The sequence below is a fragment of the Nothobranchius furzeri genome, chromosome 6 (assembly GCF_043380555.1).
Source record: "Nothobranchius furzeri strain GRZ-AD chromosome 6, NfurGRZ-RIMD1, whole genome shotgun sequence".
Lineage (NCBI taxonomy): Eukaryota > Metazoa > Chordata > Actinopteri > Cyprinodontiformes > Nothobranchiidae > Nothobranchius > Nothobranchius furzeri.
In genome coordinates, this window is record NC_091746.1 from 44,800,346 (window position 1) to 44,944,524 (window position 144,179).

General features: G+C 41.9%; 5 protein-coding genes across 8 annotated transcripts; 3 read left to right on the forward strand and 2 right to left on the reverse strand.

Moving 5' to 3' along the window:
* Window positions 1-8,392: 8,392 nt before the first annotated feature.
* On the reverse strand, window positions 8,393-63,215 carry lpar1 (lysophosphatidic acid receptor 1). Of its 3 annotated transcripts, none has more exons than XM_054744208.2 (3): window positions 63,197-63,215; window positions 21,531-22,277; window positions 8,393-8,889 (listed from the first exon to the last, which is right to left on the reverse strand). In XM_054744208.2, the coding sequence occupies exons 2-3, from the start codon at window positions 22,267-22,269 to the stop codon at window positions 8,564-8,566; spliced, it is 1,065 nt and encodes a 354-aa protein (XP_054600183.1). In that variant the 5' UTR covers window positions 22,270-22,277; window positions 63,197-63,215; the 3' UTR covers window positions 8,393-8,563. The 3 variants fall into 3 exon arrangements, with proteins under 3 accessions (XP_054600183.1, XP_070408341.1, XP_015831969.1); XM_070552240.1 differs by lacking the exon at window positions 63,197-63,215 and adding an exon at window positions 42,014-42,032; XM_015976483.3 differs by lacking the exon at window positions 63,197-63,215 and adding an exon at window positions 40,839-41,156.
* Window positions 63,216-94,973: 31,758 nt separating this feature from the next.
* On the forward strand, window positions 94,974-100,415 carry LOC107396817 (uncharacterized). Of its 2 annotated transcripts, none has more exons than XM_054744211.2 (4): window positions 94,974-95,302; window positions 96,989-97,079; window positions 99,720-99,924; window positions 100,044-100,415. In XM_054744211.2, the coding sequence occupies exons 1-4, from the start codon at window positions 95,030-95,032 to the stop codon at window positions 100,324-100,326; spliced, it is 852 nt and encodes a 283-aa protein (XP_054600186.1). In that variant the 5' UTR covers window positions 94,974-95,029; the 3' UTR covers window positions 100,327-100,415. The 2 variants fall into 2 exon arrangements, with proteins under 2 accessions (XP_054600186.1, XP_070408343.1); XM_070552242.1 differs by having other exon boundaries at window positions 94,976-95,302; window positions 96,989-97,109.
* Window positions 100,416-102,344: 1,929 nt separating this feature from the next.
* LOC107396718 (phospholipid-transporting ATPase ID) lies at window positions 102,345-117,665 on the forward strand. Its single transcript, XM_015976548.3, has 28 exons — window positions 102,345-102,557; window positions 103,305-103,388; window positions 103,476-103,534; window positions 103,647-103,760; window positions 103,995-104,093; window positions 104,182-104,243; window positions 106,710-106,782; window positions 106,855-106,925; window positions 107,002-107,084; window positions 108,320-108,478; window positions 109,251-109,339; window positions 109,445-109,638; window positions 109,714-109,922; window positions 109,994-110,037; window positions 110,115-110,280; window positions 110,369-110,557; window positions 110,707-110,822; window positions 110,915-111,079; window positions 111,217-111,328; window positions 111,505-111,610; window positions 113,060-113,210; window positions 113,303-113,486; window positions 113,560-113,783; window positions 114,061-114,144; window positions 114,830-115,075; window positions 115,425-115,563; window positions 117,038-117,168; window positions 117,246-117,665. The coding sequence occupies exons 2-28, from the start codon at window positions 103,334-103,336 to the stop codon at window positions 117,519-117,521; spliced, it is 3,600 nt and encodes a 1,199-aa protein (XP_015832034.3). The 5' UTR covers window positions 102,345-102,557; window positions 103,305-103,333; the 3' UTR covers window positions 117,522-117,665.
* A 14,602-nt stretch (window positions 117,666-132,267) lies between these two features.
* Window positions 132,268-136,989, reverse strand: stbd1 (starch binding domain 1). Its single transcript, XM_015976577.3, has 3 exons — window positions 136,582-136,989; window positions 134,833-135,089; window positions 132,268-134,747 (listed from the first exon to the last, which is right to left on the reverse strand). The coding sequence occupies exons 1-3, from the start codon at window positions 136,826-136,828 to the stop codon at window positions 133,056-133,058; spliced, it is 2,196 nt and encodes a 731-aa protein (XP_015832063.3). The 5' UTR covers window positions 136,829-136,989; the 3' UTR covers window positions 132,268-133,055.
* A 1,721-nt stretch (window positions 136,990-138,710) lies between these two features.
* LOC107396827 (heat shock protein 30) lies at window positions 138,711-139,604 on the forward strand. Its single transcript, XM_070552243.1, has one exon. It carries the CDS (start codon window positions 138,859-138,861, stop codon window positions 139,468-139,470), a length of 612 nt encoding a protein of 203 aa, XP_070408344.1. The 5' UTR covers window positions 138,711-138,858; the 3' UTR covers window positions 139,471-139,604.
* Window positions 139,605-144,179: the final 4,575 nt, after the last annotated feature.

The following is a 144,179-nucleotide window of genomic DNA, read 5'->3' on the forward strand; positions in this document are numbered from 1 at the left end:
TTGGCTTTGGACCGGTCATCCCTCTTCTTTTTGATGTAAACTGTGGCTCTGACTTCCCCCCTCTCCCACTTCCTTCTGCTGCCGCCTCACTTTTCACCTCCAGTCCTTTTTTAACATCTGGACCTCATTTAAGTTTTCTTTTCTTTCCCAAGTGCTGGTGTTCAGGAATGGGCAACGCTGTTGGTGCCTTTCTGCTAAAGAATAGAAAACCCCACAATGAGCGCGGAAATAAATTGAAGCTGGCAAATGTAATGTATTGCATAAACATATCTAAAATGTGCTAATTAATTGTTTTTCAATTGTTATTCAATAGAACAATAAAACATGACAAAAATTATGAGATCCCTAGCCTACCAAGCCATCCTAAAATATAACTACTCCCACAGTTTGTCTAGCTTACATGGTACCCCTGTAAAACGCAGCAAAGGTGTCTCCAGTCTTGTATTTGGCTGTACAGTTGTTAAAAAATCATTTATTCAACTTGTAAACAGTCCATCTGTTTTTTTACAGGATAGAAGGTTGCTGTTTGGTACCAGGGTGAGTCTCACACCGAACATTAACCACAGAAAATCTGATCAGCATCTTCAAAGTATCTGCTGGAAGACCTTATGACTACAGTTTGATAGATTAGAAGTTTAGGTCCAGTGGGTTGCCTGTAGCTCCCCAGCTGCAAAAGGATAATTGGTGGCAAACTGAAGAGATGGATCATATGACTGGTAACCAAAGGGCTCGGAGAAAGACTGGAGGTGAACTCCAAGGTCAAGATTAATCAGTATCAGATTGCACAATCCATTGCTTTTTTGAGCCAAAGTGGACCAAATGAAGGAAGACTGAGGATATATCTGTTAAAAATAAAACACAAGAAAAACATCACTGCAGTTGTCCAAAATGCATATTGGAGGAAAACTGGGAGTGTCCTTTCACCAGAAAAAACCAAACCGGAGCATTTTGGGAAATCACATTAGCTCTATACTATCAGATGTAAAAGTTAGGCAGACAGGCCTGTCTCATGTAGCTTTTGCTTTGGCGTGTCTGGCGCAGGATTTCTTGGATTTTAAGAATATTGTGGCACTTTGTAGTGCAATATGCTACCCAGCGTCAAAAAGCTTGGTCTCACTTGCAGGTCATTGGTCATCCAACAAGATGCTGACTAGTGATAAATAGATGAGGCCTAGTGAAGTGTTACGGCACGTTACCAGATCTGTTTCAATACTGTGTCACTATGTCGGTTTACAGACATCATTGTGGGCAAACCTAAAAGCAAGATTCTACTGACATATTGATTCAATCAACTAGTATATGTACAATACATTTTTTAATTGTATTCTATATTGTACACTGCATTATTTAATATATTAATCCAAGTTGAACAAATCTTTGATGCACAGTAAGATAGATAAAGTGAATGTGTGTCACAATTTGTGAAAAAGTGAAACTGTTGTGAAGTTGAAGTTGCTTATGAACCGATCTTTGAGGCAGGCTGTTTTTTTTTTTATATTGTTTTTACTTATTTATAATGTGTTCTCTGTGAGAAGTGAGCCAGATCAGAAATCAACTGAGCACGATTTGGCACAGATGTAGATGCCTCGTGGACTGGCGCTCCCTGTTGTAGCTGCCATAGTGGTCGGCAACCATCTTGGATGGGTCTCCATTTGCCTCCAGTGCATTTATTTCTACTGAGGAAGATGCTTATCCAACCAAAAAAAAAAAAACACATTTTATTATGCTTTTTTCACAAAATCAGACATGTAGTATTGCATGATAGTTAAATAACTTGTCTAGCACTTTTCTATACAGCCACACTATGCAACTTTTTCATATTTTAAAACAATTTTCTTGAGTCACTATGTGCTGAAATGGCCCTTTAAAAGGTAAATTAAATGTCACTCAAACCTCACCACCCCCTTATGGCCAGAATACTGCATTTGCAACTTCAGCGTGGTGGGCGCTACTTGTCGGTCTTTAAAAAAATGGTGCTGGCATACCTGGTGCTGCAGTCTGGTACCAGCAGGTTTCCTGCATGTTTTAGATCATGAACACAGCTGATTTGTTTAATTTAGTGATGAATCACTCCTGTAGAAACCAAGGCTGGGGAGACATTTCAGCTTTTAGATTGAGACGTTAAAAGGTAAAACGCACAGGGAGGTGATAGGTTTCATTTTCAGTTTGACCACAGATAATTAATAACTGCCAAGTGAGCCTTAATAAATAAAAAAAATTAAATAAAAAATCTCAGCAGTTGGCCTAGAAAAGTCCCAGAAAAGTCAGACGTGATCCATTTTCAATAAACGGGGATAGTTGCTCACAGTTCGTTGACTCCCGTTGGGTTTGGAGAGTGACTGTTACAATCTTCTGTGCACAATGGAGCTTCTACAAATTCATATTTGTGGGATTTGGAGTCTTATTTCCTGATATTTGGACATCTCACTTCTGATTCGCTAACAAGCAACACAACTCTACCACTGACTCCATTTGCTTTGCAACGTTTATGTTTTATTTCCACAAATAACACAAGCCTGAAGGAGTTCTGTCATGTAGTGGAGTCGCTAATGCTAACATTAGCTTCTTCTAGCCGAGATGTTCTTGCTAAATCAACAACCTTCCCGCCGTGAGCCAAGATAAGTGAGTCCATGATTGTTAAGTGACAGTGTGATGCAGCAACCCGGTGTCACAGCATTCCGTGTCACATTCACGAACTGTAATCTAACATTTCGTGCTCGTGGACACGGATACATCATTTTCTCGTGCTAGTCCACACGACTTTCATCATCACTGAAATGCATGGGCCTAAAAATCCTGACGTCATCATGTCATTTTTAATCATTTAGAACTGCAGCACTGCTTTCTATTTAGACTTTACACGCTAACTCAACCTTTCTTTTACACAATTTTATCGTTATTTTATTCATTTTGCTTTATTTTTGATGGGCTACTTGGCTGTTGTAATGGATTTAAATACAAATATTTGCATTTTTCCCAGGTTGCAAATCGGCTAGGTCTATATGATATTGAGTTAATTCTTTGTGACATTTTTGTGTTCAATCTTTGTATTCATTTAATAGGCTGAAGTCTTATTTTCCTTGCCTAAATTAAAAAGCACAATGAAAAAAGTAACTCCAATACCCAAGATGCCTTCTGTCAAGAATTACGTCTTTTTGAGCTACTAAACGATCATTTTACACGTGTTTGGACGTAGATCTGCCAGACACTTCTGAACCAGACGTGTTTCCTTCTATTTCTGGCAGAAGCTAACACAGGAAATAGAGCTAAACACTATTTTCATCTTCAGCCTGCATGACAAACAGAGTGAACGATTATAATCAGAAATAATTTGTTGCATCAAAGGAGATGCTCATTTCATTTTTATTTACTGAAGAGTGAATTCAGCTATTCAGAGCAATTCAGCTCTCAACCTAAATCTATTGAGCTTTAATCAGTAGGTTTGAAACCAGCCTGCTTCAGCTGCTCTTAAAAAAACTGCATCTGCACCGTATATTATGTCGATGATCTGCACATTATTAGAGTTAGAAATCACTTCTTGTTTTTCACAAAAATCTTCTTTGGCCCAAAGTAACTTGCTGTTTTTTTCCTTAATGCAGAGGGTGAAAAATGTTTGATTTCAGTTACTAAAATGTATTCTTTGACTGAAGAAAGCCTTTTTTGTCACTCCCTGAGCAACAATGGAAACCATGGAAAGTGCCTATTGACATGACAATGATGTGACATCCCCTTCACTCAGCGACCAGGGGAATTTCCTGTTTGGAAACAGACTCTCATTGGTCCATTCGGTAGCAACAGGAAGTGAAGAGACATACATCAGTCAGCTGGAGGCAAACACTTCATAACGGTGGAATATTTAACAACACACACAGAAATATTGTTTCCAAAGAAAATATTTGTCTGCTGTGGCAACAACTTTTAGAGCATCACACATAAGTAGTCTTCCATAAAATGGCAATGTCCTAAAGCACAGTAATCCCTACATGGACAATTAATGGTATGTCCACACGTATAAAAAATCATCAACTGAAATGGAAAGAAATGTGTTCCAAAATAAAGAAACTGTCATATGAAGGTTTCTGCGGAAAGCCAAGGCTGTGAAAACGATGCCGGCTCAAGGTCCATACATTATCAGGCGTGTCTCTGTGACCCTGTGCCCTGGGTTGCTTGATGTCATGGAAACAGATAACAGAGAGGAACCACCATGACAAGACTAAACACAGTGCTATCATTTCTTCCATTCCGTTAACACCATCTAAGATGCTCATCAGAAACAAAACATGGCCACACACAAATTAAGATGTCTTGTTTTAATTGATTTTGGGAATATCAACAACTCTGGATGTGTATTTATTGGTACTGTTTGAATCAAAGGTATGGGCATTCCACTTTACTGACACATTTACTCCAAATTTTAATGATTTCATTAACAAATGTTAATTAAAGCAATCTGGCTATGACTTTGGTTTGTGCAGTTTTTGGTGTCGAGATAGTGTTAGGGTCATATATTAGCCTTCACCTTTAACTTTGAGGAAAAAAAAAAGACTCCCAGTGAAGATTGTTGGGATAAAATACCACCCAGTGAAGGCCAAAAAAATGTTTGGAGAGGTCATTTCGTCAAACCTATCCATGTAGAAACACTTCCATTCCTGACACGAATCATTGTTCTACACTGAATGTAAACATAATACAACCTCACAGGTAACGCTATGCCTCCTGTGAATTTGCTCATCTCCAGTGGTTTTATTTCACATCTTCTCTCGCTGCTTTGTTGGATGTAGTTACGTGCTAACACAGCTGGATGTGTTTGGAATTTCAGCCAGAGTACAAATGCTTTTCAGACTATTATTTGGGACACAAACACACCAAGACGTGTTTTAACGGCTCTATGAACCCATCACAGATGACATGTAACCACAATCCTACAGCACATTTAGACCAAGTAGAACAGGTAAAGTCAAAAGCAACAAAGCCTTTTCCCTTTCTGGTGATTAACTTAGGAAGGTATAGTTTATACAGATATTTATACATACTGTACACATATACTTACTTTAGTACACAAAAAGTGGCACACTGGTAAACAAAGAAAGTTTAGTTGGTTTGTTATAATAACCTGATCTAATCCATGAAATTACTAATGAGAGTGAATAGCAAACATGACGGCAGAGCCAAAGGGCAAAAAATGAGATAAATTGTTTAAGATCAAGGATCTGAGAGGTGGACAAACTTATTAATTTACTGTTTGATGAAAGAGTTTGTAAAGAATAAACAAAAGAATCATGGAACTTTTATTTTTTACAGTGTAAATGGAGTGAGTTTAGAAACAGTCAGACACTGTCACTCAATTCTTTATAATCTGCTTCCATGCAGCCAGGCTTGTTGATGAACATTTCTTTTAATATTTGCACCTTTCTCCATTCCTGTTTAAGCTACCTGATCATTTTGAATGGATTGATTTGTTGTTATTGTTCTGTTTACTGCTTCATGAATGAACTATTGCCATCTCTGCATTTGATAGATAATAAATGATAAATGACCCGCACTTGTATAGCGCCTCTCAGAGTAAGGACTCCAAAGCGCTTTACACTACAGAGTATCATTCATCCATTCACGCACACATTCACACACTGATGGTGATGAGCTACAATGTAGCCACAGCTGCCCTGGGGCGCACTGACAGAGGTAAGGCTGCCGAGCACTGGCGCCACCGGACCCTCCGACCATAAACTGTAACAGAGCCCAGTTTTTGCTGATGTTTACTTTTTAAAACACCTAAAAATATTAAAAAGTATGGCTTTTTGAAACCAAAACAGAAAAAAATTACGACTGGTTCAAAGCATGTACACATTAGTGTACCTGGACCAGACAGAAAAGAAAAGAAAAGGAAAATTTACCATTTCTGTGTTGTTTAAAAAAGAAAGCTAATAATGCTGAATATGAAACAAGGTAGTTAAAGATCTTGGGCATGTTTAGCTGATCATGTTAGCAAAAGAGAGAAAATAGAAAAACTGGAAGAAAAATTGATAAAAAAACGCACACTGCTCATTGTACTGAAATGATCCGGTGTAGCTCTTTGGAGTTTGGTTTAAAAGGTTTGAAGACCTACAGACCAGCAGCTTCCTGTGAACATATACAGGCTCACCAAGATGTCTGATCACTTCATTTATATCCCGGAGAGAAAAATCGTTTACCATAATCAGTAGTTATCACGAGATAACTAGCAGGGCAGAAACAAAGGGATTAAATCACAACATTTTTCATCTTGTCGGGTACCCTGGTGAGTTTTTTTTGGGGGGGGCACATTGTGTGGAAGATCAGCTCAGACAATGCGGCAGCAACAGTTTGTTTGTTTCACTCCAGAGTCGAGTAAACATCATCTTTTTTGTCGCATTTTTGCTTAGGTCTTCTTTGACTAAGCTGCAATCTAAGCAATTTGAGGACTTGGCACCCAAGTCTTGGGATGTATGAGAATATAAGAGGATCCTTTAAGAGCAGCTAAGGTCCAGCTTTGTGAGGAGTGTGATGATAGAGCAAATGAAGTCATAAATGAGGTTTGTGAGAAAAGCCATTTTTCCACAAAGCTTCTAAGTGTCTTTCCTTTGCAGCCAAGTAGTTTGGTTTTTTTATGTTAAATGTTTAGGTAGAGGCACAAAAGCTCTAATAGAACAAGGATTTAAAGAAGCTGCTTTAAGGTTGACCTTCAGTACATCAAGTTTCCAATAAGAGCTGCAGTCAGAATTTATCCTCGCTAATCTCATTTCAATGAGAACATATTTTAGATTATGGTATAATGACCTTATTTTATCATGGACAAACTCAGAGTTGTTTTTTTTAGGGCAGGAGGGTACGTTTTGAGGTTTTGTTGTTATGCTTATTGGAATAATCATGTCTCTTTTCTTTCTGTGTTTGACTTTACTCTTAATCTTATTTTACTCTTATAAACCTAAATTATACCTTTTTTATCCGAACAAATTTAATTTAATCTGAAAATAGCCAATGTAGAAATCTTTGGAACGACTTGCTTTTTAACAAAATGTCCTGATTTATGGCATTTACTGAACTGTTTGCATTGGTTTGTTGGATAAAGCAGTGTGCTCCTACTGAGGTCCCTGGACTCCTAAGGGTCCAAAAGCCATAAATTGTGGGCCCATGAAGCACATGTAGTGGGACCTATATGTATGCATCTCCTGGGGTGGAGCTAATTAGGATAATGGACAAATATTCAAGTTTGTCTATTTTATCAAGTCAATGCAAAAGCCGAACCAGCTGAAATTAGATCACAACAGTTACCTGGATTCTGGCTTCATAGAGAATGAGTGTGGTGGACCAAAATGTGTCTTGTGTCTTCAAGTAGTAAATGAAGCAATGGTTACAGTGGAATATCATCCCAAAGCCAACGTAGTTCAAGAATAAAACAAAAGATTTGGTTTTCCAGTGAAGGAGTGAGAACCACGCACCCCAGTAAAAAACAAAAACAAACAGTGAACCTGCCCACAACAAATAAGGGGGGCCTTGGAGAACAATGCCCCTTCTGTAAGGGGTCAGTGGCCTTCAAAGGTTTGGGAACAGCTGGGATACTGAAAACAAACTGTTGGGAAAAGGACAAATTTATAAGAAAATATATATTTTTTAAGATCACTTCATAGAAAAAAGTATCTGGCATTGATTTCTCTTGGTGCTGCAATTTTTGTTGTGTGTGTGAGTGTGTGTGCATGCGCGTGTGCGTGCGTGCATTTTCAGTATAACTGTTAAAATAATGACAACTCCAAAGAAAAATCTGTCCTGAGTTAACAAACAAAGGCAAAGTGTGGAATTTCCCTCTGGGATTAATAAAGTATTTTTGAATTTGAATTTGAAGTGTTTAGTTGCATATTTAGTTTTCACTGAACATTTAAATGACCTTGAAAGAGAGTATAGAGTTCATCTGACCTAATATATGTCAATCCAAAGGCCTCAACTGAAGAAGTTTGTGTCGGATTGTGTTTCTGAAAAATACACACGCTCAATGCTAAATACTGTCTTTTTCACATACTATGTTGTGCCTTTGCCGTCATGGGAAATCACAGAAAAGCTGAGAGATGAAGTCAGGTTCATGAGGTGTAAAATCACTTGTGTTCAGCCTGTAGGAGTTTCAGAAGTCAGTCCTTTTTGTGCCAATGAGGCACAAGCGACGCTTGAGAAGTTATCGTTTTTATCACAGAGGAGATTCAAAGTGGGGTCGGAACTGGAGAATAAGGATCGTTATATTGGATTCACCTTCACTTCACAGATAGCTTAAATAAATCATATCTTTGCTTGTAAAAAAAAACATTTAACACTAAACAAAAATACTACAAGCCTGTCAGAATCCTCAATAGTTTAACTTCTGTTTTCAAACAGATGAAGTCTTTCATGTCCTATTGTCTCCTTCCTTGTATTCACCTTCCTTCTCATCCGTCTGCTCTTATGCACAAATGTACACGTCAGTCTGCAGTTTTTCCACATTCCCAATCCCTTTTAACCATGTTTTTTCCCAAGAATTCCTAAAATGTCCAGCCTTCACCCTTTTTCTTCGTACAGGTTTTCATACCACTGAGTGTTCGTTGATGTGGTGATGGCGCTCATGCACCGCACCTGCCCCCAGCACCGTGTGGTTGATGGAGGATGCAGACCTGTCGGATCCTTCAACTGCCATGCCATTGATGTTCTCTTGCCGCTGGCAGCATAAGATCTGCTTGAAGGTGGCGCTCATCTCCTTGTCGCGGTAGGAGTAGATGATGGGATTCATGGCTGAGTTGAACTCGGCGAGAAGCAAGAAGAACTTCTCGTAGGTGAGGACGCTGCAGTTGACACAGAAAACGTCGAGGAGGAGGATGACCAAACCTGGAGTCCAGCAGATGATGAAAGCACCTGCAGGGGAAAAAAACAACATACAACATCTTAGATATTAAAAAATTATGCAGGTGTGAAATCTTTATAATTAGGAAATGAAAAAAATCCTTCGATGTGTATTTTTATGTTTTACGTAAATAAGCTCTAATGGTTGTCTTTCATGTCCATCTGTGGTTTTAAATGAAAAAGGTAAAAAAGAGCTCATGACTTGTTCAGAGAAATTATCCCAAAAATGTCTTTGTCGATATGAATTAAACAGATTTTTCTGTTTTTGTCTAACCACACCCCGAAATTCAAAGACTGCTAAATAAAAATGTTGTTTCATAAAATAATCTAACATCAAAACAACAAATGATGTCCCACTTCCCTTTTTAGCAGTCTTGTCTCTCTTTGGACACAAAGAACCCACTTTACAACCACATCACCACTAATGCACAGAACAAAGCATTAATCTCTGAGCTCATCTAAAACATTTCCAACACCTCATGATGGAAGCAGAGTGCTTTTGGCTGGAAGGGGCTTTCCAAATGTACTCTACTATACATCAGTGGTTATGTTCAGGAACAATAACACAAAAGGTTTTCCTGTAACTGAAAAAAAAAACCTCAGAAATACAAGTAAACAGCTCTTTAGATCGATGAGACACAACATTAGGACTAAAAACGTGTCTGTAGTATTGACTTGCTTTCTAGAGATGAGATGTCTTCAGATCAGGGATAAGTCCAGATGATCTAAAACTGTCATGGTGGTCATGAATAATCAACACCTCCACTGTTCAGTGATGCATCTGTGCATCTTAAAGTCATATATTAATTACACATAATATATACCTGTTGTATCCATGTTTAAAGTATTTTGATGCATAAATTAAAAGAAAATGAAGACGTGTGATAATGTTTTTTTTTACCATTTCCCACAGGATATCAAACATTTGTGAATGAACCCTCTAAAATTTTGTTGGAAGTTTAAATTATGGGTCTTCATGCACTGCGGAAAGAAATATGAAGATTTTAAATGCAGACCCTTAGAAATTTCCAAATTTCCTATATACACACACACACACACACACACACACACACACACACACACACATATATATATATATATATATATATATATATAGGCAAATTAAGCTAAAACATAAAGCTTTTTAATTTCAGTCTACTTGAGGTGATTCATCATCATTCCTATTAGACAGTTGTAGGACATTAGGCTCTTGAGACTTTAGCAGAAAGAAATTGTGCAAGTGTAGTGAGATAGAAATGACAGGCAGGCCTGTTATCTGTTAGTGTTCCTGCAGGCAGCAGCTGCAGCAAAGGCTTGACCTCACTTCCCAGCTATGCAACAAGACCCTCCAGATTCTCCAGAGCTGGATGCATGTTTTAATTGTTCACAACTCAACATATTTGAACTATTTACGTTTTATGCCTGAACAGGACAATGATCAGATAGTTTTTTTTTCATGGAGTTTATGAAGGTAATAGTTATTTTTGTTTTTTTGCATTATCATTGCTTGAAAAATTCCCGTGGAGAAAAAAAAAAGGGACTGGAGAAGTCGAAAGTCACAGCACGAAAGTAAACAAACATGTATTTATGTATGAACATGTATTTGACAGAAATACCAACATAAAATCACCTAAATATACAAAGATGTTTTCCTACAAATCTAAACAAACTGTAAAGATGTTCCTCTACAAATTGGTCTAAATACCCTCCACTATAGCCTGAACAGGTCTACTCTTGGCCTGAATTTGGTCTTGACCATCACAGTGCTCCAAATGTTTGCTGGACCAGAGCAGAAAGCCAATGGTGATGTTTCAGGAACACCGGAAATTTGCAACAGCTTAGGCATCAGCTTTGGCGGATTTAGACGAGGGGTTTTATGTGTGACATGAGCAGACAGAGGTACTTAAAGTAAAACTGAACAGTGTCCAGCTTCTCCATCCTACTAGTTGAAAACAGAATTACAACAGTTATAAACAAGCCTGCAGCAGCCTGCTGTAGCTAGCACCAACAATGAGCTAACATTAACCTGAACCAAGACTCACTAAATAAGTCACAAATGAAAAAGATCCACACCATTGGACAAAAAATATTATTATTTACACGTCATGTAGCAACAAAGCCAGGTCACCATCAGCCCATGATTTCATATCTTCCTTTAGCCCCCTCAAACAAGTGTGTGCCGATGTTCACTCTGCTTTTAGCTCTTTGCTCCACCTCCAAAGACAAAACTTTTTGACTTTTATGTCCAGCCTCTACCAGGATGCCAACAAGAAAGCAAACTTCTTTTTTTTCTTCTCACAATATTTATTTTGATGGTCAGCGAACTGAAAAAAGCTAACTGCTAGCCATTATATTTACTACTAGCACAGAAAATAGCTGACAGTTGTTGAGCAGGTAAAAAGCACCCCCTAGGGCTCCTGTCAGCCCCCCAAAATTGTTAAGTTCTGTTTCTGGTAAGCAGAGATCTGCAGTGCTGTCCCATGTGAAGTTGGTTATTGATTGCGTTTCAGCGCTAGGGTCACTTGAATTGCCCTAACATTATGGTTTTAACTGTTCTTCTTTTTAAACCGGATGCTTGATTTTATTTTGTCCGACATTTGTTTTTTTTATCGATTGGTCTTATTCCAATATCTCTTATCTGTAATGCTGTTTGCTTGCTATTTTACGATTTTATGTTTTTATCCTGCTTTTATGCCCATGTATTGGGAATGTTTTTCTTTTAATGATGTTGTTCAACACCTTGGGCTTCGGATAATGTTGTAGAAGGTGCTATACAAATAAAATTTGATTGATTGATTGATTGAAGTTGGTAAAGTTTCTACCCACACAATCACTAAACCTTCTTTTTAAAGCAGTTGGTTAAAGTGTTAAATACTGCTTAGTACTTTATTTTAAAAAAGGGTGTATTTGCTTCTTCTTTGGTGGTATTAGGCGGACTGCCCCGTTGACCAATTGCCGTAGCAGTGAAAACGACACGTTGTTCTTTGGTCTGATTGGTCCTAGTGGCGGTTTGAAAGACAACCGTAGGTCATAACCCATGACAGACCTCTGTCTATGGCTGATAATATACACACGTACCCATGAGACATTTGTTTCAGTAAAGACAAAAACTGTTTTTTCCCAACCTTCTTCATCTTTTCTCTTCCTGGTGGAAATGGATTTTTACAAAAAAAAAAGAGAAAAGAGGATTAAGGGAACAATAATAGGAAAATAATGGAGACCAGGCTGAAGCAGTAAACCCTGCAGTCCCACAAACCTTCACTCAGACAACACACACATGCAGAACTGAAGGCAGACACATGTCCAGATGCAAACTCACAGAACTAAAAGAAAATCAACACACACTCACATGGCTACACGTTTTACAAAGACAGATGGGACAACATGTGGAGGATGTTGAGAAATCGCATAACTCTTCATTCCAGCCCAGGATTCTTTGTGTCACAGTTAACACTGCAGTCACCCCTGGGAGATTTGTTAGAATAGCCGTTTAAAAAGGGCTTTTTTAAATGGCTGAGGATGGGGATGCTTTAAGGATAACCAGAGGTGGTTGGATTACAATTTATGACAATACAATGGCATTGCTAATAAATAAACATAGCAAAAATATAAATAAAAATCTAATGAATTAAACATGGTGTTCTCTGATAGGGCTGTAAATACTCTGACGCTTTAATGTGCACAACAAATAGCTGTTGGAGATGTTTCACCAGTTTTTTTGGTGCCAAGTGCTGTTTCTGCTGTTTTAGTTCGCTGTGGGAGACAAAAACCATAAATAAGGATAAAAGAGAGAGAGAGGAGATCGGTGAACAAACTGCATTCCTTCAATTCACTTGTAAGTTCTGAAATTTCTTTTAACACCCAACACCTTATCCGTCAAAGTGTCATAGATTTTAGCCACATTTTCACTATCGGAGTACCAGGAAGGGGGGTGGGGTGGGGGGGTTGGGGGGGGGGGGGGACCGGGAAAATACAATGCCTCGGTCCTATCAGCTGTTGAGTCTCCGTTCTAAAGCTGCACTTTGCTAAGACGTCAGCATTTTGGGTTTTGGCAGTTAAGTGTCATCACTGATCAACACTAAAATATGAATCAAAAGTGGTCCCAGCCAAAGAAACATCAGTTAAAGCATAAAAAGTGCTGCTTTTGAAGAAACCATTAAAAAAAAACTTTGTAAAACTACAGCGGGATCATTTCATTGATCTTGTCAGTCATGGGTTGTATGTGAATGTAACGGCTGTCTGAGTGAGAGTTCCTTCACCACAACTGGGTTATCTTAGTTTGAATGAAAACAGAACCAGGAGGATAAAAACACCGTCAGTAATTTTCCACCCATAGTCTACCTCTCTCTCCAGTCTCAGGCAATCCAACTAAATATTATTTGCAGCATATAAACTATCAAACACTATAATAGAAAATGTAGGTTTTCTCTTGTCTTTTCAAAGCAATCAGCAATGTATGTCTAAAACCAGCAGTGCCACACTTTATTTCCTTTGAGACAGAGTGAGATGCCCCAGATGCTGCCTGGTCTGTGTGACCACCCTCCAACCAGCTGTCATCCTAAACACCCAACATCTGATGGTCCAAACCAGCCACCAGTTACTAAATGAATCACTGGGCAGTCAGTGTGGTCATTGCTTCTTACACCATTCTCCACAGCTAATGGAACATGTCACTGGTTTATGAATGCCTTTAAGTGTTCAGCTCAGTTATCTTTGCAGCATCTCCAAAAACCTTTCTTTTCTTTTTTTTATTTGGCCACATTGTGCATGCAGTCAAACATCTGACTCTGTAAGCAGTATCTAAACAAGGCTTTGGTCCCACCAGTGTTATTCTATTGCTGTTTTCTAGATCCAGTAATGTGCTTTTCCCATTTGAGAGCTGCACTTTTAAATTGTGGATTTTAATGCTTCTCTGTTATTTCTCCTGCGTAATCATGTTGGTTTAGATTTCACCTAATGTGAATTCTCCCAGGCCCTTAAAATGAATAAAGACCCAGGATTACATTACTGCTCTCACTCCTCCCTATCTTCTCCTTCTTTCCATTAAGTTGCTTTTCTCTGTTTCTTTTTTCCCATCTGGTTTCCCGTTTCTCCTCCAACTCTACATTTTCCCGTGTCTTGTCTCTGTATTTCATATCTCCTGTTTCCCTTTCTTTGCACACTACCTTGCCTTCTTTCACCCCGTTTGTCTCTTAGTTGCATCGACTATCATGCATCTTTTGTTCTGTTTATGTCTTCTTGTGATTTTTTTCCTTTTCTCTGTGGTTGTGACCAGGGTGCATGTAAATGTTTCTGGAATGGCTGCGTGGCTCCCTGTTTGTCTGCAGAAAGCTCCTTTTCCTCCCTCCTTTTTCCCACATCAGGATGTCTACACAAACATGGGAGATTAGATAAAAGTTCACATTCAGTAGCTGACTGTTTACAGTTATTGATAAAGGAGCTTGTGGTGCGCACGAAGATGGATTCTGGAAGTGGTGTCACATAATGGCCTAAGAAACAGGTCTTTGACTAGAAGTACAGAGACCTCTTTGAAATGACTGTAATGCTTTTTTTTTTTTTTTTTTTTTTTTTGCTCCTCTGGCAGCATAAAAATCCCATAATACATCTGCAGAGTCACTCCCGAGTGCTGAGACTTCTGGTTTTCAGACCTGACTTCTGCTATTTTTTCTTCTCATGACTTCAAAACTAAATCCAAACAAAAATGCACACCGAGGCTGGAATTGGGGTTTGAAAGGACCCAGCCTCCATTTTCTGCCTCTAATTTTAAAAGCTAATTAAAAAAAAAAAGATGTGTTCTTCTATTTATGGAATAAACTGTAGAAAAAAAGACAATTCATCATTATCTTTCAGCTGCTGTGTTTCCTGTGTAGATATGTGAATGTTTCTTCTTCCGTTATCCAGGCTGTCACCAGCCTTGATGACTCGAGGCTATGAACTTCCTTGACTTTGGTTTTCAGCAAAACAGCGAAAATGAACTCCTAGCTAAAAAGTGTCATCCTCACACTGAAAAGCTGACAGAAACTAAACTTTCACAGCTTAAGCCTTGGCCTGAACATTTCCTTTTAAATCCCACTATTAGGTTTTTGCAATCACTGTGCTAGAAACAAGGATTTAATCATGAAGGAGCAAGACACATTTTAGTCGTTTTAAAGAACAACAAAATAATGAAAAAGTAAAAAGTGTTTCAGGACTCTGCAGACCAAACAACTTTTTCAAGTGGTGAGAAAAGTAAAAAAAAAAAACGGATGGAAGTGAGGACATCTGTGGGATGATTAAATTAAAAAAAAGCATATGTCAGGTGGTCTTTGGGATCTAGCACATGAGGATGAGGAAGAAGTGATCCGAGGCATTCTGGTGATTTTATTTTATTGAGCAAGAAAAAGCCGACGCCTTTCAGTCACGTACGACCTTCAGGATCTGTGAGGAAATTAGTTGATGCTGCTTTTCTCCATATTTATGAACACTGCTGTGTGAAATACTAAAAAGTCATTAAACGGCATGTATTATCAGAGCTGAAGTGTCTGCTGATGTCATTCCAGCATCTGCTTATGCTTCTTGCTCAGTTGGGAGAAATTTTGTGATGAAAATATAACAGGAAATGCCACAAAACCCATCAGCAACATATTTTGATTTGCATTGTATTTTGTCTAAAATAGATAGCAGAAAAAGTCAAATCTACCTTATGTCTTTCTTTGCAGGTGTGATCAACACTTTGCACCAACGCTTCTGAGACACTGAGACACTCCAGTCGACAGTCAAAACACGTCAAGGTAAAAAGAAACCAACAACTGATATGTAGGAAATTAAACAAAGTGGACAAGAAGGATGTTTTTACAATTATTTTATCCATCACTTCCAACAAAGGGGAATATTAAAGTCTTGTTTGTTTTGTCTTCACATTTCTGACATTTCTGTACCGTCTCATAACCTTATAATTCAAGACTTCTGAAAATAGGGTCAGTTCTACTTGACTTGAGTTATAGAGCGTCTCTAAATGTGCAGGATTTATCCGGGCCAGTATTTATCCGGGCCAGTATTTACAACATGTGCAAACTCTGGAAGAATCCAATAAGGTCTAATGTTGAAGTAGAGTAATGAGTTCCCCAGAATGAACAATTGATGCTGCTGAAGTCAGGATTCACAGAGACAGATGCTGCCATTGTAACGGACTGAAAACTCTGCAGTGTGCAATAAGATCTCTTGGCAGACACACAAACACTGAGCCACACAGAAAAACAGGTGACATCGTGATCAACATACCAGGCGTAGTTGAATCCTGACAGCTGATTGTAGTCTTTGGCGCACGGCGAACACCCATTGGTTTCTGACTCGGTTTATTAGAAACCACATGTGAAATTACAGCAACAAAATGACACAATTGTGTATTCCTGGAACGGCATTTGTGACTTTTTTTATCCTTCTTTTGAAATCTAGATGTGAAAATCTTAGAATTTTGGGGGTAAACACTTGCTGGCCAAACCCAGCGATATTTGTAACAAATGTGAGTTGGTGATACACCATCTGACTGCGTGTGTTTGGGGATTCCATGGCTTGGCACGTCTATCAATGTGGCTTCATACAGGACCATAATCTTTGAGATACCTTAAATCCTCTAATACAGGCCCGGGCCTGTATTTGACTCAAGCTCATCAAGCTACAGGCCTTTACTGGAAGGAGGGCCAGAATTAGAGGCAGGCCTCAATTTCTATTTGAGCAAAATGAACTAATGGTTCGCTGGAGTTTTTGACAATTAAAATTGCGCCCACATTTTCAAAGTTAAACACATTTCTTTTAACAACGGTAGTTTCTGCTTCAGCCCTCTCCCCCCTCCCCCTGCGCAGCGGCCGCAAACTCACTGATGCGCCTGCAGCCTCTCGGAGTTCGTGCTGCTCTAAACATTAAAATAATTATTTCATTTTCTGTTCCTCACTTCTGATTACCTTCAATGGTGTCTGTTTGTTGCAACCACCAGGTACAAAAACTAACTTGTTTTTATTTGACTATTTTTCTGTCCTGCCTGTTTATTATCTTCCTGCATCTCCTCTCAGTCCTAAAGAAAAAACTGCTACCTGGGTTCATACATATTCACCTTATGAGTTACCTTTGAACTGCAGTTCTAAAAGATCTACCGACCGCAAAAACAGCGGAGTGCTCGCTGCTCGGCGGCCGTATAAGTGATCAGTGCATCACCGGAGGACAAGGTGATGCACCCCGCTCCACAGCAGCAAAACGCATCAGGCGCAAATAAAAGAATAAAAGACAGAAAACATTAAAGGAAATGAGCCGACATGAACAATCTCGTGTTAAATTAGTTTTTGAGGTGGCAACACCTAATTTGATAATGTTACTGTGGCCGTGCTCAGGACGCAGATCTACTGACCGCAAAAACAGCGGAGTGCTTGCTGCTTGGCGGCCGCATCAGTGATCGGTGATCACCGGAGGACAAGGTGATGTGCCCCGCTCCACAGCTGCGAAAAGCATCAGGCGCAAATAAAAGACAGAAAACATTAAAGGAAATGAGCCGACATGAACGATCGCGTGTCAGTACCGACGCTCTGGCACAACGCGTTGCTCCCCCGATGCGCAGGAGCTTGTCACCTGCTGACAGCAGGCTGCTGTCTTTTCCGAGGGCTGCATCTTGTCGGTCATTATCACGTGACAGCGACTAGTCGATGACAGGCATAAAAAGTCACTATAGTGAAGTCGACTAGTTCATACAACCCCTATTGCTCCCCAGTGTTCTGCAGCGCACGTTCTCTTTGTACTTGATATCAAATTTTCGCCTCCTCTTCGTCTCCGCACGGTTAAAGTTACCCTCGCGGTCTATCACTGGCAAATCAAAAGTGAGACGGATGACACAACCACCCCCCGTACTTGGTTGTTACCACATTCCACCCGGCCACAATAAGAGACCGGCCATTATTCACCTCCGCCGACTCCGACACCGGCCAAAAATATGATACCCGGCTGTTAATTGAATACAGGCCAACATTAGAGGATTTATGGTAATCAAATTATTCACAGAAAGCCTGTACAGGGGCCAAACACACCCACGTAAAAAAGTAATTTGCTCACTGATGGTTAATAAAGAGAATCTCTGCTCAGGTTGTTCAAAAGATGTTGGCTTCTACTGCACCCCTGGGTCAGATCGTCAACAGGTGGCCAACAGACTCTGAATCAGTTTGCACTAAAATTTCAATACCTTCTGAATAAATGAGGCTCCCGCAACAGCCTTTGGACCTTGGCTTGAGCTCCTTGCATTCATCACAACAAGAGAAGTTGTGCATCTGTCACACTTTGAGACAAATCTGGTGGATTTCACATTGATATTCCATCTGAAGTGCCATTAGGTCATGCAACACACTTTGTTCCACCAGGTATTACAGATCAGGGGTCTCATTTGTGAAACTAGTGTAGAATCCTTACTATAACACTGCTTAAGCTAAAAAAAAAGACACTTACGCAAACTCATTTTCCAACCTATAACACTGCTTATGCAGAGCTGCACACAATCCCTGCTTTATAAATGACATCCATCTTAGAAATGTGCTCAGGTGTTTCTGGATCTTACCCCGCCTCCTGCACAACCTTTTGCCATACATATTCAAAACAAACCGCCAGCTAATCGGTGGTATTTCACAGGTAACTATGGCAACTGAGACTGACACTGAGGTGCTTGTGGGTGACTGTAGGAACAAATGTTAGCCTGCCTGTTGGCTAATTCCCTCTGGAACTCACCAGTCTCAGGAAACCTGGTGCACACCAACGATAGAAGATACATACCGTATTTTCCGGAGTATAAGCCGCTACTTTTTCCCACGCTTTGAACCATGCAGCTTATAATGAGGTGCGGCTTTAGTCAACCAGAAAGGATGGATGCTGGAAAGTCTAGTGAAGGAATGGTTAAAGGAGAACTACGGAAAGCGCCCAGGAGGATTTTTTTCGCAGTAAAACGGCGCTGTTTGTTGTCCCAGCTTCACCCCGGGATGATGACAGCAACACGGAGAGTGACACTGACATCGCCACAGAAAAGGTATGTGACGAAGCTCTTCTGAGGCTGTTCAACTCCGACACTGAAGAAGATTACTTCAGTGGTTTCAGTGCGGAGGGAAACGATGAATAAACTAATCAATAACTTTTCTGTTTTGTTTGATACTGATCAGTTCAGTTACATTCAGTTCAACTACGTTTTCAGTTCAGTAGATATCTGCGGCTTTTAGCCCAGAAATTACGGTAGTCTCATTGTTTCATTAACTATATATATATATATATATATATATATATATATATATATACATATGAAAAACCACACTGCTCCTCCTGAATCCGAGGTTCAACAATCCGACGGACCCTCCTTTCCAGAACCCCTGAATAGACCTTACCAGGAAGGTTCAGGAATGTGATCCCCCTGTAGTTGGAACACAGCCTGCGGCCCCCCTTTTTAAATAAGCGGACCATCACCCCGGTCTGCCAGACCAGTGGGACTGCTATGGAACTAGGAGACTGCCCCCGATGTCCACGCGATATTGCAGAGCCGTGTCAGCCAACACAGCCCCACAACATCCAGAGCCTTAAGGAACTCCGGGCACATCTCATCCACCCCTGGAGCCTTGCCACAGAGGAGCTTTTTAACCACCTCAGTGACCTCAGCACCAGAGATTTGAGAGGCCAACCCAAAGTCCCCAGACTCTGCTTCCTCACTGGAAGACGTGTCAATGGGATTGAGGAGGTCTTCGAAGTATTCTGCCCACCCATCCACAATGTCCTGAGTAGAGGTCAGCAGCACACCGTCCCCACTATAGATAGTGTTGGTAGCGCACTGCTACCAACACTATCTATAGTATATATATAAATCTGATCTATTCCACCCACTTCTGATCCTTTGAAAATTATGTGAGCAAGCCTGATTTCTGATCATGTGATTGAATCAGGGCATCCCTAGTTAGCATGTTAATCTGCCATCCAAAACATATAGTTAGCATCAGCCCATTCTTCTTACTAGATCTTTTAGGCTATCTTACTGCATACAAATTTCTACAAAAACACAATAAACATGTATTTTATTTCACTGGTGTGTGCCAATGACTTCAAATAATCATCAATAATCATCAAATAATCTTCAGAACTTCTGTAAATTCCATAATGAATGTTAATTATCTTCCATTTTATGGCAAAAAATAAAAATGGATAAATAAAGATAAATATGTAATTTTTTCTTTTCTTCTTATTAGTTTGTCTGGGATTTTTAGGATTGCAGCTGTGCAAATAAAGAAGAATAAACAGTACTGTCTCTTTAGAGAGTAGTTTGTTTCATCTTCCACAACAATCTCCACTAAGTGCAGTAAAAGTTACGCTACTCATGTGCTTTGTAATTCATCGCTCTAGCATAGTCTTCAGTCGGAACCCCATAATCACAAAGAAGCAAAGATAAGCCATCAGTCGGTACAGAAAACTCCCTACCTCTAAGCTTCAACAAGAAGAAATAAACAAAAGGTCTCCAAGCAACACAGAATTCACGTTCTTCACATCTACACATACTGTGGAACACAGGGAGAACATTCAGCTGTCTGCTGCTTTGAATTAAGACAGGAGTAAAGACAACAAATGCACCGGGGTGAGATAACACAGCACATAGGAGACAAATCACATGGAATCCTTTGGTATGTTTTGTCTAGGACCAACACATCCTGCTTCCAGGCACTCGTTTCCCACCAGCTTTTCTCTAATTTACCAAACTGGCCTATCTATTAGGTCTATGTCAAAGCATACATTAAAAAAAGCCCTGCTTAATCTGACGTCCTCACCTACCTACGATGACTGGGATTATGTTGTTAATCTATCTAATATTAAATCTTATTATATCAACTAAGTATTTTTATACTTACTTATTAACAAAAAGTTTGCTAAAATGTTTTATACCTTCAACATAAATGGTTTGTACTGAATTCCAGTATAATATGAAAGATAAATTACTATGAAGAACGGGACGACTGTATCATGAGACGTGTGTAGTCGTCGAGGCAGACACTGTGTTTGGTCTCAATGCAGAAGACCAGCAGATTAATCCCTCAGTGTATGTGTTGTCCTCGTGCAGTCAATGATTTCAGTAGTTTGATTGCTATATCACTCAATAGGAAACCTCCGCAAATCAACCTAAAACTGATACACGATGGTGTGGTTGTCTGGAAGTTTTCAGTTTAAGAAAATAAAAGCCCAAGCATAGACTAAATAGTCTCATGTGAAATTGTAGAGACTTAAAACCAGGTAAAATTGTTTTTGGACACATCTGTTTAACTTTTTAGCAGAAAAAGTTGTTTTGTAGGCCAGAAATTAAATACTTTAGTACTGCTGGTCTGGCTAGCCATGAGCATTCCTGAAGTCTGAGGAATTCTTCCTGTTTCTAGAGACTTGGCTTGCTTTGAGTGATGTCACAGTGGATAAACAGAATCTGTCCCCTCAAACGGACTAAAAACTTTAAATCCTATTGCCTCCTCATTCCCTATCGATGGACTGCCTGTATGAAGACAGACATTTCTCATAATTAAGATTCACCTTTAAGGGGAAAAAAAGAGTATATGTCAAGAGTGATTATTTCCTAGCAGTTAACACATTGACTAAAATTATGGCAGGAAGAGAAGACAAGTGTATCTTACCCAACACAATAGCCACCGTCTTCAGCAGTGACATCATTGTATCTCGGTTGCGCCGTTGTCCGGAGCTGTGCCGCGACATCCGCATGGTCCTCTGCCGCACATACATAAAGATGTGGGCATACAGTGTTACCATGACAACAAACGTCCCTAGGTTAAACAACGCCCAGAAGACCAAGTAGGAGTTGGTGTAAAGCGGTGCCATGTTGGAACAACTTTTAAGGCTACAGATACAGTTCCAGCCTATGCTAGGGATCGCCCCCATCACTATTGACATGGTCCAGATTATAACAATCACCACCACCACACGTCGGTTACTCATACGCGTGTGGAGCTGCATGCGAAAGACAGTGATGTGCCGCTCTATGGCAATGGCCAGTAGGTTGGCCACGGATGCCGTCAGGCTCGTATCGATCAAGCCTTGACGCAACAGCCACGTTGAAACAGTGAGATGCTTTGTGTTTGGTCCCGTGTTGAACATCAAGTAGAAGTAGGCCAATCCAGCAAAGAAGTCAGCAGCTGCCAGGTTTGCCATCAGGTAGTAGATTGGGAAATGAAATCTTCTGTTGACGTAGATAGCCACCATTACCAGGAGGTTGGCGAGCATGATGAAGATGCAAACGGTGATACCCAAACCCATCACCAGCCTGCTGACTGTGTCCCAGTCACTAGCGAGGGGTTTTCCACTGCGGTTGTAGAAGAAAGCAATGGTTTCATTGTAGTAGCACTGTTCCTCATCCATGGTGGTTACTGAAATGAGAAAAAATACAATACTTAGAAGATTAAAAGGTTATATATATTAATTAAACAATTTTTGAGTTATCGCATTTAACTCCACAACATTTTGGAATGCTATTACTAAACTTTTATGAAGCAGTTCTCAAATGTTCAATTTCTAAAATAAATTTAAGGATAGAATCAATGGCAACAATGTTGCTAAGTCACAAATCCAAGTACACCGCAATAACGTAGTGGTATTTTCACATCTGGCCCGGTTCTGTCACGTTTTGGTCAGGTCGGCCCGCTCCCGGAGGGCCAGGTTTTGTTCACACCATATGTCTGAGGTTCACTCATCCTTCTCGGGAAGCAAATGTTTCTGAGCATGTGGGCAGGGCCAAAGCCGCGTGGAGAAGTCTGTGTGTCCTCCTTAAGTTAGTAAACAAAAGTGGCCATGAGCAGTGTTGCTTTTGGAGACTGACACTGAGTACACAGTTTCTTTCTCACTAAGCAACGGAGCTGCTGTGGGCTCAGAGCAGTCTGTCCTTGTGCTCTCGTGGCTGGAGCGGCGGATCTGAGCTGCAGTCAGAAAAGGTACCTCAAGTGTGTCACATATGGAAACCAGCCATCATTAAGTCAGAAACAGCACTTTTATTGGAGAAAAGGGTTGGAAATTATTTTTTGAGACAAAACAGTGTTGTGCTGTCTACAAGTTTACAACAGCAAGACTTGTGTTTTTCTGCCTGCATGTGTGCCTGATGTAGGTGACAAGTCATAAACCTAGGTGTTTGTTTGTTTGTGTGTGTGTGTGTGTGTGTGTGTGTGTGTGTGCGTGCGTGCGTGCGTGCGTGCGTGTGTGCGTGCGTGCGTGCGTGCGTGCGTGCGTGCGTGTGTGTGTGTGTGTGTGTGTGTGTGTGTGTGTGTGCTTGCAATTATGGAGTGTCAACAAACCAGCATGAAATGGAACATGTTTTATATTTAAGAAACTGTCTCTGAGGCTGTAAAATGAATCTCATAAGTCCCTAAAAATGAATGTTTTGTGTAAGCTGTCATGCACAAACAAATACTGCTCTCAGGAAAGTGTGTGTGTGTGTGTGTGTGTGTGTGTGTGTGTGTGTGTGTGTGTGTGTGTGTGTGTGTGTGTGTGTGTGTGTGTGTGTGTGTGTGTGTGTGTGTGTGTGTGTGTGTGTGTGTAATAAGATCCAGTCCTACACAGATGCTGGCTAGTCTCTCATGCACCCCAAACCGGAAACAGGACCTCAGGGCTGCAGCAGAGTATGTTGGCGTGTGTTTGTTTGTGTGTAAGTGAGACAAAGTCAAAAGGAAGGAAACGGAGGAAATAGAGACGAGGTATGAAGGAAACTGTTTCAAAACTTTTAGGTCACATTTTTAATACTTGTTCTTTTGGATCTGCATTTTTACTATGATTTCCCAAATTCCTTGAAAGCTTGCATTCCTTTATGTGAAAATGTCAAAGTGATCTGAAGAAGTTGTATTTCATCTCCTTTGTAAACCAACTTGCAATGCAGTAGCAGGTTTTTACTTTAAAAGATTTAAGAAATGCACTTGACCAAGTACACCTAAAGGTGAAAGCAAGGCTGGATGTATATAGTAAACTTCACTAACATGCAAAATGCTTCTATTGCTGTCTCCTAATGGCTGTGGGGCAGATCCCCAATGGAAGTACAAAGAAAGCCCTATAATCAAATAAACGTTTTGGCAGAATCTGTTTATGTCTCCAATTTCCTGCGGCTGGGTGATAAGGAACATCTGCAGCCACATTAGCTTGGGGTGGCAATAAAAATCTTTATTTCAACTGATAAATTCAATTAGATGAATTTGATTACTGCTAAAAGCAGACAGGCTTAACACAACTGCTTTACATTCACAATTTAAGATTTGAAAACATGTCAAAAAGCAAACCCGTTCGAAATATTTTTACACGTGTCACCTCTGGTTTGATTTGATGTGAAATGTCTCCTTATATTTATGTAACAGTTTGCTTTGAAATATTATCTATCATCACTTCTCTTGATCATTTCCTTTGCATTATTTAAAGAGCAAGTCACCTTCAAATCAACATTTTTGCTGATAGACTGTATAAATGAGTGTCTAATAGTGCCGTAGATATGTGTAGTCATTATTTTTGGCATTTTAATGCATGCTATTTAAATTTAAATATTCTACCTAAAAATGTCAGTATAGCACGCCCTTCAGGCTAAAAGTCCACACTACACTGAATTTGAATCAGCCATTGCTATTGGATCAGAAGTGATTTGTGATGTTACCCAGTACTTCATGACTGCGCTGGATTGAGTCTGGGCCACACCTCCAGCTGGTCTGGCACTAGTTGCCACGGCAACTCACAAGCCAATACAAAACAATATAGCTAAGGGCCGCTTAGTTCCTGAAACAAAAAAAAAAAAAAAACTTCCTCCATTTCTTCTCTTTTCTCTGGTGAAGGAGGTAGAGAGAAATCCTCCAAACTTGGTATCATGCTGCCATTTCTCTACCTGAGCATGGTGTGTGTGTGTGTGTGTGTGTGTGTGTGTGTGTGTGTGTGTGTGTGTGTGTGTGTGTGTGTGTGTGTGTGTGTGTGTGTGTGTGTGTGTGTGCGTGCGTGCACGTGTCTTTGTTAGTGGTTCCGTTCTCTGACAGAGAGTTTTTGAAATTGGTGGCAGCTGCCCTCCCTGTTTGCAAGACAATGCCTTCTTTTAGCGCACTTTTAAAACTTAAAGTAGAAATGAAAGAAACAATTAAAACTGATCAACAATCAAAAATAAAGTTAATCTTCAGAACACAGTGAGTTTAGAAAAATATTTTTTCGATGCATATTTTATAAACAGAAATGGCCTGTGTTTTAATAGAGCGTGTTTCAATAGAGCCTTCTTAAGGTTCCACAACCCCCCAAGGTGCTTCACAACACAATCAGTCATTCACCCATTCACACACACATTCACGTACTTTATTCTCCAACAAAAAGCTAAGTAGCCAACCACATGGCAACAAATCAATTTATTTATAAATCCAAATATAAAGAAGACAAAATGCACTGAACCCACCCCTCTCTGTTCTGACATGCTTTCTATTATAATATTTTTCTTTCTCTTTCCCTCTGGTGTTTGTGGTAATTTATTTTTAACCTCATTAGGAATGATCCAAACCTGCAAGCAATTAGAGGTTTTTAAATCACCATTTAAATCCAGATAAAGCAGTAGCTCAGCCTTTAGAGGCAGAAGCTGATAGATAGCAGGAGCATTAATGATCTGTAAATCACAAGTGACGGAGCCACTGAGACAGCTACCAGAGCAGATGAAAGTCAATCCCTTCTACTCGTCTTGTGCAGTTTAGGGCCATTAACTTTCTAGAGGGAATAGCCATCAGGGCTTTAGCAGCCTGAGGCTGGTCGTCAGTACTAGAAATTAGAGGAAGTGTCAGTGGTCTTTCAGTGCACATTCTCGACACTGTCATCAGACACTTGGAGCCTGAGATCATGTCACTGTGTGTGTGCAAGTGTGTATGTGTGCATTTTTCCGTAGCAGCTGGTGACTATGTCTTGTAAAAGAGAAAGATTGTGCAGAAAAAGGACACAGTCAGAGGGGATTTTCGTTTTCCCGCACCTGGGTGTGTAAGTGAATGTATTTGACTCATTTAATAAAAAGTTTTAGAGTGAAATAAAGTACAGGAGGAACTCTTAACAAGTGTGTGAACCACAAGTGTTAAAAAAGAGAACAAAGTGACATATGTACTTGGACTCACCCATATGTGATGTGTGATACACTCTGGTCAACACAGACATAGACTAACAGTGATTTGTTTGTGTGGACGTGTGTCTCTGAGGCTATGAAAGGACCACCCTGGAATCCACACAAGTGAGGTCATTACTCAGTCACCGACAGCAGGACTGGATTCATGCATTCACCACATTCGCCTGACTCCAACACACACTTTCTCAGCACAATCGTTTAGTTTGTAATGAGACATTAACTCAAGTCATATACCGGTAGGTTGGATGATTTCATTTTTATCAAAACAAAATCAATAATCTCAAAAGCAATGTTAATTATAATCTTTCTTTTAAAGATTTTAACCAGCTGAGTTGAAAATGAAATATTTATGGAAATGATTTGATTTGATAAGAGGTGGCTAAAAAAAGCATGAGTGATTCACAAAAGGCAGCAGCTCGTTGGCTCACATTGAGCAGCGACTGATATCAGGACATTTTAGCTCTAAATAATGATGACTCAGCTTCTTAGATGTGGAAAGGTAAACATGTAGTGTTTTTTGGCAGTAGTAACATGAAATATGTTAATAATGTCCAAAGTGGGCTGTTGGGAAGAGCAGCTGACCCCCAATCAGGCTGCTGGTTCGACCCCAGCTTCCTCATTCCATTTACCTTCCAGTATGCCATTGAAAAAGACTCCTTCCTGGATAAACAACGATAAGATAGAATAGAATAGAATAGAATAGAGTAGAGTAGAGTAGAGTAGAGTAGAGTAGAGTAGAGTAGAGTAGAGTAGAGTAGAGTAAAATCATTTCAAAAGATCATCATCTAACCCTTAGAGTTGTCACCAGAACTCAACTGTTTCATGTTACTATCATCTCATCTGGATATATTGTTGAAGAAATGAAAAATTATTGTGAATAAGAACATCAACAGGAAAAGAGAGGAAAAGTTTTGAACTGTGCTTATTCGTACGTGGTCATCCGCAACTAATCCTCTGTGCTGTAGTATATAGACCCCCGAAATACAATGAGGATTTTTTGCTGGAGTTTTCAGAAGTCCTAGCAAACTGGGCTGCTAGATAAAAGCGGATATTGCTACTGGGAGACTTTAATATTCATATCTGCTGTCCTGGAAAACCTTTAGTCCCAGATTTCATCAACCTTGTGAACTCTTTGACTTTTACGCAGTTGGTTAATGGGGCCACACAGGAATATGGCCACACACTGGATCGTGTGATATCACCGGGGTGTTCAGTAGATGATCTGACAACTAAGGATGCAGTTTTTTCAGACCATAATCTGAAATTATTTGAGACTACTCTGCATAGCAATATGCTGGCACCTGTTGCCCCCAGTAGGTATAGTCGTCATGTGAACTCTGACACTGCAACTCATTTCACTTCGCTGTTTGAACAAGCCTTCTTTGATTTATCAGACAAGTCCTCACTGGATGGATTGCTTACTTGTTTTAATGAGACCTGTGAGGCTATCCTTAACACTGTTGCGCCGTTAAGGCCCAGGAGAGGAAAGCATATGGTCAACGGACGCTACTCGTGCCGCAAGAAGGACATGTAGAAAATACGAGAGACAGTGGAAGAAGGATAATCTGCATGTTTCCCTAATTGCTCAGTTGGAAATCATACCAAGAGGCAGTTAGATCTGCAAAATTTGAATATTGTTCCAATCTCATTTCTTTAAACTCAAACAACCCCATTTAACTCAGTTCTGAAATTAAATGATCATGTTTATGTTTATTCATTTAGCAGATGCTTTTATCCAAAGCGACTTACAGTTTATAACCTATAGGGCATGTTGTGATCTGTGAGGGAAACCGGAGTACCCGCAGGAAACCCACGCATGCATGGGGAGAACACGCAACTCCACGCAGAAAGGCCACAGCCGAGTTTCGAACCTGCAATCTTTGTGCTGCGAGGCAACAGTACTAACCACTGCGCCACCATGCAGCCCATCATGTGGTGTAGACTTCAGCTAAAATGTGTGATGAGTTCCATGACTTTTTTATTGGGAAAGTTGCTGCACTCCGGGCTACCATGTCTAGGGCACTGGTATGTGGCCGTTCTGTTACTACCATCAGAGGTTTGGTAGCATTTCAACAAATTAGTCTAAATGATTTGATCAAGATCGCTGGGAAGGCTAAGCCAAGTGGCTCGCCGGATGAAGTGATGCCAACGCGCCTCTTTAAAGAAGTCTTTCCAGTAGTCGCCCCTTTAATATTGTACATAATTAACATGAGTCTCAGTTCTGGTATAGTCCCTGACGATTTCAAAAAGGCAGTTTTTCAACCTTTGCTCAAAAAGCCTGGACTGGATGCTTTGCTGGCTGCAAACTACAGGCCCATTTCGAAACTTCCATTCTTAAGTAAGGTACTAGAGAAATGTGTTTACCTCCAGCGCTTGGTTTTTATGGATGAAAATCCCATTTTTGAGACTTTCCAGTCTGGCTTCAGAGCTCTACACAGCACGGAGACTGCACTGGTTAGAGTGCTCAGTGACATTTATCTAGCGACTGATGGCAGTAATTCTGTGTTGTTACTTCTGCTGGACCTCACGGCTGTCTTTGACACGATAGATCATGAAGTGCTGCTTCACCGTCTACATCATTATGTCGGGATTTCAGGGTTAGCCCTGGAGTGGTTTAGATCATACCTGACAAATAGAAAAATGTGTGTTAGGATGGGATTTTATTCCTCAGAGTACTCTGATCTACCCTGGGGGTACCACAGGGCTCGATATTGGGACCTCTGTTGTTTTCTGCTTACATTCTGCCCTTAGGTGACATCTGTCGTGAGCTTGGAGTTCAATTCCACCTATATGATGACGATTGTGAGCTGTACCTGCCTCTGAACACGTCAAGTGGTCTCTCTATTTCTATTCTTACTAAAACTGTTTGAGGGAGATCAAGAATTGTATGAGTGAAAATTTTCTGAGCCTAAATGATCACAAAACAGAGGCTATATTGTTTGCTCCAAGCATATGTTGTGACTCTTCCCTAACTGACTGTGGGTCATTTAATGGCCAGCTGACTACATCGGTGACTAATCTTGGTGTTAAACTGGATAGCACCCTTAGTTTTGATACCCACATCAATGGAGTGATCTCCTCCTCCTTTTTCCACCTTCGTCAGTTGGCAAAGATCAAACCATTTTTGTCACGCCATGATTTTGAGATGGTAGTACATGCTTTTATTATGGTGTGATTTGACTACGGCAACTCTGTTTTATTCGGTGTGAGCAAGGGCTCAATAGCCAGGTTGCAAATGGTGCAGAATGCTGCTGCCAGATTTTTAGAGGGCAGGCGCAAGTATGACAAACCATTAAAAACTGGATGATTGACCAGATCCAATAATTGTGATGCTTCTTATCTCTACCTCCCTTCAGCATTGATGCTCGTTTATTGATAGTTGTAGACCACACATTGAATTCAGTTCCTGCTGAATGCAAACTGAACGGATGCACAGCATCAGAATCATCAGACAACCTTCTCTTAATGGCAGGCAAAGTAGCCGGGGGCTTCCTCAAGGAGACCAGCATTCAATAGGAATGTTTGAAATTTCTGAGGTGGTTTCACTGTATTTTTCACTAACCAGTCACATAATCTAAACAGGTCAGCGAACTGCATGGAGCTTCATCCAAACTGTTTTACCTCTTCTTATTCATTTTCCCTTACCTTCCATTTTTAATCACATTTTTTCCCTAATTTTTAATGTTTTAAAAAAATATATGAAAAGCTTTTTTTATTTTTGAAAATGTTTGTTCTGAAGCGCCTCATGATTTTTATGTTTATGTATTTAGCAGACGCTTTTGTCCAAAGCAACTTACGAGTGATAATGAAGCCAGCAGGTTGCCCTTGAGGCTAACAACGAACCAGTCAATCCTAGGTGGCGGTGAGGCAGCATAAAGAATCATAAAGGGAAGTGAACATGGAGTGGACAGTAATTGGGGGATGGGTGCTGGGAGGGTCCTAGTTTAGAAGATGCTCTCTGAAGAGTTGGGTCTTCAGGAGTTTCTTGAAAATCAACAAGGACACCCTTGTTCTAGTAGTGCTTGGTAGGTCATTCATTCCACATCTGTGGAACGATACATGAAAAGAGTCTGGATTGTCCTGGATTTTTATCTTGAGATTCACTATATAAAATATCGTTTTCTTTCTTTCTTTTAACTAACTTGGTTCAGTATTGATATGAAATGGGGTCTTAGTTGGGACCTCTGAGTTGATAATTACCTTTTAAAATATATTTGTGCCTGTAAAGCCAACCACATGGTTGACTAATTTAATCAACACATCTGCAGCGGTCTCTAGTGGGAATGAACACATTGTAAGACATTCTCGGGGTAAAAAATATACCGGTTCAGCATTTCTCAGACTTTAAAGTTGCCCACATCAAAGCTGAGCTTCAGACGGCTGCTTCTGAGTCTTATTTCCTGATATTTGGAATGTTGCCAAAAACTGGATAACAGCAACGAGACACTACCACTGACTTGCGACGTGGATGTTTTCTCTCTACAAATAACACAAGCCTGGAGGAGCTTCTGCCGTGTGGTGAAGCTGTGGTGGTGAAGAGTCCATGACTGTTAAGTGACAATGTGACATAGATCTGTCAGACTTTTCATATCCTAGAGTTTCACCATCCCTTTTCTATCAGAAACAAATGCAGGAGATAGGTGTAAGAGACTATTTTCATGTTCAGCCTGCATTAAAAACTCAGAGTAACTGATTATAATAAAATAAAATGAAAACATAAAACAACGTTTTTTCAGTCACCCACACATTTAACATGTGCAAACATTTAAAAGTCACATGTAATTGACCTTTAAAGAAAAGCCACCTCGATTTGAGTTCATTAAATCAACTTTTATTACCAGCTTAGCTGCAAATAAAATGTTCAATACCCATTCTTAATATAGGCTATTTCAACATTTCAGAAAGCTTTGGATATAGTATGCAGTTGCTTTTGTTTTGAAAGGTCATTTGGATCCTTAAGGGCATGCTTGGTCTTGATTAGAGACATTATATGATCTCCACATGTTGGTGTCATGGTTTGGGGCAAGAGTCTAACCCAAGACATGCAGAATCAGTACAGGACAACGGTTGAAGGAAAAAATAATAATCTTTTATTAAAGGAGAACATTAACTAAGGGCACACTGGAAGTCCAGCGGGTGAAGGAACGGGAAGACAGCATCTAGGGGGGAGAACAACAGAGGTGATCCTGGGAGATGTAGTCCAGAAGGGGAATAATGAGTGGGGACTTACAAAGGTCGAGGAGACTAGGTGTGTAAGGGGAGGTAGTGAGCCGGGGTTTGTCCAAGAGGGAGGTTCGGAGCTGGAGAGGAAGCGGAGGGTTGATGGAGAGCGAGCTGGTCCGGACGAGTGGACGGCTGAATGAAGAAGAGGAGCCGGTGGGGAGTCCTATGGATTCAGCGTGGGGTTTCCTGATGCGAAGCAAGACCTGAGGTAGGTTGTTCAAAAACATCCAAGAGTTACGAGAGTTCCAAAAAGTCACGCAATACACGGAGACCTAGAGACGAGCCAACTCCGGGTCGGGGGAGAGGTCCTACCTCAAGTGGAGGAGTTTAAGTATCTCGGGGTCTCGTTCACGAGTGAGGGTAGGAGGGATCGGGAGATCGACAGGCGGATTGGTTCAGCGTCTGCAGTGATGCGGACGCTGAGCCGATCTGTCGTGGTGTAGAGGGAGCTGAGCCAGAAAGCCAGGCTGTTGATTTACCGGTCGATCTACGTCCCAATCCTCACCAATGGTCATGAGCTTTGGGTAATGACTGAAAGAACAAAATCACGGATACAAGCGGCCGAAATGAGTTTCCTCCGTAGGGTGGCCGGGCTCAGCCTTAGAGATAGGGTGAGAAGCTCGGACATTCGGGAGGGACTCGGAGTAGAACCGCTGCTCCTCCGGATCAAAAGGAGTCAGTTGAGGTGGTTTGGGCATCTGGTCAGGATGCCTCCTGGAAGCCTCCCCGGGGAGGTGTTTCGGACATGTCCTGCTGGCCGGAGGCCCCCGGGTCGACCCAGGACACGTTGGAGAGGTTACACCTCCAATCTGGTCCGGGAACGCCTTGGGGTCCTGCCAGAGGAACTGATGGAGGTGGCTGGAAAGAGGATGGTCTGGAGCTCCCTAGTTGGGATGTTGCCCTCGCGACCCGGACCAGGATAAGCGGAGGAAGACGACGACGACGACGACCTAGAGACGAGTACAAGTGGCTAGAAACAACCGGTCAGTAGCAATCATCCGGCGTCGAGTAGTGTTCACCATCCTCCTTTAGCATCCAACTCGCTGATTAGCTGACGAGATGCAGCTGCCGCTCCCTCTCCTGCAAACAGAACACTCAGAGATGGTGAAGATGGGAAGAGCACTCGCCCCGGCTCATGACAATAGGAGCTTTAATTTAGAATCTAAATCTGATTTGCAGATTTGAAACATTTTGGAAAAGTGATTATTGTAAATTAAAAATCTAACTCTCCACCTCATTTCTTGCTCATCTTTCCCCCCTAAAACTTTCCCACCCTTTCTCTGACCATCTTATGTCATCTCTCTTTCCCTCAGCCCTCTACCGTCTCCCCTCCTTTGTCTCCACTCTTCCTGTCTTTGCCAACACTCCACACAATGTGCCCATTGTTCCCCTATTCCCTCACTCGAAAGCAGAGAGGGGCGGGAGGGAAAAAATAACGTCTGCAACCCAGATCTCACACAAACACTTGCACACATAAGCTTTTATTCTTTAACTTTCTCTTTAACATCATGGGCGAGTGCACACCAGCCTCACGCTCGATCTCGCACTCGCACAGTCTGTCGGACACAGAAACGGCTCGGGACAAGGGATGGATTGAGAGCTGTTGTTGAGTCATGCATGACAGCTGATTCGCTGCTTATTGGTGATGATACCCATGCAAACACAAGTACTTTTGTTGCACATAATCAAAAAATAATCAAAACTGCAGGAATAGGTGCCAGAGTTCATGATGAGGAATCAAGAGACTAAAAGTTGACTTCCCAGACTTGAAACGATGTAAAACCACAGTGCAGGCCGCTAAAGCAGCAACCTTTCATCGCCCCCAACAACAGAAGCTCTTTGGAATCATTATCTGGAGTCTGACATGAAGCTTTATTCCCCGCAGAAGAGGAGTTAACTTGTTGCTGACAAATTGTACCAAGCTGATCTAAGTGTGTTTGTCTGAGGTCACATTTATCCTCATCTACTAAAAAGCATGTTACACCCCCCAAAAATAGCTAAAATCATCATTTTTACTGCTTGATTGTTGTTCTGGAAAGTGGAACACTGAGAAGAAAAGAGACGTTTAACACACACTTTCACTTCGCACATGTCCATTTAATAAGCAGCTTTGTTGTTCTACACTGATCTGTTCCACATGTTGAGGTCAAGCAGGTTTTAAGGCTAAATAACAGCAACAAGGAAAGAAACCAAGCTGCGAAATTAACTTAAACGGCAACTCGAACAAGCACTGGTATTTCTAACAACTTTCTTATGTTTACGGAACATGGATCCGATAATAAGACATAAAAATCTGGCTCATGGGGGAATGCTTCCTCACAGAAACAAAAACCATGCAGGTATTTAAAGGCAAACACAGCTGCTTCTGCAAACTGTTGTCTGACTATTTCACAATAGCCCCTAATAAATAGTCTTCTTTACCACATGTGTGCTGTTTTTCTTGAGTTTAGAGTTGGGTGTGTTCAACTGTACTCTAATGAAATCAGGCTATTACAGATAGATCCCAGTGGTTACATCACCAGAGTTCAGCTGCAATAAGGCATTGCGTCAGTCCATGGAGGTTTCAGGGTCCTGACCTAAAGCAATGTATTTCACTACTATAATGTGTCTCATTTTTAATCCATGACGACAAATGTCCACACACACTTACAAACTCGCTCATAGATACAGAAATGAAAGTTCACTTTAACTGTCAAATTTATGGAAATGTTAGTTATTATTTCTCTGTGACTTCTTTCATGAAGAATCCAAAATGCAGCTTTTCTTGGTCACATTTTACTTATTTTAAAAAAGATATGAGAAATCAACTACAACTACAGCTGAGCTACTCGTTGAAACTTTTTTTATGTTCAGTCAACCCGGGGAGTCAAAGCTCAGTCCTGATTTCACTAATAAATCCACTGTGTAGTTGGAAAATCAGTGGGATTTAGTATTTGTTGTTCTCAGCAAAAAAGTTAACAATGACTTTTTATGCCAACATATTTTTCCCTATTCAAGCACATCAGCTACATGTTAACTATTAGTTACTGAGCAGTAGTGTGTGTGTGTGTTCATGTGTGTGTGTGTGTGTGTGTGTTCATGTGTGTGTGTGTGTGTGTGTGTGTGTGGCTGATTTACATTGTCACTGTCAGGCTAACTCCAACTTTCCACTGGATGTGTAAGCGGCATGTGGCGTAATGTAATAGGCGCAAGCCTTTAACACAGCTGGTCACTCGACATCACAACACTACCAGAGAACTGCATCACCACACGTGATTTCTGCTGTTCACTCAATTACAAGCAAGGAGAAAAGATAACAGCATATATCCAAAAGATCTGTTATTTATTTTCTGTTAAACTCTGCTACAGAGGTTTCCCAGGAAATTATGCACCTTTTTGACTAGTTTAGCATCTGGAAATCTGCACGTGACTTTTTTTTTTAACTTTACAGATGTTTTAAGCCCAGACAAACTGAGCGCTTGTTGGCTATCGCACAGGACCGCTCACGCCATGCTGTGAGTACTCTAGAGAGATGACACACTGTACGGGCCAGACTGCCCAATGTCTCGCTCTTGGAGGAAACATTACGTCACGAGCGCAACCCTCGACAGCTAACCAAAACAACAAAGCTGAAAAGAGAAAAAAGTGCCACCTGTAACACTTCTTTAGTCTCCAAAAATAAGTGGTCCGCATATTCCAGCATGTCGCATTCACTGTTACTAATGTCGCTAATGTCCGCGTGACTCCCTGGGTGTATTTTCATTGGTCAATTACAGACAGGAGTTGGAGACTGTTGGAGGCTGACTTTGGATGTGTGGGTGCTCAGTAAGCTGTCACAGGGCCGGTCACACTAGGTGGCCACAGACTTGCAAATCACCCTCACGTTAACCGTTTATTGTCATGATTCTGTTCACGATGAGGGATTAGTCTAGGACGGTCAAAAAAACACAAAGTGTGGTTTGTACTTTACACTGCTTTGTGTTTTACTTCTGTCTGGCCTGATATGAACTGCTGCGCTTGATGTGTCTTGAGAATGCGGTGTGCAAATATGAAGCGTACGCAACGTGCACCTAGACTTCTGGGGAGCTTCCACAACGTGGCTCTTCCTGTGCAATGAAACGCACCCATCTACTGTAACAATGCTTTCAGTGATCCTACTGTGCTTCATGGACGTCACATGCTTACACGTCAGGTGGAGAGGTCCTGTAAATACTTACACTTCAAACATTGGTCAGAAAAATTAACTTTGGTTGGGGTTCCAGTTGAAGTTTAGAACTTGGAACTTCTGGGTGTGAATGGAATGCACCATTTTCTGTAAGGCACTGTCATTGTTTCCCTTCATTCAGAAGCGCTGGCATGAGGAGGCAAACGTTGTTACTACACTGATGTTTGATGTGTTCAAAAATGTTTTCGATGATGCAGTTTTTGATTTATTTTACAGTTTTTCTCAATTGGCCCCCTTTTATTGGTTTTCACCAACATTCCCTTCAGACAGCATTAGAACTGACAAATGAGTGAAATTAATAGAAGGACAGCAGCAAAATAATGTTTTCTCTCACTCCTAATTTTAAAGACTCAATATATTATTCTTGACCAGCAGCAGATTAGCTCCAGGATGTGGAGGGTTGGGGGGTGGGGGGTTCTGTGGTGCAGAACATGACCATCCTATTGATGACCAGCACTTGAGGATGTATTAGTGGTAAAACCACAGAGTATAATAGCATTTGATGGGAAATGACGACATTAAAAAAACAAAAGTATGTTTATCTTTCCAAGAATAAAGCCACATAAAAGCTGTGGTTACCCTGAGCAGAACCAACAAGCATCACCTCTGCATGGATTTTCACTCACTCGAACAGGAAGAGTTCTTGCCCAAATCATTTACTATCTTGGGGGATACTACATTTCTACAACACTTTTTTTTAAAATGTCTCTTATACCTGCATACACGTCAAAGTAATCTGGATCTTTGGTGTTAGAATGGGTGGAATGCAGGTCCTCAGTTGGGGGAGAGGAGAGATCAAGCTTCCAGAAATCACAACACAGATGTTTCAAGGACCCTTTTGCTTGACGGATGTCAGAGCTCATGTAGGGAAACATAAAACAGTTGTCTGCAGGGGAGATAGTGCATCTTTGCGATGGGAGTGTTGTTTGGCTTGACTAAGAAGGTCAAAAGTCAGAAGCATCAGCCTCACCTCTTAGATACTGTTTTACTTTTAAAGCATCTCACAGGTTGTGGAATAACTCCCAGATGAGAACACATTTGTCATCCTTTCCAATCCATCAATGGGAACTTTAACGACAAATGGTCTGTGTCGCTTTGTGGTAACTGAGGAAACAGCTGAGCTCCTGAGAAGCATCCTGACCCGCTATTCTACGTGCCGGTGCTACACAACTCTGGTCATATAACATGCTTGTCTGCAGAACAGTCAAATGTCCAAAAATAAATATAAATCAAAATTGGAAAATCTGGCGAATAGCAAAACTAAGGGACCATGGGAGGAAAAGAGCGTTAGGAAAAAGTGTAACCTATGTCAGCGTGACCACTATCTCTGGAGATGTAAGCAAAAGAGGTCATTAGGACTGATCCTGCTATCATTTTGCTTTTCTTCATTTCTTTTTATCTGTCTCTTCTTATCATCCCAAGCTCTCCCTCCATGCCCTCTTTTCATGATCCTCCACAGTGGCTGCTCTTATTTGCTCTAATTAAAACCCCCCAAAATGCTTATTTCTTTAGAAAATCTAATTTTTTATTCTGCAGATTGAGACAAAAAGAACATATTCAAAGTTAACCCTGCTTTTACTGATAAACAGGGTTGACACCGTCCTATACTTATTAAAAATAATCTGATAGGTCATAAATGTCCAGTTTTTAAAGGTAACGTTTCTATTTCAAGTCAGCTAAAATCTTACCACTGCACAAAAGATTAAACAAGAATGTGATAATTCAGACACCTTAGCTTGGAAAATAAATCCAAAGTATGGAGAATGTAACTGAAACAGCCTTAAGGTCGCGAGCCTAATCTATCCACGGGGGGCCAAATGGTCCTCCACCACATCAAAGACCCCCTGGAGTCCTAAACTCACGGGTGGTAGAAAACAGTGGTGTCGCTCTTTTTAACACACACCAACTGAATGCTTTAAAAGATAAAACTCAGTAGATTAGATCTAGGAGGAAAATCAGAAATCCAATAAATGTAACTTTGATGATGAGAAAAAATGCATCATGCTTCCATCTGGATGTGGTGGTTTGGGTAAACTTAGATGAACTGAAATGTTAGCACATTTGTAAAACCGAGTTTCAAAGAGTTTCAAGGTAAAAGAACAAAAACACTAATATGTTATAAAACTCGGTAGAAAAGGTCAGAGACAGAAGGTGCTTCTATGAGGCATTTACATGATCATTCCCTTTTGTACAAACATCACCAGAAAGAAAGAAAACCATTCCAGAACCCCCTAGTATGAGAAGACTCACTTGACTTCCAAATTGAAAACATAGCCAGTGGTATGTTGTGGGAATGCATGACTGAGCACAATGTATCGCTGAAAAAAGACAGCTAAGGTTTCTGAGGAAACAGATGAGATCCTGCCTTATCATCAGGATATGTGAGCCTATAGGATCCTTCATTGGACGAACAAACGCAATAAGTAAATCACTGTTTTCTTTTCAGATACTGCTGTAAAAACATAACATCAGTAGGTACATCTTCATCTTGAGGCTCCATCACCATGAATTAGTTCATCTACTAGGATCTTTAAGATTTTGAGGAGTCATAGCTTCATTCAAACTAGTTTATGTTAGAGTTAGATTTTGAACATCTGTACAATAAATGTACATTAGAGAAGAAAAAATGATGTTTCGGAACAGCAAACAGAGATCTTGAACGTGCAAAACAGTAACAAAGATAGAAGAATCAACCGATGTTGGCATCCCTTTTGTCACTTATGTGCAAAAAGAGGTTTCCCCTTTTCTGACTGCAGATCCCAATGCAGCGTTAAACTGATGTGATGGGATGTCCGCAGCCAGAGCAGCAAACAAGCTCATTATCCCTCACCCTAACCTTATCCTCTTGTTTAACCTTCCCCTCACCCCTATCCTAACCTTAACCATCTTGCTAGCGAACACGTTAGTGATGCGTCAGTCGCTCTAAAAGCCGGCTCTATGAAGTGAACGGCGGGAGCCGCCTCGTCATTGGTCGGGTTTGGACCGAGCCAACGTGGGGGGGGGAGGTTCAACTACCAAGGTGGAGGTTAAAAGTAGAGGGTATTTGTAACCTCCCCCTCGCCAGATGGTATGTTCTAACGTTCCCCTTGGGTGGCAAATACGAAAATTCACAGTCAGAATGCATGGGAAACAAACTCTTGATCACAGTGAGAGTAACGTTTCAGGTAGCAAGAGGGTTAAGGTTAGGATGAGGATGAGGGGAAGGTTATAAATAGCAAAACGTTAAGGTTTAGGTGCGGTTAAATTAGCTGGTTCGGTGCTGCATCAGCCGATTTCCCATCGAGTCAGTTTAACGCTGCATTGGGATCTGCAGTCAGAGAAGGGAAAAACCCCTTTTCGCACATAAGTGATGAAAAAGGGCACTTTTGGCGTCAGGGGTCTGACGCGGAGGGTGGCTGACCAAGCGTTTGTTTTTGACGCGCTGGGAGTGAGAATGTGTTGCTTTAAAGAGTGAACCAAAAGGTTGCACAGACTCTCACTGCTTTTGCAACTCTTGGGGCACAAATTGTGAGCAACCTTTATGAAGGAGTGCCTACAACCTCTCCAAACATTTGCAAGGATTCTAAATATTTTTGCAGCATTTACAGTTCCTTGCCATTATGTTTCTGGAATTTTGAGCATATTCAAAATAATAATATTTATTAGAATAGTAATAAATTGCAAGACATGTACTATCTCAAATTCTTATCTTTTGCTTTTCATATTAATCACAAATGAGAAACGGCTTTGGGAGGAATTGGTAATACAACTGAGAATAAATTGAAAGGTTTTTGGAGACAAAATATAACAGGAATACAACTTTGTGAGCACATTTTTTCCAATCATTTAAATTGACCCCAGCATCATATCTCAAAAGTGTACCAGTTCTGTGATTCTAGATCAAATATGCACTTTTTTATTTTTTAATTATTTATTTATTTATTTATTTATTTATTTTTACTATTTTGTGTTTCCAACTATTTGCCTAAAGTCACAGCTCAGTGAGATTCTTACATAGAAGACCTCACTATCGGCGCCGAGTGTTGTAGGGTGGAATCATCGAGATAAAGTAGTAAAAAGAGGGACACATTGTCTTGTCTTAACAAGTGCAGCCATTTTTGGAAATATTGTGCACAGTTGGGATGTGTAGTTGAAATTCACACCTATGTACCCAATGATAATTTAGTTTTCTTTATGCATGAAGTCACTAATTATAGATAAACATGTAAAAAAAATCTGCATTTGAACACACAGCTGCAAAGATAGGAAGTACAAGAATCAAAACAAATCAGCATCTAGAAAGAGTGTCCCATTTGGGTGGAAAATACAAGTTGATGTAACTTCAGTTGGTGAGTGCTGGTTCTGAGGTCTGTCAGAATGGGTTGGTTGATCCAGTTAGCTTATCATTGTCCACACTGGTAGCTGTTTGCATGGGCAAGTACAGCATGTATAAAACATACTTTAATGTATAAGACCACTGTATGACAAAATCAACTAATCCTCTTGGGTTGTAATTGAAATGCATGTTTCATCGCTTTATGTGTGACTGAAAAGGACCTAAATGGCAACATGGGGAGATTAAAGTTAAACCGTTATCTCAGCTCAGACTCTAGTAGAAACCATCGGGTAAACTTTGCAGTTGAAATTCATATGGATCAAATCCATCATCTTGAAATAACAGTAAATAGTTTTTTTGTGCATTAAACAAACAAAACTATTACTGAAACTGCTGAGTTTGAGGGCTCAGAGTGATTGTGCAGAAGCTACAGCATCAAAGAGGCTTGAACACCACAGGGAAGGTTTGAGGACTTCTGGTTATTGTGTTTTAGTTACGTTTTAGCCTTTCTCCGAGCATTACTGAGCAACTATGCTTTTTGGAGGGGAGGTCAGATTTACAAAAGAATAAAATGAAACTAGGTCTATAAATACAATGCCAAATCTCTAAGTGCAGAAAATGAAGATAGATATCCGCTTTCCTCCCACTCCCAGACACATAAAGCTCGCTTTCTTATTTCCCCTCTTCCCTCTCTTCCCTCCTTAAGTGTACTCCCTCACAGAAGTGTTGTTTCACTCCCATAGTTTGATAAAGAGCCCAGTTCTGGCGCAACAAGTCTCTCATTCCCATTCCGCAGCCTCCATCTGAGGTGCACACTAACCGCGCGCATCCAGCAGAAATAACGGTGCGCCCTGGAGCTCCGGGCATCTGCTGGTGCCAGAGGATTTATCGGAAACACACGCTGCCTTGCCACGTCTACGTGGCAGGTATACTTTGATCATCTACATCTGCTCACATTATGCAAGCATGCGTGCAACAAAGTGGGAAAATATCAAATGTTCCCCACAAACAACTCCCACGGTCTCTAAACCTCCCATATCAGAGAGAATAAGGATTATTGGGGAAAATAAGAAGTAAATACTCACAGTGTTCCTATGACAGAAACAGATCGGTGGTTTAGTCCCTGAATGGTCCCTGGATGTCCAACTCGAGGTGGGTTCTCAGTGCTTTAAACCGCGCGTAACTCCTGTGTCAAAGACGCAGGATAACCAGGTCCAACAGAGCGCCAGGTAACCGATTCATTTTATGTCAAAACTGAAAAAGTTCCGGATGCACGCAAACGTCGCACCTCTCAAACGTGTCGCGCTTTTTTCCACCTTATAAAACCGTTTGGTGGTTTTCTCCAGACGCAGGAGCGCTGATGCTTTCCCCTCCGTCTCCGTGCCTCTCTGCGCTGGCGCGTCTCTCTCCTTCCCACACTGCCTTCAGAACTGACACACACTCACGCGCGCGCGTGCACACACACACATGCAAGCGCTACGTACAGGACGGGACCATTGTCTGCATTTGACGGCACGCACGATTCCACAAATGCTTTTTAGTATTTTTAAATCTAAAACCAGGGGGGCGTGGTTGGATAATGTGCGACATTTTGGGTTGCGAATAAAATAATCACATAGGTGAAGACAGGTGAGGCTTTAGGCAACAAGTGCCTAAATCCTCCATCTGGCTCTTTAACTTATCATGGCACGAAAATGAGAAGAAGAAAGAGATAAGACGTAAACGTCCAACATTTCTGAGAGTTGTTCCTTCTCCTTCAGTGACTATTTGGAAACACATGTTTTCAGTAACTTGTTACACGAGAGAGATAGGAGAGAACGGGGTGGAGTAAAAAAGAAAAAGTAAGCTGAGTGTGGCATATTTAAATCACCTAAATGTTCCAAATGAAGTCCTATCCCATGCTATCTCCAGCTGTCTCCGGGCAATTTGGTGGGGTACACCCTGGACATGTTGCCAGTATACATGTCCTTGTTTTGGTAAATCCCTTCAATGAGTGGGTCAAAAGCCAATTAAATTATCAGATTGCTTTAAATAAATGACAACAATGGCCTTGAAAACATGTGATTTGTTGATAGAATGCTTAACTGTAGGACCACAAAATGTTTAACCAATAGCTATTACTAATGGTTAGTTAACATGAACTAACAGGTAGTTATGATGAACTGAATGTTAGATGAAGCTAACTGTCAAAGGCTAGATAATGATGGACTAATGATTAAGTTATGTATACGTTAATGTTGATGGATGGATTTCCTCCTACCTGTCTGAGAATTTCGTCTCTGTGGCCATCTTCAAATTTCAGTCCTCCTCCTTTGCCATGGTGTCCCACAAGGTTCTGTACTGGAGCCACTGTTCCTCCTTTATCTGATGCCTCTTCAGCACATCCTGAGCGATTTGAAATACATCTCCTACCTACTTTATGCAGATGATGTCCAACTGTACATCTCCTTTAAGCCCCATGAGATGTCTAAGCTGCAGCTGTTACACACCTGCTTAAACTGTATCAAAACCTGGATGGCTGGGAACTTTCTACATCTGAATGAAGATAAGACTAAGATTCACATTGCCCAAGTAGTCTACATGTGTTTTGTAGCTGTGGAGAAGGCGTTCAACCACGTCCCTCAAGGGGCCTTGTGTGGGGTACTCTGAGAGTATGGGCTGCCAGGCCCTTTGATATGGGCTGTTATGCCGCTTACACATTAGCTTTGGTACGGTCAGATACGGAACTTGAATTTGATTTCACACAAGGGTCAGAAATGCTTTTTCAGATCCGAGGCAACTCTTTTTTTTTTCCAGACCACCTCCCCAGTGGTCCAACTGAGACAGACGTGACACTAAAGACTGATTTGCCAGCTGAAATTATGCCTACCGCCTCTGATTGACGAGTAGAATCAGCCAGTGGGGAGTACCTGCATGCGCAATTTATTTTCATGCTGGATGCTAAACATCTCTGTCTCTAGCACGGAGCTCCCGCTCAGTGGGAACGGGAAAAGAGAGAGAGAGAGAGAGCTGTGCGTGTGAGTGTGGTCCTGTCTTTGGGGCATCGGAGCTCTTGCCCCAGCTAACCGGCAGACAGATGCTCAGTGGGAGGAGAAAGCAGTGTGTGTGTGTGTGTGTGTGTGTGTGTGTGTGTGTGTGTGTGTGTGTGTGTGTGTGTAGATGGTCCACAGCAGTGGAGAACAGAGTTTTATGAGGAGGACACACACAGCAAATTAATAAAATAATGTGGTTCAGAGTCTCCAAAAGCAACACAACTCACCTGTCTTTGTTTATCTTACTATAGAGGACACGATGGACTTTTCAATTTATTTTAAACGTCACCCATGGGCTTGGGGATTTCTGCATTCCTGATGCCTCTGGAAATATATGTGAACACTATATTGCCCGTTCAAGACCGAACTGATGCAATCCTCCTCTGACTATACCGACGCAAATGTGTAAGTGGCATTAGGTTGTTGTATGACTGGTGTCAGAGCTTGCTCCACATTGCTGGCAGTAAGTCACGCTCGTTTCCGGTGAGAGTTGGACACCAAGGCTGCCCTTTGTCACCGATTCTGTCCATAACTTTTATGGACAGGATTTCTAGGCACAGCCAAGGTGTGGAGGGGATCCATCTAGGTGGCCTGAGCAGGTCTCAGCTTTTTTGCAGATGATGTGGTCCTGTTGGCTTCATCAGACAGTAATCTGCAGCTTTGCTGGAGCAGTTTGCAGTCGAGTGTGAAGCGTCTGGGATGAAAATCATCTCTTCTAAATCCACTACCATGGTCTTGAATCGTAAAAGGGTAGAAAGTCTTCTCCAGGTAAGGGACAGAGATCCTGCCTTTCGATTTACTGGTCAATTTATGTTCCTACACTCACCTATGGTCACGAGCTTTGGGTAGTGACCGGAAGAGTGACGTTGCAGATACAAACGGCTGAAATTAGTTTTCTCCAAAGGGTGGCTGGACTTTTCATTATGGATAGAGTGAGAAGCTTGGTCATCCAGGAGGAACTTGGAGTAGGCCCGCTGCTCCTCCATGTCGAGAAGAGCCAGTTGAGGTGGCTTGAGCATCTGGTCAGATCGCCTCCTGGATGCCTCCCTGGTGAGGCTTTCTGTGCACATCCAGCTGGGAAGAGACGCAAGGGAAGACCCAGGACATGCTGGAGGGACTATGTCTCTCAGCTGGCCAGGGAACGTCTTGGGATTTAAAAGACAAAAAACATATACACAAAGAATAAGTTTCTGGGGAAACAACAATGTAAATGTTACTAAATAACTTAAACAGCTTTTACTCATGTGAATGAGTTATATTCACAATCTACAGCCTTTAAAGTTAAAGGTGAAACGTTCAGGCCAGAAGTTAAAATGATCACTTCAGCTTGATCTGCTCCTAAAAATCACAACATGTCAACAAATGACAGAAGAAATAAGACAAATTCACTTTTCATCATATTTGAAGATCCAAATGAGAGCATTTCATTATGCATAGTCACTTGTAGCAAGCTGAAATACAGCCAAGGTTAGGGGAGGAATGAAAGGAACCACAGAGGTCCCAGTGATGAGGGGAGATCTGTTTGCTTTGAGCGATTCGACAAATACTTTCATGACCACTAGGCTGCATTTGTGCTGAAGTTTTTACAGAAGCTCGTCTATTTCGCACAACTCTAATAAACCAAATTTAAACCATGGTGTCCCACAATGGAAAGCAAACGTCTGCTGGTGTGCCACAGAAGAAGCCCACCCACTGTACAAGGGTAGACTCAGGGTAAGACTCCTGCAGGCTGATGCAGCTCGCATAAAACATGTTTTTATTAATTTACTGGAATTAGACTGAAGAGTACTCTCGTTTGGGTATGTAAAACTAAAGAAACAAATTATCATTTGTGAACATTGTGTACATTTTGTTATTGCAGCTTAGTTACAGTTTGGTCTATTATAGTTGAGTAGATGTGTGAAAATAGGATGTTACTGTGTGTCCTCCACTGTTGGCTGTGATTGATGCAATACAAATAGTGTCACATTGAGGAGCAGGAGGTTAGGACCCAAGATGCAGACCCAGGATGACACGAGGCAGGAATGTTAAATAAAGAAGAATCCTTTATTTTGGATGACAAAATAAAAATCCAAAAGGGGCAGGAGGCAAAAACCCAGTAACAAAAATGAAGCAGGGATAAATCCAAAAGCTCACTTTATGAGCAAAGTAAGACCAAGAGGGAGAGACAAAAAAACAACACTGACATAAACAATGGACTGATAAGACACAGAGACAAGACAGGGCTTAAATACACTGGGGCATAATGGGAGGCAGATGAGCTGCAGGTGTGTGGAGTGTGGGGGGAGGACCAGGTGAAAGCAATGACTAATCAGGGAAGAAACTAGCATGACCTAAGAGTGAACCTAAAAACAGAAAAGCAACCATATAACTAAAATTATAAAGGGAAGGAGAACTACAAAAACCGGTGGGACAAAACATATTAAAGAGACTAATAAAAATGAAAAGCTGAAACTATAAACACTGCAGAGGGGTGACTGGAGAAGACTGAAGGAACGCAGGAGACACATAAATGAGATGCAGACAAAGGACACATGAGGGCGCTATGAAACACAAAAGGAGAACCTGGAGTGGGAACTGGAGGGGCTGGGGAACAAAGGGACACAGAACATGACAAATAGCTTTTATCTAAGATGGCTATAGCTACAACAGATACCAACTGTTACCAATATTTTGATAGTTTATCACTTAACTGTCATAATCCCAGTAAGACTTAAAAGTCTTTAATTTATCTGGGTTTTTCTTCAAATAGTGAACAACTCAGTTCAATTAGGCTGTAATAAAAACTGCAAACCTTTAAAATGACTGGGATATTCTTGTCTTCATAGATCTATGAATGCTAGAGCCTGAGTGTGGAACGTATAAAAAACTTACATATTGTTTAGAAGGAAGCCATTTTTTCTTTCAATTTTCATTTGACCAAATTATGATTATGAAGATGATATAACAAAAATTATGTTTGTACAAAAATGAATGCCATTCTATTTATTTCACAATTTTTATATATCAATCTTTTTATTCAGTTATTTATTCTAAAAAGAGAAATCGGCTATGTTTTTACATCTTCACAAATTTCAAAATGCAAGCACTTTTAAGGTGATTTTTCAGGATTTTTCAGCATCTCATACTGATGACATTTTAAACGTGCACTGACAGAACAAATTAGCTCAGAAAGAGTTGACATGCGTCATGAAATAAACATAGTTGTTATTGTCAGTTCCAGTTTTATTCACAAGAATTTTCAAATCCCTGAAAATAACAAATACAAATTCAATCATTTTGAAACATTTCAAGTACCAGTAACAGAAACTGAACAAGGTCACATTCAAGCACGTATAATGACTGGATTTTTCAGCACCTTATAGAAAAGATGATTTATGCAGAAATTGTGCATAAATGCTTAAGATCATAATTTTACCTCCTCCCCATAAAACCCCATTCTTGCTCCATCTAGAACCCTAAGTGTATAGTTGTTACGTTAAAATAAAACTTTGGTTCTTTTCTTGAATTATTTTCTAAATACACAAGATGCTAGTTTTTAAAAAAGTGCCTCAAGCTTGTTTAAGCCATGATGAGTCATGTTTAATTAAGTGGTTATGCTGCTGTTTAATGCCGTTTCAGGTCATTTTGACCCAAAGGCAACTGACGGATTGAATGTTCCCAAACAATGTTTTTTTTTTCCAAGAAATAACCAAACAGTTAGTGGAAATTTTAATGGGAAAAATCAAAACAAGTCAAAAAGAAAAATAACAGTATCTTCTTTGTATAGTCAGACTTGGGCTAACAGGATGAAAATCTATTGACTGATTTTCCCGTCAACCTCTTTCACCAATATGTGTTTGCAAAAAGAAAATGACAGAAAAAAATACAGAGCCGTTTGTGGAAAGTACTAACTCCAGGAACAGACAGACATGAGTCACAGGTCCTTCCAGAAGAAAATCATTAATATCGTGTCTGATTTAAAAACGACTGAAACCTCTTTGCTCCAAACCATTAACCCCAAGCAGCTGACCTCAGGGGTGCAATCTCTTTGGAGGTGTATGCAGACAGATAACAGCCCCTCCACTCCCACCAGACGTGCTTCTCTGTTATTAATTGTATAATTTGTAGATACACAAACATGCAAGTATACACCTGTTAATAAACTTAGGAAATGCAGACTTAAAATAATTTTTGCATCATCACTTTGGTGTTCACTCAAGCGGCGCCCCTATGTGTAACATACATTACATACCCATTCTTTTCGCCACTGGCTGACCCCTTGCCCAGGACACCCACATACACCCAGGTGGGCGTCACTGTAGCAGTCTTTCCTCTACAGGAGTTTCAGGAAACGTCTGGGAAATACGATGGCTTAGTCGTCTCAGCAGCTATGTCTTCATTTAAATTCAGCCCTTTCAGGACTTCTCGAAGACATCTGCATTGGCAGTGGGTGATGTCACTGACCAGCACCAAAACGTGTCCACGGAAATTAACAACATTACAAGTTTTATGATTTAGCTTTGTAAAATCTTTATTTAAACTTTTATTAACTTGATATTTTAGGATTTTTGCAGCTCACCTTGGTGTGATTCCCACCAGCCCAAAAAACGTATGTTTGGCTCCTTCCAGAGCTTGTTTTACACAAGTCTACCTCTGACACTAACTCCTTTTCAAACATGTCTGAGCTAAACTCTTTATCTGTTTTCGTGAAAACCATCACTTGTTAAACATCTGACAATGTTTAGACATGGCCTTTAAAAAACAGTCAGACATTTAGTAGATAGCCTTCTTCACACTGGAAGCATCAGCGGCGTGGAACGGAGACAGAATGTCTCCGCTGTAGAATCCATTATTCAATTCAATTCAATTCAAGTTTATTTATATAGCGCCAAATCACGACAAGAGTCGTTTCAATTATATTATATCATATTCTACAGGGTTGATTCAAACCGGCACGGAGCGCCGCTACACATAGGATCGGGTTCTGTTTTTGCCACTAGCCGCTTCCGAGACATGTCAATTAATGCAGTTAACATAGGGCTAGACAGGAAATCAAACACAGTTACAGTGTAAAACATCCAGTGCTTTTCAAAATAAAAGACTATTGCAGCGATGCCTTTTCACATCTATGTAGATTACATTTATATGTGTGACTTATCAGCTTATTTACTCCCAGCATCTTTTGAGAAGTACAACAGTGTGTTTTTCATGGCTTTAACCCATCAGTGGTGTTGAGGGTCTGACCTCATGAGGAAATTACGATGCAGTGATTTTCTCCAAAATGACTGTGCTTAAATTGCTCTGAAAAGCAAATAATCACATCAGCGCCAAGAAACTTCATTTCCCATGATGCTTTGCACACGGAAGCATTGGGATGATGTCACCGCCTAATACCAGAAACACGTTCTGCGCATGTGCGGGAGGCGGGAGCTTGGACAGCTTTCCCGCGACTTCAAAGACTATAAATCATGAACGGAACAAAGAAAACTCCGTTCTTTTGCCCAGGATACCTGGCGGTAAGGACACGCTTGTCGAACGCTCCGACTCCCTTGAGCACGCGGAAGCTCTAAGTGCCCAAGTTGAGCCCACGGAACTGCTGGAAACTAAACTGCAAGCCCATCAGATCTGCTCGTTTCTGCTCCCCTCCAGCTGATGTTTGAGGACACAGAACTGCGGAGGAAAGCAACAACTCCATCCAGCTCTCAGAGACGCTGTAAGTTGTCAAACTCAGCACAAAACAAACTTCGTTCTCTTTGTGTCCAGCCCGTGGAGAAACACTCACGGAGAACGCCAAACAACGGAGAAAGCATCAAACCGACGGACGACGCCGAAAGCTGCGGAGAAACACGGAGAACCATCAAATCAAACAGTGAGGGACGCTTCACTGTTCTGGTGATCAGAAACTCATCTCCTTCTCTCTCCTTCTTCTCCCGTTTCCTCTATAGTCCAGAATAAGCAATAAAACCGCGCTATTGCTCAAAAGTAGCTTCGTGTTTTCCTCTTTCGCTCCCAATACGTCCGTCGGGTCATTTTGAAAGAATAAACTGCTTATTTATCATTGTTTGAATATCTTTAAACGTTTCCTACTATGGCCAAGTGGTGAAACTAAAAGATATTAACTTGTGATTAATCTTTTGTGTTGTTTCATGATCCTTTGAAATGTTTTGAGTGATTTAAGGTTAAGTTACTTATGATTCTAAGTGCCTTGGAAGTTAAAGTGCAACTTGCCACCCACACTTTAGCCAGACAAAGGGGTCAGCCATCTTGTATACAGGCTCCATTTTAGAAACACACACACACATACATACACACAAAACACCTTGAACATTATTTTGAATATACATCCTTTTATTATATCACATGGTTATTATTCATTTATGCCACTGTTTATTCATTTGACAAATTGTTAATTAAACGTTATAAAATTCAGATTTTCGTCTCCAGTAGCTTTGTTGTGTCGAAGAGAAGTCTCTGCTCCGAGGATTCTACGAACTTCAAGAAAGACTGATAAGAGTTTTGGATTCAATTTTTCCCCGGTTAAAGGGGAATGGTGCCCCGTATATCTAAGAATATCTTAATTAATTAATAAATCAGTAAATATTCCCATATTTACAGAATTTATTGAAGAATCCAAAAGTAAGTTAAAGCTTACGAATTGTTCGCTCCTAATAACCCCAACAGTGGAGAGGAACAATATTAAATATGGCATCAAACAGTGATATCAAACATGATCTCATTCTTCTTTTTGGTTTAATGGTGAATGGCATAAACAAACCGTGACCTTTGCAGTCTTGAGGGATTTTGTGATCTCCCAAGTCTAGTGAGGAGGACAGCAGAGAAGCCACTCTGTGGCTGAGACTCTCCCAGTGTGGACTGCCACACAGCAAAGCACGTGAGTCAACCATTCTGCTGCTGTTCCACGCCACTGATGCCTCCAGTGTGAAGGAAGTCAGAATGTAAGATTTTCAAGCAACAAGATATGAAAAGTGACATTCAGAAGAACATAGATAAAGTAGGAGCACGATAGCAAAGAGAGCTGAGTTCATAAAGGAAAAGCACCGATGTTAGGTGTGGTGACGTACGGGAAACAGTGGTGGTGGTGGGGTGGGGGTGCATAAACAGCCTGGGGGAGTGAGTTTAATGACATCATAGCAAATACTATACTAAACAAACTGTTTAGTAAAAAGTGTGAAAATCTGGGTTATTGTTTTTCTACAGTTGTTTAGACATGAAACGCTCTTGAAAGAAAGTCCAGAGGAACAACCAGCCAATGTCATCATCAACTCTGATGTGGTTTATGACCTCATGCTCCATTTCAAATGAAGGTTTATTGAGCAACACATGCTCTGGAGCACTTTATTGTTCTTCATTGTTTTGGTACCAAGCAACAGAATAAATGATTTACAGCTGTGTTTTTTTGGGTGGAGACTTTATCCTTAGCCAATCAGTAGAAAAATAACTTATACAATAAATAGATCAGTTTTACAAGATCTGATTACTTGAATGCACCTTTTTTCACCTTTTATTTTGTTTCTTTGCCGTCACTCAGATTATCATCGTCCAGTAAATAAAGCATGGCAGTAACATTGTTTGTGCGTGTCCCTGTCAGCTTGCATCTCTCGCTCATCTCCATTAGTGTCAGGGGAGAGAAGATCTATGAAATGGAGATGACAGATTAGCCAGGCTAGCTTCCTATTCTCTCAGATTGGGATGTACCATTTTTTCTACTGATGAAATGTTCTTTTTCCCAAACCCACATGGTGCAGTCATAGACTCAAATGTTTATGTTTAGTGTCTCGTTAATTTCAATCGGATTTTAAAAAGTGTTTTAGGGAAGTGATGAATGCTAAAATTGTTGAGTTTGACTGAAAAACTGACTGCAGAAGCTTACCAAAACAACGCCACAGCTAAAGTGTGTTGTAATCAAAGCTAAAGGTAGACCAACAAAATTTAGATTGTGAGATCTTTTTTTGGTGACAACTTTTTGGGGGTGGTGTGTGTCAGAAAGATAAAGAATCTAGAATTTGTTTTCCATTGCTCCTTCATAGTGGATACCACATTTCTACTTTCTTTAACAAATTATACATCACTGTTTAGCTTATTTGAGACTTCTATGATTGTTGGTATAATATAATTTAAGATTGTTTGGACCTATAGGAAATGTTTGTAGATGCCTTAAAATGCTTGATGTTTTGTAATTTTGAAAAGGGCTACAACAAGACATTTCATTCAGTTAATCTTTCTTTCAAACAAGTCACAAGAAGGGTAGCAGTAGCTCAGGAGGTAGAGCGGGTTGTCCAGTAACCGGAAGGTTTGCTCCTGGCTCCTGTCAGAGAATTTTGCTGTTGTGTCCTTGGGCAAGATGCTTAACCTGACTTACCTGCTCATGATGGTCAGGGGGACTGATTACACCAGTGGTCAGCATCTGTGGCTGCATTGTAGCTCATCTTTACCAGCGTGTAAATGGGTGAATGACTGACTGTGTTGTAAAGCACCTTGGGAAGTTGCAGAACCCTAAGAAGGCAAATTCAGGCCTTTTACCATTTTACTGTGTTTTTCAGCTTTTAGTGGTTTCAAGTTTATGCTAAGACTTCAAAACTGTAAGCTCTTTATTTGGTTATTAAGATTAAAATTCACTTCTTTTACTGAAAGACTTACAGGTGAGACAAAAAAAATACAATATGATGCCAAAGTCTATTTATTTCAGTAATTTTACTTTGACTGAGATACCATCTAAAGGCTCAGGAACCCTTTGCTGATTAGAGTGTGACACTTTGAGTCACAAATATTGAACCGTTTCACAATATTCTAATTGTCTGATATTTTGAATGTGGGGTTTCATCATGTGTAAGCCACAATCATCACAGTTATGAATAAAGGCTTGAAATGTCTGGCTTTGGGTGCTTTGAGTCTGTCTCATATATTAGTTTCACCTTTAAGTTGAATTAATGATATAAATGAAATTTGCACAATTTTTTTTTATTTCACCTACAGGTGCAGTTGGGAGGGATATCCCATTCCCCAGTTTCTGTTCAGATTCGTGTTCATGTTAATTGCTCCCACCTGCCTCTCGTTACCCCAATCACTTAAGTGCCCAGCTCTTCATGTATTTAAACCCTGTCCCGTGTTTTTTGTTGGTTCATTGCTTTACATTTCAGTTTATTTCAGTCATTCTGTGTCTTCAGGTCAACTTTTTAAAAGACTTAAATCTTCCTCACCTGTGAGTGGATCCTTACCTCAGCAGATGTGGCAGAGGAACTGGAAAACTCAAATGATGAAACAGAGCAGGGTGACAGTATTTATAGTATCAGCTTGTTACTTTGGATTTGACTTTCTTTCTGTTCTGAAGAATGGACGAGTAGTTTTTCTTTCACCAAACAGAAAAAATAATAATAATTCTGCCCAAAATACATTTGCATAAATACAAATTTGCATGAATATTTACATGGATATTAAATTCTGTCATGTATTAAAAAATCTTGGAATGTACCATGTATGTAGAGTGATTTCACTAAATATTAGCATCATTTCTACCAATTCTGAGTCTGAAACTAGTCACAATCAGTCCCATCTCTGTGAGATTTAATGATTTTAGCTGCCGCTAGATACAATTCGGTCTTTAAAACCGCTAAGATGCTAATCATCCTTTTACAACTGGTACGTTTGTATTTGTGAACACCGTCACCTTTAAATCAGATTGTGGCCTGGACGCTACAATGCTAACATAGCCTCCATGGGAGCAGTGCAGCATGGAAAAGCCATTAGAGCTGACAGAACGTTCTTTTATTAGGAGAACTCGGCTCAGGCCCACATCAGGAATCAATTAGCTTCCACTGCCTTCCTCTGAAAGCAGATGCTGCTCTCCCCCCTCCTCCTCCCAACAGTCCCCTGCCACCTTCTTCTGCACCCCCACCTCTTCTATTTTTCCCTCATCGATGTCCCTCCTGTATGCCGGACTTTACCTCTCTGACATTTTTTCCATTCTCTTTTTTTGTGTGTTTTTTGCCCTCATACTGCTGGCACTTCACTTTTTTTTTAACAAACACTCCTTTTCCTTCCCGTCTCCCCCTCCACATGTTTTCACTCTATTCTCCCCCACCCTTTTCCTGCCAGCTCACCTTACTCAGTCAGTTTCCCCTAATTTTGACAAATTTTTGAAAATATAGAGCAAATGCCTTCCTCTTGTAGCTGATTTTTAGGTCTATTTAGATTGGATGGCTTCTACTTTTATTTGTATTATTTTTTTATATTTAAATCCATTCCAACTAATTTCTTCATTCCATAAATTAAAGTTTGCTTAAGCAAGTTAGTCCAGTTTCTATTATCTTTCTAAGATTTGTGAGAACAAAGCTACAAAAAGTCAAACCAACAATTCAAATGACAACAGTTTATCAAATACAAACAAACGTGTAAATCAAACCATTACTGGGAGTAGAATGCTTATTTTGAGTTGTAATAAAGGGAAATGTTCAACACATGTCTTACAGAATACAAGCTTAAATCCCAATCAAGTTTTGTTAGCTCAGTCCCTTCAGTCAGGTTTGGATCTTTCTTGATAATGCTGCATTTTCCAGAATCTACTGAATATTTGGAGGGTGATAAAGTGGTGGAAAAACTGTAAACAGATGCCTTAGGTCACTTAATGCAGATGTCACATGCATCCCTGATTTATTTATGACTGTGCAGTTGTGATTCAGTGCATCAGCATTTGAGCTCACTGTAGAATAGCTTGAGTGAGTTCAGAAAAAGAAAGATAAACTGCAGCCAGATGTAGAACAAAGCTGTAAATCATGGGGAAAGGTGAAATTGCCAGTAGTTTCACAGCGATTAGACACTGAAGCGTACATTATCATGTCCAGATCTTCTCTACTTGGCAGGAAACTGATTCAACTGCTTTCACATTAAAATATTCTTTCTGCTAGCTAAAGTGTCAAAAATGGGCCAGGACAATAATAATACTGCACTTTAGCCTCAAACAAAGCGGCAAATAACGAGTCACACCCATGCATTTGTGGTTTATTCTTTAAAAGCACCGGATCGATAAAATTGTTGTTTCTAACAGTACATATAAAACTATCTTTTGAGGATTGGTTACTCAACTAAATATTCTCCACGAGTGTGTTCCCTCTTAGAAATCATTCTCCTAACTCAGTGAAGTTATAATCCACCCTCAGCCAGAAGGATGTGTGACAAGAAGTGTTCTTGACCGGAAAAATGTGGAATGCCCCTTTCTGGTTGGGAATGAGTTTCCGAGAAAAGGAGTATGGTGGTGTCTTGTTCTTGACTAATGGTAGAATGGACCAACAGATGGGGGCTTCATCCTCAGTAGGGAGGGTGTAGTGCTGGTCTGCTGAGGTGAGGAGGGGGGAGATTGAGATACAAGCAGCCAATCTGACCTTCCTCCATAGACGGGCCAGTGAAAAGGTGACTCATACGGCTATCGCTATTCACCTGAGACTTCTGAACTTTAAACTTTATCTTCTTTTAGTTTGAGGCCATCTCAAGTCATTTGCTTTCACCAAAAATATTTCAGTATTCAAGCAGAATTTGTACTAAAAAAAACAATAATTTACCTTTTTTTCATAGAAACTACAGGTGAAACTCCAAAATTAGAATTTGGTGCAATGTTTTTTCAGTAATTCAGCTAAGACTGTGAGACCATCTAAAGGCTCAGGAACACTTCGCAGGTGTTCTGGATTCATTAGCTGATTAGAGTGTGACACTTTGGGTCTAGAATATTTAACCTTTTCACAATATTCTAATTGTCTGAGATTTTGAATGTCGGGTTGTCATTAACTGTAGGACCGAATTATCATTATTACAACAAAAAAAGGCTTGAAACATCTGGCTGTACATGTGATGAGTCTATCTCATGTATTACTTTCACCTTTTAAGTTGAATTACTGACATAAATTAACAATATTCAATTTTTTTTAACTGTTCACTACTTGGCAACGTTGGCTCAGGGGTTAGGGGGTGTTTGCTGCTTCGAACCCAGGCTTTCCTGCTGGTGGTGGATGGAGGGTTCGGTGGTGCCTATGTGCTGTAGCCTCGCCTCCGCCAGTGTGCAAAATGCTGTAGCTGTGACTGCAGTGTAGCTCATCACCATCAGGGTGTGAATGAGTGCATAAATGAAAGGATTAATGACTGATTAGTGTAAAGTGCGTTGGAGTCCTCTGATCCAGAAAAGTGATATCAAGGTCAGTTAAGATTTACTACAGACATTTAGATTTGATTTCGTCTTCATGAATATTGCTTAAAGCAACAAAACCTCTCAAAGTAAAGAAGCTTGAATCAAAGTTGAAACATTTGAGTATTACTGTATCATCCATCCTTCTTCCGTGTATCTTTGTTGTGGAGGCAGCAGCCATAAGCGGAGAGGCGAACTATAATAGTGTCAACGGAAATTCTATTACAGGAAAAATCTACTTTTAGTGAGAGCAGGCGTTCGTAAGCATTTGATCCACTGATCATTCACGTGAAGATTTGATGTTCAAGTTTCAGGTAAAACCAGATCAGACGTTTTATTTAATTCAAACCAAGTTTGCGCCATGAAATCACAGGTTTTAAATTGGAACATTTAAAATCCTCACCCACAGGCATGAATGTGGTCAGTTTTCAGAAGCACTGACTGCTACACACACGCACATTCTGAACATGCTGGTGGTTAAAGGCCATGTGGCGAGGCACCATGTTCTCCGTGGCTTGGTTGTGGTAACCCTCTCGTTCTGTAGGCTCTACTGTAACCCATTCTGTCATTTTTTTGTCAATTTTTTTTCTCCTGCCTCTTCATTTACCTTTTAAACTATCTTTCTTTCCATGGCACCATGTCATCTTTGCACAATTTCCTGTGTCATTAGTAGAAATCTAGTAAACTAATAGTTCTAGCCTTTATCTGTTACTCTGACAAAACTTTTTTTACTTGCATCGATTAAATACTCTTCCTTAAACTGAGTGCTCCAGCTCTCTTTTTTTTACACCTTTGTTTGTTATAATTGTGATGATTCTGGCTTACAGCTCATGAATGCTCCAAATTCTAAATCTCAGACAATTAGAACGTCGTGAAAAGGTTCAGTGCTCAAAGTGTCACACTCTAATCAGCAAATGAATCCAGAACGCCTGCAAAGGGTTCCTGGGCCTTTAGATGGTTTCTATGTCTAAGTTGAATTGCTGAAATAAATGGACTTTTCCATCATATTCTATTATTTTTAGTTTCAGCTGTATAAAACACATCTTTTCATGTATGTCAATAGGAAGTGTGTTTTTCCTGTATCAATCTCTGTCAAAGTTCCTTTTGAATGTTTTGGATGGTTTTAAACTTTTACATTTCGCCAAGATTCTGATGGAAGCTGCACATTTTTTGAAAACACAATTTCTCAGTTTTACAGGTAAAATAATAGAGAAAATGTACAATTTCTATCATACAAACCATGACGCTTCATCCACTCTAAAACTGCTTTGTTTAAGATTTGTCTGTTGTTATTGTGACCAAACATTTGGTCAAGCCTGGTTACGTTAGCAACAAAGTTTGAGTTCACCCGGCATAGAATAGAATAGAATAGAATAGAATAGAACTTTCTTCTCATGCCTGCACTGTTTTTTTTTTTTCCTTTGGGTACTCTGGTTTCCTCCAACAGGGCGAAAACCTGCATGTCACTTTTATTGGGGGTGCAGAAGATCTGTCAAGGGATCTGTGTGTTGATGATGATGTCACACTACGGCAACACCACTTGGACAAACTACATTCTACCCCATTTTTAACCAGTTAAGAGCAAAAATCAACCTAGAGAATGGCTCTCAAAATTGTTGATGTGAATTTTTAAAACACATTTATATGATCAACTTTCCAGCTGTTTGTGCAAGTTTTGCACTATATTATTTTGTATACTTCCTTTAGTTTCATGTTGTATACTTGCTATGTGTTCATGACATTTATTAAAATGGCATCACATTTAATAAGAATTGCCCAGAACTTATTTCTCCATGGGTAATTCAGACAACAGACAATCTTATGTACTGATGGTGAACAGTTTGGAATAATTACTTGCACCAAATATCAGTTCCAAAGGTAATGATGTTCTTCTTTGTAAAAGTATGTTGCCTATGAAGAAGAGTGGCAACTCGTGAAAACCACAACCGGAGCAGATCTGGCTATTTAGGCACGTCACGTGCTAAAGTAACTCTCTCAATTCATCTGGACAAACCAAAGTCTTCAAAGTCTATCAACATGACTTCTGCAATTTGTTCTGACCAACCAAAATCTTCATCATGTAGTGTGATGTCACCCGCAGACATCTTTAAGATTACAAAATTAACTTTGGAATGGATTTTTGGAAACTAAACTGCCACTGACTGTAAGCCTATTTGGCTCAATAAACACGGAGGGTTTATATCTCCTGCTCTGGCTGCAGTGTCATTACTGAGCTGCCTGTGAATGTTTTGGGATGCCCACAGCAGCTCTGAATACTAAAGTTTTAACACAGCAACCAACAACAAATTTGTTAAAATAACTATTTAAACTGTTGAACATTTCTTATTACTACTCCAGCTTCACTGGCTGCCAGTCAACTTCAGGGTTCATTTCAAGATCCTGGTTCTGGTCTATAAGGCCTTACATGGACAAGCACCATCTTACATTGGTGATCTTCTTAGTCCCTACACCCCCAGCAGGTCCCTGAGGTCCAGTGACCAAAGCCTACTGGTTGTGCAGCACCAGGCTAAAGACCAAAGGTGACAGATCATTTGCTGCTGTGGCCCCCAGACTCTGGAACTCTCTCCCCCTGAGCCTGAGATCAGTGGACTCAGTGGTCTCCTTTAAGGCCCTGTCCACACGTAGCCGGGTATCTGCCAAAACGTAGATATTCATCTACGTTTTGGCCTGTCATCCACACGAAAACGGAGTTTTTTCACACGAAAACGGATCTTTTTAAAAACTCCGGCCAAAGTGAAGATCTGCGTTTTCTCCGTTTTGGGTGTCTGCGTGTGGACAGACAAAACCGGAGTTTTAAGGTCCGCAACGTCACTTTTTGCGACCAAAACATGCTGACATCACATGTGCGACCTGTGTTTACACTAGCCGACAGCTTGGATGCCCTCAGAGCTGCGCTTGCATTATCAATTGTCCAAGCGCTTTTTGCTTGTTTGTTTTTGCAAGCGGAATTACTGCTCCTTGCGGAAGACCACAGACGAAGGACGAGGTGGGGGAAGTACTGCCGCCTACAGGTCAGGCATGTCCTTAACAACGTATTTATCCGGGTATGTGTGGACAGTTTTTTTTTTTAAATGAGGTGGTGTGGATGCAAGTTTTTGGAGGGGCGGATATTCGTTTTTTTTTTTAAACCCGGCTACGTGTGGACTAGGCCTAAAAAGCAGCTGAAAACTCACCTGTTCAAGCTGGCTTTTGTGTGACCTTCATCACCACCCTCTCCTTCTTGTGCTCTTTATCTCTTCCACCTTTGCCGGGATCCACTGAAAATATTGTTGCAAATTCCAGAAGTCAAGCTGTCTGAGAAGAAACACGTTCCCTGACTGTCAGTACATTTATTTGTAACATGCTTTACAATAATCAGCTTGTTTCAGGGTTGTAGTCAGTAACATCCAATCATACTGGTTCAGGTTTTCAGTCACACACCAGTCCACGCTGCCACTAATGTAGGCGTAGCAATAAAAACAACCTTCTGCCTGCTTATCCCACAGCAGACACAGAGATTTAGCTTTTTATAACTACACAAGATATGTATATATATTTATAAATCTGATTCAGCTGCATGGTTACAAAAATAAAATCACATAGGGCTTGACTGGAAACACCCTGTTTGTTTTATGGTAAATTCAATGAAAGACTTGCATTTTTCTCCTGGTACAGTACTCTTTCATCCCCTCTTTACTTAATTCCAGCCCATCCAAACTTCTCTTGGTCTGTAAATGTCTGTTCATCCTCCACCTGTACATTTCCTCCTACTGTGTGTGTTAGTAAGCCCCCCTCAAATTTTCTTTGCTGTGGCTGTGCAGACATATCAGTGTTCTACTTGCAGTATGGTTTGTGTGTGATGTAGAGGGAAGCTGCAGACTGCAGAGAGACTCTATAGTTACAGCTTTGATGTTTCAGAAACCACAGGGCTTCTAACCAGCACACACACGTACACACACACGTACACACACACGTACACACACACGTACACACACACACACACACACACACACACACACACACACACACACACACACACACACACACACACACAAACACACACACACAGGTCCTTTGTGTGTGTGTTTGTGTATGTGTGTGTGTGTGTGTAGGAACCCTAAAATGAGTCAGCATGACAGGGATGTGACAGACGGAGAAGAGGCAGATGCTGAAGAAAAGTGATGAAAGATAAAAAAGGAAGAAAAAAGGAGGGAGGAAATGGAGGAGGAGGGGAGAGGAAATGATCTCGGCGCAAAGAGGTAAAAGAACCCTTTTGTCTCTTTACACAAAGTCACATTTCAGCTCCTTCTTTAAGCTCAGTCTTGTAGTTTGCCACTTATTCCCAGACTATATTTGCATCAGCTTATGGGTGATTATCACCATATAAGCCAACATATGAGCTTAACACTTGAAGATAAGGAATTTGAGAAAAGATGGAATATTAATGGGATGCAAATGATATGTGAAACAAGATAAACCATAAGATTATCTTATGAATTGAATGTTTCTTATTAGGAGGTATGAAATGTATACTGAGAAAACATTAAAATTCCAGTCTATTCCTGCACTAAAGGTGTGAGGCAGGATATGGAGACCAAGAATGTTTCTAACATCCCCTAATAGGAGTACCTTCTTTAAACCAATCAATTTGCTTTTTAAAAGTGGTTAAAATCATTTAATGGATTCAGGAATGAGTTGGAGGCATTAAAACACTCAGATATCAGTTTTATCACACTGAGTTGAAAAATGAATGAAAAACGTGTTTGATTAATGATGACCAGACATTTCAATCTGCACAACTTAATGAGTCTGCTACTAGCTTGGTGTCAGATATTAAGTTGTCTGGCAAAAAGCTTCAAAGGGTTGGGGCAGCAGAAACAGGGGTCCCTATGTAACGGTGTTATGGCTGAACATCAGTTTGTATATTCAAGGGTCGTTCACTTTTGCATGTACAGAAAAGCCATGGGACACTTTCATATTTATACACAAGACAACAGTGTAGTTCACTTGCACGCACACACACACACACACACACACACACACACACACACACACACACACACACACACACACACACACACAGGAGGTCCAGTGCTGTTGCATCAAAGTGGGGGCATTTAGCTCTCTGCTTCAATAGGAGGTCAGCTGGGTCAGATCACCCACTGTCAAGGTGTCACTCAGTCATATGTGTATGCTCCTGATTTCAATTTCTTCCATTTCTGAGTCGAGTACAAAAAACAGTTTTTGACCACCAGTTTCTTTGCATTTTTGGTTCATGGTTCATGTTACCTTTTAAGTCTAAAATAAATTACTGGTTAGTGTGAAAGTTATATTTCAACCCCTAAATGGACTTAATCTGTTATTATATTCCCCAGAGTTGGACTAGTGGGGGAAAAAAAAAAACATTTTATACCCAGCCTGGTCATTCTCTGCTGTAATTCTTTAGCTTTAACTTAGCATAAACAATGTAAGTAAGTGGTAACGGCTATCATTTGGTGTGAAAAAGTCATATAAATTACACAATAATGACCCTGCTTTTCTTGGTCACCTCAATAATGATTTTGACTGCAAATGAAAATAATAAGTAATACAGAAGCCCATTTAGACTGCCGTAAGCCACCGCGGCAAGGCGCAAGGTTATGACACAATGATAGCTGTTACCATTTACTTACATTGCTTATGCTAAGCTAAAGCTAATGGAATAAAGCTAGATTTAAAAAAGTATTGGTCTGGTTACAAAATGTTTGTTTTCACTTGTGAAACTCTAAAATTTTGAATATGATGCAAATGTTCATTTATTTCAGTAAAAGCTAACAGGACCCAACTCAGGTACTGAGTACATATGCATGATTATACTTTTTCAGAGGTCCAACATTTTTCAAGTCAATTCTTTATTGTGTAATGTACCAAATGGGTAAATTTTCACCTATATCTTGACCAACATAATAACCTTTCATCTACAGAAATAAATCCACTTTCTATTTGGCCTTCCAAAACCAGAAGGTTCTGCTCAGTGTGTGTTTACATACAAAAGACAAAACATCCAGACAAACATTCTCTCCCAAGGTTCCTGCACTCTCTGCGTAAAAGCCAGACTGCTGAAATCCTCTCTAGGTACTGGAAGATCCTACAGGATTTTACAGGTATAAGTTAAATAATCATATGTGATGAATGAAAAAGATGTTTAAATCAAATGTTGAATAATCTGTGTTTGATTTAACAAGTTAATTATTGTTTGCGCTCATACCCATTACAATAAGATACGTGTTAAGGTTAATATGCACCTAACATAAGAGTTTTAAAGATTCGTATTCACAATGTTAAGAAATCTTTGTATCTGAAAGAGGGCGTGGCTTTCTGAGGGATGTTGGTAAATACTCAGAAACATGTCAAATTCTGATTTGCCAAACTTGGCCAAAAACTCATTACAAAGTAGTTTAATAAAACAAGAACTACTTCCCGATTAATTCAGTTTCCAGCTGACTCCCGATTCGGCCAAATCAGGAAAGAAGCATCTCTTTTGAAACAAACTCCTTTTGACCTTAAATCAAAAACCTTTCGGCGATGCTGCAAGTGACTACAGCCACAACAGCTCTTTTTAGAGCTGCTTCAACTCTCAAACATCCACCTTGGACACCTAATCTGCAGACCCCGGGTTGCATCTCCTGGCTGGCTCGTCATTAAATGTAGTGGAATACATTTGTTAATTATGACCAATAAGATGTGATGATTCCATTTAAATATCCGTTCAACCTGTCTTTTCTGAGAACGACGTTGTCATTCTTCAGTCCAAGGGTCCTGCTATCAGCAGGATGATCCTGTACTGTTCTGATCCGACAGCTCGTCTACCTTCTTCTGTCGAGCTTGACTCCATTCCTGAGCTCCGTGCTCTCTTTCGTGTTTGTGTCACGCTGAGAATGGTTGAAGGGTTGCAGATGCATGTCTCCAAGCCTCCATCGTTGCCTGTTCTTGTGGCGCCACAGTCCCTGGGGGGGGGGGGGGGGGGGGGGGGGGGTCACGCAAGCTCATGACTCTCCTTCCACTGGACACAAAGGTGTCAAGGCCACATTCGGTACCCTGAGCCAGGTTGCTTACTGGCCGGGGATACGTCGAGACATTTCAGACTACATCCAGAGCTGTTTGGTCTGCTGTCAGTTTCCACCATCAAACCCCATCCACAGAGCTCCTCTACAAAGCAGGGGGACGTCCGCACCGTGGTCAGACTTGCAATTTGATTGGGTGGGGCCCCTGGTCAAGTCCAGCAGAGGTAACAAGTACTTATTGACCGTGACCTGTGCATTCACCAAATGGGTTGAATGTTTACCAGCACCTAATGACACGGCACAAACTGCTGTCCTTTTGATGAATCACATAATCTCCCGGTTTGGTCTCCCCGCACGTTTTATCTCAAATATGGGAACTCACTTCACCTCTGAAGTGATGGATCACCTTTGGCAGATGTTGCGGGTAAAGGCCAATTTCCACATTGGTTACCAGCCCCAATCTTCTGGCCAAGTTGAAAGGATGAACCGAACGTTTGTCAGCATGTTAAAGAAATACGTGTCTTGTAATCACAAATACTGGGATGTGAAGCTTCCGTTGGTCCTTATGGCCATATGGGCCATTCCTCATGAGTTTACAGCTGTCTCCCCATTTGAAATGACGATGGGTAGACAGATGAATTCGTGTCTAAACATAACATCCAGGCTTGGTTGACTTTGTTGTTATCATGCTGTGGGTTTCTATAGATCTATGGCTGAGTCCATTACAGTTAAAAGAAGTAAATTTCATACTCTTTGAATCTGGGGTGTTCATAAGCTGAACGTTATCATCTAAATTATAACAAATAAAGGCTTGAAGTATCTGGCTTTGTGTGCAATGAGTCTATCTCATATATTAGTGAAATAACTTTTGCATCTGTCTTAAGCCAAGCCACTGGGCTAACTGTACGTAGGTGTTAAATCTCAAGGCCTTGGCTCACGGTACAATATGGTGGGCTTGACCTTAGACCCCTCCTGACGAACACCCTTACTCTGTGAAGAGACATTTTACCGTGTGCAACCTAGGCTTTTAATTCTGGTAAAATCACCTTTATTTTGCTGTACGAAAACTCTTGCTGTATCGGAACACACTGCATGAGCTCATCACGCTCAGAACATACCCTCACCAGCTTCCCCTCTGATCAGGCGAACACTGATGTAAACACCTTGGGATGGAATGAAGCAATCAGCAAACTCACCTTTTGCTGTGCCAGAGAAGGAAAGGAGGCCCCCACGAATTACTTTTAATTCCTTCCCGAAGGAGGGAAAAGTTTATTCCACAAACAAAAAAAAAAGTAATCCAACACAGGGAAGAACAGATTAGGCCAAATAGGAAAAAGATCTTCAAAAAACTGAGATTCTAGCAGATCCGAGGAGAACAAGCTCTCTCTGTGTACACACACACTTGACCCAGCAGCAATCACTACCACCCCGATCAGAACCAACAATCACGTTTTTTTCCACCCCTCCCACCTTCACACATCATAATGTTTTTCTCATTCTTCTGGGCTGTTTCTTTCTTTTATTATTGTCTCGAATCAAAGGTCAAGTTCTAGGTATTTGATGACTTGTTTTCAAAAGCTTGCCATGTACTAGCCTTTTTCCAGTCAAGGCCTTTTCTTTAAAAAAAAACATATCTTGAAAGTAGTTTTTATATATAATAAATGGTTTTAAGCATCCCAGAGCCTATTAAATTTAATATAGGTCTCAAAAACAATTATGCCACTTCACTGGTACATACATCCCAGAATGCTCCACAAGCAGAGCCTGGGGCTAAAGACAAGAAATGAACTCATTAAAAATTCACCATCAACTGGAACACAGAAAATCAGTTTTGAAGATTGCAGGATAACATCGTGTCCACTTTCATTTGTTGTGAATTTTGCTCTGCTCAGGCAGGTCTGGTTCTACTTTTTAGAACTCAGTGGGGAAACATTTGTTCATATATTTAAAATCTAAGGGTTTCTTTTGGGATTGTTATAAACCATTTCAGTCTAGAGAGCAGATTCAGAAACCAGATCTAGTTGTGTGAGGAAACAAGATTTGTTACAAAGGAAATGTTATTATTCTGGCAGAGTTTAGAGTTTGGCCCAAATGACTGTTTGACCCAAATAATTATTTTTGTCCACAACAATTCGGTTATGTAGCAAAAATGTAAATATTTACAAAAGAAAATCAATGTTTCCTTCCCTTGTTGAGTTCCCTGTAGGTGCCTGTTGTGTTTCTGAAAGTAAGTTTGTTCTGTTTCTGTTCAAATTCCACATTAGAATGAGTTTGTGGTTAAAAATGTGATCAAACTTCATAAAAATGAAAGCAACACCAAAAAGGATTTTAATAGGAAAATATCACACAGGCATGTGTTCATCAACTGATATGAAGAAAGGAAGAAAGCTGAGTCAGGCTAAGAGATCCTGTCAAAACACAAACTCTGGCCAGAATAAATACAAAAATGAATATTATGATTTTCCCTTTTCAAAGCAAAACATCTGAAACTACTGACCCCTGATTTAAACATTCAGAATTGCAGTCTGATCCACAACTCAACTCAATATAGCGCTTTATGGCTACAAAGTAACGTCAAAGCGCTGAACAAGAAATAAAAGAGACTGAATAACAGAATTAAAAGAAATTAGTACACAAAAAAGTGGTTTAAAACAGAATAAAAGAAATTAGTGCACACTAAAACCACAAGCAGGTTAAAAATTACAACACTAATGGCAGAAAGGAAAGGCCAAGTCATATAAAAACATCTTCAGCCTAACTTAAAAAACTGCCACTGAAGTGGAAGCCCTCGCAAAGATAGGTAGCTCATTCCCAAGTTTAGGGCCTGCCACAGAGAATGACCTGTCACCTCACATCTTTAAATATGTTCCGGGCACAGAGATCAGGAGTCGGTTCTCTGAACGAAGTGCCCATATTGCTGTAACAGATCCTGTGTGCTGTTGACAGCAATATCCTCTCCTTGAAAGCAAAAAAAAAGACAAACTCTCTCTATACCTGTGTGATCATGCACAGGTATCCTAGGGTGCAGAGCCCTGGACAGGCATTGGTGTTCCCAAGGGGTGGTCAGGGGTGGGCCAGAGCCACCCACCTCCCTAAAGAAATCTCATTCATGTTCACAAAAAACATTCATTCCTCTTCTCTTATCGAGACATATATGGTGGGGGTAACTCATTTAATCGATGCATTTGCAGCGATTTCTTGTAGGAATGAATGGCTTTTAAGTTGTACGCTGCGGAAATTAAGCTTAGATGTGGGCTCCTGTGTGTGTGTGTGTGTGTGTGTGTGTGTGTGTGTGTGTGTGTGTGTGTGTGTGTGTGTGTGTGTGTGTGTGTGTGTGTGTGTGTGTGTATACACACATACAGAGAGAGAGAGAGAGAGAGAGAGAGAGAGAGAGAGAGAGAGAGAGAGAGAGAGAGAGAGAGAGAGAGAGAGAGTTTAAGTGGCTCTATCTGGACCTTGTCTGAAAAATGGAAAAGCTTGTGTACACATACACATACACACATATGCACACAAACACTAAATGGCATAAACACACACACACACACACACACACACACGCGCACACACACACACACACACACACACACACACACACACACACACACCATTTTTTACAGATTTTTACACTTTGAATAGTTGCAAAGCAACAAATTGGCATTAACCAGTATCAACCTCAAATGCCATGAAAAAAATGGAAAATTTCAATTAACAAACTGTGTCACACAGCAAGAATTGATTTCCATATTGTTTACACATTTATTTGCTTTTAAGGTTTGTTTATTTATTTATTTGCTTATATGGAGGATGCATCTGTGGTTGCTCTGGGACTCACCTCATTCCTCACTCTGAGACACTTTTAATGACTGAAACATTCTCGGCACAAACCTCGATCGATTCGGGTCTCAGGAGTTTGAAAACGAGAGAAGCACGGACAGGATGACACAGTTAGCAGGTTTTTCTCACTCCTACCTTCCTTATTTTCATTTTCCACAACCTGGCCTGTCTCACTCACAGCTCATCTTTCACAGAGAAGATCTCCTAAATCACACAGCAACCAGATATTGTCCAAGTGCTGGTGGGACAGGGTTAACCACTCATTACATGCTGGAGTGATTGGAGCTCAGCTGCAGCCCTGTCCTGATTTAACTTCTCTGCTTTGCAGGTGAAAGACAAGACATCTGGGATTTGTTTCAACAGCCTAATTATGGGATCTGAACCTAACGGTGTATGGGTGATTTACAGTCACAGCACAACTTCATCAATGACTGAATAATTGGAGGCTCTGTATGACTCAAAAGCACCTCAAGTTTGTCAATCTATGAAATGCAAAAGTGTCATCTGCTAAATAAATAATCTTGTTTCAGATTTTTTCAATTGTCATCCTTGGAAATGAAAACAAATTTACTAAAATGATTCTGCAGGTGGGAACTGGGACAGTATTTATTTCCTTGAGGTCTGCAGACGATGGTGTCTACAGGGAAGAGAGCTGGTTGGAGGTTGGTTGAAGAGTGGAAAACCAGAGTTTTGGAAACATGATTTCCTGTGGAAACATCGATGTCACACTAATCTATCCTTCAGTCTTGCGTGCACACACACACACAGGCATTGTCTGTGTAAGTTAGTGCTTTATGCAGGCATTCTGGTAATGTGATTAACATAGCTGATAGCTAAGCTGCATGAATTGTTTCATAGATTTTTGGAGACTGTATGTACACTGTTTTTAAGGAAGGACACGTTTCTCAGCAAATCTCAGTTGAGACGACTCAATCCTAGAGGCAAAAATTGAATTTAGTTGTTTACGAATGTGCTTCTTTTTCATCTTTTCTTGAAATTTTTCCAAAAAGACCGAAAGTAGCAACCAAAAGAACGAGGGTGAAACGCTTGGTCATCCAGGAGGGGCTTGGAGTAGATCTGTTGCTTCTCCACATCGAGAGGAGCCAGTTGAGGTGGCTTGGGAATCTAGTCAGAATGCCTCCTGAACATCTCCCTAGTGAGGTTTTCCGGGCACGTCCAACTGGGAGGAGACCCAAGGGAAGACCCAGCAGACGCTGGAGGAACGATGTATCTTGGCTGGATTACCCCAGAAGAGCTGGCCCCAGTAGCTGGGAAGAGGAACATCTGGCCGTCTCGGCTTAGGCTGCAGCCCCCGCAACCCGACTCTGGATAAGCGGCTGAAAATGGATAGATGAGGTTTTTTTAACCATGCTGTAAACATATGTATTTCTGCTGTGAAGTTAGCCTTTTTTTAACATGGGAGTCAATGAAGACTTGTTCTGTTTTGGAGCCAGTCACCGGCCACTTTTTCCAACTTTTCTCCACTAACCTCCTCTTTTCCACCTTGCTCCTGTCTGCGATCCTCTTCAGTAGTGTCCCTGCTACCATCTCCTATGATCGCCAGACTCTTTTGTCCTTCCGTTCGTTCACGATCGCCCAAGACGCACCAAGGACGTACCATCCTGTTTGTTTACCTGAGTGGCGCACTGGCCCAGAGCCAAACTACGGTCCCGAGCTGCGCACCTCCAGCATGTTTGTCCGGTCCCGGGAAAACATCGGAGGAAAAGAGGTAAATGAGCAGGAATCCAGGTGAGATAAGACTTCTCTTAAAGCGTGGTTTATCTAGTAAACATCAGCGTGATCTTCTAGCTTCTTTTCCTTTGATTGGTGACCTGAGCGCCACTTCCACATTCCCGCCAGGCCGCGTTTTGATGCGGTTCATCCGTCCAAGTTTTTTAAGGTCGGTTTATCCTCATTCCTCAGTGGTTTCTCCTCCTGTTCCCTCCATAAGTGGTTTTTATAAACACCGTGGATCTAACCCTGCTAATTTACGTCCACTAACTCCAGCTGTTTCTTTAGTTTCTGATTCCTCCACCTCACTCAGCATGGCTCTATTAAATACCCGCTCTGTTAACAATGAGTCCTTCCTGCTCAATGATTTAATTCTCTCTAAAAACCTGGATTTTTCTGTTTCTGACTGAAGTTTGGCAGCAAACGTCTGATTATTCTGGTCTGATTGAACTCTGCCCGAGTGGTTATTCTTTTCTTAGCCAGCCCCGGGGTTCTGGTCGTGGTGGAGGCCTAGCTGATGTTTTCAGAGACCATCTTCCATGTAGCTCTACAACCTCTGGTCACTTTGCTTCCTTTGAACTGCAGCTGATTAAAGTTGGGCGTAAGGACCCGTTCTACTGTGCCGTGGTCTATCGTCCACCTGGTACAAACAGTTCTGTCCTTCAGGAGTTTAGTGACTTTCTATCCTCCACTGTGAAGCTGTCCAGACTGGTGATTGTGGGTGACTTTAACATCCACGTTGATGATCCCTCTGATCACTTTGCCATGAATTTCTCCAGCCTTATGGACTCCTTCGGCTTTACCCAGCATGTTTCTGGCCCCACACACACCAGGGGGCACACTCTAGACCTTGTTTTTACCCTGAGTCTAAATGCTGACAGTGTTTGTCCTGAAGACATTTATATTTCTGATCACCATTGCATTTTATTTAACTTGTCAGTTTCTGCGTCCCCATGTCCTGCTCGCCGTATGTTTAGTTCTCGTTTTCTTAATGAGAGCACAACTAGAAATTTTTCTGCTGCTTTTGATCCACCCTGTTCTTCTGATAACGACCCAGATTCCTTAACTTCTCAGTTTAACGAGCACTGCCTCTCCATTCTGGACAACATCTGTCCTGTCAGAACCAGATCAGTTCCTGTAGTGAACCCTACTCCCTGGTTTAATGACAGCCTTCGAAGGCTGAAGCGCCAATGCAGAAAAATTGAGCGTTTGTGGAAGAAAACCCATCTCCACGTCTTTCTACTGCACCTAAAGGATCTTCTGACATCCTTTAACTCTGCAGTCAGAGATGCAAGGGTTTCCTATTTCTCCAACCTGGTGTCCCAGAGCAAAGGGAACCCCATGGTGCTGTTTAACACCATCAGCAGCATCGTCTCTCCTGCCACTCCTGCAGCCTCCATCCAGTCCGTTGCAGACTGTGAGAACTTTCTGTCTTTCTTTGTGGACAACGTCAATAAGGTTAGATCTAGCATCTCTCCTTCAGCCTTATCGCTGCCTCCCCCGACTCCAACCAGGCCCATCATCCTAGATAGCTTTGCTCCTGTTTCTTTGCCTGAGCTAACCAAATTAGTTAACTCTATGAAGACCTCTGCATGCCCCCTCGACATCTTACCCTCATCTTTGTTTAAAAGTGCTTTTCAGTCCATCGTTCCCAGCGTGCTCTCCATTATGAATGCTTCTCTGGTTTCTGGTCAGGTCCCTGCTTACTTTAAGAGCGCTGTAGTCCCCTTGCTTCTTAAAAACCGAGTCTCAACCCCTCTCTCCATAGCAGCTTCAGACCCATCTCTAAACTTCTGTTCATCTCCAAGATCTAAACAACTCACAGCTGCTCTTGATGAACATAACATCTATGATAGCTTCCAGTCAGGTTTTCGTAGGGCTCATTCTACTGAAAAAGATCTTCTTAGGGTCTCTAATGACCTTCTGACTCTCAGTGATGTAGGGGACTGTTCTGTTCTGGTCCTGTTGGACCTGACTGCAGCCTTTGACACTGTTGACCATCACCTGCTTCTGGAGAGGCTGAGAGACTGGGTAGGCCTATCAGGATCTGCTCTGGAGTGGTTCTCCTCTTATCTCTCTGAGCGCTCCTTTTCTGTGGCCGTCTCCAAGTTTAGGTCCTCCACCACCTTTCTTACCCATGGTGTCCCACAAGGTTCTGTGCTGGGGCCTTTGCTCTTCCTCCTCTATCTGCTTCCTCTTCAGCACATCCTGAGCTCCTTCAAAGGAATCTCCTACCACCTTTATGCAGATGACATCCAACTGTACATCTCCTTTAAGCCCCATGAGATGTCTAAGCTGCAGCTGTTGCATACCTGCTTAGACTCTTTCAAAACCTGGATGGCTGGGAGTTTTCTTCAGCTGAATGAAGATAAGACTGAGATCCTCATCTGTGCCCCAGACAAGCTGGTTCCCAAAGTCAGAGACTCTCTTGGTCAGCTTGCTTCCCACACCAAACCTTCTGCCAGGTTTCTTGGCGTGACCTTTGGCCCAGCTCTCACCCTGGATTCTCATGGCAGTTCTCTTGTTCGCTATTCCTTCTTCCATCTCAGGAACATTGCTAAGCTGAGTCCCATTCTGTCCCACTCTGAACTTGTGACAGTTATCCACACCTTCATCTCCTCACGCTTAGACTACTGTAACTCTCTTTTCACGTGTCTGAGCAAAACCTCCCTGAACCGTCTACAGGTGGTTCAGAATGCCTGTGCTCGGCTTCTGACCAAGTCCTCCAAACACACCCACATCACCCCGCTTCTCCTCCAGCTTCATTGGCTGCCAGTCAACTTCAGGGTTCATTTCAAGATCCTAGTTCTGGTCTATAGGGCCTTACATGGACAAGCACCATCTTACATTGGTGATCTTCTTAGTCCCTACACCCCCAGCAGGTCCCTGAGGTCCAGTGATCAAAGCCTACTGGTTGCGCAGCGCACCAGGCTAAAGACCAAAGGTGACAGATCATTTGCTGCTGTGGCCCCCAGACTCTGGAACTCTCTCTCCCTGAGCCTGAGATTAGTGGACTCGGTGGTCTCCTTCAAAAAGCAGCTGAAAACTCACTTGTTCACAGTGGCTTTTGTATGACCTTCTTCACCACTCTCTCTTTATTCTGCTCTCCCCACCTATTCCACCTTCCTCAGGATCCACTGATTTCCCTCTTTCCCATTCACTCTCTCTCTTACTTAACATTTTTTCTTTTAAATCCCAATTGTCTATTTTTGCTCATTTTAAATACATTTTTAAACATTTTCTAAATGCTTTTTTATATTTTTACATTTTTTGTTTTTGTGAAGCGCCTCGTGATTTTTATCTTGAGAGGCGATATAGAAATGATATTTTCTTCTTCTTCTTCTTCTTCAGTCCCAAGTGGATGAAGAGGGAAAGTGCAATTTATCTCACTTCCTGGGTGGCTTCATAAAATTCAGACAAAGATTCTCCCTTGGGTGAGATGTATGAACTTCCATAGAGCTGCTTTTCCTCCTCATCGACAGGAAGCCATGCCTCCTTGCCTTCTTGTAAGGTTTTGGGTTCAGACAGAACCTTTGCCTTGTCATTTACTCAGGATGCTACCGGCTGGTGTCACCAGAAGAAAAGAGAGAGTCCAGGATTTTGCAGAGCTCTGCCTTTTTTTTTTAAATCTTTTTGGTTGCAAACATTCCATGACAGTGGGGCATGGATTCTCCTTCGCAAACAACCAACCCTCCTCCAGAGACAAACCAATCTGACTTTTAAAGCTGCCTCAGAACCAAACATTAAGAAGTGGGCAGGGACAACCTTCAGCTTGAAATCCTTGAAATTCAAACAATCTATTTACATATTTACATCCTAACTTAACTAAGAACAAAAACAACAACTACACTTAAACAAATACAGGTTAACATCCTCTCCCCTCCCTCTCTCTTCAGTCAGTTGGTTTCTCCCTCAGTAGAGCTGATTAAGCACACCAGGAAAATGATCAGGTCAGCCTATGGGCGCGCTTCCATGGCAACACAAACAATTGACCTCAGAAGGAAAGGAGTGATGATCACCACTAAATCAACTTTAACTTAAAGTAATTTATAGATTACCAAGCTTAATTTGACTTAAAAATACACCCAACAGTATAGGATTAAACAGAAACAGAAGACATGACTGTTAGTGAGGGGATAAATCCCTCACACTTCCCTTCCCAGGGATGACTCCCTCCTTCAGATGACTCGCTGTGCCCCCAGCGAGACAGAAAGTCAGCCATCACATTCTCCTTCCCTGTAATGTGGTATATCTTGAAGCGGTATGGTTGAAGGGACAAGAACCATCTTGTAATACGGCTGTTCGTGTCTTTCATTGCCTCCAACCATTTAAGTGCCCGATGGTCAGTCTCCAGGGTGAACTCTCGTCCCAGCAGGTAGTACTTGAAGGAATCAATGGTCCACTTGATGGCCAGGCACTTCAGTTCCACTGCAGAGTATCTGGTCTCACGTGGAAACAGTTTCCTGCTGACATACACTACCGGTTTCCTCTCTGCTCCCTCCCTGCAAAATAACCCCACCAATCCCCCTGGTGCAGGCATCAGTCTGATCAACAAGGCAGGTTGAAGTTGGGGTTCTGAAGTACACCATCCTGGCAAAGCACCTCTTTCAGACCTTGAAATGCCCTTTCTTGCTCTTCTCCCCACAGAATCCTTGTTTTAAATGTACTGGTGAGATCAGTGAGAGGGGCAGCTCTGGCAGAATTTTTTTTATAAATCGCCGATACCAACCTACCAAGCCCAGAAAGAACTTCACCTGCTTCCTGGTAGTTGGCTTTGTTGCTGCTTTAATTGCCTCAACCTTGTCTTTTACGGACTTAATTACACCTTGCCCCAGAGTATGGCCCAAATACTGGAGCTCCTTCCTGGCCAAAAAAAAAAACATTTTCTGGGATGGATGGTCAAGCCTGCCTCCTTTATTCTCTGCAGAACAACCTTCAGATGGATGAAATGTTCTTTCCATGTGTTGCTGTAGATAACCACATCATCAAGGTAAGCTGCCGAAAATGATTCCATACCTGACAGCACCTTGTTCATCAGTCTCTGGAATGTGGCTGGCGCACCATGGAGTCTGAAAGGCATCTTTGTGAACTGCCACAGTCCACGAGGTGTCCTAAAAGCAGTGAGGCTTAGCAGCATCAGTCAAGGGTACCTGACAGTACCCTTTACAAAGATATGTATTTGGCTGGACCAACACATTCTATAAGATCATCCAGTCTTGGTAATGGGTAAGCATCAAAATCTGACTGTGTATTTACCCTTCTGAAGTCAATGCAAAAACAAATACTCCCATCTTTCTTGATTACCAGCACCACTGGGTTGCTCCATTCGCTGTTTGACAGCTCTATCATCACAAGTTTCAACATGACCTCAATTTCCTCCTTGAGCACAGGAAGCATCTTCTCTGGGATGCGGTACATCCGCTGTCTGATAGGAGTGCTTCTCTTTAGGTGGATGTTGTTATTCATTTCTGGAAAGGGGTAAGCTTCGCATGTTCCCCTCTCCTCCTAATAAGAGTGGGAGGCAATCACAGTGGTACTGACTCTTAAGCCCACACCATATTGAAAAAATGTACCAAAATGGCACCCAGCAGAGTTACACACAGGGTCCGAAATTAAATTTTTTACTCACCGGCCAAGTTGGCTGGTAGATGATGAAAATCTACCGGCCAAGCCTATTTTTTACCGGCCAAAATTTTAAATGATTTAGATCTACCTAAAGCATGTAATTCTATATTATGTTGATTCTAAACAGAGTGACAAAATAATTAAAACATCAATTAATAAGAAAAACAACTCTTTTGTCATTTTTACTATTTATTTATTTATTTATTTTTAGAGATGTTTTTATGAACTCTTTCATTGAAATCTAGTCAGACTCCTTGTTTTCTCTGTCCATGAAGTCTGGCCTCCTGCTTCTGACACCGTCTTTGTGCCAAAGCATTACAGCCTCATTTCGGTCATAGTCCTTGATCTCTGGAGAACACAGCTGCACCATGAGAATATCTGAAAGTGTGTCAGGGCTAGGGTTGTCACGGTAACCGGTGTAGCGGTAAACTCCGGTAAAAAAGTTGACAATAGTAATAACCGTTTTGTTTATAAAAAGCTATATTATCTCGGTGGATTACTGTGGCTGCGGTGTAGGTGCGGTGACCCTTACCAGCCACCGTATCATCTGCTGAAGTTGCCGGCGGCACATGCGCACTTTGTTGTTTACGACCAAAACTTTCTTTAAGCTAAAGCAGAAATAATGGCTGGAGGAGACGGCAGCACTCGGGACATTTATCATCCCTCAAAGAAGACAAAGTCGAAAGTATGGGCATTTTTTGGATATTTGAAGAATGCTGAGGGACAGTTGTCTGTGAAAGGCAGCAACGCTACGTGGCCATCATAATGTAGCCATTGTCTCACGACTCCGTCATCTCCAGTTCGCCACTTTTCACAAAATCTTCTGGTTGCCACTGGTCCTGGTGGTTTTTCTTCCAGTTCGACGAGTTTTCTTTTGGAAGGCTGGCTGACTCCAGTTAAAAACCGCCACATTTCACTGCTAGTTTTAACACGAAGCTAACCGCTAAGTGCTAACTTGATAAACTGATTGAATGGGATAGGTGGAAATCACGTTGGATGCGGCGCTCACGTTTCGCGTACGTTTCTGTACGTTTCATGCAGGCGGGAGGAGTATCAGAAATCCATGGAAGATGACTGATAAACATAACTAATTTGGTGCAAACATTTACTCGCCAGGTGGCAGGTAGAGCTCAAAAATTTACTCGCCAAATGGAGCAATTTGCTCGCATTTGGCGAGTGGCGAGTGTTAATTTCGGACCCTGGTTACACAGCCTAGGGCAGGGGTCGGCAACCCGCGGCTCTGGAGCCGCATGCGGCTCTTTCATCCATCTGATGCGGCTCTCTGCTTGTAAACTGATTAAGGAATATTTAATTACAATGTATTTTATTCATGTTTTCATCTGTAGCCAATTCTAAATTTAAAGATTGTCTGCGTAAACGTGAACGTGCTTGTGCGTAATCAAATGTCTCTATTGGAGCTTTTTGAGCTGAAGAGGAGATTCTGGACTGTTCCTCAGACAGGCTCATGGACGCGTCGCAGTGTTGGAGACAGGAACTAGCACTATTCAGCCAAAGACTCATAATCAGGGATCATTTTTTAAGTGACAAGTCTCTGAGAGATCGGGTTTAGAAAACACATAATCTTCCTACATGGTTCTGGTTCTGTGATGCGCTCCAAGCCCCCGATCTGTCCTCAGCTCGCTGTCCACGTTACGTGTGCGCTGACAGTGAGCTGTGCTGAGCTCAGTGTCCATCTCAGGTGTTCTGATGGGAATCTTTTCCTGACTGATGTAGCTACCTCCACGATGTGCGTTAAAATGCCAGCGCATCTGCAGGCTTGAGATTTCTCCATCAAAATAAATATGGGAAACATCGGGTCAGTGCGAACCCTGTCATTTAACCGTTTAACATTCTAGTGAAGATTGTTGCAAACAGAAACATTAAGCCTGATGAACACCCGAGCCACCACACTGCGCCGTTATCTCCGTCAGTACAAACGAGGGGAAAAAAAACCAACCTTTTCTTACCTTTTCAACAATGCTTAATGCAAAGTTTAGTTCAGTACAAAGTTGAATTACAACAGTCCAACGAGACAGAGCCTGGATTTGTATTCTGAACAGTTATGTGTGATGCCTCAAAAAGCATCACCTGCTCAACTATTAAAACCACTAGCAGGGTGAAACAAACCGAAAAATTGTAGCACAGACGGGCTACAACTTTTGGATCAATTTTAAACAAACTGTTTTATTAATTATCTTCTGTTGAAAGATAACTTTGAGGTACATGAGCGACTGGTATTGGTTGCTGTCACCTGTTGTGATCGGTTAAAGCAGCTCTCTGCTGTCAGAGGGTAGGCCCCGCCCACAACGCTGCGGCTCCCAGTGTTTTCTTTACTGTGGGAAATGGGTAATAATGGCTCTTTGATGGGGAAAGGTTGCCGACCCCTGGCCTAGGGCTTCTAAAGCTGCTGTTTACAAACAAAAAGTCTTCCCGTGTTAGGGTACTAAAAGGGAAAACTGAAAACAATCTGTCTCCGAACTGTACAGATGAGAAGTTGCTCCTTTTGAACTAAAGTTACACAGAGAAGAGGCTACTCCTCCAAAACTCTTTCTCTGGTGCTCAAAACGTCTTCTAGAATGAGGTAAACGAAATAAATGAGTAGTATAATCTCTTTTATTTACTAAAACACTTATTGAAGTAGAAGAGCTTAGTTTGCCAAAAGGTAAATGTGCACAGAAAAGCAGCCACAGAGACGAGCTCAGGGTTAAAGAGTCGCTCCACGACTGAGTGTCCATGAACTGCTTAAATCCGGGTGAAGAGGTGAGGACAGCAATCAGTTCATTTGCTGCAAGTGTGGTTCCTGGTCCACGTCCCGGAGACTCCTCCCCTCGGCGGAGCCGCTTCCATGTCCTTGTTGTGGAGATCTCCCGCCGTTGCCCCAGCAACCCTGGCGCTTCTTGCAGCAGGAGCCCAAGTCAGTCCCCACACTTTTCCTTTCTGCTTCTCCGTGGACCCGACGTTGTGTGAAGTCCCCGGTAACAACAACAACAACAAAAAAATTACTCCATCCACACTCACGCAGTGCATGACAGAGGTCATGTTGCACCAGATCGGTCATTCCTGGTTGCTCTTGTAACAAATCTGGGGGAATAATGGCCTCCAGCTCCTGCTGCTTGGTATATTCAGAAGAGTCCTCTGAAGCCATGGCCACATATGCTGCTCGGGCTTTTCCTGTGAGATGCGGCACCAGCCTTACTGCCCAGTCCATTTGTGGCCACTGGTAAGCCACTGCTGACCGTTCAAAGGTTGTCAGATATTGCTCAATATCATCTCCCTCCTCCAGCTTTGGCACTGCTGGCTGAACCCATCCTCTTGCTGCAGGCTCACCACTAGATTGGGCAAGAAGAGCTGGTTCTCCGTCTGGTGGTGAGGGGCTTGAGTCACCACCCGACTGTGAAGAAGGGCCCGGCTGAGGATCTAGTTCGCTTCTCCGCTGCCCTTCCGGGTCATCTCGAAGATTATTAACTTGAACTTGTATTTGCCTCCATCTCCTTTCCTGCTTGATTGCTTCTTTGTCCCATCTGTCAGTGAACTCACTTTGGGACTGAAGACATTTCTGCAGCATGACAACAGTGGAGCTCATACCAGCTGAAGCTGGGGTCTCCTCTCCGGTGTGCATAGCCACGGTCGGCCGCCCTGTAGCCATTTCCTGCACCACCTCCTCCACTGCTTCCGTCTCTACAGCCTTGCTGACCTTTGACTGCTGCTTTGGACCCATGATTACTCCTTCTGGACAGCTCTTGATGTCAGCGCCACATCCCACCTCTGCCACCAACTGTAAGGTTTTGGGTTCAGACAGAACCTTTGCCTTGTCATTTACTCAAGATGTTACCAGCTGTTGTCACCAGAAGAAAAGAGAGAGTCCAGGATTCACCTCCAGGTGAAGGTGTTTCAGACGAATCCTGCTGGCATGAGGACCAACCCAGGATACACTGGAGGAATTATATCTTTACATTGGCCAGGGAATGCCTCAGATTCCTTTCATTGGAGCTGGAGAGGGAGCTGATTAGGCCTCTCTGCTGGGGCTGATAGCCGCGTTACCTGGATTAGTGTACAAGACAAACAACTAATTCTTCCAATATCAGGTTGTTGTGTCAGTTAAAAGTAAATAAAACTGATCTGGAACCGGAACACCCCTTGTGTTACAACGTAAATCAAATACAGTGGGTACGGAAAGTATTCAGAACCCTGTTGATTTTTCCCTCTTTGCTATACTGCAGCCATTTACGAAAATCAATACAATTATTTTTTTTCCTCATTAATGTACGCAGCACCACATATTGACAGAAAAACAGGAGATCATTTGCTGCTGTGGCCCCCAGACTCTGGAGCGCTCTCCCCCTGAGCCTGCATTAGTGGACTCGGTGGTCTCCTTTAAAAAGCAGCTGAAAACCCACCTGTTCAAGCTGGATTTTGCATGACCTTCATCATCACTCTCTCCCAATTCAGCTCTTTCTAACAATACTGCCTTTTCCAGGATCCACTGATTTCCCTCTTTCCCATTCATTTTCTGTCTCCCTTTCCTTACATTTTTTTAAATCACTATTTTAATTTATTCTAATTTTAAACACATTTTGAATCATTTATTGAAATCTTTTTTATGCTTTTCTTTTGTTTGTGTTTGTGAAGCACCTCGTTATCTATTATGTATAACATACATAACGTACCTCGTTATACGTGTGTGTGTGTGTGTGTGTGTGTGTGTGTGTGTGTGTGTGTGTGTGTGTGTGTGTGTGTGTGTGTGTGTGTGTGTGTGTGTGTGTGTGTATTTCATATTGTCCAGGAAATGTTTCCATAAATTTAAATCTTTTCTTCTTTTATGTGGTTTTGAATCAAGTTTCCTTCTCAAATATTTTCTTACAGTTTCGAAACTCATCTCAAGTGAATGCTAATATTTTACCTTTTTTTATTTGCACTTTTATGATCATTAATTATTTAATATCTTATATGTTGAGGACTGGGTTTCCCTATCTGTAAACCAAATAAAAACTCAACCAAATGGAATTACAACAACATTGTGCTTGGCAAAATAATAATAATAATAATAATAATAATAAAAATAATAATAATAATAAATAATACAAATGGGGGGGGGGGGGCTAAAAATAAATATAAAAAGACAAAAAATAAAAATCTGCTCCCAGACGAAATCCATGTCCAGGAATGTCAAAATGCCAAGAAAGAAGTCAAGAATCTGAGATAAATATTCATGTTGGGAAACATGATTTGTTGAAGTCAAAATATTGATATAAAAAGCCAAATACTTTGTTCAGGGCAAAAATAGGCAGATTTTTTAGGAAAAACTTATTGAGTTGAACTCTACTCTGCTCCTGAAGCTTACTAGCCGAGGAGATTTTTTATCAGTAAGGTTTTTTCTAACCAGATGCCCGAGCCACCTGAACTGGCTCCTCTCAGGCATGTACTTAGGATGCCTCCTGGACGTCTCCCTGGTGGGGTTTTCAGGGCACGACCAACTGGGAGGAGGCCTAAAGGAAGACACAGGACATGCTGGAGGGACTCTCTCTCGGCTGGCCAGCAAATATCTTGGGATTTCTCCGGAGGAGCTGGCCCAAGTGGCTTGGGAGATGGAAGTCTGAGCCTCTCTGCTTAGGCTGCTATGGCCTATAAAAGCTTCTCCTTAGCCAGGAGGTACACAGGGGAGAGGTTGGTGGAGAGTTTTGTAGATGATATGTGGGGGGATAGGGATATTCCCTGTGATTTGAACCTCAACTACTACCTGGATGAGCTGAGGCTGCCTGTTCAATCTGGGTAGGATACTTGCCCGGGGAGGGATGGTCTGGGGCAGTGTTTCCCAACCCTGGTCCTCAGGGCACACTGCCCTGCATGTTTTCCATGTCTCTGCTTCAGCACACCTGATTTACATTGGCTCCTCAGGAGGACAAGTGCTGCAGAGGTCTATTAATCACTCATTCATTTAAGTCAGGTGTGTGGCAGCAAGGAAACATTGGTGTTCAAAAGGACAAAACATGCAGGACAGTGTGCCCTGAGGACCAGGGTTGAGAAACGCTGGTCTGGGGTATCTGCTGCAACAGTGCGGGTGATTTCTTCTTGGAGGAACTCTTGTCATTGTATAACACTGTGTGGGAGACTGGTCGTTTGCCCACTGAAGGGAGGCCCTCTGTTATTCTTCAGTTTCTGAAGCTGGGTAAACACTCTGGGACCATGGACTCCTACAGACCTATTGGTCTGATATCTGTGGTCTGTAAAGTGAGGGAGCACATGGTCAACTCAAGGTTGGTGCATTTCCTGGAGCGTGAGGCTTCCTTGCTCGGTGCCAGAGTAGGTTCAGGCTGGGATGTTCTACGATGAATGCTGTGGCACCTCTGGATTTGGACTTTAGTCGGGCAGTGGTGAATAAGGTGGCGGTATTGGTGGTGTTCCTTGACATAGAAAAGATCAATATGCTGTGGAGAGAGGGGCTTTTGATTTTGTTGTATTTTGCCAGTATTCAAGGGAGGATGTTGTGCTGGATCTGAGGTTTCTTCAGTGACAGGACGATTCAGTTTAGGGTGGGTTCTGTGTTGTTGTTATCTGTGAGGGTGGAAAACAGGAGTGTGATTAGTCCAGTTCTTTTTAATGTCTTAGACAATGGTCTGTTCGACTCCTAGGGTGGTTGTGTGGGAAGGTCCTTGTTGGCAGATGATGTGGTCTTCTAGAAGCGGAACTGGAACCTTCCATTTCTGTTCTGCAGGATGCATGATGGCTTGGACAGTGTGATGGCATGGACAAGGCATTGGGACTTAAGGTTGTCCCCGACCAAAACTAAGTTCATGTTTTTTGGTTATAAGAGGAACATCCCGAAGATGGGTTTGCTATTGAGTGGGCTGAACCTGGAGCAGGTTCCCACTTATACGTACCTAGGCTTGTGGCTGAATGAAAGAATGGCCTGGGGTGTTCATGTTCAGAGCTTGTTGGCCAAGTGTAGTCATGTTCTGAATGTGATGCGGGCCGAAGAGAATTAAGGGAGGCTTTCCTGCTTGGCTAAGAGAGTGTGCGGTAGAGTTGGGATTCCAAGAATGGTTGTTGAGTTCTCACATGGTTTGGTCCGAGGTTCCTCCCTGGATTTTGCCTGAACCTGAGGTGGATTTTTATTTATTGAGTCAGGGTGTGAGGAGGGCAGGGGATTTCGAGGACTTTATGGGGAGGGTTTAGGAGTCCTTTTTGCATCCGTTTACTGATGGTTCCAAGGAGCTGGTGAGTGGTAGAGTGGCAGTGGGGTTAGTGGTTCCCCGTTTAGGTTTTAGTTGTGGTCACTGGATATGAGATGGTTATATGGTGTTCATGGCTGAGTTAGTGGCAGTCCTGTGTGTTTTGCAGTGGGTGGAGGAGCATACAGTCATTTTCTCTGACTCTGCGGCTGCCCTGAAGGCAATGAATGGGCAGATGCTGTGGCTAGGTGTGCTAGGGAGGTAGGATGTGGACTTGAGGGTGGAGTTTAGACTGTCAGAGTATTGATCTGCAATTGATAAGGTGGTAGGGGGTTGTGGCAGGTCTCTTGGAATGAAGGGGCCACTGGGCGGGCCTTTTATGAGCTGTGACAAAGTGTGCATGGTCTCGGCATAGATCTTGTACGTGGTAGGAAAGATTATTCGGTTTTGACCAGACTAAGATTGGACCATAGCTGTCTTTGTGGTGGACTGTTTTTGATCGGTAAGCACTCGGATGGAGCCTGTGACTGTGTGGACCTCGAGACGGTGGGTTATGTGCTGTTACATTGCTGCTGATATGCAGTGGAGCGGCGTGCCTGGTTTGGCTTTTGGGGGATGCGGGGTTGACGGTGTTCCGTTTGCAAACCTTGTGGGATGTGAAGGATTGGCGTCAAGTGGGGGCACTGCTGCATTTTCTGTGGGTGACTGGGGTGTGCAAGAAGCTGTGAGTGAATTGGTTGCTGTTTGAGTCCTGTTGTGGCAGCAATACACCAGTTAGGTGTCCAGACTGCCGTCTCCAAAGAAGAAGCAAAAGAGGCACACAGGAAAGACTTCATGATGGGTAAAAGCAAATGACTCTCCTAAGATGTTCGTAATGTTATAGTTGAAAAGCATTCTGATGGGATGGTTATATATGCAATTCCAGAATGCTGAATATGCCTGTAAGCACTGTGGGGATCATTATCCAAAAAAAAAAAAAAAAAAAAAACATCAGTTCACCATGAACCAACCAGAATCAGAATCCTGTCCAAGGAGTCCAAAAAATAATCAGGAGAGTTCTCCAAGAGCCAAGAACCACTCGGGCAAAACAGCGAAACAGAAAATTATAAGCAATGCACTGACATGCCATGTCATCCATGCACGCTCACTCACAAGACTCCATTGCTGAACAACAAGCAGGTTGAGGCTCTGTTAAAGTTTGTGAGACAGCGTCTGGAGGACCTTGTGGATTACTGGGAGACTGTTTAGCATGGTCAGATGAAAACAAAGCTGAACGTTTTGGCTATCAGCAATGCAGACCACTGCTCTCTCCATACAAGAGGTGCCTAGCAGCTGTAATCACCAGCAAAGGTTTTTCTATAAAGTATTAAAGTGCGTTCAGTACTTATTCATTGTGTCACTTCACTCTATCCATTATAACTCAACCTGTATACTTAAATACTCTTTTAGTACTGCTACAATTTGTCATGATTTCCAGGCTAAGCTTACAATACCTTTTCTTTTTATTATTATTGTGTTATTACTGAATAAACAAAGGGAAATAAGAATCTATTGACATGCAATAAAGCCTCTTGGCCACGTCCATTGCAGCGTTCATATTGGAATAACTTTCTTCACTCCGTCACAATAAGAGTCTCAAACATACATACATCTCCAAACATTGGAAGTTTAGGTTACATTTTCTAATAATACTGTTCTCTTTGAAGTCTCTTTAGTTTTTTTTTTTTTTTTTTTTTTTCAAAAAAAATTTCTTGGTGTGATTAAGAGATTATATTTAGTAAAAATGATTTAAAATGGCAAATTGGCAGAATTTCTTGTTTTAGTCTAACTGCGCTTTGGGAGGTTGGAATCCAACTCATTTGCTCCCTTTTTCACTAAAGTCAACATTTAAATGAAAACACAATCCCTAGAAACAAATATTTTCTCCAACTTAGTTTCATCACTGTGCAACACAGCATGACTGAGAAGCTTCAAAGTCACACGAGAAGTTACTAAAATGGATGCACTGAAACGTCTGAGGTGAACATCCTATGGGAGGAGCCCTGCTCCACTCTTATATCCAACACATCTAAAAACAACACACACTAACTTCTTTGTGAGAGTGTGTGTTTATGCCTTGCACACTGACCTTATTAGTGAATGTGACTTAAAGTGTTTGAGCATCGTGTGTGTGTGTGTGAGAGTGTGTGTTCAGAAGGTACAGACTGTGATTGTTCTCTCTGGGTGTTAGCTTCTGGCACAGGAAGTGCACGTTCGGGTCAGGGGGGGATCTAGGCACACATAGTCTGACCACGTGTGTTCAAATACCATGGGCTGTCAAAGTCACACAGGAAACGTGTACATACTCATACATGTGTGCAGGCATGATACAGAATTCTCTTTGTGAGCAAGTGCAAAAAATATTTGACCTTTTGGTGCACAACCTGTTCCCACAGTGGCTGGTGTGTTCCTCCAAATGAGCACTGACACTGAAAATGATACTTTAAGCTGCTCTGAATAGATTTTCGTTATGGAATGTTAAACTTCTAGAGGGAGAAATCAATAGTTTTTTTAATTTAACAATCCAACTGTCATGATATTTTAGTCGATTTTTTGTAAAGCTGACTGAAAGCTGTCCTCCCAGTGGTTGTTAATGATTGCATGCACATGTATGTACAAGCAAAAACATCATCACTTTTTTTTTCACCTAGCAGTGTACTCCAATGCAATCTTCGTCTTCGTCTTCGTCTTCCTCCGCTTATCCGGGTCCGGGTCGCGGGGGCAGCATCCCAATTAGGGAGCTCCAGGCCGTCCTCTCCCCGGCCTTGTCCACCAGCTCCTCCGGCAGGACCCCAAGGCGTTCCCGGACCAGATTGTAGATGTAACCTCTCCAACGTGTCCTGGGTCGACCCGGGGGCCTTCTGCCGGCAGGACATGCCCGAAACACCTCCCCGGGGAGGCGTCCAGGAGGCATCCTGACCAGATGCCCAAACCACCTCAACTGGCTCCTTTCGATCCGGAGGAGCAGCGGTTCTACTCCGAGTCCCTCCCGAATGTCCGAGCTCCTCACCCTATCTCTAAGGCTGAGCCCGGCCACCCTACGGAGGAAACTCATTTCGGCCGCTTGTATCCGCGATCTCGTTCTTTCGGTCATTACCCAAAGCTCATGACCATAGGTGAGGATTGGGACGTAGATCGACCGGTAAATCGAGAGCCTGGCTTTCTGGCTCAGCTCCTTCTTCCCCACGACAGATCGGCTCAGCGTCCGCATCACTGCAGACGCCGAACCAATCCGCCTGTCGATCTCCCGATCCCTCCTACCCTCACTCGTGAACAAGACCCCGAGATACTTAAACTCCTCCACTTGAGGTAGGACCTCTCCCCCGACCCGGAGGTGGCAAGCCACCCTTTTCCGGTCGAGAACCATGGTCTCAGATTTGGAGGTGCTGATCCTCATCCCAGCCGCTTCACATTCGGCCGCGAACCTACCCAGCAAGAGCTGAAGGTCAGAGCTGGATGAAGCTAGGAGGACCACATCATCCGCAAAAAGCAGAGACGAGATTCTCCTGCCACCAAACTCGACACACTCCACACCACGGCTGCGTCTAGAAATTCTGTCCGTAAAAGTGATGAACAGAACCGGTGACAAAGGGCAGCCCTGGCGGAGTCCAACCCTCACTGGGAACAGGTCCGACTTACTACCGGCTATGCGGACCAAACTCACGCTCCTCTGGTAAAGGGACTGAATGGCCCTTAACAGAAAGCCACCCACCCCATACTCCTGGAGCGTCCCCCACAGGGTGCCCCTGGGGACACGGTCATAAGCCTTCTCCAAATCCACAAAGCACATGTGGATTGGTTGGGCAAACTCCCTTGCCCCCTCCATCACCCTTGCAAGGGTATAGCAATCTGTTAAATGCAATCTAGTCTAATAATTCTAATCTGTCTTTCTTTTTCTTTCTTTCTTTACTTATACACTGCCCGACCCCAAAAAAAGTCACCACCTTGATTTAACTAAGCAAATATGTATGAGCCTCCTATTGGATAATTACTGCATGGGCTGGCAACAAGGTATTTAACCCTAACTGGTGCTACGAGTTGTTGCTCATTTCACAACCATGTAGAAAGACATTTGGTGTGTATATTTTATTCTATTTTAAAACAGACTTGTTGCAGGACCAACAATGCAGGAATATCCAGGAGGCAGTCAGGTAGGTTCATGACATGGCACTGAATGAGAATATGCTTTCCTACTGTTACAACCCCGACATGTGCTGTTAAAATGTGAAGGAGGGGGTAACATAAGAAACATGACAGTGGACTTAAAAATGGGTTTAACTGTTGTAAAAGGTTCTAAAACAAGTGCAAACAGACGGTGAGCATTATTAAAATAATGCAAAATGGAAAATTCTCAAGAAGGTTAACAGTTAAAAGACAACTTATCAACAATTAAAACACCTGTTAAAACTTTGTTAAAAGTTTTACCAAAACTGAAGGCGTTTTAAAAAGCACAACGTTGATAAAAAAAAGTCTTAAAACCAGAGGAGTTAACCTTTAAAATCCCAAAACCAGGGATCATTAAGATCATTACTCAGTTAACTATGTTGACATCAAGAAAAGATCCCTTTGGATCAACTCAGAGTTCTACCGTTTTCTTTTTAGTAAAAACTCATCAACTCACAGTTAAAACTTTTAAAGTTAAAACTCATCAACTTGAAGGGATTTAAACCAACATGAGGCCTGGAGGACAGCAGAACCCCTAGGCTGCTGCCTTCCAGACTGCTGAAGGCATAGCCTTTTTATCCCAGGTGTTGGTCATCAGAAGGTTTCAGCTCAGCTGTGCTCCTCAGCAGCCTGGAGGAGAGGAGGAGGAGGGGCGGTGTCGGGCTGATCACCTGGGCTGGGTGATCCTGGCTCCTGCACCCGAAGAGGCCAGGCTGGTGGCCATAACACTTACACTGAAGTAAATCAACTGTTTGAGTCATATAAGGTTTATTTGAGGATGTTTGCTTTTTGCACTGCAAAACTTTAGTTTCTTGGTAAAATTTCTTTGACTTCTTATTATTCTCATATTCTATGACCCATATTCTCTTAGACTTGGTTTCAGTTTTGCATGTTTTTAGTTAAAAATGTATAAAGAGGTCATTCATTCAAAATGTTTTATACATTTGCAGTAGTCTAGTGGGAATGAATGCCTTGTAAGTTGTACTCTGTGGGAAAAAGCTCCAGTGCACCTGTTTCTGCACAGAAATTCAGCTGGAGTAGAAAGTAGCTTCAGACTGACTCTGGTTGCTCTGTGACATTGATGATTTATTTCTACAAGTAACACAAGCCTGAAGGAGTTCTGCCATGTTGTGGAGTTGCTAATGCTAACCATTGGCTTATACTGGCTGAGGGTGATTCTCTGTTATTTCCTGGACTCTAAAACAACAACAGCCTTCCCTGTCGCAAGTCAAGATGGATGAGTCCATTAATGTTAAGTGACAGTGTGATAGCTCTGTCAGGCTTTTCAAATCTATTTTCAAGTCTATTTTCTATCAGAAGCTAATGCAGGATATAGGTGTAGGACACAATTTTCACATTCAACCTGCATATTAAACCCTAAGTGACTGATAATTTTCAAAAATATTAAGTAAAAAAATGTTTTCTAAGTAAATGATCTCTTTAACCTTGAAATGGTATTTCAAATGTTTAGCTATGAATTAATCAAAACGAGTTCTATCAAGTTCATGTTTATGGTTCGACTAACTTTAAATATTTAGGTGATGTTAAAGATGTGCACTAATCAAAGATTCAGGGGGCTAAGCTAAAAACAAACCAGTGAGACAGCATATGAAAGAAACAGAACAGAAAGTATTGATGCAGCAGCACTCAACTTAGTTTACCAAAGTTCATTATACTGTTTCAGTTGCACTTTTAGCAGAAATTAATTGAAATTAGATTAATTTAAATTCTTGCAGAAAAGCTGTTTGAATGCTGAATTCTGAAACTGGTAGCTGAAGATGCCTGAGAGCTGAACTGAAGCTGAAACTGAGTTCAGTTATCAAAATGAGCGGACTGTATTGAGAAAATATGAAGTTTTAGCAGAATACATCAATATTACATAAATACAGAGTTTAAAATGGAAAGTGGTAAAATATCTTAAGCAGTTACAAGCATAAACCTCTGAACTTATTTTAAAAACTGGAAATTTATTTTGTTAAAGTTTGCTGCAAAAGTGGTTGCCACTAAATGCACTGTGATTTATTATCGTGTGATTGTTCAATAAAACAATGTAGATTTTATATTTCTTCATCAAGTTGACACAGTGATAGCTTGCTCCTGTTGTATTGTTGTGTGTCCCTTTTCTGCAGGTCTAGAAGCAGACTCTTGTTCATCACTGATTGTTTATTTTTGTGGAATTTTTTGGGAGTATGACAAACTGAGTTCTGCCTGTAAATGTCATGTAAAATGTTCACTCTATATCACTTAATTCTTGACAAGATATCTTCTCTGGCCTGGACCTCAGGAACCCCAGGAGGAGCTGGCGAGTGTTGTTGTTAATCTGTTAGCCGGGAAATAGAAAGCACCGCACTTAACCCCCAACTTCCTGTGATATAAACCCTTTTCTCTTTTTTATTTATTACTCTCAGAATGCCTGAAGAAAAAAAAACATACTGACAGTTTTATTGGGTGTGACGTTGGTCATCAGAAAGCAAAATATTATGTTTTCTTTAATAGTCTCAGGACTTTTTTGTCACATTGAGGGTGTGGATGGCAGCGGACCATGTGTGGTGGAGCAGATCAGGAGGCAGGAATGCAGGCACGGATGAAATAAAAGTAGTTTTAATGGCAGAGCGAGAACGGCAGAACAAAAAACACTGACAACAAACAATGAACCGACAAGACAATGGGAAACAGACATGGCTTTATAGACTGGGGCATAATGGGACGCAGATGAGCTGCAGGTGTGTGGGGAGAGAACCAGGTGAAAGCAATAACTAATCAGGGAGGAGGGGCAGGAAGGAGCAGGGGAGGACACCGGACCTGACTGGAGAAGAACACACACACACACACACACACACACACACACACACACACACTAAGCTGGGGAATGACACACGCAAACACCGAGCTGGGGACAAAGAGGCTGGAGCTACAACTGGAGGGGCTGGGGATGACCTGAAAGGCTACAAACAGAAGGCACATAAATAAGACGCAGACAATGGACACACTCCTCCTTGAACCGTCACCTTATCGTGGTGGAGGAGTTTGAGTGCCCTAATGATCCTAGGAGCTATGTTGTCTGGGGGCACTTAGTGCCCCTGGTAGGGTCTCCCATGACAAATTGGTCTTAGGTGAAGGGTGAGACAAAGAACGGTTCGAAGGATCTTTCATGGCGGTTAAAACGAAGAGTCGGAGTACCCGGCCCGGAGGGTTACCGGGGCCCCACCCTGGAGCCAGGCCTGGGGTTGGGGCCCCTGAGCGAGCGCCTGGTGGCCGGGCTTTCGCCCATGGGGCCCGGCCGGGCCCAGCCCGAACCGGATACATGGGCTCGTCCAACTGTGGACCCACCACCCGCAGGAGGAACATGAAGGGTCCGGTGCAATGCGAATCGGGTGGCAGACCAAGGCGGGAGCCTTGGCGGTCCAATCCCCGGACAAGAAAACTAGTCTTTGGGACATGGAACATCACCTCGCTGGCGGGGAAGGAGCCGGAGCTTGTGGCAGAGGTTGAGCGGTACCGGCTAGATATAGTCGGACTCACCTCGACACATTGCATTGGCTCTGGAACCCGAGACCTGGAGAGGGGTTGGACACTCTACTTTGCTGGAGTTGCTCCGGGTGAGAGGCGGAGGGCTGGGGTTGGCTTTTTGTTAGCCCCGAGACTCTCTGCCTGTGTGTTGGGGTTTACCCTGGGGGACAAGAGGGTAGCTTCCTTGCGCCTTCGGGTCGGGGAACGGGTCCTGACTGTGTGCTTATGGGCCAAATATCAGTTCAGAGTACCCACCCTTTTTGGAGTCCCTGGGACGAGTGCTAGATAGTGCTCCATCAGGGGACTCCATTGTCCTGCTGGGGGACTTCAATGCTCACGTGGGCAATGACAGCTTGACCTGGAGGGGTGTGATTGGGAGGAACGGCCCACCTAATCTGAACTCGAGCGGTGTTTTGTTATTGGACTTCTGTGCAAGCCGCAGTTTGGCCATAACGAACACCATGTTCGAACATAAGGATGCCCACCGGTACACTTGGTACCAGGGCAGCCTAGGTCACAGGTCGATGATAGATTTTGTAGTCGTATCATCTGACCTGCGGCCGTATGTTTTGGACACCCGAGTGAAGAGAGGGGCGGAGCTGTCAACTGATCACCACCTGGTGGTGAGTTGGATCAGATGGCAAGGGTCTGCTGGGAACGCCTGGCAGAAGAACCTGTCAAGACGGTCTTCAACTCCCACCTCCGGCAGAGCTTTGACCACGTCCCGAGAGCAGTGGGGGACATTGAGTCCGAGTGGGCCTTGTTCCACTCTGCGATTGTCGAGGCGGCTGTTGCTAGCTGTGGTCGTAAGGTGGCCGGTGCCAGTCGTGGTGGCAACCCCCGTACCCGCTGGTGGACACCAGAGGTTCGGGGAGCCGTCAGGCTGAAGAAGGAGGCCTACAGGGCGTGACTGGTCTGTGGGTCTCCGGAGGCAGCAGACAGGTACCGGATAGCCAAGCGGGGTGCAGCAGTGGCAGTTGCCGAGGCAAAATCTCGGGCGTGGGAGGAGTTTGGTGAGGCCATGGAGAAAGACTATCGATCGGCTCCAAAGAGGTTCTGGCAAACTGTCCGGCGCCTCAGGAGAGGAAGGCAGCAACTCGCTCACACTGTTTACAGTGGGGATGGGGAGCTGCTGACGTCAACTGAGGCTATAGTCGGACGGTGGAAGGAATACTTTGAGGAGCTCCTCAATCCCACCAATGCGCATTCCGAGGAGGAACCAGAGCAGGGAGGCCTGGGGATGGACTGTCCGATCTCGGGGGCAGAAGTTGCTGAGGTAGTCAAACAACTACACAGCGGCGGAGCCCCGGGGGCGGATGAGGTTCGTCCTGGGTATCTCAAGGCTATGGATGTTGTAGGGCTGTCATGGTTGACACGTCTCTACAACATTGCGTGGTCATCGGGGGCAGTTCCTAGGGAGTGGCAGACCGGGGTGGTGGTCCCCATCTTTAAGAAGGGTGACCTGAGGGTGTGTTCCAACTATAGGGGGATCACACTCCTCAGCCTCCCTGGAAAGGTCTACGCCAAGGTACTGGAGAGGAGGGTCCGATCGATAGTTGAATCTCAGATAGAGGAGGAGCAATGTGGTTTTCGTCCTGGCCGTGGAACTGTGGACCAGCTCTATACCCTTGCAAGGGTGATGGAGGGGGCATGGGAGTTTGCCCAACCAATCCACATGTGCTTTGTGGATTTGGAGAAGGCTTATGACCGTGTCCCCAGGGGCACCCTGTGGGGGACGCTCCAGGAGTATGGGGTGGGTGGCTTTCTGTTAAGGGCCATTCAGTCCCTTTACCAGAGGAGCGTGAGTTTGGTCCGCATAGCCGGTAGAAAGTCGGACCTGTTCCCAGTGAGGGTTGGACTCCGCCAGGGCTGCCCTTTGTCACTGGTTCTGTTCATCACTTTTATGGACAGAATTTCTAGACGCAGCCGTGGTGTGGAGTGTGTCGAGTTTGGTGGCAGGAGAATCTCGTCTCTGCTTTTTGCGGATGATGTGGTCCTCCTAGCATCATCCAGCTCTGACCTTCAGCTCTTGCTGGGTAGGTTCGCGGCCGAATGTGAAGCGGCTGGGATGAGGATCAGCACCTCCAAATCTGAGACCATGGTTCTCGACCGGAAAAGGGTCGCTTGCCACCTCCGGGTCGGGGGAGAGGTCCTACCTCAAGTGGAGGAGTTTAAGTATCTCGGGGTCTTGTTCACGAGTGAGGGTAGGAGGGATCGGGAGATCGACAGGCGGATTGGTTCGGCGTCTGCAGTGATGCGGACGCTGAGCCGATCTGTCGTGGGGAAGAGGGAGCTGAGCCAGAAAGCCAGGCTCTCGATTTACCGGTCGATCTACGTCCCAATCCTCACCTATGGTCATGAGCTTTGGGTAATGACCGAAAGAACGAGATCGCGGATACAAGCGGCCAAAATGAGTTTCCTCCGTAGGGTGGCCGGGCTCAGCCTTAGAGATAGGGTGAGGAGCTCGGACATTCGGGAGGGACTCGGAGTAGAACCGCTGCTCCTCCGGATCGAAAGGAGCCAGTTGAGGTGGTTTGGGCATCTGGTCAGGATGCCTCCTGGACGCCTCCCCGGGGAGGTGTTTCGGGCATGTCCTGCCGGCAGAAGGCCCCCGAGTCGACCCAGGACACGTTGGAGAGGTTACATCTCCAATCTGGTCCGGGAACGCCTTGGGGTCCTGCCGGAGGAGCTGGTGGACAAGGCCGGGGAGAGGACGGCCTGGAGCTCCCTAATTGGGATGCTGCCCCCGCGACCCGGACCCGGATAAGCGGAGGAAGACGAAGACGAAGACGAAGACAATGGACACATGAGGGCGCTAAGAGACACAAAAGGGGAATCTAAAGAGGGATGGAGGACATCAGGAGACACATGGGGAAAGACACAGACGCAGACCATGACATTTTTATGACATTTTGTGCTGTTTGTGCACAAATTTATTCAAAATGTCAGTTTTTCTTTCAAAAAATCTAACATATTTTTTTGAAAACCTTAGTGCATGAGTTGCTGTTTTACATAAAAAAATGCAGACAGCCACAAACACACACACACACATACACACACACATAAAACGTTCACACACTAGACTGACAATAAAATATGTCTGCTTCAAACACACCCTGTTGATTAAAAGTCATTAAATGGTGTAGGAAAACAGAAATTTTGTTTGAAAGGAAAATCTAGCAGCAATAATTTTTTAAATAAACATGTTATTGCTTTGTAGTAAAGGTGGATGATTTAAGAGGTTGAAGAACCTTAGAAAATGGTGACAGAAGAAACATTTTAACAGAACTGAAAAGAAAATGGGAAAAGAGACTTCTGAAAATCATTATTCTTTAAATATACATTGTGTCAGCATAGTGGCGAAAAACAAATAGTAGCTCTGCGAAGAGAAAGTGGATCCAAAGCTGGAACTGAAAGTTGCCCTCCTCATCCAGCAGCTCTATTCTGCCACATTTATGGGGTGATCCATCTATTCTTGGAACAGAAAAGCCCTGACAGGCTGAGTGGAGCCAGAGAGACACAAAACACTTTAGTAATCGTTGACGTTAACTAGGAACAATGGAGAGGTTTAAAAGAGGGTGGGTTGTGTTACTTTATGTTGCTAATATTGACATTAAATGTCTATCTTTTACAATAACATGTCACGTGGCAGGGTTTTCCTTTAACTACTGAATGCACTAAAGATTAAAATGCTGTGTGTCACTTCTGTGGTTGTAAAAACCGCTGACAATTGTATGAAATATTTTCTCATACTTTGGGTGGCGTGGAGCTGAATTGACATGCAGAGAAAGGACGTTTTCAGCTTATATTGGGTCAACAGCAACAAACTCAAGGGGGGAAAGTCACAATCAGTTCATTTATTATTAATAATAATGAGCGTTGAAAGAATTAGCTGGAAACTGCTGAAGACCTGCAGAAATAAAGAGGATGCTGAGAAAAAGGGGGCGGGGGAGGCTGAGAGCAGAGAAGGAGGGGAGCAAGTAGGAGGGAAAGAGAAGGATAATGAAGACATTAACCCAGAAACAAAACAAAAGAAAAATATACAGGTCATTCTAAAATAATTAGCATATTGTGATAAAGTTCATTATTTTCTGTAATGTACTGATAAACATTACACTTTCATATATATTAGATGCATTACACACAACAGAAGTAGTTCAAGCCTTTTATTGTGTCTAATATTGATGATTTTGGCATCCAGCTCATGAAAACCCAGAATTCCTATCTCAAAAAATTTGCACATTTCATTTGACCAATAAAAGAAAAGTGTTTTTAATACAAAATAAGTCAACCTTCAAATAATTATGTTCAGTTATGCAATCAACACTTGGTCGGGAATTATTTTGCAGAAATGACTGCTTCAATGCGGCGTGGCATCGAGGCAATCAGCCTGTGGCACTGCTGAGGAGTTATGGAGGCCCAGGATGCTTTGATAGCGGCCTTAAGCTCATCCAGAGTGTTGGGTCTTGCGTCTCTCAACTTTCTCTTCACAATATCCCACAGATCCTCTATGGGCTTCAGGTCAGGAGAGTTGGCAGGCCAATTGAGCACAGTAATACCATGGCCAGTAAACCATTTACCAGTGGTTTTGGCACTATGAGCAGGTGCCAGGTCGTGCTTAAAAATGAAATCTTAATTTCCATAACTTTTCATCAGATGGAAGCATGAAGTGCTCCAAAATCTCCTGATAGCTAGCTGCATTGACCCTGCCCTTGATAAAACACAGTGGACCAACACCAGCAGCTGACATGGCACCCCAGACCATCACTGACTGTAGGTACTTGACACTGGACTTCAGGCATTTTGGCATTTTCCTCTACCCAGTCTTCCTCCAGACTCTGGCACCTTGATTTCCGAATGACATGCAAAATTTGCTTTCATCCTAAAAAAGTACTTTGGACCACTGAGCAACAGTCCAGTGCTGCTTCTCTGTAGCCCAGGTCAGGCGCTTCTGCCGCTGTTTCTGGTTCAAAAGTGGCTTGACCTGGGGAATGCGACACCTGTTGCCCATTTCTTGCACACGCCTGTACACGGTGGCTCTGGATGTTTCTACTCCAGACTCAGTCCACTGCTTCCGCAGGTCCCCCAAGGTTTGGAATCGGTCCTTCTCCACAATCTTCCTCAGGGTCCGGTCACCTCTTCTCATTGTGCAGCGTTTTCTGCCACACTTTTTCCTTCCCACAGACTTCCCACTGAGGTGCCTTGATACAGCACTCTGGAAACAGCCTATCCATTCAGAAATTACTTTCTGTGTCTTACCCTCTTGCTTGAGGGTGTCAATGATGGCCTTCTGGACAGCAGTCAGGTCGGCAGTCTTACCCATGATTGCTGTTTTGAGTAATGAATGGGAGTTTTTAAAAGCCTCAGGAATCTTTTGCAGGTGTTTAGAGTTAATTAGTTGATTCAGATGTTTAGGTTAATAGCTCGTTTAGAGAACCTTTTCATGATATGCAAATGTTTTGAGATAGGAATTTTGGGTTTCCATGAGCTGTATGTCAAAATCATCAATATTAGACACAATAAAAGGCTTGAACTACTTCAGGTGTGTGTAATGAATCTAATATATATGAAAGTCTAATGTTTATCAGTACATTACAGAAAATAATGAATTTTATCACAATATGCTAATTTTTTGAGAAGGAACTGTATAACTTAAGTAAAAAGGCAGAGCCAAAACATTGAACTATTTAAAATGGAAATGGACAAAATGGGAAGATTATTTTTTAAAAAAAAGAAAGAAAATGGAGAAAGAAAGTTTATATGCTTCAGCAAAGTATATTAGTATTTATTTAGTCAATGAAAAACTTAAGCTTTAAAACTGTGTAGGCTTCCTGTAGTATGATTACACGTTTGTCTCTACTGATATCTAGTGGATATTTATGGTTACTACATCTGCCGCTAATTCTTTTGTATGATCTTTTCGGGTTATTTCCTTATTTTGTTTTACTTGTTCTTTTTTTTTAGTTGTATATGCATGCTGAACATGAACATAGTCTTCAACAACCACTGCCTGCTTCAAGGTCTCCACCATAGTCTCTGTCCCAAGGAAGCCAATGATCACTGGACCTGTGGCTCTGACATCTGTGGTCATGAAGTCACATGAGAACCTGGTTCTCCCCGACCTTACAACCCTCTCAGCCCCCTCCTGGCCCTCATGCAGTAGGCCTACAGAGCCAACAGGAAAGCTCACGAACATGGCATTAACAATTTTCTGATTGTGATTAGTTGCTGAAATAACGTAGACGGTTAAATGCTTGGGTTAGACAGCTTTACATCACTTTGTAAAATATTGTGGTCTCTTATTTCTTACCAGGGGAACTTGATTACCATTTCATAAAATTGGAATAGCCTACAGGGTCTCTAACAGCATTGTTCATTGGAGGAATTAAATAAATGACATCAACAATTTCAAAACAGATAAGATTGGAGTTCTGCCTATGGATCAGTTACAGATAGCTGAAAATTAGCTTTCATTTTATCTATTTAAAATAAGAGTTGTTTAAGGAGTATTTAAGGAGCTATTGTTTCTCCAGTAAGATTTCTGTTTCAGCTATCCATAATGTATACTCCAGATAGGAGTAATACATTTAGAAAGGAGGTACTGCAAACCCAGGAAATATGACACCATTTGTCTTAGGGATAATTACATCTAATATAGCCTATCTGAAGTGTTTGTGGATAATACGTTTTAAAAAGGCAACCATAAATTTTAAGGATTTTGAGATATATCAAATCTCCTTCTGACTTGTGCAGTTGTTTCTATGGTTTTTCTTAAATATAATATATTTACTAGTATTGGCAACAACATAGGTTGATAGTTGATGTATTTGGTTCTCAGCTAAAATTGAGAAAGGTGCGGGTCAGTGAGCTGATTTTACCAGCAGAGGGCAGCGATACGCCGCGGCCTTTGTTGTGACTAGCCTCCAAAGAAGAAGAGGAGCAAAGCTACTTTACATTATGGCGGAACGCTTTCGGGCTTGTGTTATTTGTGGACATAACTCATCTACGTTACATATTTTACCAAAGAAAGAAGAGCTGAGGAAGAGATGGTTGGACTTTATCTATGGAAACCCACCGCCGTACTATAATAGTCACCTGGTGATTTGTTCCAAGCATTTTGAGCAGAGTGACTTTACCAACTACGGAGCCTACAGTAGCGGGTTTGCTTCAAAGTTGTCCTTAAAACCTGGATCTGTTCCGTCACGACGGTCCACTACCAGCTCACAGCCTGTAAGTGCTAAAAACATGTCCGCCTTTTCTTTTTAATTAATCTGTTCAAACTCCACACGACAGCACCAACGAACAAGGTTGGCTAGCGTACTCTTAGCCTCCTAGCTGCTATATTTTGTTTTGGTGTTTGCTGCAGGAGACAAAACACGTACAGCAGAAACGCAAACGCATAAAAGCGTTTAAATATATGTCTATGATCTTCAAATAAATAAGCAGTGAGGCAAATGGAGTTCGACCGATATTGTTTTTCTTTTGCAGACACTGACGCCAATATGTAGGAGTCAATTTCCATGGCCTATATCCAGACCTTTACACCAAATTTCATGCTATAATGTCACAAAAAAAAACATCAGTTGATGCAAAAGAAAAAAAATATTGGAGCTGAATCCGTTTTTTAACTCTGCATTTAACCGAAAAACAGGCAATCACAATAAAAATGCCAGGGCTCATTCTACCGGACCAGGGCATTGCAGGAGAATGTTTGAAGAAGAAATTTATTATTTCTATTCATGTTTTGGCGTCAAACTTCCATAATGCCCCTTTAAAATAATCAGGCACTTAACAGGAGGAACTACAAACAGGAACATTACACTAATGTTGAATATTAAAATGTCACTGTTTGATATTTAACAAGACCCCAATCAGCTAAAATTTATAATTGTAAATAGAAACACATGTAAAGCTTCCTGAGCCTTTAAATGGTCTCTCAGTCTAGTTAAATTACTGAAATAAATGTAATTTTGCACAGTATTCTAATTTTTCCAGCTTCACATAATTGTGTGTTTTTAGTGACATTTGTGTTGTTGCTAATCTAGTAATGGATACATAAATAAAAATCCTTTACAATGACACTAGAAGAGGCACAAATCTGATGAAGGACTTACATTTACTAACTTGGGTCAGACCCAACCACAGAAGAGCTGAAGCTGGGTGGTAAAGACACACTGGCAGTTCTAGTAACACCTGAGCATGTGTGACGTTTGAGACTGATGCATCAGTGTTACAGCGGGACTAAAGACATGATCAGAAACATGTTACAGGATGATCTAGGAAGGTAGAAGATCGTGACATCTGAGCAGTGAACAGTTGAGTGGACCTTCAGAACGTCCCGCTGTCATGCCAAGAAGGCTACGGCTGCAGATTCACGCCTGCAGCAGCGAGTCTGTAGCCTTAGATTATTCATCACGCCTTCCTCGTTCTTTATGGGCCGTGATGCGCTTGAATGAAAGCATCTACCTCTTTAGCTCCCAATCAGCTGATGACAGCTTCAAAACGTCACACTGCTGAATTAGTAACGCACACATTTTCTTATCAGTGACGGAAACGGCATTATGATAAAAGACGGTAATTAACTGGATTACTCGTTACTGAAAAAACTTTTTTTTGGTAACGCCATTATTTTAAATGCCGTTATTCCCATCACTGAAATATATATATATATTTTTTTTAATGGCAATATCAGTATATCCTGATGACATATCAGCTGAATATATCGATCTACCCATAGTGGCAAAGCTGAATTCTGAGCCCAGCCACCTTGGGCTATTATGCTAAATTTCTGCAAAGCTTCTCTACAGCCGACTTATTCACACTTCAGTCTAATCTAGCCTGTGGCTTTTTGCTAATATTACATTTATGTTATCAAATTTTCTAATTGTTGTTTCCTTACATTTTTATGTCTTCCAGAGCACATCAGAAACATCGCTGCCTCCTGTTCATACCAGCACTCAAACAGACCCACCCAGCCGTTCCTGTCGGGCAACACAGCTTTCGATGGGTACATTACGTAATCCTTTTAGAAGCAAAGGTTTGTCATGTAACTCTTATTAATAATGTTGACTGTGACCATTTGTAGTGTTGGTTTTTTTCTAACACAGTTCCATATAGACCCATTGAAAGTTAACACCTGGGTAACTGCATACATCCACTAAGCTGGAGGGCAAGAACCTCATCTCCAGTCATAGTCCAGACCTGTATCTCTGCAATTTAAGCAAACAAAATAAAACCTAGTGATCTAGATATTTCTTCTTTAGATTATCTAACACATCTTTGTGAAGATGAAAAAAAGAAACATTTCAAAGCTAACGGTGTTTAGCACAAAGTTACCAGATGCCTTTGAAATAGTCAGCGAACCGTGGGGATGACAGTCCTACAACCGGGCGTCTGGACTTGATGCAGCTGTACCGAAGGTGTAACAAGATGTCTTCTAGGTTTTGCAAGTTAATGCTGAACAATTGTTGTGACACAGCTCGTCTTTGGAGATTAACAATAGAGATGCTTCAATCCGATCACGTGATTTTCAGGAAATCAGAATCGGTGGGGAAAGTCGGATTTAACCATATAAACAACAAACACTACTTTTATTACTTCATTCTAAGAAAGAGATTTTCAAACGAAAAAACAATGGCTTAGTTTTTCTACATCAGTGTCCTTTGTTTGGCAGACAACACCATGAGTCCCACAATTTAAGGTAGTCTGGGAATCCACGCACCATAACACGCAGCAGTTAGCTAACAGAGAGCATACAGTACAGGCCAAACGTTTGGACACACCTCATTCAATGTGTTGTCTTTATTTTCATGACCATGGCAGATTTTCACTGAAGGCATCAAAACTATGAATGATCACATGTGGAGTTATGTACTGAACTAAAACAGGTGAAATAACTGAAAACATGTTTTATATTCTAGTTTCTTCAGAATAGCCTCCCTTTGCTCTGATTACTGCTTTGAACACTCTTCACATTCTCTTGATGAGCTTCAAGAGGTCGTCACCTGAAATGGTTTTCCAACAGTCTTGAAGGCGTTCCCAGAGGTGTTTAGCACTTGTTGGCACCTTTGTAAATTGTCATGGTCATGAAAATAAAGAAAACACATTGAATGAGGTATTTCCAAACTTTTGGCCTGTACTGTACTTGTCACCTCAAGAGAGAACATGTCTGTAATTCGGATGTATTTTTAAATGAACAGCAAAGGGAGTGTAATACATATGTGTAATGTGTGCAAACACGTAATTTAACGAGGTGGAAAAGGTAGTGCTGTGTTCAACACTGATGCACCACCTTAAAGAAACTGACACTGCTCAGTTCGCTGCAGCAGTTCAGCTAAGCCAGCTCACTAAAGGACACATGGAGAATCCAAGAAATAGTCTACAGGCAGCAAAAATGCCAAGAAAGCAGCATATTTACCACACTGGATGAGTGTCTGGTTGTAAACGTCAGGTTCTGCAGTCTCCTGTCGCAGTGATAATTATTATCATTATTATTATTTAAATGGTAAATGACAATTCATTTTTACAAATATTCCTTCTATTAACACATTTCTTATTAATGTACTTCTTAAACAAGATGTTTTATGGCAAACAAACTAAAGAAGTGATATTAATACATAAAGAAATGCATTAATGATAAAAAAAATAAATAACTTAAAGGACAACTCTAGTGTGTTCTCCTTTCTTCTTAATGCTTTTCTAAAGTATCGGATCGGGACTCGGGATCGGCAGATTCTTAAAATCAAACGACTCAGAATCATGACCGGAATATCCCTAATTAACAGATGCTCCTTTTATTCTGATGAGCAACGTAAACACAAACAAATGACATTAGCGGCTGCCCGCTCCAATCACCCAACACATTTTGTGTGATAATTGTAAACGCTGTGTGACCACACCGCAGGTCACACACAGAATGACACACCACACCGGTGTTGTCATTTTCACGCACACGTTTATTTCTCAGGACTGATCAGCCTACTGCTCCTCCCCGGCTGCTGGATCCGCTCGGGCAGTCGGTTCTCCTCAGCTCCTTGTCTCTGCGGACATGTGTAATTATATAATAAAAGTACGTAAGTCACTACATGACTATAACTGGTTTGTTTCTGGACATATAGGGCAGATATTTTATTTTTTTAGTTCTGTCACGAGACTTTGTCTGCCATGATGTGTGTGGTTTATCCACTAGAATTAGCTGTTCAGAGTGTTTTATCAGCTGGAAACATGTAACATTTTACGTTTTCTGTCGTCTTTTCATCTAACTGTGCGGCCTACAGCTCCACCTGTGTTAACTATGCTGATAGATTGAGTTTAGTTGCTATTTAGCTCTGTTTATCGACAGCTAACAGATAAACACAACGGTGGTCGACGGGGAGATGTCGCCTTCTTGCCCTCCAGCCTGAGGCTTGGGGACGGGGGTGTGGGCATGTGGCATCATGCTTCATACGTGCAAAAGTATGATGCATTGCAAATCAATTTTAGAATCCAGAAAGAGTTTCAGGTGTGCTACTTTACTTTACTCGATTGATTCCCAACAGTTATTATCGTTTTGCTTTTTGTTGGGCCATTATGGTTTTATTGTGAAATACTGGAATCACCTTAGCAGTACCCTGTAACGTCACAGTAACACACTTTTATTGTACTGTAGGTACCCAAACAGAGTCCACCATGACAAGCGCTGGTGACGCACCATGGGGGCCCGGTATCGGCTGTGTTCATCCACGTCCATGTGAAATGTCTCGCTCGGATGAAGAGGAAGAAGATGAAATCACCACAGTAAAAGTTGAACTCCACGACCCAAGCTATGATTCAGCGCAGTCAACAAGCGATGTTCCTGAACCATCTCAGCTGACGTATGTTTTTGCTTGTAATTTCGTCACAAGGTCAATGTTTATATTGATGTGTTTCCATCTATTATTATGTTTTTTAAACTAACTTTGTGTTTGTTTATATTGTCATTTGTCTAACCCAGGGACACGCCTCTAGCTGAATACACAGAGTCCAAGTGCATTGTATTTGAGAAGAACCTCATGGAACTTTTTGAAACATGTCCAGTGTGCAACCGGGTCTCGGAGGTGAAGACCTACAGACTAGGAACCTTTTTGTCCGTTAAGCAAAAATGTCATCACTGCAATTTTTCAAAGAAATGGAACAGCCAGCCAGAGAATGGGAATACAGATATGTCTTGTCAATATCTACCAGTTATTTATATATCAGCATCAACCGATATACCACTTAAAGTAGAGCAGGTTTAAAGTCAGGCACGTCCACGGGCAGCCTGGTGTTGCATTTTATTTAATGTATATGTGAAAAACATCTGCCTAATAAATGCTGTAAAACATTATTGTCAACTGACATTTCTTTTATTTACCTGTTTTGTATATTTTATACTTGGTCTGTTTGCTGATTTGTTTAACTTTGGTTAGTGTATGAAGTAAGGATGAAGGAGATAAATACATTTCACTGTAATACTTAGTTGTTGGTAATTAAAGTAAAACAAAAAGGAACTTAGGAGTACAAGAAATACCTTCTGGACTCCTTGTACTGGCTTCAGTTCTGTCCAAACAGCTGATTTTACATTTAAGAACAATTTTATCCATCTGAAACAGGAAAAACTAGCAGATCAGTCACTTTTAGAACATATTTTAGTCTATTTTTTAATGCATTGAGCTATGATGAGCCCATAATATAATCATAAGTGCTCAAAATGCAAAAGAAAACATTCCTTTTTATTTTCATGCATGGCATGTAAGTTAAGGGGTCAATGTTTTCCAAAAACCAGAGAACGCCCTATTCTCTCGGCCCAATACGGAGATGCTGATGCATGCTTTTATCACCAGTAGAATAGACTACTGTAATGCCCTGCTTTCTGGACTTCTCAAAAAGAGCATCTCAGGTTTACAACTTCTACAAAATTTGGCAGCACGGTCCTGATGAAGACCAGGAGGCGGGAGCACATTGCACCGGCTTTGGAATCATTGCATTGGCTCCCTGTATGTTTCAGGATACATTTTATGGTTCTTCTAATGGTTTTTAAGTGTCTTAATGGTCTTGGGCCTTCTTATCTCCCAGAACTGCTTTTACCATATGAACCTTAACAGCCTCTGCGCTCCTCTGGCAGGCATCTCCTGGTCATCCCTAAAGTCAGGACACACACTCACGGCGAGGCGTCCTTCCAGTATTACGGCCCTCGCCTCTGGAACGAGCTGCCAGAGGACCTCAGGGCCGCAGAGAATGTTCATGTTTTTAAGTCCAGGCTCAAGACCCACCTATTTAGGTTAGCTTTTATCTAATTATTTACTACAGCTTTATTTCTCGTTTTACATGATTATATTTTATTACTGGCTTTGCATGTTTATATGATTATATTTTAGCACAGTTTCATTAATAATATTAAAATTTTACTGTCCATATGAATTTATTATTTATTTTCTTACATTTGTCATTTACATTAGCTCTTTTATTTTCATATCTTTACTCATTTTAATCCAGTGTTTTCTCTGTAGGGGCCCTCTGCCCTGGGGGAGGTTGTCGACTGTTGCTACCTGGGCGCTCTACAGGTAGTGTTTAAGTGGAGGTGGGGGTCTGTGCTCCCCCTCCTTTGACCGCCCTGACTTAGTGTGGAAGACCTGATGCTGCCGGGGCAGATGGCTCCTCTGATGGCGTTTCCTTGCCTTACCTTACTTGGCTCATCTGGATTCAGCCGAATATAATTTTTTACTGGTGTGTCTGTTTGTGTGTTAATGTTTTTAAACTGTTATGGAAATTTTGGGTCATTTTAATTATGTAAAGCACTTTGAGTATCACTTTGCTTGAAAAGCGCTTTATAAATACAATTTGATTGATTGAAAAGACGCTCCTGTCGTTTTTAAAGCCGTTCTTATTGAAGCCCAGGTATTAGACATAATTTCATTTCACTCAAGAAGTCCCAAAATTCAGGAAGAGACCAAATACAGTTTTATCCTTAAACAGCGTAACAACTTCTTGGTTCAAAAAACAGAAAGGAAACAAAATTTGAACAACGAATCCTAAAAAGTTATAATAAAGCAGCCTGAACCTGTGCTTCATTCAGACAGTAAGTTACAAACGTGATCGCCCATAATGCATCAGCAGTGTTGGCTCTCACTGGCCACAGCTCTTTACCTTTTATTGTTTTAGTCCACTGACTCACCATCTAGGTCCAAAGATCGCTGCAGTGTTTGCTCAAAACCTGAGCTGTTAGGTGCAGCAGGTTCTTCATGCATGAAACTGAAACCTCGTCTGAAAGGGGTTTCACTCACTCCTACTTTTTACCCGTTGATCACGCTGACTCCATTCAAAAATATTAACTCTGCTGCACAGATGTTTGATGATCCGTTTGATGCACTGATGCAGATTTGGATTCATGTTAACTGAGACAAATGCAAGAGGAAGGTGGCGACCGGCTGACACCTTCACCGTTTTGGACTCTGTGTGCAGGTTTTAACGGAAATCAGTTTTTCTCAAGGTAAGTGATTGGTTCTCTTTTAGTCTCTGGAGCCATTTTTGGGTCGTCCTTAGCTCTAAGACAAGTTTGGTTTAATGGTAATTGACCATGGAGGAAGTGGATGCAAACTGGTGACTATTTCACATTTAATGTTCACCCGATTAAACAAATTCTGTCCCAAGGGTTCAGAAGAGTTTATAGTTAGAAATGAAAGATCCAACACTCCAAAGGGTTGAGTAGGGAGTGGCTTTTTATAACTTCAGAGGCGAGATAATGATTAAAGAATTTAGCTAATTTTGTCTTGCATACAGAATGTCTAATGAAGTGTTTGCTATTCTGTTTTAGCAGCAACAATAATGAAGATTGAATATTGTCTGCCTTATCTTTGAACAGTTTTGTGAATGAGGAGTCTAACAAAAGAGATCCTGCTTCTTCCTGTTTTTGGAGAACGAACGACAGACACATTTTTTCTGCAACACTTGAAAAAATCAACAAAAAACATAGTGATGTTTTAGAGATTTTTAGTGACAAATGGATATTCGTTAGCAAAGATCAGAAACATTTCCTAAATTTAGCCAATTGAACTAATTAAAATGTATTAGATTTTTACAAGAAAGCTACATAATCACAGAAAAGGACCTGAGACACCCATCATTTACGGTTTTTGTCTTGATTTTTTAACACCAAGTAATACAAATTTGACTTTTTGAGTCACTAACTTTGGCGCGTGATGTCATATATGTTATTCATCAACGTGCACCTTGATAGGTGTGAAATGTGGAAGAACTGAGCTAAAGATGGGATTGTTGGTGTCGTACTTTGGCAACTTGTTTGGAAAGGAGAAAAAGCAAGGTGAGTTCTAACACGCCTAAACTAAAACGTATTTATTTGTGTTTCTTTAGTAAACCATATTTTCTTTGCTGTTTTTGAACTTCACAGAGGAGGAGAGACACCTGCGGGCCAATGACAGACCTTTCAACCTGTCTTATCAATATGCTGTAAGAGTCAAAACAAAGAAGCATTTCCATCATAATTCTCTAAATCTTTTAGCTACTTGTAGCCATGATTCACAATGTCTTAACGTCCACCTGCCCTATTCTCTGTCCTCAGAACAACTCCATCAAGACTTCCAAATACAATGTTTTCACCTTCCTGCCTCTTAACCTCTTTGAGCAGTTCAGAAGGCTCGCTAATGCTTACTTCCTCTTCCTTCTTCTTCTTCAGGTAATGGTTTTCTATGGCATATTGTTTCATTGTTAAGTGTAGTTTCTAAATAGCTGAATGTTTACTTCAATTAATCTGTGTTTTTATTCACATTTCTAATGAGCTTAGAGTGAAAAACTGACATTGACGAATGTATTTAAAGTAATATTAAGACAGACTTTTTAATTTTTTTGTGATTCACCCTGAAAAGCATGAATAATCCAGCAGATTATTATTGTGTTTGTGTGTTGACAGCTCATCCCACAAATCTCCTCCCTGTCCTGGTTCACCACAGCTGTACCTTTGGTTATGGTGCTGGCCATGACAGCTGTCAAAGACGCCAGTGATGACATAGTATGATTAAAACAATCTAATTCAATACAGTACGGAGTAACTAAATACCCAAAAGATGACTCAATGATGTCTTGTTTTTCCTGAGCAGAACAGACACAAATGCGACAGGCAGGTGAATAACCGTAAGGTGAACGTCCTCGTCGGTGGAGAGTGAGTCATTTGAAAACGATTAAAATCTTACAATGACTGTGGCTGTTGTACCAGAGAGCATTTATTATAAAATGGAGAAAAAATAGATAAAACAAGGGCATAATGTCAAGGTTGAATTTGACATGTAAAGAAAAAGTCTAATTATTATTACCAAAATTAAGTCAAATTGTCAAGAAAAAAAACACTGCTGAAGAAAACCGAAGGGACCAATCAGAAAAACATCCTGCAGGATATCCTTTTTAATGCGGAATGGTTGACGTGTTAGGAACAAAAATGATGCCACATATTTTTACAAAACTGAAAATGATGAAATCTAACAAGTTCCTAATTTCAGGACCTAAAGAAATTGAAACTGAAAATCTGATGCTTGTCTGTATGGTTAACAACATCAGAGCGTTCTCCTTTTGAGCTGACATTTGATGTCCTGGGGTATGTCCTCCCAGAAACCTGGACAGAGCATTGCTGAGCTTCTGAATAATCTGAGGAGCAACCTAGTGCCTTTGGACAGATGTATAGATGGTGTCCCAGAGATGTTCTATTAGATTTATGTCAGGACAGTGTGGGGGCCAGACAATGGTATCAGTTTCTTCATCCTCTGGGAACTGCCTACTCTGTCCACAAGAGGTCAGGGATTATCACGAGGAATCCAGGACCCACTTCACCAATGAAGGGTCTAACAATGGGCCTAGGGGTTTAATCCTGGTAAAGCAGTTAGGGTACTGTGGTCCATCTTGTACAGGTCTGTTTATCCTTCCATGATATACCTGCTGGCTGCTCAGACAAACTCTGACCCACCACCAAACTGATCAACCTGAACAATGTTTCAGGTAGAATAACAATCACTGTGGTTTCTCCAGACCCTTTCATGTCTGTCACATGAGCTAAATGTTTACAGCCTGTTTTCTCTAAAGAGCACAGGGCACCGGCACCAGTCCTGCCAAATCTCTGTTATTCCCTCGTGAATGTTAGACAAGCCCCGCTGTGCTGTGCAGTGAGCACAAGACCCACTAGGCAAGGCAGCTTCACTTACATAAAGTGAGTCGTGGCGGATGGCTGCTTATACTGAGCCAAGATACTCTGGAGGTTTCTTCCTGTTGAAAGGGAGTTTTCCTCTCCACTGTCGCTGCATGCTTGCTTGGTATGAGCATTGCTGTAAAGACACTGACACTAGTCAGTGACTTGATGCAACCTGCTGTGTTCCTTATATAGGAAACTTTTTACTGATTGGCTTAATGAACTGACCTGTATTGCAATGTTTGCTGGGTGAAGTGCCTTGAGACGACTCTTGTCAGGATTTGGTGCTGTATAAATAAACTGAATTGAATTTAATTGAATAGCACATTTTGTACACAGGCAATTCAATGAGCTTTCCAATAGCAAGAATAGCAAGAACATTAAAATCAACTGACAGAAAATGCTATTTAAAAATGAAAAAGAAACAAAGATAAAAGGTGAGCAGTTACGCCGAAAGTGCAGCATAAGAACATTTATTCAAAGGCTGATGAAAACATGAGGGTTTTCAAATGTGATTTCAAAGTTTCTAGAGTCTGGGTAAATTTGAGGAAATAGGGAAGCTGATTCCATCTGTGTGCAGCATAGGAGCCAAAAGCAGCATCATATTTTGGCTCTGACCCAGGGTTAGACCAGCTGACTTCTTCCTAAGGATCTCAGAGCTCTGAAGAAGATCCAACGTGTATTCTCATACTCCTCATTCACATGTATTGTGGCCCCATACCATTGAGTGATTTATAAACTAGTAGAAGTACTTTGAAATAGATTCTGTAGTTTACTGGTAACCAGTGTAGAGGTTTAAGAACAGGAGTGATGTGCTCGGTTCTCTTGGTTCTTGTTAAGACTCTAGCAGCAGCGTTCTGAATAAGCTGTCGTTGCCTCACCACTTTTTGGGGAAGACTAAATACCATTAGGGCCCTTCAGATCACCATAATTAAGTATTTTTCTAATGGTTAAATTTCTCTTAAATGTTTTGCTTTATTGTAGAAACTGGCAACTTTTCTCAACATTGCAAGTTTAAACTGGACATGTCCTCCTTTTTTCATTTTCTTTCACTTGGCATGAGGTCTTTGTCTTACTGTTGTAAGGACAGCAGTAGCTCAGGAGGTAGAGTGGGTTTTCCAGTAATCGGAAGGTTGCAGGTTTGATCCCTGAGTCCCACCAGAGAATGCTGCTGTTGTGTCCTTGGGCAAGACACTTAACCCACCTTATCTGTTGGTTGTGATTGGAGGGACTGGTAGCGCCTATGTTCGGCAGGCCTTGCTTGCATCAGTGTGCCCCAGGGCAGCTGTGGCTACATTGTAGCCCATCCCCACCAGTGTGTGAATGGCAAGATAACTGATTGTGTTGTAAAGCACTGAGGGGGGTTGTAGAACTCCAAGAAGGTGCTATACAAAATACAGGCCATTTACCATTAAAATGAACAATGCTTTTTGTTTTGTTTTGTTTTTACAGGCTAAAAAATGAAAAATGGATGAATGTTGAGGTTGGAGACATCGTCAAACTGGAGAGTAATCACTTTGTCACAGTAAGTTTGGACTTCTCAGAGTAAAGACAAAGTAAAAAAAAAGTGTAACTGGAGTCATGTTTACTGTCTCAGGCAGACCTCCTGCTGTTGTCCAGCAGTGAGCCTCTCAATCTGGTCTACGTGGAGACGGCAGAGTTGGATGGGTAACTGTGTGATACATGACTTTATGCACTGGTCATTAGGTCTCCCTTCACTTAGAACCCTTTTTACCTCCCCCAGGGAAACCAATCTGAAAGTGAAACAGGCCCTGACTGTAACTGGTGAGATGGGAGACAACATTGGAACTCTTTCTTCCTTCAGAGGTGAGAAACTCATTTTTTGTAGCCTGGTCTGTTATTTTCTCCAAGAATAGTGAAAACAAACTCATGCAATTTAAATCAAGACTTGAGTTTATACAATAAAACTTCTGGCACCGTGACATTAACCCAATGCAAACCTTTAAGGTAAGCAACTCAATACCAATGCAGAATAAACAGGTGTGTAAAACAAAGAAGACAGGTTGCAAATGGTGGAAAAAGTACAGTTGAATTTTATCCTAAAATGATAAGACAGCAATAAAATCGAGGCGAACTTGGCTTTTCCAAATTAGTCCATAATCAACCTTCAGTCTGAGTCCAGGTCATATGGACAGTAACCCTAAGCCAGGACACCCACCAGCTCCTCTGGTGTGATCCATGGTACTCCCAGACTAATTTAATAATCTAATCTAATAATATATTCTCCAAAGTGTTATGAGTTGGCCCTCACCGTTATAGCATGCCTGAAACTCCTCCCTCCATGAGGCAACCAGTCCAGGAACCATCCTTGCCGCTCCATACAGGACCTGTACACCTCCTCTCCCATCCAGCAGAAGGCTCCGATCCATTTAAACAAGAACCTCTCGCTACAAAAACAATTCTTCCCCTCTGTTGTTGGACTCATGAACAACAATCCTCGGCTGCCCACTCCAGTCGCTTGGTTCCAGTCACATGACCCTGTGTTGTGTTTGCACCTGAACTGATCTGCTCTGATTAGTACCTACACAGTAGCCATTATTATTTTATCATGATAATAGTCTAATAGTCTATTTGCTTATCTTTATTTATTTATTGATGTTTTGCACCAAGTACCAGAACAATTTCCTAATGTTGTGATTCTTGCACACATGAAAATAAACCCATTCTGATCCTGATCCTAACCACACACCCAAACCCAGCTGGCTCCAGTCAGCATAGAGGAGCTCCTTGTCTCCCCATGCATAAACCTATATAGACAGCAGGGTAAAATTATACTATATATGATTAATGTCGATCACATGCATCTGTCATTGGGCTAATACACAGAAACATGCCAACATAAACAAACAAATAAGTTTACAGTAATTATTGTAAACATATGAACAAAAGAAATGTAAATAGAAAAAGTGGAACAAAATGGGCAAAAATGTCAACCGTAATAAACACGTTGTTTACAAATACATACTTACAAAATCAAAGGATCTATTTTTAACACATCTTTTTTTACCCTAGACGTGTTAACGTGTTGCTGACGTTCTCAGGTGAAGTTCGGTGCGAGCCGCCCAACAACCGTTTAGACAAGTTCAAAGGAACCCTGACTATGAATGGACGAAACTACGGTCTGGACAACGACAAAGTGCTGCTCAGAGGGTGCACTCTGAGGAACACAGAGTGGTGCTTCGGCCTGGTCCTCTTTGGAGGTAAAAGTCTACCTTAATAATAATAATTAATATTCTGTCCTGACACTTTAAACCTAGAAGCAGCATTTGATGTTCTCCTGCGGTTTACTAGTCGTGTCTGCTTTGGCCCAGCAGAGGGCTCTTGTGCTACACAGTTAGCGTCGCAAGACACCTTTTGCTCTGGAAGACAGTAACATAACTATAATACCTCCAGCATTTATCTACAGTGTATGTATAAATTACTGTGAAATAATGGAAAATCTTGATATCTTGTTCTGGAAGTGCCGACTTTGCAAAAGATTTAAGTATCCTGATATTCACCTTTCTGCAGTAGTAATGCATTGGTAAAAGTATATATTTGTTTGTTTAAAGCGCTATTCCTTCTGTATTTCAAAGCTTATCTAAAATGGTAAATGGCCTGTATTTGATATAGCGCCTTCTATAGTCCTGGAACCCCGCAAGATGCTTTACAACACAGTCATTCATCCATTCACACCCTGGTGGTGATGAGCTACCTTGTAGCCACAGCTGCCCTGGGGCACACTGACAGAGGCGAGTCTTCCGTACACTGGCACCACTGGTCCCTCCGACCACCACCAGCAGGCAAGAAGAATTAAGTGTCTTGCTCAAGGACACGACAGCGACAGACTGAGTGGGGCTTAAACCTGCAACCTTCCGATTGCGGGGAGAGCACTTGGCTCCTGAGCCACCTGAAAGAAAGAAACCTGAAATACTAAAATCTGCATTCAACAGATGCTGCATTTTTTTAAAGCATGATATTGAATCTTTTCAGGCCCTGACACAAAGCTCATGCAGAACAGTGGAAAGACAGTTTTTAAACGGACCAGCATTGATCACCTGATGAATGTCCTGGTGTTGTGTGTAAGTTGATGCACAAGCACAACAGTGGAAGCTCTCATGGACAACTATTACAGTCCATTGATATCTTTTGTCTGAGTAGTTATGGGGATTTGTGTGTTTTATTAGATCTTTGGCTTCCTGGTGGCCATGTGCTTCATTCTGGCCGTCGGTAACGCCATTTGGGAGGTGAAGGAAGGATCTGTGTTCACCGTGTTCCTTCCCCGAGAACCGGGCGTCAATGCCGCTCTGTCGTCCTTTCTCTCCTTCTGGTCCTACGTCATCGTCCTCAACACGGTGGTGCCCATTTCTCTCTATGTCAGGTACAATTTCTGCACAGAAAGTTAATATTCATTGTAAAGACGTGAGCCTGACACTAACATCTGGTTGAAAATCAGTGTTGAGATTATCCGCCTTGGGAACAGCTTCTACATAGACTGGGACAGGAAGATGTATCACCCAAAGAGTGACACCCCTGCACAGGCGAGGACCACCACCCTCAATGAGGAGCTGGGTCAGATTAAATACATCTTCAGTGATAAAACTGGGACCCTGACGCAAAACATCATGACCTTCAACAAGTGCTCCATTCATGGAAAGAACTACGGTAGGAATATGTACTTAAATAATAAAAGTATATAGTTAGACACTCCAATAACTGTTATTCCTTTTGTTTAGGTGAGCTCTTTGACTTTTCTGGACAAAGAGTTGAGATAACAGAGGTGAGATGCAAAACCAGCATCACTGTTTATTGTTTAATTTCGTCTAAATCCTCTTTCTCACCATTTTTTTAAATTAGAAAACCGAGCGAGTGGACTTCTCCTGGAACCAGTTGGCAGATCCAAAGTTCGTCTTCCATGATTACAGTCTGGTTGAAACGGTAAAGGAGGGAAACCCAGAGGCTCAGGCCTTCTTCCGCCTGCTGGCTCTGTGTCACACCGTCATGCCTGAGGAGAAGAAAGAGGGTGATGCTTTAGATTTCTGCCCAGTTGTGGCTTCATATATGTAAAAGCCCTCACTGACCCCGCCTGTTGTCCTGATTCCACCTGGTAGGGGAGCTCAACTATCAGGCCCAGTCACCTGATGAGGGCGCTCTGGTGACCGCAGCCAGAAACTTTGGATTTGTGTTCCGCTCTCGAACACCAGAGAGCATCAGCATCATGGAGATGGGCATGAAGGTCACGTATGAGCTTCTGGCTGTTCTGGACTTCAACAATGTGCGTAAAAGGATGTCAGTAATAGGTGAGAGGAAACACTCAGGTGCTTGTAATCATGTTGTAATGCACGTTTGTGTTTTTATCTTTATTTGAGACAACAATGTAGAATGCTGGAAACAGAAGCCAGAACATCGCCTAGATTCAGGGTAAAACTATAAAAACTGTGATTTCCAGTGCGAAGCCCTGAAGGCAAGATGAGCCTGTACTGTAAAGGAGCCGACACCATCATCTATGAGAGATTACACCCCTCCTGTAGCAAACTGATGGAGGTCACCACTGGACACCTGAATGTAAGACATGCAGCTGGGACTTTTATGACCATTGCTGGAGAATTTGGTCTGGACTTTGTTTGTGACTGCTTTGAATCGTCCAACCCAAACAGGAGTATGCTGGCGACGGCCTCAGGACTCTTGTTCTGGCCTACAAGGACTTGGAGGAGAGCTACATGGAAGGGTGGAGACAGCGCCACCATGAGGCCAGCACGGCTTTGGAGGGACGAGAGGAGAGACTGGATGAACTTTATGAAGAGATCGAGAAAGACATGATTGTTGGTTTATCTTCTGAAAACATTTGTTTCCTAAAACAATCAGATATAAATCCTGAACTGTTTCATCTAAAGAAAAATAAAGAAATCCTGTCTGAACGCCTAATCGCTTTAATCCACCTGAATTCTCTGGTTTCCAGCTGCTGGGAGCGACGGCTGTGGAGGACAAGTTGCAAGACGGTGTCCCACAAACCATCGAGCAACTGGCTAAAGCCGACATCAAAATCTGGGTCCTGACTGGAGATAAACAAGGCTGGTGTCCCAATAACATCAAACAGTGATGCTCTGATTTAAATAGTGTTTATGTGTCAGTAAGTTCTGGTGATGAGGCTCAAATGGGTCAGAGAATGATGTCTTTTGTGACTTTAAGGCCAGATTTGATGAAGCCGACCTACTTTTGATACCAAAGTGTTTTTGTTCTGAAACAGAAACGGCAGAAAACATCGGCTACTCCTGCAACATGTTAAGAGAAGAGATGAAGGAGGTTTTTATTGTTGCTGCAAACACAGCAGAAGGAGTCAAAGAGGAGCTGCAGTAAGTCACTAATTGTTAGTACCGTAATTTCCAGACTATAGAGCGCACCTCAATATCAGCCGCACCAACAAAAGAAAGGTTTTCTACACACACGCCACACTCAGATACAAGCCGCGGCGCAGCAGCCACATGTATGGCCATGACATAAGATAATTAGACAGAAAGACGTTACACGGAGGTTTTTCGTTGTTGTTTTAATTCAACAAAACAAATTTTAAACACGGGTGAACGTGCCTGCAAGTTTAGAAAAGAAAACAGCACTGATAGCATTCATATTTCTGGATGGTTATAAAATTAAAAACAGAACTGACGTTATTACCGGTAATTTGCAAGTTTAGAAGAAAAGAACAGCGCTGACGCAGCATTAATAAGCCCTGGATGATTAGAAAATAAAAACTGCACACAAAACATGCCTGGTTAGTAAATAAAACACACTTGCCTACCAGAAGAAGTCATTCGCTCTCATCTTCCTCTCGCACACTAAAGCCATTAAAGTCCTCCTCTTCAGTGTCGGAGCTGGACAGCCTCAGAAGAGCTTCGTCACATACCTTTTCTGTGGCGATGTCAGTGTCGCTGTCCGTGTTGCTGTCATCATCCCCGGGTGAAGCTGGCTTGAATGAGTTCTACCCACTGCCGTCTCCAGCACCGAACCATGGATTCATTCATGCCAAACTTACATGCAGCCATGGACGTAATTTTGGGGGGGGACAGGGGGGACATGTCCCCCCCACTTTTTCCAAAGTCAAGTTTTGACCCCTGCACTTTTTACCATCCAAAAACAATATTACACTATATTAAATTGACACTGGTTGAGCTCTAGGACCAAGCGGAAAACAACAGTTTGTGTTGAAGCCTGTTTTCCATTAGAACATACTGTAAAGATACCCCCCCCCCCCGTGTCCCCCCCACTTCTTAAGTGAAAATTACGTCCTTGCATGCAGCAGCACTGTTTCCCTCCTTCACTGCCAGATCGATGGCCTTCAACTTAAATGCGGCAACATATGAACTCATACGTGTAGTTACCATGATGAGGGGGTATGGATTTGAAAAAAAATTCTTTGTCGTGCCGGCTGCTTGCATGTGCTAAATTAAAATTAGCACGTTCTTCGATTTCCACTTTTGACTTCCACCTGTTTCACTTTCTGCTAAAGCGCCCCCTGCAGGTGAAGGAAAGTCTTCAGTAAAGCCGCACCTCATTATAAGCCACATGGTTCAAAGCATGGGGAAAAAGTAGTGGCTTATAGTCCGGAAAATACGGTAATAGTAGAATATGAGATGTTCAAATCTTTTTTATAGTTTGTATGTATAAAACTGAAGAAAGGCTATAATAAACTGTATGCATTCTTATTTCAATGCACATTTTGCAGAAACCATCTTGCTAAATAAATAAGCAGTTTTGCCCAAACATGTCCGTCTGAACTTTGTCTCTTTATATTTTCTTGTTTTTAGGAATGCAAGAAGAAAAATGTGTCCAGCAGCAGCGGAAGATCCATCAGTGATTAAAGCTCGAGCTGGTCTGTTTTGGCTCAAGATGACAGAAACGGTGGAAGATGAGAAAGTGGACGATGAATACGGTCTGATTATAAATGGACACAGCTTGGTGAGATGTTGTTTGTATCTTTTTAAAATCTTTAATCGTCTGAGAGGGTTCTATTACAGTCTTTAAGGTTTGTGTTTCCCTTCCGTCTTCAGGCCTTTGCCCTGGAGAAGGACCTGGAGCTGGAGCTGCTGAGGACAGCATGTATGTGTAAAACTGTGATCTGCTGCAGGGTCACCCCTCTGCAAAAAGCCCAGGTGGTAGAGCTGGTCAAGAAATACAAGCAGTCAGTAACACTCGCCATCGGGGATGGAGCCAATGACGTCAGCATGATTAAGGGTGAGATCCTTCACAGAGCTGTGCATATCCTTGTTAGTGATTTGAAGTAAAACCTTTGCTCCGTGTCTTTTAGCTGCTCATATTGGTGTAGGAATCAGTGGTCAGGAGGGGATGCAGGCGGTTCTCTCCAGCGACTTCTCCTTTGCTCAGTTCCGTTATCTCCAGCGCCTCCTGCTGGTGCACGGCCGCTGGTCCTACCTTCGCATGTGCAAATTTCTGCGATACTTTTTTTACAAGAACTTCACCTTCACCTTTTTGCACTTCTGGTACGCCTTCTTTTGTGGCTTTTCCGCACAAGTAAGTCACCCACAGACTTTGTGTTTTATCAGTTGTGTATTTTCGTCTTGTTGTCGTTTGTTTGGAAGATTTTGCAGCTTTGTTTTACATTCAGGTTAGCTTTGCAGTCAGGGTCTTTGTTTTGTGGTGCTGTTGTAATCTGTTGAGCGGATTCACTTTGAGTGATTAAAGGATGTGAGCATGTCATCCTTACCTTCCTCCACAAAACAATGTTTCTAAACTTTTGACAGTACTAGACAGACCAAAACTGAGTTCTTAAATGTTGTTGTTTTTTTAGACGGTGTATGACGAGTGGTTCATCACTTTATACAACTTGATGTACACAGCTCTTCCCATCCTCAGCCTGTGCCTCTTTGACCAGGTACGTCCTCGAAATAAACACAAGTACCATCCTGAAAACTTTCTGAAAATTAAAAACATGTTTTAATTTAAACATTGAATGTCCATATCAAGCAAAAAAGGCCATTGTGTCCTTTTATCTCATTTTTATCCAATTAAAACAATATAGTTTTATTTAATGTATGGTAGTATCATTGTAATGCAGTACTGGCACCAAGACTGTGGAACAAACTAGCACTAGATATCAGACAACCATCAGCTGTCTGGAGCTTTAAACCGACTCAGAATTTTAGATCTTTTTAACTTCTCGGTTGTTTTACTTGTCTTATTTAGCTCTTTATTGCCATTTTTTGGGTTTTTATCTGTTGCAATGTCATATTGTTTTTATGAGTTGTGTCACATTTTGTTTTATTGTTTTTATTGCTTTTTATGTGTCACATGACCTTTTCTTATAGCACGGTCTTTTGTTTATCCCAATATGATTTTATCTTGCGCTACACCTCGGGCAGCCTTGACTGGTGGCAGTAAGGTGCTTTATAAATAAATAAATGAATGAAATAGTTATAAAGTAACAATGTCTAACGCTTTATTCTTTCAATTTTCTACTTTAGTTGTGTTTTTATTTCTCATGTAGACCAGCACCTGCAGGTCAAAGGGTTAACATTTTAGGACTGTTGATTGACAGATGACGTTTTTGTTTTCTGTAGGATGTAAACGACCGCTGGAGCTTCCAGTACCCTCAGCTCTACTCCCCCGGCCAGCTGAACATGTATTTCAGTAAAAAAGCCTTTGTGCGCTGCATGATGCACAGCTGTTACAGCTCCCTAATCCTCTTCTTTATCCCGTGGGCTGCCATGCACGACACAGTCAGGGATGACGGCAGAGACATAGCAGATTATCAGTCTTTTGCTTTATTGGCACAGACCTGCCTGCTTGTAGTGGTGAGCGTCCAGGTGAGGGGCCGGCTTTTTCACAAAACTTTAAAACATAAAGATGATGAAAAATGCAATTGCCCACATTAGTGACAATAAATTACATAAATGTTACCGTACTGACGCATGACTAGAAATACTTAATGAAAAGCCACATTTCATATTTGAATACAATATTTAATGATTGCTTGATTATTTCTTTTATGTAACAAAGCTTCTTGGTAATAAATCTAAAGGATTGTGCTTCATTGGAGTGATCCACACAGCCAAATGTGTGGGCAGTGCCCCTCATAAATGTACCAAACAGCTCTGAAATGTTTGTGCTACGTTTATACCATGTATTGTTTTAACTCCGTGTTTAATATTCCAGCTGTGTCTCGACACATATTACTGGACAACAGTCAACCAGTTCTTTGTGTGGGGCAGCCTGGCTGCCTACTTTGCTGTGACATTCACCATGTACAGCAATGGCATGTTTCTCATCTTCACCTCTGCTTTCCCCTTCATTGGTGAGTAGAGCCACCATGTTTTAACTGTTGCAGGAAAAATGCCTGCAGCCCTCCAACAAACACATTTTGAACATATATATGTTGAAAAAGCAGTTTGAGATGTTTTTCTTTCTTTTTGTTCTGTACCCTGGTGTTACTTCAACGAAATCTAAATGTAATTTTTACTTTATTTATACTGGGCCAGTGTGCATCAGTAATCAGTGGAGCTCATTGATGCTGGTATATATTTTGTTAAAACAATCATCTCGTCTTCTTCCGCCTATCCGTCTGGGTCGCGGGGGCAGCATCCCTACTAGGGAGTCCCAGACCATCCTCTCCTTGGCCTCCTCCAACAGCTCCTCCGGCAGGACCCCAAGGCGTTCCTGGGCCAGATTGGAGAAATTTCTCCAACGTGTCCTGGGTCGACCAGGGGGCCTCCTGCTGGCAGGACATGCCTGAAACACCTCCCTGGGGAGGCGTCCAGGAGGCATGCTAACAAGATGCCCAAACCACCTAAACTGACTCCTCTCGATATGGAGGAGCAGCGGCTCTACTACGAGTCTCTCCCGAATGTTCGAGGTCCTCGCCCTATCCCTAAGGCTGAGCCCCGCCACCCCGCGGAGAAACCTAATTTCGGCCGCTTGTGTCTGTGATCTTGTTCTATTGGTCATTACCCAAATCTCATGACCATAGGTGAGGACTGGGTGGTAGATCGACTGGTAAATCAAGAGCCTTGCATCAATTCAGACACTGCCCCAATCCGCCTGTCGATCTCCCACTCCCTCCTTCCCTCACTCATGAACAAGACCCCAAAATACTTGAACTCTTCCACTTGAGGCAGGACCTCTCTCCTGACCCGAAGTTGGCAAGCCACCCTTTTCCGGTCGAGAACCTAGGTCTCAGATTTGGATGTGCTGATCCTCATCCCAGCTTCTTCACACTCGGCTGCGAAGCTCCCCAGCAAGAGCTGTAGGTCAGAGCCTAATTAGCTCATTCACTGTCAGGAGGACCACATCATCCGCATAATGTAGAGAAAAGATTCTCCTGCCACCAAACTCCACACCCTCAACACCACGGCTGTGCTTAGAAATCCTGTCCATAAACGTTATGAACAGCACCGGTGACAAAGGCAGCCCTGGTGGAGCCAACCCTCACTGGGAACAGGTCCGACTGACTGCCGGCTACATATACATATATATATATATATATATATATATATATATATATATATATATATATATATATATATATATATATATATATATATATATATATATATATACATATACATATATACATATATATATATTTTATAGTTTAAGATAAAAGGGGTAAATGAACACTATAAGCTTTGCTTCTGCCTACACCCGTTTGGATATATAGGTCAGCTGGATTCAGTTAACTTATGTGCCAAAGAAATTCATTCATTCATGTGAAGTATTTCAGTGAATACCCTTTGAAGGGTCTGATATTTTTTTCTCTATTTTTATTTCAGGCACAGCGAGGAATTCTTTAATCCAGCCAAATGTGTGGCTGACCATTTTACTGACTTCTCTGCTTTGCACTCTGCCCGTCGTGGCTCTGCGTTTCATTCTCATCCAGATCCACCCAACTGTCAACGACAAGGTGATTAAAACACGAGTCTGTAAGACACTGCTACATATAAAAATTCCTTACTCTGTTTCCATACATGTCCTTTATAGGTGAGATATAAAGTGCAGAAGGAGGTGCTACCAGCACCTGCACCCCGCCGTCCACCTGCCAGGCGCATCAGCACCCGCCGCTCGGGCTATGCCTTCTCCCACTCCCAGGGTTATGGTGATCTGGTGACCTCTAAATGGTTCCTGCTCAAGCGGCCTCTTAAGGGTCGGGCAATGCTGTTTGGTCAAACAGACTCCACTTTGGCTGAAAATAAACCCCAACACTACCGCAGCATAACTGAGGGGTCACAGAGCTCAGGGTTAGGAGGGGGACACTAACTCAAATACTGTTTTTATCACATCTAAAGAGCGAGTTTCTAAATCAAGAGATTGTGTGTTAGCTAGTGTTTAGGCAAACATTCAAGCAAAAAGGACTTTCAGGCACCTACATGAAACCAGATCTGTTTGATTAGTCCCCCAAATATTTTGGAAAAGTAAGTTTCTGATTGGGATTTGAGTTTTTTTTTTTTTTTTACTTCTATCTGCTCATGTCACAAACAAAAGCCCTTGTCTAAATCATCCAAAGCTAATGCTAAAGCTCGTTTAAACAAGAGCCGTTCCTGAGCTGATGCCATCTTTGTAGTTTGTCTTCATCATAGCTCTGGAGCTAAGCCCGCCGAACATCTCTCCACAAAGGCAGTGCTGTGATTGGCCCGCTCTAAAACTTCAGTCCAATAGTAGACCTGCTGAGGCTACAATGGAGCGTGTCCAGACCTGCAGAGCAAAATATTTTGCTACTGCGACGGTTTGTCTAGAGTTCTTGGCTAGCAGAGACCTTGAGATGATAAAACTCTTTGTTGGGAAACGTGGTCAAATACTGGATTATGGTTTGAGCTAAAAAAAACTAAACAAGTTTATTTTGTTTTCTGAGCAATTTTGTAATCCAAATTCCTTGTAAGCTTTTGTTGTTTCTTAATATTTTTCTCTAAAATTGAAATAATTTAAAAGTAAAACTTGCCATTGTGAAGCGAATAGATTTATGTATTCTTCAACCTTTGAAGATAAATAAAATCCTGTCCATAAATAAAAATAATGATAAAACCAGTATTTTTTTAAATAAAAAAAATACTGGTTTTATGCCATTGCAAGACTTCTGCTGTTTGTTTGTTTTTTTGCTATATTTTGACAAAAATTTTGAACATTTTTACATTATTATCTTTTGTGCTGTTTTATGTCTGTTGTTTACCTCATATCTTACAGCTCTTAAAAGAGAAGATGTTTTTATATCAGTTCACATTATTATAATGGAGTTTGTTTTGTAGTTGTGCTGTTGTTTCTCTTAAAAATCTCAGCCTTTTTGCTCTCTGTACTGATGTCTGTCTCTTCAGGGCGGGCTTGAGAAAAAGATTTTTGCTGATGAAATGATTAAATGAAACACTGATTAATCTAAAAGCATTTTAACTGTCTTTGATTCTTTCTTCTCTCACACTGGGACTCCCTCTATTACACTCACCTCTGTTAACACACGCTGAGGCAATGCCATCTTAGAGTTGTTCAGAACTGCATTCAGCCCACATCTGCAGTGTCCTCTGAGGCAGAGTTATGACCTCACAGATGGAGGCTGTCCAAGTCTGGCACTGGTCCAGAAGGGCTTTCATTTTACTCTCCTTCACAAGAACAGGTGGCGTAGATCACACGTCATGGCTTTGTGCACACACACATAATTAGGGAACACTGCAAGACCTAAGCTGATGCTTGAACTTTGATTTTTTTAGAGCCTGCTTTTATTCTAACAAGTAAATAGAAAAGTAATTCACATTAATTCCACATACATGATTAGAAATTCATATTGATGATCAGCTATTTAACCCCAAAGTAGGACTGTGACAGATTTCTTTAACCTCCACCCATTGCTCCTTCCTTTATAACCATGCAGCACGTCCAGCAGGCTGGACTGAAGGTCAGAGCGTGATCACACAGGCTAGAATAGGAATGTGGTATAAATAGCCTACATGTGTGGCACACTCCTAACTACGGCAGAGCATTATGATCGTAACCTGATAATTTTCTAGAATAAAACAGCTTCTGGGTAGTGTTTCAGTTTTTTTTTTATTAACTGATAAATGGAAATCAAGAAGATGTGACAGCAATGCAGTCTACTCCTAACTCCCTTAATGCACTTAGACATTTGTTGTGACAGAAATAAATGCAAAATACTTCTTTAGAACAAATAAGTATAGCAGGAATCAGCTAAAGTCAAACTGCATGCTTGGAAGCTGCAAACACACAGTCGAAATGAACAGTCGCCCACAGATACAGGCTCTCTGACTGATGGTATCACACAGTCTGTGTGGGTCAAAGGTCAAATGGAAAGTCTGGTCTCACTTGCTGTAAGGAGAAACAGCAGGCTCGTCTTCAGGAGGAAGAGAATTTCACACATAGCAGTCCAAGTTGGACCTCACAGGAAACCGTGCACTACTCACTCAGAGGGATCCAGGCTACACTGAATGAAGCCATAAAATTAGTACACAAGACTTTCCTAAAGGGGAAAAATGGCTCATTTATTTAAATGCTTTCTATTATTGTTTTCTGCTTGAAACACTTAGAAGAAAAAAACTCATCAGCTTTATTTATAACTGATAATTTCCAAACAGGGGTGGCACAGTGGTTAGAGCTGTTGCCTTGCAGCAAGAAGGTCCTGGGTTTGCTTCCCAGCCTGGGATCTTTCTGCATGGAGTTTGCATGTTCTCCCTGTGCATGTGTGGGTTCTCTCCGGGTACTCCGGCTTCCTCCCACAGTCCAAAAACATGACTGTTAGGTTGATTGGTCTATCTGAATTGTCCTTAGGTGTGAGTGTGATTGTTTGTCCTGTGTGTGTCTGTGTTGCCCTGCGATGGACTGGCTCTCTGTCCAGGTTGTACCCCGCCTGATTGCCCATTGACCGCTGGAGATAGGCACCAGCCCCCCCGCGACCCTGCGTGGACAGAGCGGGTTCAGACAATGGATGGATGAATGGATGAACTTCCAAACAGAAATTATGCTTTCTTAGTGGAACTTTAATGTTGCTGCTTAGATGACAAGGATTCTGGTAATTCAATAGATGTTATATTGGCACTAACTAAAAAACAGGGTAGGCCTAGCAACAGAGCTGCAATGAAGACAAACTACAAAGATGGCATCGGCTCAGGAATGGTGCCCTTTTGAAACTGCCTTGGTATCAACTCTGGACTATTTAGATGTGTGCTTTTCTTTCAGTCATGAGGTGATATAGATACACTGATCCTTTATTTCTTCAGACTGCCCCGTTGACTGATTTCTGTTGCGATTGACACATCACAAGGTTTGTTGCTCTGATCAGTCCTAGTGCTGTCCAACAGCATGCGGGGACAGTTTCAAAGACAACTGTGGACTCCTTGACCGAGCTTTGGGTGGTGGCCAGAATATACATGTACATATTCAGGGAGCTTAAGTCTCTCCATCTACTTCCGAACCACGGGTCTCCACAACTGCCCAAAAAAATAAATGGAAGTCTATGGGAGGATAAAAGTTATATTCTGATCCTGTTTGACATGTGCCATGGATTTAATATGATTTTCATGCACTTTAAAGACACATTTTGATGCCAAGAAAGCGCCTGATTTTGACAGCTGACATATAAGACCACAAACACTCGTCTCACCAAACTGACGTCACTGAACCAGACACGGAGAAGAGAAGATTAGAGCATTAAACGTGGAGAAAACCACTATAAATCTGGCCATGTGGTAGTAGCTATACCCTGGGGAGAAGAACTTCTGCTGTGACGTCATACATCTGGCATCTGATTTGTAGTAATTTTAATTATGAATTTTAGCAATCTAATGAATCACAAATTACATGACAGACAGTCGAAACACACAAGTACTTTCATTTAAATTGAAGAACAACATATGTGAGATTGGGGGCGTAAGGCAAAACGGATTAGAAAATAGCTTCAATAGACCTATTGATACACATTCATTTTTCTTTGTTCCGAAAACTCACGAGTCTATCGGAAGGGGAGGAGATTTAGGCGTATGGCTTGCAAGGCTAAGTGAAAGGCATTCTCAATCCATTGGATTAACATCCTGGTATTAAACACTCCAGAACTACAGATTGTCTTCATCCATGTCCAGATTTGTCAGAGCTGGTCCTAAAAGGAGAACTCAATAAAGTCTAACCAAACTATTATCCAACACACAAAATGTCATGATCATAAAGAATAAATCCTCAATAATAAAAATAAAGGTATTTTTATTCATGACTGAGTCTATACTTTGATGTAATACAGACACACTTTATAATATAAACAAAAAAGTGCTAACTTTGCAAAGTTTTTAATTGTGACTGATGTTCTAATTTTCATGAAGAGCATAAATTGGTTAAACAACCAAAAGAGAAGTCTTCTTACATTTGACTCAACTTACGTCATGTCATGGATGAGGGTGGATCTACACCTTTAGTTCATGTTTACTGGATTTAACAACAAAGCTGACGTTCATGAGAGGCCAGGATGAAGAGACACAAGTAGCCTAGAGCGCAATCAATTTATTAATCTCTGTAATTAATCTAAAAAATGACTGTATTATTCTTGAGTTTCAGTATGAACAATAAAGTTAAACTGTTGAGGAAAGATTAAAAAATTATTAACAGAAAGATTTTAAAAAATCTGAGAGAAAAGAAGTCAAGACAAAAGTCAATATTTCAGGACATTTCAACTGTTATAGTCTAGAAATGAGCTCTTTGAATGTAATCTCAACACATCTTATTTGTTTTTCTTTGCATGACCCGAGTCCTTCATTGTAGCCATGAGATTATGTTAAACCAAACCCAAATCATCTCAAATGTTTAGCCAGGTCAGGTGTTAGGTAACAGACTAGTTTTGCATCTTTCATCCAGGTCAGCTCTTAAAGGATTCTAAACCATGTCATTGAAATAAGTGATTTTCCTTTTTATTTATAAACATCCATGTCTAATGAACTCAAATCATTAGTTTATGATATTGTTGATAAAAGCCAAACAACTGCAGCACATAAACAGCTGTTTCTGTGGGATTAGATCATCGAAGCAGTCTGCCAACGAGATCTGAGTGATGATTTGAGTTGATGATTTGTCAGCTTTGTTCCCTTTGGAAGTGTTGAGCCCCACATGGGGTCTTCCAGATTAAGCCCGTGACTTGGCGTTAAGATCATTGCCTTAACAGATTAGGTTGACTGAGGTTCAGGCATTGGTTGTTTTGAGTGAAGAACAAAGAGTGAGATAAACAGAGACGCATGTCTGCTGTAATCCTTGCATCTACACTTTGTTTTTATTTATTTAACCTTTGTTTAACCAGATGAGTCGATTGAGAACTCATTCTCATTCACAACAGTGATCTGGCTAAGAGGCAGCTGCAACAGACACAGTTAGCTTCACCTAAAAGAAAAAAAGGTAAGATAAAACAATTAGACATATAGACAACAAACTGCTCTAATATACAATATGTACAATCAAAACAGGCTTAAAACAGTCTTTAAGTATTCAGAAACAGGCACAATGATCAGAAACTATTGATTATAATGAATTGTTGAAGGCAAATAGTGGAATGTAGGTACTAATCTTTAGTGATTTTGGCAGATCATTCCAGTCATTGGAAGCAGCAAACTGGAATGAGGAGCGGCCAAAGGGGGTGCGAGCTTTGGGAATAACCATGGTGATTAAGTTACTGGAACACAAATTGCAGGGCCGGCTCTAGGTAATTTGGTGGCCAAGGCAAGACTGCCCAATTGCCCCCCCCCCCCCCCGTGCCCGTACGCCTCTCACCCAAACCCAAGTCCACCCACCCACCACACATTGGAAAAAGCAACTCTACAGTTATTCCTTAGTTACTATTTTTTTTATTTTAAATATTCACACAGCAACTCTTTAAAGTCAACAGCCTGAAGAATAAATGTGAGCTTGAAAGATAAGTAACCTGAGAATATTACAATAACCAACAACTCAAAATGTTGTGCAAATGTCATGGGGGGGGGGGGGGGGGGGGATGCAAAATCAAAAGCAGCATTAAACTGTGCAATCAAACGCAAAACTCAAACATCAGTGTCATCATAAAGAAAGTTCTACTTTCCATTTTGTTCTACTGCTGTGGCCAGTCAGCAGGATCCATGGGGCCAGCAGCTCATACATGTTCACAGACATCTGTTGAAGCTGATGATGACGTCTCTACACACACACACACACACACACACACACACACACACACACACACACACACACACACACACACACACACACACACACAGCAACTTAGCCCTCTGATGCATGAATTACTTAAGAACAGTGCCACTTTCACGTTCAGTATTCCTCAGTCATGTGCAGTGATGCTTTTCATTATTTTTAATGTTACTGGACTTTTTATTTTATTGATCTTGTTTTAATCTGTTCTATGAAAACATGAATATAATGATCAAAAACAGGTGGAAGTGAGCGCATCCATGGGGAATATTTGAAAAAAACGTATGTCTCACTCTCAGGTACTCTTCAGCATCAAATAAATTGTAGAATATGAGGAAGAAGAACCGGTGATCTAAGGCACTCTGAGGATTTCATTTATTAAACAAGGAAACACCGATGTGTTGCCGGCGGCAGCGGGGGAGTCCCCGCCACGGCCGCGGCGGTGCCGCCCGCCCGATGTGTCGGACAAAGTTGCAATTTTGCTACACCCACACCTAACGTTCTTTTGATGTGAAAATATTATATCCATATTGTATGCGTACTTAAAACTTGAATCGAAGTTCATAAAAAGGCTGCAATCATACTCCAAAAACGGTAAGAAAAAAATCTTACATTCTTCATCATCACGCCTGTCGATAGGCTGCAGATATGTCTCACTGCATCTGGACACGACAATTCAAAAGTAAAATTAATTGGTTAAAGTTTATGAGAAACTGTATTGTGTATGTAAACAGCTAGCGAGGGTCCGTCCATGGACCGTCTGTGGCCGGAGAGGCAGTTAGCTACAATTGTAACGCAAAAAGTTCCTTTGCCAAATTAATAAAGTCTACATACCTCTGCTTTGGGCCCGTTTTTTTTTCTTCCTCCTTCCTTCGCTTTGGGAATGCTGATCCCGATGGCTTAGGCGTTCTTTTCATCGTAAAATATCAAAAGTTTAAACACGACGACAACAGGATGTCCTTCTACAGTGCCACCCACGCACGTGATTTACGGCACCCTTAACGGTCAAATGCATCAAAGCGGTGGCCCAAGCGGGAGCTCGTCATGCAGCCAGATCAATAGAATTTAAATATTGATGTTTTAATTTCATGTCATTTCAGAGGGGAATTTTGAGTATGTAGAGAGTGCATTTCATATTACAAACATAAATTTAATAAACTTTTTTTATTTTATTTATTTATTTTTAAATTTTGCGCCCTATCCATCAGATGGCGCCCCAGGCGGCCGCCTGTGTCGCCTGTCGGCAAAGCCGGCCATGACAAATTGCACTGGTTGTTGGAAGTGATGAGTAATGAATAATATGACAGGGTTCTACCGATGATTGTTTTGTATATAAACTCATACCAATGTAACAACCAACGGGAATGGAGTGATGGCCAGTTAACGAGTGAGTACAGATCACAATGAGTAGTGAAAGGTGCACCAGTGAAGAAACGGATTGCTGGGTGATAAATGACACACACGATGTCATTTAGCACTTTAAGTGTTACAGAGACACATCCATGACCAGTTCTGAAGCCAGAGTGCATGGGGTAATAATACTGTTTAAATAAGAGACTACACTCAGATTTTGAAAGTGCACACTCCAGTGGTCACATTAGCACATGTGAGGGGATGAGCTACAATTTTTATTTTACAAAATCATCAACCAAAATGGCTCTTAAACCACATTTGGCTTTATGGTTTTCAGTGCGATCACTGATAATGATTTTTATTAGCCTACCAGACATTTCAAAATATGTGCATTAAAACATTCAAACAAATAAATTACCAGATGCTAATTTGAATTATATATTTGCATCTTCCACATAGGTCCATCTCACACAGTTACTGGACAAACTGCAAAAGGTTTCATGTAGTTAAACAGCACAAAATCAGGTGACTTCCAGCAAAGCTGTGTCCTTTTGACCCCTTTTTGAATGGGCTCAAAGGATCTCATGAGGCTTTGTTTAACTAAGGGAGCATGATATTGATCTAGCCTTAAATCAATACTCAGAGGAAAGCTCAAATCAACAATTCCTTTGAGTTTATGACTCTTATAACTGTGAATTCCCAAAAAAGGATAACATGACAAGCGAGTTTGATTTTCTATAGCTTTGTCTCAAACTATTTGTTATTGGGTCTTGAGATGTAGCCTTGTCAGCGATTGTGACCAATTTACTTCTTTTAATTATGAACCATAACGGTTGCCTAGAAATCTAGACAGACAGTAGCTGAAGCAAAATGATTGTGTTTTGCAGGTCGGTTTAGCCACGCTCCACTGGAGCCTCAGCAGGCCTGCACAGTCTTGCGTCTTGCCAATCACAGCGCTCTGTTAGTTTGGTGGTGTCACGATTGAACGAAAAAACAAAGATGGCAACAGCTCATTCGAAACACCAACTTTGGCTTTTTTTTTAACTCAGGCATTTCTCTGTGTCAAGAGCAGATAGAGGTAATTAAGTCCTTTATTTAGAAAAAAAATGTATTCGTGTCACTGACAGTGTCTGGCAGACTGCCCTGTTGACCGATATCCGTCATGGTGAGTATATCACATTTGCTGTCCATTAGCAAATAGAGACAAGTATGAAAGACAACTGTAGATTCCACCCCACGACTGAGCTGTCTATGGGTCGTGGCCAGACTACATACAGTGGTGTGAAAAACTATTTGCCCCCTTCCTGATTTCTTATTCTTTTGTATGTTTGTCACACAAAATGTTTCTGATCATCAAACACATTTAACCATTAGTCAAAGATAGCACAAGTAAACACAAAATGCAGTTTTGAAATGATGGTTTTTATTATTTAGGGAGAGAACAAAATCCAAAACTACATTGCCCTGTGTGAAAAAGTCATTGCCCCCTGGACCTAATAACTGGTTGGGCCTCACTTAGCAGCAATAGCTGGTGCCTGGTCGCTGCTCGTGCGGTCGACCGGCCAGACAGCTGAGCAGTTATGGCGTTCTTGTAAACTTTTTAAACTCAAACTTTTTAAAAACTTTTTAACTTTTAACTTTTCAACTCTATCACTCCTTCTGTGTTTTTCTTTATTCTGGATCATGACCCCAAAGCTCTGCTATACCAGAGACTTCCTCGTTCATCTGCAGCGGCAACCCAGACAACAGCATTTCCGCCGTGCTCCTACGGATTTCTTTCCCGAAGACATACTCCGTGGACACGGAAATTTGACACCTCATAAATACAAGGTGAACAGGAGGGGATTAAAGAAGGGTGGTGTGAGAGCGAGACTCAAGAGCGATACACACAAAAAAACGAGTGCTCCCATCCATTATCCTGGCTAATGTCCGGTCTCTTCGTAACAAGCTAGACGAGCTGCAAGCTTGCGTCAACCACTTGCATGAGTACCGAACTGCTTCTGTTCTGGCTTTCACCGAGTCATGGTTAAACAATAGTGACGATGACAGCACGCTGCACATTGATGGCTTTTCACCACCTTTTCGCCTGGACAGAGACCACGAATGCACCGGGAAGCAACATGGCGGCAGAGTATGTCTCTATGTAAACAACAGCTGGTGCTCTACAATCACTGTGAGGGAGAAGTTGTGCACCACAGATATCGAGCTTCTGGCTGTTTCCCTGCGCCCCTATTATCTCCCCAGAGAATTCCCACAGCTTTTCATCATCTTGGTCTACATTCACCCCAGAGCTGATGCTGCCAAAGCCACAGAGAACCTCATTAGCAGTCTGGACAAATTGGAACAAACAATTATCACCAGACTCTCCCAAGTTCATCCTGGGTGATTTTAACCACTGCTCCCCTGGCAAGTTGCTTAAAGGTTTCCAACAGTATGTTACATGCAGCAAACGTCAGGGGAAGACTCTGGACAAATGCTTTGGCTCGGTATCAGATGCGTTTAAAGCCCTCTCCCTCCCCCCTCTTGGCTCAGCAGACCACCACACCATCCTGCTAGCCCCTGCTTACACCCCAGTCATCAGGAGGATTAAAAAGGTGACCAAAAGCATCCAACAGTGGACAGCGGAAAGTATTCTCACCCTACAAGGATGTTTTGAGGCCATTGACTGGGTCAGCCTTCTTTCTTCCTCTGATGACATCAACAATCAAGTCGACACAGTATCATCATACATCTATAATAATAATAATAATAATGCATTGAACTTATATAGCACTTTTCTAGACACCCAAAGACGCTTTCACACACTCTCACATTCACACACTGCTAGTGATGGTAAGCTACTTGTAGCCACAGCTGCCCTGGGGAGGTCTGACAGAGGCGAGGCTGCCATTTGGCGCCGTCGGCCCCTCTGACCACCACTAACACAGGCAAGTTGGGTGAAGTGTCTTGCCCAAGGACACAACAGCAGGATACCCCTGGCGGGAGCTGGAATCAAACCCATGACCCTCCGATCATGAGGCAACCCGCTCTACCACCTGAGCTACTGCTGCTACATCTCCTGTGTAGACAGCATCATCCCCTCAAAAAAAGTCACCATCTACCCTAACAACAAATCTTGGATCACCAAAGAGTTTAAGGAAATCCTTAACAAAAAAAAAAGAGGATTTTCTTCACCGGTTCTGCTATGGATAAGAAAGAAGTCAACAGGGAGGTCAAGAGGGCCATTAAAGCTGCTAAACTGAAATATAAAAACAATGTGGGAAAAAAAATTACCACAGGGGACCTTCGCTCAGCCTGGCAGGGGCTCAAAACCATGGCTGCTGTGAATACTGTGGTCACCGCCTCCAGAACCATCCAGGTGGAGGGCAGCAACTCCTCCTCCCTCCCGGACGACCTCAACACTTTCTACACCAGGTTTGAGACAGACAATATCACCCAGCTTGAGGAGTCCAGATCCTCACTCAAACCTGGCAGCTCTGCACTCACCTTCCAGACCGAGGACGTGGTGAGAGCCCTCAGGAGGACCAGGGAGAGGAGCTCACCCGGCCCTGACAACATCTGTAGTAGAGTTCTGAGGCACTATGCAGAGCAGCTAGGAAGTGTGTTCCAGACCCTATTTCAACACTCACTTGACAGTCACACCGTCCCCCAGCGTGGAAACACTCCACAGCTATCCCTGTCCCGAAAAAAAGCAACCCAAAGTCTCCTAATGATCTTCGTCCTGTAGCGCTAACCTCCTTGGTGATGAAGGCCATGGAGAAGATCATAAAAGAGCACATTGTGAGAGCAACTGAGCCCCTGATGGATCCACTCCAGTTTGCTTATCGTGCACTCAGAGGCGCCGATGATGCAAAAATCTTCATCCTGGACTCCATCCACAAACATCTGGAGCTCCCCGACTCCTTCGCCAGACTTCTGTTTGTTGACTTTTCATCAGCATTCAACACTCTGCAGCCTCACATCCTGGCTACTAAACTTTCCTCCCAATTTCATTTAGATGACCAGTTAACCTTGTGGACTTTTCAACCAGCAGGACTCAGAAAGTTCGGGTCAACAACTGTCTCTCCGGTCTCCGTTCCACCTCCACCGGCTCCCCCCAGGGCTGTGTGCTCTCCCCCCGCTCTACATCCTCTACACCGACGACTGCAGATCCACACATCCCAACTGTCACCTGGTGAAATACGCTGATGATACAGTCCTCCTATCACTGCTGTCAGGCTCCTCACAACACCACAGACCTGCTCTTCAAGAGTTTGTAGAATGGTGTGACAGCTCCAAACTTGAACTGAATGTGAGCAAAACCAAAGACATGGTGGTGACCTTCTGCAGAAGGCAGAGGGATCCGGCTGCTTCAGTAACCACCATTATCCACGGGAACCCAGTGGAGGTAGTGGAGGAGTACAAGTATCTGGGAACCACCTTTGACAACCTCCTGAAATTCTCTGCTAACACAGAAGAGATTCTCAGAAAGTACCATCAACGGTTATATCTCCTTAGGAAGCTCAACTCCTTTGGAGTCAGATCCTCAGTCATGACTTTTTACTGTGCCTTCCTGGAAAGCATCATGACCTTCTCCATCACTTGCTGGTTCTACTCTCTTAGCCTCCAGAACAGGAACAGACTGCAGCACACTGCATCAGTGTGTTCCAAAATCGTTGGTCTGCCTGTCAGAACTCTTGCTCAGGTTTTCTATCCACAAGCCCTGAGACAGGCAGCCAAAATCCTCCACAACCCCTCTCACATTCTTCACCCCGCATTTCAATGGCTCCCCTCTGGGCGACGCCTACGCTGCATTTCCTGCAAGACTGAGAGAAGAGCCACCTTTGTCCCCAAAGCCATTCTGCTCTTTAACTCCAGCAGATAAGATAAGACCATCCCCCGATAAAGCCTCTCCTTGGGCTCTCCATATATTTAACTTTTATACAGACACTTTAGTCACTTTATTCACATACTCAGTGATTTTTGCATACTTTACCGTTTTATCCATCTTCTTGCTGCTTTATTACTTCCTTATTGCCTATTTATTCAATGTTCGTATGTCCAACATCATGCTGCTCTGCTGTTATTTTTTTAAATTGCCCCTCGGGGATAAATAAAGTTTTTCTGATTCTGATAACTGCAATAAAGCGTTTGCGATAACTTGCTACGAGTCTTTTACATCACTCTGGAGGAATTTTGGCCCACTCATCTTTGGAGAATTGCTGTAATTCAGCTTTATTTGAGGGTTTTCTAGCATGAACCACCTTTTTAAGGTCATGCCATAGCATCTCAATAGGATTTAGGTCAGAACTTTGACTAGGCCACTCCAAAGTCTTCATTTTGTTGTTCTTCAGCCATTCAGAGGTGGATTTGCTGGTGTGTTTTGGGTCATTGTCCTGCTGCAGCACCCAAGATCGCTTCAGCTTTAGTTGACGAACAGATGACCGGACATTCTCCTTCAGGATGTGTTGGTAGACAGTTGAATTCATGGTTCCATTTATCACAGCAAGCCTTCCAGTTCCTGAAGCAGCAAAACAAACCCTGACCATCACTACCACCACATTTTACTGGTGAAATACGCTTTGCCTTCCAAAAAGTTCAACTTTTGTCTCATCAGTCCACAAGGTATTTTCCCAAAAGTCTTGGCAATCATTGAGATGTTTCTTAGCAAAACTGAGACGAACCCTAATGTTCTTTTTGCTTAACAGTGGTTTGAGTCTTGGAAATCTGCCATGCAGGCCATTTTTGCCCAGTCTCTTTCTTATGGTGGAGTCGTGAACACGGACCTTAATTGAGGCAAGTGAGGCCTGCAGTTCTTTAGAAGTTGTCCTGGGGTCTTTTTGTGACCTCTCGGATGAGTTGTCTCTGCGCTCTTGGGGTAATTTTGGTCGGCCGCCCACTCCTAGGAAGGTTCACCACTGTTCCATGTTGTTGCCATTTGTGGATAATGGCTCTCACTGTGGTTCACTGGAGTCCCAAAGCTTTAGAAATGGCTTTATAACCTTTACCAGACTGATAGATCTCAATTACTTTTGTTCTCATTTGTTCTTGAATTTCTTTGGATCTTGGCATGATGCCTAGCTTTTGAGGTGCTTTTGGTCTACTTCTCTGTGTCAGGCAGCTCATATTAACGTGATTTCTTGATTGAAACAGGTGTGGCAGTAATCAGGCTTGGGGGTGGCTACAGAAATTGAACTCAGGTGTGAAACACCACAGTTGGGTTTAACAAGGGGGACAATTACTTTTTCACACAGGGCAATGTAGGTTTGGATTTTGTTCTCTCCCTAAATAATAAAAACCATCATTTCAAAACCTCTTCTATATTCCATATTAACTTATTTGCCAGCTGTTTTCTGATCAGAAAGCCCCTGACTGCCTGTGTTTGAGTATTTTTACTTAAATTTATTTTTGTGGAAGAGCTCAGAATATTGTGCTCTGACCTTGTAAACACCCAAACTACCAAGAGTAGATTCACTTACATCAGAATTGGTTTGTTTCTGGCTTTTTCCATTCTTTCACAATCTGTTAAAGTGAGCTTCCGGTTTGGGCTTCGCTTTAGGCATAGCAGTGTCCCAAAATGATCTAATTCGTGGATTTTCTGCTTCCTGATCATGTGACGTGTGACACACATGGGTGAAGATCAACTTTAGAGCCGGGATTACTCTTACGGTGTGCAAGCTTGTTTCCAAGCCTGACCCATTAAACTGAATTGATGATTTTGTCAATGGCAGCAAGCGGTTGGATTTTAAATGACAACTTTGGACATGCCCGTTAAACCTGACCAGGGAGATGTCCAGGAGGCATCCTAATCAGATGCCAAAGCCACCTCAACTGGCTCCTCTCGAAGTGGAGGAGCAGCAGAACTACTGCAAGCCCCTTGTAAGGGTTTAATTTACATCCATTTAATGAACCATAAGACATGAGATATATGAGAGACATCCAAGTTTATTGCTGATGCACCTTTTGGCCCCCTCCAGAAAATACTCAGGACCCACCACTGCTCAAAGCTGAACTAAAATGAGCTCTCAATTCAAGAGACACCTTCAGCATGGAGTGAAATAGGCAAGCTGGCAGACAAGTGCACCCGTTAATGACCCTGTCCCACCTTCATGCCAGCTCGACTCAAAAACAAGGCCACAGCTTTGTGCTACCATCACCCAAATAAGGTTGCTTAAGCAAGAAAAAAAAAAAAGTTAATCACCCCAAATGACATTTGGCTTGCATTACTGTCCTGCAACTGTGGATAATCACCCAATATTCACTTAACAGGTCCTACCAACACGTTAAAAAAAAAAAAAAAAAAAAAAAAAAAACTTAACCACAAACGAGCTGCATGTTTAGTTTAACTGGGATATTCCACTGCAGGATGGTTTGTGAGCTTTTAAAATTAACACAAGACAATTGAGGATTAGATAGATTAAAGATTAAATTTAGGGGGAAATAAAAATCCAGCCACAAGACATTTGAAAAGATTTAAGTTTATTTAATTACAATCAGAAGTACCAAGTTACATAAATTTCAGAAATGCAAAATAAAAACATTTTGTGACAAAAAAGATGGCAAACATTAATGAACAATTTTCTTTAAAAAAGGCACATTTCTAGAACGGGACAGTATTGCATGCACAAAATGCTACAGTCTAATAGGCGTTACAACTTTCACAATTCAGTGGTTGAGTTCCTGATATACTCAGTACAGAAATATTTCTTTAATTATTGCTGAAGTAAGAGTGAACTATGTGTGTGTATTCTTAAGTATTAAAGCAGCATCACACTGAAGCCAAACACTTGTATTAAATCACCTGAAATGTGTAGTTTGCATAATTTTAGATGAGCAACAATGTAGTCTCTCCAGTTTCAATAGACTCACTGAAACAGAAGTGTCTTAAAAGCAGGGTCAGTTTTGACATCGTCAGAATTAAAGACTTAAAATGGGCTAAATACGGTGAAATTGTGCAGTCCTACAAAAAATGTATATGCTGGAACATTTTAAACCAACTTCCTGTAACATTTTTAAAACCTTAAATGTACATCCTTTATAACAAGTCGTAAAATAATTTGCATCAAGAATCAATTCAACTTTTGACGTGAGTCCATACACCATTAAAATATACAGTAGTTTCACCTGAAATCAAGTGTTTACAAAAAATATATATTCAACCTTATTTGGCCCATTTGGTGACTCAAACTAGTTTAACCCCAAAATTAAAGCAGGAGTTTGACAGAATTGATGACCAAATGAACTAACCTGCCACTACCTGGCCAAGTCCCAAAGGTCATCCATACTATTCCAAGTCCTCATCAAGTCATCTTACATGAATCCCCACCATTTGTGCACCAGCAGATCATCATAGCCTGTATCCAGGAGGCGATTGCCACACTCCTCCCAGCGACACACTTCATCCTTGTCCACCACCACGAACTTCCACTCTACATGGCTCTCTGTAGGCAGGCTAACCACAGTGGACCAGTGCCCATCATTTGCTTTTTCCAAGAGTATAAATTCCTTCCAGTTTCCCAGCTCCTGCATGTTACCCATAATGGCCACCTTCTGGTATGGAGAGTGGGTAAGATAGTGAATGCGAAAGGTCACGTTGACATTTTGGGGCATTGGCTGGACTGCCACAATATCTTTGTCATTTCCATCAAGCAGAGTGTTGGTCTGGGTCACTTCGATAGATGGCACAGAGTCCGTGTTTCTACAAGGAGAATTACTGGGAACCAAGCTTGGAGGTTCTGAAGAAACTTTGTCAGGTTGCTTGCTATAGTGAACAGATGCAGTATAAAGGCCCATCCAAGGCAGGACTTGAACATTTCCATCTGTGATCCACTCATTGTTGTCCATAGTTGCCTCCATTATGCTAATTTCAGTTGTTTTGTCCCCTTCACTTTCCACTGCTAGTTTTACCTCAGTCTCACCAAGTTCAGTCAAGTTGGCATAACCAGTTGAGATCTGAATCGCGAACTGGTCCACTTCCTTGGTCTCCTGAGAAAACATGAACTCATTTGTTATGGAAACATTCTCCTTAACTTCTGTGCTTGCTTGCTGAGAAAGATCCAACGAGGAAGATGTCACAGTTTTTACCAAACTATCATGATCGACAGATTGAGCATCAGAGAACGTGCCTTGAGCCTCAATGTGCTCTTCTGAATCTGGATAAGGATCGGCTACAGAGAGCACTAAACAGTCATCCTCCGTGTCTACTTCAGGCAAGTCAGGACTAACGGTCATACTTGAAATCCCACTTTCTTCACCAACAGCAGACGATGACCATGTGAGCTCACTTTGATCACAAGACAGCAGATGAATATGGCAGCTCTGTGCCTTTATGCCCTCATCCATGTCTGGGACAGCAGCAGAAGAAACTTCTGAAAGGTCTTCGCTCATGTCAGTCTGGTCACTTTCTTTCCTTTGGAAGGAAGACATGTCAGGATTAACCATGTCTGCAGATGTCAGAGGGGCAGAAGAACTAGGTGGTTCATTAACAGCTGTTTCAAGACCTCTGTAGGATGAGGACACAGAATCCTCGCTTTTTTCAAGAACCACCACATCAGAGTCCATTTCACTGCTGCTCTTAAGACCTTCACCATTACATTTAAGACCACTTAGACCCACACTTTCAGTTAACTTTGAGACTACTGCATCTTCATCTTCCTTTTCCGTTTGTAGAGGAGTTGATGGCAAGTCAGTTTGTGCAGCAGATTGGACTTGCTCTTGGGTAGTTTCTGAATCAACTGACAGATTCAGACCAGGAACAGTTTTGAGCAATTCAGACCCTTTCTCATGATAAAACTTTTGATCATAGGCAAGACTATCTTTGCAAGAAGTGGGCATGTCATCCAGGGATTTGATGAGCTCCTTCAAGGAAGACTCTATGTTGATGGTTTCTGGTGTTGACCGATGTTCTTGGGCATCATCGTCACTTTGGCCCAGTGAACTATTTTTACAGCATTTATTCTCTACATCCTTTGTGGCCACTTCAACTTCCTGTGATCTCGACACCTAAAGAAAAATACCAGTGAACTTTAGTGTATAATACAAGCCTAAAACCCAAGAGGAGGTCTAAAAAGGATTCCTCTTTGCCTACCTTCTTGTTATCACATTCCACAACATGTTTGAAGCAGATTTGATCCTCTGCATCCTTTGTGGTTTCTTCTGTTACACATGTCTCAGCAACACTGGAAAAGTCCAACATTGGTGAAGTGTCGACTTTCTTCTCTGGTTCCAGTTCTCTTTGAGGACTAATAGATGGTTTTTTGGCAGCAACGCGGCGATTCCGGAGATTGTAAGGACTCCGAGTCACTTTAACCTCCTCAACATCCAACTGGTCGTCCTCGTCTAGCTCTAAAAGAGGACAACGGTTCAGACAGTGTAAAATTTTGATTAGATTACACTGATCACGCTTTGTAACTTGCAAATCAAAACAGCAGTGCATGAAAGGTTTGGAAAGCCAACCGATGTGCTCTAGTCACAAAAGTACGTACAATTTTATCACATTCAACTCCAAACTGGCAAAATTAATAAAGCCTTAATTTAGTATTTTATGGAAAGCAAAAAAACAGTTTTGGAAACCAGATTTAAAATGTAATCGCCTTTAAACTCACCTTAAGCATTCCAATACAGAAGAATCTTAGAATTTTTTTAACGTTATTATTGAACTGCTTTAATATTTAAATTCCATACAGATACCACTATGACAAGAGAAGGGCATGACGAATTGCCCATTATCCAACTTTGTACTCTTCAAGGTAGGGCTGGGCAATGCAGCCTAAAAATCAATATCACGATATATTGAGGATTTAACCTTGATAACGATAAATGGACGATAACTACAGGTTTGCGCAGAAACAAAAGTTGTCCACTAGGTGGGGCGGTCACGTATTAAGTTGATTCACAATTTTACATGACCAAGGTTGTACAGCTTTTTAAAAGGGACATGAACGTTGCCAACCTACACATTTTTTTTTATTAGCAAATTTATTGACAAGAGAAATTCTCAAGAGTCAGACATTTTGATAATACATTTGATTTATTGCCCAGACCTACTACAAGGTACAGCTTTAGGTAAGCAAAAACTGAAATCAATGCCAAGAAGTTATCTTGCCAATCTTCAGTTCGGTGATTTTGTTCAGTATGGTGGATGTGAATGTTAACAGCCACTTCAAAAACTGATTTCACATTTTAAAAAGGAGTTTTGTGAAAATGATAACTTTCAGTTTGGAGCAGCAGATCAGAAACACGCTTCAATAAGGTTCTAAAATAGGTGTCAAACTCAGTCCTGATAATCAGTCCATGCAAGCAACTTTAAAACCTGTACATTTCAATACAATTTACAATTCATCCAAGCGAATTACGAAATTCAAAAAGAAAACAGGGTCCCAACATTAAATGTGAAAATTAGTGAGTGTTGCAAATGCATTTCAATTCATTAATGCAATTAAAGTTTTGCAATTAGCCCCAAAGACGTTCACTTGTTTATCAGAACTCATCTTCATTTCTCCAAACTGAGGCTAGGCTTGTCCAGATAATAAGAGCTAAGCTTTTGGTAGGTAAGAATAAAGTTCTGAGCTCAGAAATGTGGTAGACTATTTGGGAGAGGAGGTTGAGATGGTGTGGGAGGGGTTGCCCTTAAACTGTAGAGAACGAAGCAGCACACCTAAAGAGCTTTTCTAAACAAGACAATTGATAAACTAGGGGCTTAATGAGATTATTCCACATTTCCCCAGCAAACCCAATAACATGACTAAAGTGAATATATAAAAGACTAAATTGAAAATAACAATAATAATAAAATAAAACGTTCTCTTCTACACCCACAACACAGCCAGAATAGTACCTGTTGACTTCTGACGGCTGCGTGATGCCTCCAGGCTCGGTTCTGGTTCCGGATCGGACAGCGACGCGTGCCTCCTGCTGCTGCGGTCCACAGCTCCAGCCGCGGCCTTCCTCCGCTTCCCCCTGACGGTCCGGTAGATGATGAGCCCAGCCACCACGGACACCACCGCTATGACTGCCACGGCCACAGCGGGACCGTGCCGACCGACCATACAGAAGAGCGACGCCAGATCCGTGCGTTTATCCATGGACACCGGGTTGTCCTTTAGCTGCACAAAACCGAACCTAACAGAACAGAGAGCTGGTTCCAAAAGTGGCGTCTGAGCGCGCGAGAGTCACCGCAGAAAACCACCGTGGCCACCGACACTCCCGTTACATCGGACGTGGGTGCAAGGCGACGACTAATTGCTCCTAAAGAGCAGTGAGTGGCTGCAGGTGCGAACGTCTCATTGGCTGGCTGGGTCACGTGGGCGCTGATTACATTGCCAAAGTGACGAGCCTGTTTGGAAGTTGATGTGATCAGTGAAAATCCTGCTGATAAAAACTCAGTTGTTCATTTTTTAAATTATCAACGCTACGCATTCTTAGCCAGGAGTGAACAGTTAAATCTGTAAATAATGTGTCTGACATTTACTATGTAGCCTGACTACTGCAGAAGCTATAGCCGTAGGTAAAAGTTTTTCGTAACGGTCATTTGATGAATTTATTAATTAAAAATGTCTAAAGTGTAAGTAAAAAAAAAATCACTTTTTCCACTGTTTAAATGGAACTTGTGTGAAACAGCTCTACCTAGTGGGGACTCGTGGTAAGTTGCCTACTAGAAACGTCTTGAAAATACCGGTAGATTATTTATTGATGAAAATAACTTTTACAAAACGATTCAGGAACTTCATTATTATTATTTCAGCAACATAAGATGGAGTACGTAATTTTTACAAACAAAAAAGAAAATAGAAAATGTGGCTTGTGGAACAGAAAATTTGCAATCTTTTGGTAAATTATGGCAGTTTTCTGATTCATTCTAGTTCAAAAAGAAGGAAAAAACCGGTGTAGCATTCTTCTATTTACAAGTATGAAAAACATTTAGTCTCGAAAACTGGAAGTTTGACTGAACAATAGAAATGCATGATAAAATGACTTTTTTGTATAATTAAACTAAGCTAAAATTGGGTTAATGAACAACACTAGAAGTGTTTTCTGTGATTAAAACTAAATGCATTTTCTGTAACAAACTCACAGTTTTACTAGAAGGTTGTGTGGTGTCGCATCTAAATACTTCTGGGCGGAAAAACATTCTCACTCTGTTAGATAACTTTGTTCAGTGATAAAAAAGTTAAACAAGTCGAGTCTGGTAAAATTGGGTTATTAAGCAACACTAAATGTGTATTCAGTAAATAAGTTGTAAACAAAATGTACTTTCTGTTTTAAACTCACATTTTTTAAAAGAAGGTGTGTGGTGTCACATCTAAATCGGTCAAAATGAAAACATTTCTCACTTTTTGTCAGTAAGTCCCTTTGGTCAGGAAAAAAAAGTGAAATAAGGTTGGAAAGTATACATAAATGAACTTACCACAACTTGTTGCTCAACAGCTAAATGTAGGGTGGCTGAAAGAGGACATAACAGCAGACAGATGTCTTATCCTTAAATCTGTTATCCTTGGAGGTGCACAAGTATGTGGATGTATTTTGCACCATTTGTTTTGGCTCAATTGGTGCAAAACTGCAACTGTACGATTTTTTTGATGTGTGACTCAACAAATAAAATGTGTGTACTTGAAACAAAGACTTTGAATAGGTGAAGCTGTTGCTTTGTACCTGTGAAAAATGGGATTTTTCTGAAATTTTCTCCATAACTTCAAGTTCCCAGGGACAAAACACAAATGTTATTGCTCCAAATGTACCTCCACAGTATCTTGTGTCTATATGTCACTGAATAAAGTTCCATTAGGTTTGATCTGAAATAGATGTTATACAATAATTTAAAAATAGAAAATTAAACCTGCTGACTTGCTGCACATCTAATGTTTCATTTAGATCAGTCCAATCAGCAGAGCTCCAGATCTGACCAGAATGATGTAGAATAATGGTCAGGACTCTTGTGAAACATTACCACCTGGTGGACATGTCTAGTATTGACCAGAACCTTCCTGAAGACTGTGGACCTCCTCCTGTTAGAATATAAAGCTGAGACACTGCCACTGCTGGGACAGAAAGCTAAACAGAAGAGAACCAAGAGCTGAACAAGGATTATTCTCACCAGAAGACTAACTCAACGACCATGATGTCTTCTCATGCAGAGAGATCTGCTCTCAGACCGATGATGGACTTCTGGCCTGTTCGCAGTCTGTGGCCAGAGGTCAGACCTTTGTTCTACCCGCAAGATGTCCTCCAGAGAACCCTACAGGAGCTGCACAGCAGCCTGGAGCTGATGGACAGATTTCAACACCAGATCCTGGAGGACACAGATCCTTTCAGGAGCACACTGGTCCACAAACCAGTCTCCTACCAGCTGGACAAAGAGGGACAAGACTTTGGCCTGACACTGGACACTCAAGGCTTTTCTCCAGAGGAGCTTTCAGTCAAGCAGGTGGGCAGGAAGCTGAGAGTCCGTGGAAGGACAGAGAAGAAGCAAGAGGACGGGAAAGGCTCCTACTCTTACAGACTCCAGGAGTTCAGACAGGAGTTTGATCTGCCTGAAGGGGTGAACCATGAAACCGTCAGCTGTTCCCTTTCTCCAGATGGAAAGCTCCACATCCAGGCAGCCAAAGTTCCAAGTGTTGAACAGGCTGAGAGAGAGCTGCCTATCAAGAGGAGCTCGGAGGAGGAAACACAGCAGAGTGTGTGTTCACAGGCAGAAGACAGCCGCCCAGAGACATCCAGCAGGTCCTAGAGCTCCAGCCTGGATTATGGACCCATGAACGTGTTGGTGAACCGATGACAAGTGGTTCTATTCTTTGTTAATTATTAATGTTTCTATCACATCAATTACTTTGTCTTTTCTTATTGTACCTGGTGAATGTTGATGAATAAATCTGAACAACATCTGTGCTAGTTTCTGTTAGTCATTAATGTTTCTAATAAATTAATGACTGTAATTTCTAATTCCACCAACCTGGATCATCGTCTCCCATATTTAATCTAGTTGGTGTCTTGCTTTGTTACTGAATATTATTTTCCCAGTTAGTCTAACCAGTGTGCATCGTGTCTACCATAACTTACAACATCTGCTTCAGAGAGCTGTACAGCAGCGCTGTGGTTAGCATTGTTGCCTTGCAGCAAGAAGGTCCTATAGGTTCACATCCCGACCTGGGGTCTCTCTGCAAGGAGTTTGTATGTTCTTCCTTTGCATGCGTGGGTTCTCTCCGGGTACCCCAGCTTCCTCCCACAGTCCAAAAACATGATTGTAAGGTTAATTGGTTTGTCTAAATTATCCGTGTGTGTGTGTGTGTGTGTGCGCGTGCGCTTGGTTGTTTGTCCTGTGTGTCTTTGTGTTGCCCTGTGATGGACTGGCAATATGTCCAGGGTGTACTTTGCATCTTTGGTCATTGACTGCTGGAGATAGGCACCAGCCCCCTGAGGTCTAGTCCACAGTAGCCGGGTTTTTAAAAAAACGAATATCCGCCCCATCAAAAACTTGCATCCACACCACCTCGTTTTAAAACAAAACTCTGTCCACACGTACCCGGATAAATATGTTGTTAAGGACATGCCAGACCTGTAGGCGGCAGTACTTCCCCCGTTCTTAACCTCATCCTTCGTCTGTGGTCTTCCGCAAGGAGCAGTAATTCCGCTTGCAAAAACAAACAAGCAAAAAGCGCTTGGACAATTGATAAAGCGAGCGCAGCTCTGAGGGCATCCATGCTGTCGGCTAGTGTAAACACAGGTCGCACACGTGATGTCAGCATTTTTTTGTCGCGGAAAGTGACGTTGCAGACCTTAAAACTCCGTCCGGTTTTGTCCGTCCACACGCAGACACCCAAAACGGAAAAAACGCAGATCTTCACTTTGGCCGGAGTTTTTAAAAAGATCCGTTTTCGTGTGAAAAAAATCCGTTTTCGTGTGGATGACAGGCCAAAACGTAGAAAAATATCTACGTTTTGGCAGATCCCCGGCTACGTGTGGACAGGGCCTGAATCCCTGCATGGACAAGCGGGTTCAGATAATGGATGGATGGATCTTCTTCAGACTGAAAGTCAATACTTTAAAGTGACAGTGTGTATTATTGTCTGTTGTTAGGGGGCAGTACATACCTAATTCGTTACAAGCAAGCAGCATTTTTGTTGAAGTAAGACCTTACCAATGGTAAATCCCTATGAGCATGACCACCGACAAAATGACAAACACATCAGACTCCTTTCGTCACTGGTAACTAGGGAAGAGGTAAATGTGTAAAACAGCATTTATAAATGGAAACATTTTTGTTACCATTTGTTACAAATCAGTAAGTGCATTTTGTCCTCATGTGCTCCTGTAAAAGGAAACAGTATGTCTAATATGATGTCACCCAGAGACTTAGGCCTAATCCCAATAGAGCTCCGGGAGTTGACGTCACGTTTCCCGGCATGCAACAGTTCAAATCGAAACGGCGCCATTTGGCAGGCAGAAGCCCGCAGCTGGGCTATTTGTTATTGTCAGAAAACTCAATCAAACGGGAAATATGGTAGATTCCTGTTGTGCCCCAGGATGCAGAACAGACGCGGACGACATAAGGAATGAGCCATCTACAGGATTCCCCAACATCCGGAGCGCCACAAACGTTGGATCATTGTAATAAAAGGCGTTAGTGACCGGGCTAAAATGAAACTGTGGGATCCCGAGAGTAAAGGTTTTAGCTTATGCAGCGACCACTTCATATCAGGTACTTAAACCAATGTTTCCTCAACTGTGTATGGTATTTATTTTAAACGCTTTTATTACGATTCTTAGTGGGCTTCCTAAACTTATTTTGGCGTGGCTTTTTCTGTCTTATTACTCATAGCAACAAGTAAACATCACGTAAAACGTTGCCTCGTGAGTTCTGCGTGCTGCCGTTTACGTGTCTTATGATCACAGCAATTAACTGGCTAAGCTGTATTTAATTTTTAAGCAATGGTTGATCAATTGTCAGATCACACATCAAAAGCACTTTGGATTGCTCTTATCTGTCTCACCGAGACAGATCTCAGACAGATTCTGAGACGCTCCTGCCTGACATATTTATTTTATTCACGTAAAAAAATCAAACTAGTGATTTCTCTTGGCGTTCAGTTTATACATTCAAACAGCACAGCACAGCACTCTATTTAAACTACTTACATGTAAATCTGTTATTTGTCCATCCATCCATCCATTTTCATCCGCGTATCCGGAGTCGGGTTGCGGGGGCAGTAGCGTCGAGAGTCCCTGACTTCCCTCTCCCCAGCCGCCGGAGCCAGCTCCTCCGGGTAAATCCCAAGGGGTTCCCCGGCCAGGTCCGGTAAGAAGCCCGCTCCGACAGCTTCTGGCGTTTTTAAAAAGTATCCCAGGGGCACGGTAAGGGTTGGAGATGTTTAGTCTATTTAATTTCTGACTATATAAAACGATTTCTTCTGTTTTAAAGTGTGAAGTAAACTCCGACGAAGTAAAATCCAAGCGGATCCCGTTCACGTTCATGGTTACATCCGTGTTTGTTTACCTTTTTTTCCTGCCAAAATGGCGTCTTCTAACTGAGAGTCACGTGGGGTCCGGAGCTCTATACTCACACTTTCACACTTGCCACCTTCAATTGCACGGCCCTGGCCAGGGGTGAGTGTGCGTAGAGTGCAGGCCCCCACAATACAGTTCTGAAATTGAGTCAAACCCGGAAGTGAAATAAATTGCAGTTCCATCCTCATCCGCTGGGGCCTGGTGTCAGAAGCGAGCAAATCCTCATTGACTCCCATGTTAAAAATACCAATTTCACAGCAGAAATAAACATGTTTACAGCCTGGTACCAAAACATGTTTTTGGTTTAAATTATCTAGTTTACACTCATGACAACTCTGAGGGGGTGAATTTTTTTCCCACTCTTCTGTTTAAGAGTATTAAAAGCCTAAAATTCTGTATAATTAATGAGCATCAGACCCACGTGACCACAGAGCTAGCTCAGTGGAAAGGCCTCAGTAGAGCCTTGGTCTGGCTTGGAAACTGCTCTGGGATTTTGAGTCTCTGTGTTTGTGTATTCGTTTTTGGATATTAATTGTGTAATTGTTGGACAAAATGACTTGCTGTGGCATTAATTGCACTAATAGAGCGTCCAAGGAGTCTCCACTTCATTTTTTTTCGGTAAGTAAAATTATATTTATGTATTTTAGGTCACTGTCGAGCTGAGCTTAGATTTTAACATGTACTGTTTAACCATGAAATTTAAATGTAATAGGGTAAAACCCAGTGCATTTAACATAATGCTGCACTTTAGAAAATGGGTTGAAATATAACATGTTGGTGGAGCTGGGTTCCCACTATCGGCTTGTGGAGCTCTCGGGAGACCGATGTTTTCCACCCGTTCTCGCCTCCCCGCAGCTCGGCGCATCTGTCTGATTGCTGTTAGCTGCGCGGGCTGACGGCTGGTCCTTATGGCAAGCCAGAACCGCCAAAATACGCCACTTCTTCCCGCAGCTCGGCGCATCTCTGTCTGATTGCGGCTTCTGTTTGCTGCGCGGAATGCCGGCTGTTTCTCCCTGCAGCTCGGCGCATCTCTGTCTGATCGCAGCTTCTGTGTGCTGCGCGGGCTGACGGCTTGCGGAGCTCTGGGATGGAAACCTTTTCACCCGGTTCTCCCCAGCGGCAGCTCTGCGCATCTCAGATTGCAGTGGCGCTTGTCTGCTGTGCGGCTGCCGGCTTGTGGAGGTCTCCGAGACATCTGTGGAGGTCTCGGAGACCTCTGTGTTTCACCCGGTTCTACCCAGCGGTCAGCCTGGCATATCTCTGACTCAGAAGCTCTGGTGTTGTGCACAGTTAACTCCGGTTGTAGCTAGGTTGCTACCTCCATTAGCTTAGCTCCCACCTCCGCATTAGCTTTGGGTTAGCTTCAGGTTAGCTTGTAGCTAGTTCAACCGGGTGTCGTCAGTCGATCCCAGCCTTACAGCCCCACCCTCAGCTCCACCTCTCTTCCCTTTTATGGAATTGTCTGGGCTTAACGGAACCCGTGACACGGTCAAAATGGTGGTGGTGGCCACCTCCCATTTTAGCAGAAAAACTTGTTATTGGAGGCTATGGAAATCCATTGTCCATATATTTATGTTGATGGTAGCGTGTCCTGATTCTCATGTACGGAAGTTGATCATGCCTCTTTTACACCCTTGACCCTCCATTCAACCAAGTCCACCTCTACATGGACTTGGGTGAAGGGTATTACCCACAGTCCATTGCTGCATGAGAAAAGGCTCAAGTGCCATTTCTGAAAATATATATTTTCAAACCAAAGTAGTTAATTTTAGGACAATTATTTCATACTCCGAATGTTTTAGACCAGGGGTGTCAAACTCATTTTAGCTCAGGGGCCACATTGAGGGAAATCTAGTCCCAAGTGGGCCGGACCGGTAAATAAAAAAACCAACTTCAGATTGTTTTCTTTGTTTTAATACAATCAATATAAAACAA

What these genes read in the sequence shown, in the direction of transcription:
- LOC107396817 (XM_070552242.1), top strand. Translation starts at nt 95,030, where the DNA reads ATGGCGGAACGCTTTCGGGCTTGTGTTATTTGTGGACATAACTCATCT. An exon ending in CCACTACCAGCTCACAGCCT is followed by an intron (nt 95,303 to 96,988) that starts GTAAGTGCTAAA and finishes TATGTCTTCCAG; the next exon opens with AGCACATCAGAAACATCGCT. An exon ending in TAATCCTTTTAGAAGCAAAG is followed by an intron (nt 97,110 to 99,719) that starts GTTTGTCATGTA and finishes ATTGTACTGTAG; the next exon opens with GTACCCAAACAGAGTCCACC.
- LOC107396718 (XM_015976548.3), top strand. Translation starts at nt 103,334, where the DNA reads ATGGGATTGTTGGTGTCGTACTTTGGCAACTTGTTTGGAAAGGAGAAA. An exon ending in TGAATGTCCTGGTGTTGTGT is followed by an intron (nt 109,340 to 109,444) that starts GTAAGTTGATGC and finishes GTGTTTTATTAG; the next exon opens with ATCTTTGGCTTCCTGGTGGC. An exon ending in TTTGTGGCTTTTCCGCACAA is followed by an intron (nt 113,784 to 114,060) that starts GTAAGTCACCCA and finishes TTGTTTTTTTAG; the next exon opens with ACGGTGTATGACGAGTGGTT.
- LOC107396827 (XM_070552243.1), top strand. Translation starts at nt 138,859, where the DNA reads ATGATGTCTTCTCATGCAGAGAGATCTGCTCTCAGACCGATGATGGAC.
- lpar1 (XM_054744208.2), bottom strand. Translation starts at nt 22,269, where the DNA reads ATGGATGAGGAACAGTGCTACTACAATGAAACCATTGCTTTCTTCTAC. An exon ending in GACGGTGGCTATTGTGTTGG is followed by an intron (nt 8,890 to 21,530) that starts GTAAGATACACT and finishes TTTCCCCTGCAG; the next exon opens with GTGCTTTCATCATCTGCTGG.
- stbd1 (XM_015976577.3), bottom strand. Translation starts at nt 136,828, where the DNA reads ATGGATAAACGCACGGATCTGGCGTCGCTCTTCTGTATGGTCGGTCGG. An exon ending in CAGCCGTCAGAAGTCAACAG is followed by an intron (nt 135,090 to 136,581) that starts GTACTATTCTGG and finishes GTCCTCTTTTAG; the next exon opens with AGCTAGACGAGGACGACCAG. An exon ending in TGGAATGTGATAACAAGAAG is followed by an intron (nt 134,748 to 134,832) that starts GTAGGCAAAGAG and finishes ATTTTTCTTTAG; the next exon opens with GTGTCGAGATCACAGGAAGT.